At 44.4% G+C, this 141,321-nt stretch overlaps 9 protein-coding genes, 1 long non-coding RNA gene and 1 other non-coding gene across 17 annotated transcripts in view; 6 read left to right on the top strand and 5 right to left on the bottom strand.

Annotated features, from left to right (window-relative positions):
- Window positions 1-38,153: 38,153 nt before the first annotated feature.
- On the top strand, window positions 38,154-39,399 carry ankrd9 (ankyrin repeat domain 9). The gene has a single exon (XM_031749944.2). The coding sequence runs from the start codon at window positions 38,298-38,300 to the stop codon at window positions 39,123-39,125; it is 828 nt and encodes a 275-aa protein (XP_031605804.1). The 5' UTR covers window positions 38,154-38,297; the 3' UTR covers window positions 39,126-39,399.
- Window positions 39,400-42,610: 3,211 nt separating this feature from the next.
- Window positions 42,611-72,078, bottom strand: tecpr2 (tectonin beta-propeller repeat containing 2). 2 transcript variants are annotated; one of them, XM_031749942.2, is made up of 27 exons: window positions 71,951-72,078; window positions 70,878-70,986; window positions 70,662-70,802; window positions 70,021-70,149; window positions 69,799-69,930; window positions 69,566-69,723; window positions 68,337-68,490; window positions 68,086-68,238; window positions 56,170-56,302; window positions 55,815-56,041; window positions 55,492-55,711; window positions 55,100-55,346; window positions 54,824-55,022; window positions 54,335-54,562; window positions 54,189-54,256; window positions 54,005-54,120; window positions 53,722-53,895; window positions 52,833-53,013; window positions 51,266-51,407; window positions 50,926-51,151; window positions 50,738-50,827; window positions 50,565-50,662; window positions 50,047-50,182; window positions 44,819-44,967; window positions 43,746-43,887; window positions 43,493-43,642; window positions 42,611-43,409 (listed from the first exon to the last, which is right to left on the bottom strand). In XM_031749942.2, the coding sequence occupies exons 2-27, from the start codon at window positions 70,956-70,958 to the stop codon at window positions 43,258-43,260; spliced, it is 4,026 nt and encodes a 1,341-aa protein (XP_031605802.1). In that variant the 5' UTR covers window positions 70,959-70,986; window positions 71,951-72,078; the 3' UTR covers window positions 42,611-43,257. The 2 variants fall into 2 exon arrangements, with proteins under 2 accessions (XP_031605802.1, XP_039459250.1); XM_039603316.1 differs by lacking the exon at window positions 71,951-72,078 and adding an exon at window positions 71,864-71,932.
- Window positions 72,079-72,312: 234 nt separating this feature from the next.
- znf839 (zinc finger protein 839) lies at window positions 72,313-80,598 on the top strand. The gene is made up of 10 exons (XM_031749941.2): window positions 72,313-73,634; window positions 75,538-76,620; window positions 76,813-76,944; window positions 77,796-77,909; window positions 78,019-78,111; window positions 78,372-78,518; window positions 78,599-78,703; window positions 78,894-78,981; window positions 79,080-79,194; window positions 79,405-80,598. The coding sequence occupies exons 1-10, from the start codon at window positions 72,939-72,941 to the stop codon at window positions 79,874-79,876; spliced, it is 3,045 nt and encodes a 1,014-aa protein (XP_031605801.1). The 5' UTR covers window positions 72,313-72,938; the 3' UTR covers window positions 79,877-80,598.
- A 99-nt stretch (window positions 80,599-80,697) lies between these two features.
- Window positions 80,698-84,985, bottom strand: LOC116328210 (cyclin-dependent kinase 2 interacting protein). Its single transcript, XM_031749940.2, has 5 exons — window positions 84,790-84,985; window positions 83,861-84,023; window positions 83,655-83,784; window positions 82,815-82,944; window positions 80,698-81,480 (listed from the first exon to the last, which is right to left on the bottom strand). The coding sequence occupies exons 1-5, from the start codon at window positions 84,794-84,796 to the stop codon at window positions 81,278-81,280; spliced, it is 633 nt and encodes a 210-aa protein (XP_031605800.1). The 5' UTR covers window positions 84,797-84,985; the 3' UTR covers window positions 80,698-81,277.
- A 196-nt stretch (window positions 84,986-85,181) lies between these two features.
- Window positions 85,182-90,700, top strand: LOC116328209. Its single transcript, XM_031749939.2, has 4 exons — window positions 85,182-85,967; window positions 86,148-86,339; window positions 89,597-89,807; window positions 89,889-90,700. Exons 1-4 carry the CDS (start codon window positions 85,319-85,321, stop codon window positions 90,121-90,123), a joined length of 1,287 nt encoding a protein of 428 aa, XP_031605799.1. The 5' UTR covers window positions 85,182-85,318; the 3' UTR covers window positions 90,124-90,700.
- A 3,483-nt stretch (window positions 90,701-94,183) lies between these two features.
- dkc1 (dyskeratosis congenita 1, dyskerin) lies at window positions 94,184-99,143 on the bottom strand. 2 transcript variants are annotated; one of them, XM_031749938.2, is made up of 15 exons: window positions 99,031-99,143; window positions 98,020-98,075; window positions 97,854-97,940; window positions 97,389-97,480; window positions 97,129-97,313; window positions 96,801-96,865; window positions 96,497-96,623; window positions 96,284-96,414; window positions 95,931-96,074; window positions 95,626-95,746; window positions 95,322-95,440; window positions 95,146-95,249; window positions 94,768-94,810; window positions 94,539-94,694; window positions 94,184-94,414 (listed from the first exon to the last, which is right to left on the bottom strand). In XM_031749938.2, exons 1-15 carry the CDS (start codon window positions 99,044-99,046, stop codon window positions 94,355-94,357), a joined length of 1,506 nt encoding a protein of 501 aa, XP_031605798.1. In that variant the 5' UTR covers window positions 99,047-99,143; the 3' UTR covers window positions 94,184-94,354. The 2 variants fall into 2 exon arrangements, with proteins under 2 accessions (XP_031605798.1, XP_039459668.1); XM_039603734.1 differs by lacking the exon at window positions 99,031-99,143 and adding an exon at window positions 98,166-98,229.
- On the bottom strand, window positions 95,506-95,582 carry LOC116328215. Its single transcript, XR_004200069.1, has one exon. It is a non-coding gene; the product is annotated as a small nucleolar RNA SNORD83 (small nucleolar RNA).
- A 3,851-nt stretch (window positions 99,144-102,994) lies between the features above and the next one.
- On the bottom strand, window positions 102,995-103,830 carry LOC120434687. Its single transcript, XR_005609282.1, has 4 exons — window positions 103,813-103,830; window positions 103,623-103,731; window positions 103,307-103,377; window positions 102,995-103,195 (listed from the first exon to the last, which is right to left on the bottom strand). It is a non-coding gene; the product is annotated as an uncharacterized LOC120434687 (long non-coding RNA).
- Window positions 103,831-117,362: 13,532 nt separating this feature from the next.
- Window positions 117,363-123,946, top strand: rcor1 (REST corepressor 1). The gene is made up of 13 exons (XM_031749683.2): window positions 117,363-118,131; window positions 118,211-118,270; window positions 118,893-118,973; window positions 119,067-119,119; window positions 119,776-119,937; window positions 120,052-120,170; window positions 121,369-121,447; window positions 121,536-121,586; window positions 121,685-121,831; window positions 122,090-122,167; window positions 122,753-122,810; window positions 123,014-123,261; window positions 123,516-123,946. The coding sequence occupies exons 1-13, from the start codon at window positions 117,969-117,971 to the stop codon at window positions 123,558-123,560; spliced, it is 1,344 nt and encodes a 447-aa protein (XP_031605543.1). The 5' UTR covers window positions 117,363-117,968; the 3' UTR covers window positions 123,561-123,946.
- Window positions 123,947-130,215: 6,269 nt separating this feature from the next.
- traf3 (TNF receptor-associated factor 3) lies at window positions 130,216-138,560 on the top strand. Its single transcript, XM_031749681.2, has 14 exons — window positions 130,216-130,800; window positions 134,714-134,864; window positions 135,033-135,198; window positions 135,301-135,352; window positions 135,691-135,795; window positions 135,887-136,051; window positions 136,136-136,216; window positions 136,322-136,396; window positions 136,526-136,618; window positions 136,701-136,841; window positions 136,941-137,118; window positions 137,255-137,598; window positions 137,677-137,868; window positions 137,964-138,560. The coding sequence occupies exons 2-14, from the start codon at window positions 134,717-134,719 to the stop codon at window positions 137,997-137,999; spliced, it is 1,776 nt and encodes a 591-aa protein (XP_031605541.1). The 5' UTR covers window positions 130,216-130,800; window positions 134,714-134,716; the 3' UTR covers window positions 138,000-138,560.
- A 265-nt stretch (window positions 138,561-138,825) lies between these two features.
- Window positions 138,826-141,321, top strand: part of mipol1 (mirror-image polydactyly 1) — an 80,421-nt gene continuing 77,925 nt past the window's right edge. Inside the window, exons 1-2 of one of the 5 annotated variants that reach the window (XM_039603372.1) lie at window positions 138,830-139,259; window positions 139,416-139,918. The gene's annotated coding sequence lies outside the window, so the exon portion shown is untranslated. Of the gene's footprint in view, window positions 139,919-141,321 lie in introns of all 5 variants that reach the window. The other 4 variants (XM_039603375.1, XM_039603374.1, XM_039603371.1 and 1 more) reach the window with 4 other exon arrangements.

The following is a 141,321-nucleotide window of genomic DNA, read 5'->3' as shown; positions in this document are numbered from 1 at the left end:
ACTGCAACCCCCCTGGCTTCTGCTCCGCGGCTGCTGAGTGACCCCTCATCTGGGACTCTCCTCAGCTCTTTCTGGGATAGTGGCGCGGCTGCCCCTCTGTTGGTCTTCCTTGGTCTCTTGTGTTCTGGGGACCTCTGGATGTCTGGAGTTTTGATCTCCTCCATACCTGCTTCATGCCCTTGAGGACGGGGCAGTGGTCCCCACACCCTCTAGCAGATCATTACATGAAGGAACCTTTTAAAAACAAGCGCGTTCATGCTCACAGGTGTACACACGGTGATCATCACACACAAAACTACACCCTTTTTGGCTCCTACCTCAAAGCACACTGTGCGCTGTCGATCTCACGTGCTGCACAATAATGTTTAATATTTAGTATTTACTGTCATATTCCCATAGATCATTGTGATCTTGTTTATTACTCTCGTTTTCTTCTGCTTGCTTTCTTTTTCTTTCTCAACAGGTGATCCAGGTGATCGATATATGTATTTTTGTCTGCTTATTCTGTTGGTTTTGTTTTTGCCCTTTTTCCCCGTCCCTCTTCTCAGGTTTTTTTTTTTTCTTTCCCTCTTTCTTTCTCCCTTTCTTTCCACCAGTCAAGTCTGTCCCATATTCAGCAAGTGAAAATAAAATAAACAATAAAGGTGAATCAAATGGACCATTACGGCAAGGCTGGGATGGTCCATTTGGTAAAAGTAAATCCGTTGGGCATCTTTCTTCGCCTTTAGACAATAATTCTGATGGCAAAAGAACCAAACGGGACAGGTTAAAAAAAAAAAAAAAAAAAAAAAAAAAAACGATATAACTGACGATATATATTGACACTAGACAAAATACTTTACAACTCCACAACTTTATTAGTGCAAAAACCTCATCAATGTATTTTCACTTAAACAAGCAGCTGTTTTTTATGTGCATTAAAGTTATATAAAAATGTAACAGTGCAAATTCCTCGCTGACAGTTTAACCAAAAGGCATTTCCAGTGGAAATTGGCCGACATATCCTCAGCATAACCATGTATAATATCCACAAAACTTAAAAAGAGGTTGTACACACACAATACGGTAATATTATGTTGAAGCACAGTACGTATCACTCCGCAAGGCTCCTGCCTTAACCGTAATGCTCCGACAATCCATCAAGCGGTGCGAGTTCGTAGCTTAGCAAAGTCGTACTGAAACATCTGACAGATTTTCGAGTGCCGTGTACCACATTAAATCGTTTCGAGGTCAGTAAACACAACCAGAATTCATACTGTCAGGAGTAGTAAGATATTATGCTGCTATTATTTGCTGCTATTTTTTATGATCATTATTACTATTCCATTAATTATTAATATTGATATTGCATTTAGATTTAAACATATTGGCACCCAATTAAGCTTTTATTGCAGGTCCAAGAAGAACCACTTTAAACTGTTGAGTTGAATCTATAATCTTAAAATGTTTACAGGCAGATTACATTGCATTATTTGAAAGGCTCACCTCTGAATATAATCTGGGCCTAAAAGGCTTCACGAGAAACTGCAGGTTTGCAGAGTGTGCAGGGCAGGAAGTGAAACCGAAAGCAGAGTCTGAGTGCAAATACTGTGAGTAGGTTATGAATCTGTAGTATCTTTTATGTATCTATATCTTTGGATTAAGCTTTTAGTAGAGGTTTTTGATTAAAACATTTATTCAGTAGATTACATATATAGTTCCAGTTAGGTTATTACATGTAAGGATGAGCCTCTGTTCTGGTGAAAGGTCAGAAGTGCAACGGGTGAGATGAGAGAGCATTTAAGGACGAGACACACTGTTAAGAGATTTTTTTAGGATTTTGGGATTTTTATTATGTTATGCTTAAAAGTACGTTTCATTATCTAAATGTGTTTGCTCTTTTCAGTATTCAGCTTAAACTCTGCAACTCTGTGCAGACTCCTAAATGGGGAAGTTACACAGGAAGCCTGCAGTTCTATTTTCTCTCTTCCTGTATGTGCTCTCTGAATAAAGACTCTTTCTTTTTATTGCACGGTGCGAGTCTCCCTGAGTCTCACCCGTGTACACGTAAACCTGTCTGAGCGTTTTTATTCCGACCTGAGTTGCAATACAGGAAAACTCCTGACATTTCTTGGTCCTTCGAGCCGGATGGGACACAGCATTTTTGTGAGATCCCACAGGAAAGCCTCATCGAGCCCTGACGTCGTGAGAAGCCCGCGCTGAAGTCTGTCGACAGCTCCTCTCTAGGTAGAGGATATAAAGTCCAGAGACGTGACATTCGGGTTCTGGCCAGCGTTTTTATAAGTGGTCCACGGCGGTGGGGGTCGATGAGGTAGACCTGAGAGACCGGCAGCAACCAGGTGAATATTAACACTCAGACACCTCGCGTAAAACGTTTAGGCTCGCCCAGAGGGGCTGGTAGCATTCCTAAAAGTAAAGGCTCGCCTGAAAGAGGGGCTGGAAGCTATTTTAGGGGGATCACTAAAAGTAAAGGCTCGCCTGAAAAAGGGGCTGGAAGCTATTTTAGAAGGGTTTATAGAAGTAAAGGCTCGCCTGGAAGGGGCTGGAAGCTATTTTAGATAAACCTGGTCTGTAAAACGTAGTACGCGTTGAAAAGGTATTGTTGTTGTTTTATTTTTGTTGGTGGAATAAGTTGATTTTACAGCACAATAAGGAGGCTGAACTATTCCACTGTTTTGTTTGCTGTTGGCCACCCAAGTACTGGTGAAAAGAGAGAAACAGGTCGTGTTGACACCGCTTTCAAGAATAGCTTGAAAGTAGAAGGCCGTGTCAACTACCTCTCTCGATTCTCGCGCCGGAGAAGGTGCCGCAGTTGTGCAGTTGTAAAGTGTTAAAATTAAAAGGATTAAAATGGGTAATGAAGCTTCAAAACTCACTGCTGACGAGCAGTGGTTAGAAAAGAAATGTCCAGGTGCCGGACAAATTAGTGCATATAGATGGAGAAATCCAAAGAAAACTAAATGTCCCACGTGGGAGGGAAAATGCATTAACTAAATTATAAGAAACCCTCCAAGCAGAAATAAATACTGAAAAGGAAGCTAAAAAGAAATCAAAGAGTACACAAGAGTTGTAATATTTTAAAGCATGGAAAGTGGAATGAAGTGGAATAAACAAAAGGTTAAATTAAGGTTAACTTAAATTAAAGCAGAGCTTATCTAGTGATAAGCATGATAATAGGAGATAATAGGAAGGTTAACAACCTGTAAACTGGTATTAACAATGAAACATAGTTGGCATGACGACCGTGCCTAGAATGAATAGAATGCATGAAACCAGATAATTCACACAAAATATATCAAATAAAAAAGAGAGATGCATAAGGTATATTACGGCTGCGTCATTGTTCAGCCAAGGAAAATGTCTCCAGCTTGGGAAGGTGTGAAGCTGCAGATTCACACAGACCCATGATGGATACATAATAAAATATAAACTAATATACTATTGTATATTAGTAGTAAAGTAGTGAAGTAGTGTATATACTATTGCTGTTATAAAAAAGGAAAAACAATACAATGATAACATTAATAATGATATACTATTAATAGGAAGAGGCACCTCAGTCAGTTATGATGTGAGGTGGAAGATTGTTAAAAGTAGTTTAAATCAAGCTTAAGGTTTGCTCAAACTCAGTACAATGATATATGAGATGAAGAAAATAAGGAATTAACTACACTAATCGGGTGCATAGAGACACTTGACCTGCTTGTAAACCTGTCATCTTAGATGAGACTTTGTTAGGATGAAGAGCAAACCTATACTAACAACTAATGAGAAGCTGAATTAAATATGTGGACACTACCAAGCTAATGAGGAGCGGTGACGCACATGGAGATGCTGGTTTTGCTCACTACAATTGTATAAATAGAGTTTGAATTCATTACTGTGGATGTACAGTGAGTGACCTCTATATATCTTGAAAAGCATGTCTGAAATACTCGTATGAAAGCATATTTTGAGTGATTTTAACTGTGTAAATGCTGTGAATAGTAGGTTTTGAGTGATCTGTGATCTGTACAAAAATAATAAAGAATTAGTAAGTATAACACTACAAAGGTTCATAGTAGAGTGAGTGAACAAGTGGAAGTTTGAGAGAAAAGGCAGTGTGTGTGATAATTCCTGATGTCTGAAAGGGCTCTATTCAGGAGTGTGAGCGTGACATAAAGGTGTTGGTTTTAGATCAAGATTTAGCAGAATTAAAGAGGGTTTATAGACTATGAATACAAAGAGAAACAAAAGAGTTCGATTAGTCTGCAGAAACAGGAAATATGTGTGCCTGTGGTGTGTCAAGACAGCCCACAGAGAGAAACAGAACTCTATGAATAGACTCTATGAATAGAATGAATAGACAACACATACTCAAATTGTTATATGTGAAATTATTTTTGGAAAGGGTCAGAAGAGATAATTTGAACTTAGAACTCAGTGATATGATGCATGAATTAAACCTTATGGCAATAAACACTTGCAATGAAGAAAGCAGCTTACACTCAATTAATATGAACGCAAAGCCTTGATGATGCCATAGGCAATTTGTTTTGTTTTTGTTTGTTTGCTTAGTAAGTTTGGAAAACAAATTTGTGATCATATTTGTGATCACAGTGACACATAATGATTTGGGCATATGATTTGCTGATGCCTAGTTTTAGAGCTGTGAGCTATGAACTGTAGGTTTTTCCTACCTCAGAAGTTCGACACATGCCAGACAACTTTCCTATGTAGGCATTTTGCTCATACTGTTACACATCAGAATTGCTGTATGCTGTATCACGCGCTGACCTTCACAGCACCCCACAGGCTGGTGTCATTGATATCTTGGTAGATATCAACAAAGTAGCCTTGGGCGGAACTGTGTAGGTTATGCGGTAATCACAGTAGACACAATTTTAGAAGCAAAAGCACTAACTTCCTCACACTCTGCACAGAGTGCAGAACTCACAGCTGTCATACGTGCCTAACCCAACTGCAACATGGAAATCTTTTGAAGGCACTGTTGGAAGTGTTTATATTGCCAAAACAGTTCAAAGGTCACTGAAGGCAATAACTTTGCAGACCAAAGCCGCAAAAGCAGCAGCACAACAACCTATAGACACATTAATGTCTGACTCCTCAATGCAAATACCACTTGATGTGCTTATAAACGAACAGAAAGCTGCACCAACTAGAGAACAAAAGAGGTGGTTAAAATGTGGAGCTCGGCTGGAGAATGATTTGTTGACTTGTAATGGCAAACCAGTACTACCAAAATCCTTACACAAAACAGCAGCATTAGTGACACACGGTTCCACTCACGTGTCGACAGGAGGAATGGTAGATATACTCTCTAAACATTTCTACACCCAAGATTTCGAAACCTCAGCAAAAGTATTTGTCAGAACATGCATGATTTGCCAAAAACATAATGCACAGGGAAACCTCAGACCGAGAAGAGGTAATTTTCCCACACCACCTCATCCTTTCCATACAATCCACATGGATTTTATTGAGCTAAATGAATGCCAAGGCTCAAAATATGCTCTAGTGATCATAGACGTATTCTCAAAATGGCCAGAAATCTATCCAGTAAAAAAAGCAGACGCCATCTCAGTAGCAAAATGTTTATGCAATCACTTCATTCCAACATATGGCATCCCCACTCTGATAAGATCAGACAATGGGACACATTTTGTTAATGAAGTAATCAGTAAGGTCTCTGAAGCACTAGGAAATAAAACAGAGACTGAGAAAATGCATGGAAAAACAGGAGACCATGGCCTGAGTGTATAGGCCTGGTAAAATGTGGATGAGACTGACACAAAGTTCTCAGAAACTCACAACTTGAAATTACTTGAAAATAAAGAGATTGTTCTAAACAACTCTCCAGTATCTTGCAGGTTGAAACCAGGTGATTGGATCCTGATCAAAGTACTCCAAAGGAAAAATTGGAGCTCACCAAGGTGGGAAGGTATGTACACACACATAGTTTCAGTTGTGTACGTGCTGGCTTTCTGTCTGGTGGAAAGGTTACAAGGTTTAGCTGATGAAGTGAAGGGTGAAATAAAGGGCAGCAGAAGCTGACACACACATACACATACATATAAGTAGACTCATTTAGTAGGTAAGAAGTTAAGATGTGTTTTGCTGTAACTGCAAAGTTGGGGTACGTACGTGTTAGTCTGTTCCAGGAAGTACACCAGATGTCCCAGAGATAAGCGACAGCGAAGGCGAGCTGGGGGAAGCACCTGGGTTCGAGCCGAAGATGATGTTCTTTTAAACTATGTCAAAGTTAACTGAACGTTTGTGGTTTTGGATTGACGTATGCTGTATTGAGTCTGCTTGGCAACAGAAGGGGGCTGTACTATTTTACCCCTATAAAGTCTTTGTTCTGACTATTGTAAGACAGTTCAACACTGAATCTGTACAGTGTGGACTCCACATGTGTATTCATTAAAATGTCGTCTAATTGCACCCGGCCGGATCAGTGGTCATTATTTTTGGTCTTCCTCCTCAATTTCTGAACCCTTAACAATACATAAGGCACACGGGATTATAAGGGACACTGTCGATTTTCAGAAAAATCAAAGGATTGATTTTAAGTGTGCCGTATTTTCCAAACAACACGGTAATAACGACGGCCCGCTAGCATGCGCTACCAAAAATAGTGCTTTGTTGTGTATCTGACGGACGAAAGCTAAACCAGTTCCACACCACTGAAGTTGCAGCATTTTTACAAACCAGTTCTGGTTCATCCGTTTCATTTAACGATCCACTTTAGCTCTTCTCATTCTGCGTCGCTGACATGTGCATATGTAAACATAGGCACTGCGCATGCGCGTTTTACCCATATTCTATCGCGATATTTCATTTTTCTAACGTTGCCCAAAATTACACCGGTATTACCGTGAACGGTATGATATAGCCCAGCCCTAGCTGCTATCATTTTAAAGATATTAATAAAAATTTCTACAGGTCATCAAAGGTCAACCAGCCCCCCCATATTAATGGAATCAAACAAAATTGGTGTCAATCAGTTGTGCTAAGTTTGTGCTGGTTTGTGCTGCTAAAATTGTCATTTGTGCTGCTTCTGTTTCAAAGATATTAATGAAAAGGTAAAGGTCAAAAGGTCAACCAGCCCCCGACATTACCCAAATCAAACAAAATGGATTGTTTGGACAAAACAATCAACCCAAATCAAAATGGTCGCATTTGCGACCAAATTGGTCGCACTCTAGATCCCTGTATATATATATATCTTTTGTTTTAATTATTTATCACTTTTATAGCCGTGGTCTCTCATCTTGATTACACGAAGTAATTTACTATTACTACTCTAAAATATGAATTACATCTGAAATAATCAAATACATGAAATAGAATGATTAATAGTACATTTCCCTTTTTTTAGGAAATGACCTGTATGTATCTGTGTGAAATCAAAGAAAGAATCAAATACTGCATTATCTTTAGTTACATTGATAATATTTATTTATGGAAAAACAGTGGAGAAATATCGCTGTTGCTTTCGTATAAATGAAGCGGACATACCTGAGTGGCCGCGATCTAATCCTGTTTACATAAAGTAAGCCTGCTCCCAAGCAGGTTTACGCTTACGGATCTGTTGCTATGACAGCAAGTCCTGGGGTCCGTTCTTCGTACCTCGCTAAGTAAGTTAGCCGGATTTGAATATTGACGATTTCGCGTGATCTTGGATCGTTCGGTTCTCCGAAGCTCATCCGGGACTTGCTGTCATAGCAACAGATCCGTAAGCGTAAACCTGCTCGGGAGCAGGCTTACTTTATGTAAACAGGATTAGATTGCGGCCACTCAGGTATGTCCGCTTCATTTATATGAAAGCAACAGCGATATTTCTCCACTGTTTTTCCATAAATAAATATTATCAATGTAACTAAAGATAATGCAGCATTTGATTCTTTTATTGATGTCATACAGATACATACAGGTCATTTCCTTAAAAAAGGGAAATGTACTATTAAGCATTCTATTACATGTATTTGATTATTCCAGATGTAATTCATATTTTAGAGTAGTAATAAAAATTACTTCGTGTAATCAAGATGAGAGACCACGGCTATAAAAGCGAAGGTGGATTTGAGAAGTCTGTCGCAGCCATGTCCTGTCCGTTTGTACGCGAGCAACCCATTGCCGAAGGTGCAAGATTGATAAGGAGAGTTTTCAGAATTCAGCGGATATTGCAGGATAGACAGGATCCTTTAGCTCAGCGCGACAGTGTGCTCATAGAGAGATATCGATTTTCCCGTTAGGGTATTATTTACTTAACCAACTTGTTGGATCCCTATGTTAAGAGTTCCACTCACCGTAGTCGGGCATTAACAACTGCACAAACTGTGTGCATTGCCTTGCGTTTCTTTGCGAGTGGCACGTTTCAGGAACAGGTAAAAGTGATGGAGTGTTATGTGAAACTACACACAAAAACACACAATGTCAATAAATGTCACAGTACAAAAGCATTTTAATTAAGGCAACAACCAAATATTTTACATTGTACAAATAGAATTATGAGCTCATTTACCAGTTATGAAGGTGCTGCTGCTACTGCACCCGGCTGCTGGTCTAAGAAAGAGCTGCCCCAGGGATGCCCTCCACAATGGGTCTGGTGGCATTCAACCCTAGGGCCAGCTCCTCTGCCGGGGTGTGACGAGGGGGTGCAGGACCACCACCTGTCTTTATTTGCTCTGCCCTTTTCTTGGTTGCTGTTATAAACAAACAAACAGATTATTTCAGGGTCTCTTTTCAAGAGACTAAAAGCAATATAAGTGATAAATATTACCATTCTGTAGAATATTCTTATATTTCACTTTTACTTGTTCCCATGTTCTAGTGGGTCCTGTTGTGGCTCTAATGTGACAGAGGATATAATGTAATATAATATAATATATTACTTACGAGTTTAATTTGTCAGCAACTTTCTGCCAGCCCTCTCTCCTTGCTTTTGCAGCCTTTGCAGTGTTCCCTTGCGTTTTCATTAAACTCTGAAACTCCTGAAATCCCTCAATCAAGAGTTCTCGCTCTGCTGCCGTAAAATACTGAGCGCGCTCCTTCGACATCTTCAGCAACCAATCACAGAGTTGCCGATCAATGTTTCTACTATCGATGCGTAGCCCCTTTTAAGCCACCCAGTGATCTCACATTACTTCATCCAGCTATACTAATCGTCAACAACAGGTGTGTTCGGAGAACCGGATTAGCGAGCTCAAAGTTAGCGCGATGATTTGATCTTGGATGTGTCATTTGATCTTGGATGTAGTAAGCGAGGTACGAAGAACGGACCCCTGGATGAGCTTCGGAGAACCGAATGATCCAAGATCACGCGAAATCGTCAACAATCAAATCCAGCTAACTTACTTAGCGAGGTACGAAGAACAGACCCCAGGTGTGGAGGACAGTCCCAAACATCACCTACTACAAACCCAGAACCAACGGCATGGATGGCGATGTTACACTTGTAGAGAAGTTGAACTGCTTCTACGCCTGCTTCGAACAGAAAACACCAGAAGTGGCTACATCACATCCACCAGCCACATCTTAACTGTTGGGGAGGATGGTTTAAGGCATGTACTAAGTAGAGTTGGATGTCTCGAGACCGGTCTTGGTCTCGAGACCACTTTTACGTGGTCTTGGTCTCGTCTTGGTCTCGACTGACTTTGGTCTCGGTCTTGCGTTCTCAAATCGACATAGTGTTCGGGAGATTTGGAGTCAACCATCTACGGAGCGGGGGGGGGGCTTACTGGGCTTAAGCCCGGGTCATTTTTTCAGAAGCATGGGGTCTTTTGGAGTTGTTGGGATTTAGAGATTCTTTTATTGCTGCCATATAATCTGCCTTATGATAAATGCATTAATAACATGTTCTACAGTATTATTTTATCAGTAATATTGTTTACAGGGTTCATATTGCATTGAATATGTTTGTCATCACAGTGACCTTTCTATTCACAGGTTTAGTTCATTCTATACACAATGCATAACTGTGCTTGTTTAGAGTTGATGTTCCCTCCAAGAGGGTTTTAAGCTTCACTGGTGAGAGTGTCCAGGTGATACATGTTGAGGGAAGATGAGAACATAGCAGGTTAATTGCATGCATGCTTACAATACACATAAATCTAGTAGCAGGCCTGAGCGAAGGCCCAAGTGTCTTCTGCTTCTTATTTGAGACCTGTGCCAATTCAGTCTACTTAGTGATTGAGGACGAGGGTCCATTATTAGCCCTTAGAGGCCCTGAAGCTTGAAGTTATTACCTTAAAAGGAAGGTGTTATCAAAAAGAGAAGTTATATGTCTGTTCATAGTTATTAGAGATGTACAAGATGTACCCTTGTCTGTAAACAATGACTGTACATAATGTATTTTTGACCTGTATTGACGTGTATGTGGGGGTGTGATCCTCTATGCTATAAAACCAGAACTCAGTGTATTTTTGTCAGAGCAAATAAGCCATATGCTGACGGTTGTTCTCCGTTGTCAATAAACTCATCGTTTGATTGCACTTTTCTGGTGCCTCCGTCGTTTGTTGTCTGGTCTACAGTTGATCGATCTCGCTTCATTTTGGTGGAGAATGCGGGCAATCTGAAGACCAGTAGAAAGAGGTACAGGTGTTTGTTGTCGAGGCGGAGGTCGAGGCCAGATCAGGTGATCGAACGGCAGACGTCACGGTGATGGCTTGACTATTGGGCCCGCAAAAAGGTAAGGCACAAACCTCTTAAACTGAAATTGTGCTGTATTGGATTATAATTCTAGAACATGTAGTCAAGTGGTCATCCGTTGATCTCTGTTTTGAGTTTTGTTTGAAACGAAAAACTTTGTTGCAACGAAAGTGAAACTTAAGAGTAGTGTTGTGTTCACGGTCGCTCGGAAAAAGCAGTACTGAGCTAAAAGTAACTAGAGATGTTGTTTTAAGGAAATAGAGAGAAGAGAGATTGAGCTGTGATTGAGGAATAAAGAGATTATAAGTGTTTAAAAGTCACGGAGCCGAAGGACTCCACCCCCGGGAAAGACGTTTCCTGGGTATTAAACTAGGGGAGGGGCCCCGCTGAGATTTTGTGGCCTCAGATATAGCCCTGGTGATCGCAGAGGATCATTGTTAGGGAGACACTTAATTGTGAGAAAAAGAGTAAAATACCGGACGCAAGAGTCCAAGGAAGTTGATATATGATTTAAGAGAAACTCAGGCCAGCCGTAAGCTTGAGGTTTTGCAGTAAAGCCAGCCGAGCAGTAAAGTGAAACTAAGGTCTGTTGTGTTGAAGTAACTCTGAGAATAAATACTGTGAGCTATGAGAGACGATTAAAAGTATTACCTGTGCATTTGTGGACCACCGTGGGCCGAGAAAAGCTGTGTTTTTGTTGATATATCTGGAGAATTTGCAGACCTGTTGACGTCTCTTAAAGACGAGCAGTGGTCTGTATATCCGGGTTGTGGGGACTCACTCATACAGCTGGAAACTGTGACGTAAGAAACTGTCTGAAATGATTTAAGTGCCAGCCGGCTGCAGGCTGTGTGTGAGAGAGGCTGTAAAAGTGTCTTTTTCCGTTCTTTTTTGCTGGGGAAAAGTGCTCAGTTAAAATTTGGGTGTGGTCACTTACCCTTTTAATTTTAACAAAGAATAGATACATTGATTAAATGAGGGGTAGATAAAAAGGCATGCTCATTGTGCCGGTGTTTCATTATAGGTGCTTGGAAATAGACAGTGAGAGGCCCACGGGGATCCCATTAAGGCTGCTGAAGCATTTTCCTGTTTTGTGAGCGTGCCTTGGGTGATTTTGAAATACAGTATCACTGGACAGGGTGATTCTAATATAAGAGTTATTTTAATCCAACCAGAAACAGAGTAATAAATAAAGCTGTGAGCCTCCTCCTGAGTGGAGAGAATTTGCAGAATTTTTGAGTATCTCTTGTCAAAGAAAAGGGAAAAGAGATTCTGTGTACGGCAGACCGTGAAGTTTCTAGATTAGATCAGAGAGAACTAATGTGGCCGAAGGTTGGATCTGATATGAGGCGAACAGAGGACCGGTCTAAAAAGATTAAAAGGTACGCACAAACCTGTTCAATAAGCAAATTTGTGCAAATTGACTGAATTCTAAATTATCTGTTCGCTGATTAGATGATCTTAACTACCAAATTGGCGCAGTAGGGGTAAAACTGAATTCTCGAGAATAAAGTAAAACGTTGAAGTAATGAATGAGTAACTTGGAAGTAATGAGAAGCTTTGAAGCAAGGATAATGAAACTTTGAGAAACAGACAGTATTGAGTTAAAAGGTTATATGGTATTTCATGGTAAAAAAGAAAAAGAGACCAATGCATGTTTAAGAATAAAGAAGAATATAAGAGTTATTGGTCAGCTTATGGTTTAATAAGTGTCAAACTCACGGGATTGGAGAATCCTGTACCTCTTTGAGATTTCAAAGAGGAGCTCCAGCGTGGGCATATGTCAGGTGGTGTTGCCGAGAGTTGTGGGCTCGGTGAATAGCTAATGATCAAGAGGATCATTTTGGGAGACGCTCATTTGCAAGTAAAAGGATTAAGTTCGGACGAGGAAGTCCGACAGAAAACACCTGGTGTTGTCAGGATGTTTAAGTGACACAGAAGTTCAGAAAATCGAGTCAGAAATGGTTTTGTGGCTCTTGGTAAACTGATTTAGAAGGAAAATCAGTGTTTATTGTGCTGAAGTAACAGATCCGGCACGGTCTGACGGGAAGAATCAGCTGCACAATTCTGAGTGTGCAGCGTTGTTGATATTAACAGATCCGGCGTGGTCTGAGGAAAAGAAATAAATCGGTTAATGGCTGATATATTTATATGAATTTTGGTGGATCTGCTGAGGTCCAGAAAATAATCAATGCTGACTGTGTTTGTTCGAACGTTGATAAATGATCCAGGAAGAATTGCCCTGGGTCTGTGTCTGTGTGTGTTGTTCAGTGACAACATGCACAGTTTAAAATTGGGCGCTGTTCCTTCCTCTTCTTAGTTTCAAAACACAAAGGCTGTTGGATGAAGAATTACTGTGTGAGGAACAGCTTCACTTTTGACTAGGGAAATAATATGCTTACTTTTGGGTTTATGAAGATCTCGTAACAATCTGGGGGAGATGCCGGGGTAAAAAGAGTGAGCTCGGACGAAGGGGTCCGAGAAAAAGACACCGTGAGTTGAGCAAGGTGTTTAACTGACTCAGGATTTCAGAGAATCGAGTCAGCTGTGATCTTGAGTTTTAATGGTAAGTTGATTTTAAAGGAAAATCAATGTTTACCATGTTGAAGTAATTCTGATGATACTACTAGATGTGTTGTGATACAAGTAAAGAATAAGTTGTGTAAAGGTGAACACACGATTGTGTTGAGATGTATGGATCGGCTGCGGTCCACCTGATAAGTTAATGCTGGGTAAACTGAGACAATAAACTGTTTTTAAATCTTCACTGGCTGCAGTGAGATACATGTGCTGAAGATTACTGGACCCAGTGAGGTCCGTATGATGAAGTTCTTGGGGAGATAAATGACAGAAACAGTTTCTGAATTTTGAGGAGAATTCTGAAGCACTGAGGTTGAATTTTCTCTGTGCTTGGTGCACTGTGTGGAGTTATATCAGAGTTATAAGTCCAAAGGTTATGACCTGGAGGTCATTCATGGTGTTTAAAGAAGAACAGGAATTAGAAAAGGATATTTAATGTCATATTTTGTGTAAATTGAGGAAAACTCACCACATGTGTTCACCTTTTTTCATTTAAAGGGACACAGACATTAACACACACACACAGTTCTTGGGTGTGAGTTACTTCCTCTTTTAATTTTAAACTGCAACACATGTTCATTGAACTAGAATTTCAGCAGTGAATGAGACAGGATTTAGATTAGGGCTAGTTAAAGATAAAGATGACCTTTATTAGTCCCACAGCTGGGAAATTTATTTTGGTTACAGCAAAAGTGCAAAGTTATGCAGCAGAAATTAGAAAACACTGGAATGCAATAAGATAAAGTAGAATAGAATAATATATACAATAGAATAAAATAGAATACCAATACTATATACAGCTGAGTAAGAAAATACAAAATACAACTTTGTCAAAGAAAGAAGTGCACATATAGCAGTCTTATTGCACGTATGAGGGTTCTGGTAAAAGTACTAGTTCTGGTAAACTAAAAGATTATGCTCAAAGTTTTATGCCCTGGAGGCCAAGAGTCGTGTGTAGAGAAGAACATGACTTAGAAACGGACATTTAAGGTCACATTTTGTCTAAGATGGGGAGAATTGTCCCATATGTGTTTATTTCTCTTCTTTTTAAGAGGACAGACACACTGAGTGTTGTCTACTTGCTCTTTCTGATTCTAAGCAAGCAGGTTTGATAAAATACTCTTGGGAAAGCGTATTTTGAGTGCTTCTAAGTGTGTGAATGTTGTGAGTACTTGATTTGAATGATTCTGTGTGATTTGTACAAAATAATAAATAAGTAATAATAACTCATAGGAGAGTGCGTGAATAGAGGAGGCCTGAGAGAGTGTGTGTGCGTCAAACAGGAAGTCTGATTATAGCTGGGGAGAGACGTTGCAGCATGAAAACAGAGGAATTAGAGACTGAATGTCTTAAGAAAAAGTAATAAAATATATTAATTACATGTTTTAGAAAAAGAAAGACTGAGAAAATAAATACATGAACTAACAATTACATTAATGAATAGAAAACACGTACACAAATTGTTACAGGTGAAATGTTGGGAATAATTAGAAGTGGGATAGTTTAATACACCCAGGCAATGAAGAAAGCAGCTTACACTCCTTTAATTTCCAGAGTCAGTGTGTCCCCTCCCCTCATAGCACCCGTGCCCACTTGGCCCCCATATCAGGCGAGCATGGAAGGCTGGACAGCCCATGACGGGTAAGATCCCACCTCAAAACCCTGGGACAACCTAAGGCAAGGCGCAGTCACGATTGCTTGAACCTAGGTCCCTAAGTGAGCTTGGACTCACTGGAGGAGACGGGACTTCAAGGGTAAAGCCGCTGGGGCAGAGGGGGAAACGTCATTAACAATGACGAGTGATGAGCCAAAGAGGGGAGACACTCACTGTCTTTCAGGGTGAATTGTTCCCTGAACCTGAAAATCAAGCTCTAACTTCTGGCTGAGGACAAGGAATGTTGTTATTTAAGGAGGGAGATCAAATTTGGGAAAGAGAAAAACTGACTGTTTAAGTGGAACTTTGTGAGGGAGTCTGAAAAAACCACGAAAAGAAACATATACACAATCACACACACAAATAGAAAATGCGTTAACCTTTGAACACAAAAGAGTTCATGAAGATCAGATAGCAGGTTTAGCATAGGAGTCTGTTTATCATGTTGTCCAACTCGCTTAGTGTGTAGTAAGTTTTCAGAAGAGAAAATTTAGAATTTAGTGATGATGGTGTGCAAGTTGTGTGGTGTTTAACGAGATTTTCTGTGTATTGAGCAGGTGAGGTGATGTTAGTTGACCTGAGTGTCAGGACCCTGAAGAACTTGTGGCAAAATGTTCTGTGTTTAAGATAGTTGAGGTTGTTGTTGTAGTGATGGGTTACTTCTATCGGTTAGATTTGTGTTGTTTTCTTATTTTAATAGAGGGAGTTTTATCAAACATGCACATGTCTAAGGGGGTCCATCATTTTTGTAACAGTGCACTTAGAAAAACCTGTCAGGTGATTTTGTTTTGTGTTTTGATGAGCTAATAATCAGCTCTCTTCTTCTCATTTTTGTTCTAAGCAGGCCTGCAAAAGAGTGAATAACAGCGCTGACAAAAGTCTCAGGACAATATTGTTAAGAGAATATTGTATAATATGATCAGCTATATGAAATGTATCTTTTTATATTATTATTAAGGACATGTCTAAGTGACTTTTCACCTAGTAACTTGTGTGCAGCTACTAACCGCTTCCTGTCTTCAGAGAACAGAGAAGTGAAGACTCAGCTCTATTAGAAGAACATGCAAATGTAGTGAAGGGGAAAAACCCGCTGCTCTTAATGACGTTGTTACCTTTGTACACACACACACACACACACACACACACACAGGAACATCTTGTATAAATAAAGGACGCGGACAGTCAATAGACGCAGATCCAGCGTCTAAAGGGCTGCCCTCGCGAGTAAAAGAAGAACTGCAGTGTTTGTGTGTTTTCTAAACTCAGGAGTCTTGGCTAAAGAAAGAACGGCAGGGTGATTTAAAGAAATCCCCTGTCATTTAAATTGGTCCTTCGAACCTAGAGATGGAAACACCAGACACGTTTCTGTGACTCCAATAAGGTCTGATTGCTGCATCCTGACGTCGTGGGGAAGCCAGAACCGAAGTCTGTCGACAGCCCTCTCCAGGTAGAGGTGAAAGCCCTGGGCGTAAATTCGTATCCAGGCCGGGCCTGGTCCACGGCGTTGGGGTCCAGCCAGATGACCTGAACAACCAGCAAAAGACAACTGAGGGTAAGAAAACACTTTTTAGGTCTAACCCGCCGCAAGGGTTTGAAAAGAGAAGCGCATAGGTCTTATCCGCCGCAAGGATTAATAGCGCATTAGGCTGACCCACTGCACGGGTGCACAAAAGAGAAGCGCATAGGTCTTATCCGCCGCAAGGATTAATAGCGCATTAGGCTGACCCACTGCACGGGTGCACAAAAGAGAAGCGCATAGGTCTTATCCGCCGCAAGGATTAATAGCGCGTTAGGCTGACCCACTGCACGGTGCACAAAAGAGAAGCGCATAGGTCTTATCCGCCGCAAGGATTAATAGCGCATTAGGCTGACCCACTGTATGGGTGCATAAAAGTTAGAACTGGCCTGGTCCGCCGCAAGGACCCCCGCGCGTAAAGAAACAAGAGTGAATATATGTGTTTTGTGTATGTCATTTTTCTGTCTGTTGGAGGTAAACTAATTTTACAGCACAATACGCTGCTGAGTTGCCTCCAGTTGTTATTGTTGTTTTATTTGCTGTAAGACGCTGAAGTACTGGTGACGAAGAAGTAGGTTGGGTTCCGTCCCGTAAAACTGACACCGCTCCGCGGAAGTAGCCCTGGAGTAGAAGGACGTGTCAGCAACCACTCCTGAGTCTCATACCAGAGAAAGCTCTGCAGGTGTGTTGTAACAATGGGGAACCAGCCCACAAAATTCACTGCTGACGAGCAGTGGTTAGAAAAAAGAAATGTCCAGGCGCCGGACAAATCAGTGCTTGTAGATGGAGAAATCCTAAAAAACAAAATGTCCCACTTGGGAGGGGAAATGCAGCCCTCAGCACTTACACAGTTGAAAGAAGCTCTTTTGCAAGAAATAGCAGAAACAAAAACTTAAAAAGAAAGGAAAACGCTACAGGGAATCACAATATTTCCAGGCCTGGAAAGAAGAAGCAGCTAGACGAGAGGAGAATAAAAAGAAAAACAAGAGAAAAAGATAAAAAGTCAGAAAAACAGAATTTAACCGCCAGTTTAGTAAAACCAGAAGACGAGACACTGTGCAGTGCTCGCAATATGCGTATTAATCCACCACCATATGCACCGCCACCTCCCACTTCTGCAGCCACAGCTGCAGCATCACCCGCTTCTGCAACTACAGCTACAGCTACAGCACCACTTACTACACACTCACCCATATCAGGAAGAACTAGGTCACACACACATCATCATCCTTATGTAAAAGCACAGACAATGCTAAACGAACTTTCACTCAAAAATAACCCACAAGAAGAAATAGGTCGTGATCCCACTGGGACCGACATCTGGGAGACACAGTCGACCCGCCCAGCCACTGGTATCTACCCAATGGTAGCAGTAGCTAACCCCAGATTTGGCCTAATAATAGGGCCAGAAGGACAAGAAGAGCAAGATGACCGTCCAAACATACATATTTTTCGTCCGTGGTCACAAAAAGACAGACAAAATGTCCTGAAAGACGTTCCTCCACTGAATGAAGGTTTTATACCATGGAGGGATGCTGTAGAACTGATCAGAAGACAATGGTATTTAAACGGTCATGAAATGCTTCAGGTCGTGCAAGATTTATTAGGATTAAAGATAGGAACAGTTAGAGGAGATTTTACCGGCTCAAATGCTGGGGGTGTAGCATACGCACCAGGAAGCACCGACCTAATCAATGCCCTAACAAATTTATATGAGAGAATTAGAGTACGGTTGGGCCCAAGGGCTGACTATGGAAAAATAGGAGAGGTGAAACAAAAAGAAGCTGAAACAGCTTCTGATTTTCTGGACCGCCTGCGTCCAGTTTTTAGACAACATTCAGGTTTAGATTATGAAGAGGGTCCAGAGACCCCATATCAACAACAACTAAAGAATGCCTTTTTAAATGGCCTCCTACCACCAGTGAAAGCACATGTAGAAAAACACTGGGTGACTATGAACACAGGATCACTGCCCGATGCACTGCAATATGCAGAGCATGCTGTCCGTGTTCTAAAAAAGAAAAATGAGAATGTAGGCACATTCACAGTAGATCCAGAGACAGGATTTATTGCATTTTCGGGAAGACAGATGCAAGGACGTAGGAGTGAAAACAGAGGAAGGGGCAGAGGAGGTTATAGAGGCAGAGGAAATAACAGATCAGAACGTTTCGACAGGGAAAGAGACAATACCTGTTGGCAATGTGGAAAGGAGGGACACTTTTCTAGAGACTGTAGATCAGGAAAGAAAAGAGAAGGAAGGAATGAAGACTGACTAGACAGAGAACAGGGAAGTGAGGAAAAACAGGATGACACAGAAGTGTTTAATGTGTATGAACTAGTCACACTGTTAGAAGACAAACCCATACTAAAAATTCATGTAAATGGCCAACCCATGACTATGTTATGTGACACAGGTGCATGCAAAACCGTGCTAAATCAAAAACCTAAAAATCTAAAATTTTCAAAAGACACCCTGACAGTTAAGTCTGCATCAGGTCATACTAGTGTAAAATCTCTAACAGAAGGGCTTCTGCTAGTGCATAAAGAAAGTGGCAGGAGCTGTAAAATCAATGTATATATGATCCATCCTGTCCAGCCAACCTCCTAGGGAGAGACAGCATGGAGAAACTAAAAATTGGCGTAGTGCCAGGATCACAAGGCATGCACGCAGAATTGATGTTAAACTATGAAGAGGCAGGAGAGGAGGGACAGATTAATTATAGCAGTGAGGGAGAAGGAGTGCCCCACTACTATTGGACTCTAGACCTTCCACCATTAGAGCCTCTACAGAGATTGGCTGAAAAGTATTTGCCACCAGACTCCCGACCACTTGCTTTTGATGAGTATCACAATACTCTAAGATTCAAACAAAGCCCAGGCCCAGATCCTTCATATGACACACAAATTCACAGATTAGGCCCACAGAAGCTTACATTGCAGCACCTCTATGTAACTAAAAGTGGCAATGCTGTGTGCTCAGTGATACAAACAGGAAGAGTACAGGAAATGAATAGGATGTCTAAACCGCATGTGTCTGTAGCACGAAATGAAAACACAGACTGGAGGGAGTTAGGTCACGTCCTGACTCAAGTTGAAAGAGACAGATATGAAAAAACTGAAGAAACACATGAAGGATGGCTTCAGGGCCGTAGAACAGGATGTATGAGGTACACATTAGGGTGGGTGCTTACGACACAGCCAGCAACTCATCTATCTGACTGTGCAGATACTCACATGTCTGACACAAATAATGAATGACACTTACTCTCACTAGAGCTCTTCCCAGAATTAAAGCAGTTGCCTGAAAACCTGTGGTCAACAGGTCCAACTGATGTTGGACTAATCAAAGGTGCTGACCCTGTTGTGGTAAAACAACCTCTACGTACAGACCAGTTAAACCACAGTATCCCCTGACAACAGAAGCAAAAGCAGGGATCAAACCGGTAATTGCAGACATGGAGAGAGCAGGCATTCTAGTGAAAACAGATAAAGTAACTTGCAACACACCTATTTTCCCAGTAAAAAAAAAGCAAGCACGGGAAAATATCGTTTAGTGCATGATCTCAGAGCAATAAACGAAGTAACGAGCAAATCCACCCGTGGTGGCAAACCCACACACAATTTTGAATCAAGTGACACCCAAAGAACAGTGGTTTTCAGTCATAGACCTGTCAAATGCATTCTTTTCTGTGCCATTACATCCAGAGTCACAAAACCTTTTTGGATTCACATTTAATGGCCAGAAATACACGTACACGAGACTCCCTCAGGGTTTTCAAAACAGCCCAACTTTGTATGCAGAGGCGTTAAAGAAATGTATGTCACTCTGTACATTGCCCGCACCAGGGCAGTTTCTCTTGTATGTGGACGACATCCTGATTACAGGCAACACACAGAATGACTGTAAAGCTAACACAATGGCAGTACTACATCATTTAGCTGAGCATGGACACAAGGTGTCACAACACAAACTTCAATTGTGGAGTCCCAAAGTTACATACTTAGGGCACACACTCACAGGAGAGGGGAAGAAACTGTTAGACAGCAGGAAACTAGCAGTACAGAACGCTCCAAAACCTCTCACAAAACAGCAAATGATGAGTTTTCTAGGACTTTGCAATTTTTCAAGAAGTTGGATACCGGAGTTTGCTTCACTGGTTGAACCCCTGCAAAGTATGATCTATGGCAGGAATTTGGGACTGAAAGACAAAATACAATGGACTCCAGCAGCAGAGGAAGCATTCAGTAACTTGAAACTGGCATTACAGACAAATATAGTTTTGGCCTTGCCTGACTATGAAAAGCCTTTCTACTTACATGTAGATGGAGGTGCAGGTCACATGAAAGCCGTGCTAACACAGGCATTTGGAGAAAAACAGCGCCGCTTTGCATTTTACTCCTGTAAATTAGACTCTGTTGCTTCAGGCCTGCCTACGTGTGTACAGGCCTGTGCAGCAGCAGCAGAAGCAGTAAAAAGTCAGCTGACATTGTTTTAGGGCATACTTTGATTATCAAGGTACCCCATGCAGTGACTTCAATACTACTCCAAGCCAATTTGTCCTACCTCACACACGCAAGACAACTGTCGTATGTTGGAATCTTGTTGTCACAATCACACATCAGCATTGAGAAGTGTGGTCAATTAAACCCTGGCACACTTTTGGCCTCACCCGACGAAGGTTATCCGCACTGCTGTATGACAAAGTTAGATGAGGAGACAAAGCCACGAGCTGACATCTACAGCACACCACAAGCTAGTTTCACTGACATTTTTGTAGACGGTTCAGCGTCTAAAAATAACCCTAGGACAAAACTGTGTGGGTTATGCAGTAACTACAGCAGATAGAGTCGTAGAAGCGAAACCGCTGACATCCTCACACTCTGCACAGAGTGCAGAACTAACAGCAGTGATACGTGCATGTGAATTGCACGCAGGCCAAAACATAAATATCCACACTGACAGCCAGTATGTTTTTCTCAGCAGTGCACCATTTTGCTAAAATTTGGCAGAACAGAGGAATGATTACCTCTACTGGTAACCCAGTGAAACATGGAAATCTTCTGAAAGCACTGTTGCAAGTGATAACATTGCCAAAACGGTTAGCATTATGCAAATGTGCTGCACATCAGAAAGATACATCAGAAATAACTCAAGGCAATAACTTTGCAGATCGAGCAGCAAAGTTAGCCGCACAACAAATTGTAGAACACGTTAATGTCTGCATCCGCTATGCAAATACCACTTGATGTACTTAGAGATGAACAAAAAGCTGCACCAACTACAGAACAAAAGAAATGGTTAAAGTGTGGAGCACAATTGCAAAAAGATTTGATGACTTGTGAAGGTAAACCAATACTCCCAAAGTCCCTACACAGAACAGCAGCACTGGTGACCCATGGGGTGACCCATGTTTCGACGGGGGAATGGTCCAAGTTGTAAACACACACTTCTATACTCTGAATTTTGAAACTTCAGCAAAGGAATTTGTGAGGACATGCATGATCTGTCAAAAACACAATTCACAAGGCAATCTGAGGACAAAAAGAGGACATTTCCCCACACCACCTCATCCATTTCACACTATTCACATGGACTTTATTGAATTAAGTGAAAGTCAAGGCTCAAAATACGCTCTAGTGATTGTAGACGTATTTTCAAAATGGCCAGAGATTTATCCAGTGAAAAAGCAGATGCAATCTCAGTTGCAAAATGTTTATGCAATCATTTCATTCCAACATATGGTATCCCTACTCTGATAAGATCAGATAATGGGACACATTTTGTTAATGATGTGATTAGTAAAGTCTCTGAAGCACTAGGATTCAGCATAAAAAACCATTGTGCTTATCATCCACAAAGTGCAGGGTTGGTAGAGAGAACTAACGGCACAATAAAACAGAGACTCAGAAAATGCATGGCAGAAACAGGAAGACCATGGCCTGAATGCATAGGCCTAGTAAAAATGTGGATGAGATTAACACAAGGCTCTCAAAAACTGACACCTTTTGAGGTTGTTCATGGGAGACCTTTTCCACTGCCAGTGACAAGCGAACCTTTAGAAAAATCCGTCAGAGAAACAACTCTGGCAGAATGGATGGCAAAATTACTAGAAAATAAGGATATTGTTTTGAACAATAAACTGCCGTACGACTCTTCTCCAGTCTCTTGCAGGTTGAAACCAGGTGATTGGATCCTGTTACGGGTGCTCCAGAGGAAAAATTGGAGTATGCCTCGCTGGGAGGGTCCATACCAAGTGTTATTGACAACACCCACAGCCTGTAAAATTGCAGAGAGACCCTCCTGGATACATCAGAGCCACTGCAAAAAGGTTGAGGTCCCGAGAAGCCCCGACACCAAGGAGGAAGCACATTAGGGAAGCCTCACTTACGCTTGGTTGCTTCGGGGGTGAGGGGGAGCAGTGCGATTGGGTCCCCGTAGGGTGAGCCCGCACTCTAATCTCCATCCGATCAACTTTAGGGCAGCCAGGTGTAGGTGTGATGGACCTATGTGCGACAATGTGAAGGGGAACCCTGCTGGTTACCTTGACTATAAAAGCTCACCCTTACAGGATCCCAGCTGATGCCAACAGCAGCCGAGCCACAAGGCAGACAGAAAAGATGGACGCACGACAGCTTACACCTAATGGACATGACACAAGATCACATCCATCCTTGGATGAAAGGTGACTGATACAGATATGTGTTTAACAAAACCACAGAGAAAGACTGTTATGTTTGCTCGCACATGCCGAGCATATTAACACAGCCATGTATGAGAAACACCCTGGAACAAGTGCACCAAATTTGATCTAATGACTTTTGTAAGGTGCACAACATCATCAACATCCTGATCCAGGAAGAAGCCAAGTTTTAAAGAGACTGTTGATCGTCATTGAATTTTTCTTGATTTTATTTTGCTTTACTTATGTTATTCTTTGTTTAAAGCTGTAATTTCACAGATGATTAGTTTGTCATTCACAGCATACGCAGATGTACCAAAACCGATGAAGACTTCTTTTCCTATTTGTCAGATGAAGATGAAGTGTAACTAATGATGTGGTAACTGAAAACGTGAGAAACAAGTAGTTACTCACTGATGAATTGTACATTTCATTTCATGATCAACAGGAGGGAATGTTAAGAGAATATTGTATAATATGATCAGCTATATGAAATGTATCTTTTTATCTTATTATTAAGGACATGTCTAAGTGACTTTTCACCTAGTAACTTGTGTGCAGCTACTAACCGCTTCCTGTCTTCAGAGAACAGAGAAGTGAAGACTCAGCTCTATTAGAAGAACATACAAATGTAGTGAAGGGGAAAAACCCGCTGCTCTTAATGACGTTGTTACCTTTGTACACACACACACACACACACACACACACAGGAACATCTTGTATAAATAAAGGACGCGGACAGTCAATAGACGCAGATCCAGCGTCTAAAGGGCTGCCCTCGCGAGTAAAAGAAGAACTGCAGTGTTTGTGTGTTTTCTAAACTCAGGAGTCTTGGCTAAAGAAAGAACGGCAGGGTGATTTAAAGAAATCCCCTGTCAACAAAGATAAGGTGACCTTTTCCAGATTACAATGGGCAGAGGAGAAGGCTAAGTCTCTGTCTAAAAGGATTGCCGCGAGCCAATCCAGTCCAAAAGCAGAAAGAACTATTTTCCTAAAAACAAAATAAAACAAATGAATGAGCGCATGTTGCTGAGAGTGAAGACTCTGATTATTTGCGAGGGAGTCCACACTATCAGCAAGACCTGATGTTAATGCATGTGAGTGAATGTGTGTAAATGGATGGTGACTGGACGGACGAGGCAGACCATAGGTTGGACCGACTGGACACTGAGATAAAGACTGGACTAAGGTTAGACACATGACTGATGACTGTTCTGTTTTAAGTTTCCTTTCTTATAACACAGGTCGGATCACAAGTGGGGAAAAACTGAGTATGAAATGTGAAGTTCTGGTTAACACACAGGTTTTTGTTTCTAGGAAGTTCCAAGGATGCAGGCTGTGGATGGAGCCAAGAAAAGATTTGACATAATGATTAATTTGATTTCATTCCTTAAACACAGGTTTGAAGGGCCGGAGCATGAATATCTAATATGATATGACTAACCTTTTTCTTTTAATCTCCTAAGCTCGAGTGAAGGATTTTGAGTTTGTAACACATAAGATGTGTCACAAAAGGGGGGAGTTACAGGATTTAAGGTTTAATTTGAAATGGGTTTTAGGATCGTTTTATGACGTTTGGGGTTTTTGATAATTTAGATATAGAAATTGTTTTGTGGTTCTTTTTGATCTGGTTCTATGCTCAGATGGTGATGGTTTATATCTTACCCTGGGTGTGTTTAATAAGGCTAACAGTGTTGCTCACACATATGAAGGGCATGGAGATTAAGTAAAGTTAATATGAAGGACAGAGCCCAGAACATGGTATTGTGAAACAACTTTGAATGATTAAAGGAACATTAGATGAACACAGTAGATTAGTGAGGTGTAGCAGAGAGAGGCTGTTTGTTTTCTATCCTTTACAGGAGAAGATTTCAGGACCACAGCGACTACAGGGGTGGCGAGAATCCTGGAAGCCCCAGACCGAACGGAACCAACCAGAGAAAGGAGAAAAACAGAGCACAAATACACCTAGTTGTTTATATTACAAAGAAGATCAAAAGCTTGTTAGACACAGGTTATAATGGAAGCATAAAAGGGATGAGAGGAACTTTACATAACATAGAAATCCTGCAACAATTAAGTAAATTGCCCAAACACAGTGTTCAGACTGGATATGCGCTACCCGTTAAAGGGGCGAAGAAATCAGGCCTAAGTTTGAAAAAATGAAATGGGTTAACTCGATAGAGGATGTTTCCAAAGGTCGAGAAAATAATGTAGGACCTTTTACCAGGAGAAAGCTAATTGTATCTTTTACACTTTACAGTGTGCACTGAGGGAAGTCAGGAATAGTTTAAATTAGGATTGAAAAAATTAAACTAGGTGAAAAGGGGTGTAGCAAGTAGATTTAGGGCAGCTCACAGCCTGGCGTGGCATAAGGTGCCGTCTGCGGCTTAAGTTATTTGTTTGATTTATTTTATGACAAAATAATAAGGAAACATTGAAAACATACAACCCGTTGAGGAGACAGATAGGGTTGGGGATTTGAAGGGTTTTGTTTGTTTAGCATAATCACTTTTGTTATATTTTAGCTTTAACAGGGAACATGCCTCTCTGGAGCTTCTCTCCTGATGCTACCCTGCCAAAGACCCTTATCCATAGAGACTATGTCAGCTCCCAAACAGACAACAACAAACCAAATCTAGCAATAAACAACTTAAACATCAATAGTAACAAAGCAAGAACAATACAGAATCCACATCTGAACCGAAGAATAAAACAGTGAAATGTGGATTATTAAATATTAGGTCTCACCCCCGGAAGATGATTGAATAAAGAAAGACAGGTACTTATGTATGTCAGCATAAGGTGGAGTCCAACAGAAGCAAGGCACCCTACATGCGCACAGCATGCAGCAGGGGTTGCCAAAATAATATAGAAAACAGCACATGTAGTGAGAGAACACCCACTAAAAGTTCTGACTACACACAGTGTGGTGGCATATGTGAACTCGCAGGCGTTCACTATGACATCATTAGCACAACAGAGACTGAGTAAAGTTTTAGATGCTCCAAATCTGACATTTACACATGAAGGAATCAATAGGGCAGATTTAATGGGATCAGGAGAACCTCATGATTGTACTAAGAAAGCAGAAGTTGAAGGGAAAGTGAGGGAAGATTTAAAAGCAGAACCTATCCCTGGAGCTGAGGATTGGTTCATAGAGGGCTGCTGTCATCGTGATGAAGAAGGATCGAAAGCAGGCTATGCTATAGTCTGCAAACAAGGAACTGAATTTGAGCCCACGAGGAACTCCAGCAGTGGAAGGAGCCACGCTGGACGGGTCCTTACGAGGTCGTTGCCAGAACAACCACAGCAGTTCAACTGAAAGGGAAAGGCGATACCTGGTATCATTGGTCGCAGTGTGTACCAGCACATGAGAGTTTGGTAGAGGAAAACTCCTCTACACCCAACACAAGTGGTAACGAGCAGAGGCAAAATAAATCCTCTCACCTGTGCAACGGGCCAACCAGTAGTCCACCTGGGAGGCCGAAGAAAGAAGAGCAGCAGCTTAGAAGGTCGCCACGTCAGAAGAAAGGAGCGGTGACCAGTTGAGAACTCCAAAAGCAGGGGAGTTTCATTCCAGAACACAAAGTTTATACAACATGATGCAGACACACGAATCAGAGACACGTAATGAGAAGAAATTGATTAAAATGTTCCTTACAACTACATGTCTATTGTATACTGTGATATTAACGATGGCTGTGTTGTTTATTGTCTATATTTTGCAGGGCACTCCGGAACCCTTGTCTGAACACAGAGGCCAGTCCAGCCCAGCACTTCCTGAGACTGTAGTTGCTAAAACGGGATCGGTAAAAAAGACAAAAGTGCGAGGTGTCAGGTAAAGGTGATGAGTGTCTCAGCATGAATAATGGCATAGAGTTGAATTATGTTAAAGGGTCTACCAGCTCATTCACGTTTGATTTGTGTGACGTCATTAAGTGTACAGGAGCAAGCAGTAGCTGGAGAGAGTATGATGTATGGGTCTGCAATGACCCCATGATATGCTTAGGGCAAATTTAGGTGATAAAAGTCTAAGCCGCTTGCAGAAAGCTTAATCACCATTCTGACTGATCAGATGGTAACTTCGAGAACAGTAGCTCAAAAAGAACAGGAACCAAAAGGGAGATTGCTTCTGACAACAGATTACTCTAGACTGAAGCCTAAGGATTTGATTGAGCAGTGCCACAGGTTTCAAGGACAGTAACCTCTGGCTTGATTGGGTGGCTCAAAATGCTAGAGAACAACATGTATCTGACTGTGTTGCCTGTGCTTCAGCTAGGCCACGTTTGTTTATAGAGCCTGCACCATTGCATTAGAGGATGAGTGGGGCTATGATTGTATGTTACAGTTAACTAGAAGTGCAGTGACTACTGGCAACTGTACTTTGTTGTCCAGACTTTTCCCTGCCGTTTCAAAGCAGACAGCAGTGGGACCATTTATGCCAAAACAAGATAATTACATGTTTCAAGTTCTCTACAGATAATGAAAAGTACAAGGTGGGAGAGATCGACCCAACTTGGTGTGCTGTCACACTCACGGGACGAACCACCAACAACGTAAGCGACCCTAGCACGGTAATTGGAACATGGTCAGGAAGTGGGCTCTATTATTACTGTGGGGAAAATACTCTGTTAGTCCGTGTTCCTATGGGAAGCATAGGGACATGTGCGATGGTGCGATTGGGAGCTCCGCTCATGCTTATTGGGAACTAGGTAAAGGCTATTCCACAACATAACACACGTACTTTTGTCATGATCCTGGGTCCTTTTGACCCAGCGTTTTGTGTTTTCTATTAGTGTCATTTTGGTTCTGTTCTTCCTACTGTTTAGTGTTGTTCTGTTCTGCCGTCTACTCCTGTGTTAAGTCCGCGTTTCCTAGTCTGTGTCTTTGTGTGTATGTGTTTCCCGTTTTATTGTGAAGGTCTGCGTCTGATGTGAGTGTTTTCAGTTTGCCTCCCTTGTCTCGTCAGGTTAATCTCTCCCAGCTGTGTCCCCCACCTGTGTGTATCTCCCTGTGTTCTCTGAGTGTATTTTAGTCGTGTCTTTTGTCTTAGTGATTGCTGGTTCGTCTGTGTTGCTCCCGTCATGTCCTGGTGTATTCTCCTGCATCTACGTTTCTCACCTCAAGGTTTTAGGTTAGTTTTGTGTAGCTTTTCCCAGTTTAGTTTATTCTTAGGGTTTGGTTTTCCTCCTCCTCGTTCTCGTTGGTTTTCCCTTTTGTTAATAAAGCTCGCTCACAACTGAAGCAGTCTGCATTTTGGGTCCATTAATATTCACACACGGCCTGCCTCGGCACCCCGTGACAACTTTAGCCGCAAGACGTAAGAGACATATTTTGGCAAAAAGAGGGACCCGGGGTACACATGCATATGACCCTAGGTTAAACTCTCCGACCTGGATAGACTCTATTGGAGTGCCCAGGGGAGTTCCAGATGAGTATAGAATGGTAAATCCGGTAGCTGTAGGATTTGAAAGTATATTTCTTTGGGTAACACCTAACAAGAATGTTGATCGCACTAACTATGTTCATTACAACCTGCTGAGACTCTCTAACCTAACCAGGGATGCCATGATGGGGTTCGCAGAACAACTGGGTCCGAGTTTGCTGATGGGAAATCGAATGGCCCTTAACATGAGAAGGGAGGTGTGTGCGCCATATTCGGAGACATGTGCTGCACTTTTATCCCTAATAATACTGCCCCAGATGGCTCAGTAACCCGAGCTCTGGAGGGCTTGAAAACTTTGTCTAAAACTATGCATGAACACTCAGGTATCGAAAATCTGCTGGCGTCCTGGATGACATCTGTGTTTGGACAATGGAAAGGTGTGGCTATGTCAGTGATGTTTTCTTTGACTGTACTTTTGGGAATACTGGTCATTGTTGGATGTTGTATCATTCCTCGTGTCAGAGGATTGTTGGTAAAAGTAATGGCGAGGGTTCCTAACCCTGGCTGGGTTGAGGGCATCTACCAGATGAACTTAGAACCCATAGAGTGGGGCAGGGAGTGATACAACATGAGGTGTGGTGACATTCCTTGTTGGAATGTCAAAAGAGGGAATGTTGGGATTTAGAGATTCTTTTATTGCTGCCATATAATCTGCCTTATGATAAATGCATTAATAACATGTTCTACAGTATTATTTTATCAGTAATATTGTTTACAGGGTTCATATTGCATTGAATATGTTTGTCATCACAGTGACCTTTCTATTCACAGGTTTAGTTCATTCTATACACAATGCATAACTGTGCTTGTTTAGAGTTGATGTTCCATCCAAGAGGGTTTTAAGCTTCACTGGTGAGAGTGTCCAGGTGATACATGTTGAGGGAAGATGAGAACATAGCAGGTTAATTGCATGCATGCTTACAATACACATAAATCTAGTAGCAGGCCTGAGCGAAGGCCCAAGTGTCTTCTGCTTCTTATTTGAGACCTGCGCCAATTCAGTTTACTTAGTGATTGATGACGAGGGTCCATTATTAGCCCTTAGAGGTCCTGAAGCTTGAAGTTATTACCTTAAAAGGAAGGTGTTATCAAAAAGAGAAGTTATATGTCTGTTCATAGTTATTAGAGATGTACAAGATGTACCCTTGTCTGTAAACAATGACTGTACATAATGTATTTTTGACCTGTATTGACGTGTATGTGGGGGTGTGATCCTCTATGCTATAAAACCAGAACTCAGTGTATTTTTGTCAGAGCAAATAAGCCATATGCTGACGGTTGTTCTCCGTTGTCAATAAACTCATCGTTTGATTGCACTTTTCTGGTGCCTCCGTCGTTTGTTGTCTGGTCTACAGTTGATCGATCTCGCTTCAGAGTGTAATTTGTTAGTTAGATGCCTGACTGACAACTGTATAAAACAAAAACAACACACGAAGCGCAGAGCGCACCGTTGTAAATTCCCCCTAATTTTGGTATGATCTGAGCTCAGGCACTGGGCGACTGAGCGCAGCACCCATGTGAGCGAGGGGGGAGAAGCTGCTGCCTGCGAGTTTGCTGCAGACAGAGGAGAGCTTAAGTTTGACCAGGTACCAAAGCAAATCATTCATACTGTACAAATAATGTAAATATGACGGTGTATCACAAAAGATTGATATCAAACTGATCACTTGGTTGCGTTACTTACTCTTCAAGTGAATCAACAAATGGATCAATAAAAAGCCGAACAACAATGCTGATTTTTTAGAAAGTCTTAGCTTACGTTTCATATTTTCAGTTGTTACCCTCCACGGCTAAACAAACTCTCTAAATCGGTTTCAATTGTGTACTGATGTACACAACAATGGACATAAGGAGCTTCTTTCAAAGAAAAAACTCAGGTAGATGCTATTTTATATATTATGCTTTGTATGTTGTTCAGTATATCTATGCAAAACAAGAGGAATTCCAATACACAGCAGTATATTCACAGCTGAAACCAGATATTTACACTTTAGGGAGAAAAACTTTTTTTTTTACTGTTAAACATCAATTTAGAGTAAACTTCTTTTGTTTTAGATAAATAAATGTTGAAATATCTTTTGAATTAGTTAAATGTCAGAATAAAAAGAGGAAGCTGTCTATTTTAATCACTTTCATCAAATTTAGGAGTACATATACACTAAGTTTATTGTTAATTAATAAGAAAACTCCAGACAATTCCATTCTGAGCTTAAGAAGCTTCTGATAGGTTAGTAGAGTCCATGTGAGTAAATTGGTGGCACACCTGTGGATGCATATAAGGCAAAACACAGAGCCTGTTTCTTTGACATGGGAAAATCAAGAGATGTCAACCTAAACACCAGGAAAAGAATCGTGGAGCTCTATAAGTGTCACGTCCGGTGTGGCAGACGCGTGGAATTGAAGATAGGACCCAAAATGCAGCAGCTCTGGTGCAGGTGAGTATTTATTGAACTGGAGTAGATACAAACAATAGAGGCGGGTGAACATGAAACTGGAAAACCTAAACTGGGCAAACTAACAAAACAAACCAGAACGTAGGTGCAGGGGGGCACAGGAAAATCCACAGGAAGACGGACGGTGAGACGCAGGGAGACCGAGGGGAACAACACAGACGAAGCAGCCACTACAAAGACAGAAGACGTGACTTAAATACACACAGAGAAACACAGGGAGATTACACACAGGTGGTGGACACAGCTGGGAGTAATTAACAAGATGAGACAAGAGGTAAAACCGAACACATACACATGAGACGCAGACCTTCACAATAAAACAGGAAACAAGAGATCACTACACAAAGACGCAGACCCGACACTGAGAGACACATGGAACTAAACCCACACAAAACATGAGAACATAAAACCTGCGAACAAAAACCCTAAACCAGAATCACAGTAATATAATATATCACAAATAATCAAAACCCCAGACAACCCCAAAACACTCAAACATGCAAAATAAACCAAAACATAAGGAACTCAAAATACTGGGTCCAACGGACCCAGAACCATGACAATAAGTGTGGCTCAGTTTTGAATACAAAATACAAAAGTTAATAAATATGTTTTTTATATTTAGCAATCTAAAAAAAATAAACATTTAGTCTGATTTGACGTTACAATTAAAAAAGTGTTTGTGTTTTTATCTGAAGAGTATGTAAATATCTGGTTTCCACTGTATATTTGATGATGCTGGTGTTTGGCTTGATTGTCAGCACAAAGAGGGAGAGAGAGGAAAAGAGAATGAGAGAGAGGAACAGAGAGGGAGATGAAGAAAGAGGACAAAACAGAGATGGAACAAGAGCAGGTGAGACACACATGTTAGTCAAGTGGTTGTTTGCCAAAACTCATCAGAACATGTATCTAGTACATAGTGTACTTTTTAAATTCTATATTTATTAAGTTATGCAAGCTTATGAAGGCTAAATAATTATATAAACTTTTCTGAATCTAAATAGTGTACTTTGGTAGAATTAAAAAATAAGTGTAGTGCAGGTCTATGATGATTTTTAGTGCTAGTATCATGTAGTTTTGATTCTGGTTCTGTCTTGGTTAAGTCCTAAGTAGTCCTGATTTTGAACTGTTGTAGTCCTGTTTTAATTCTGGATCAGTTCTGGGTCTGGTTGAATTGGGGTTTAGTCCCTGTGTCTTGATACAGCCCCGACTTTGTTCTGCCTTGCTGCTTAATCAAAAACTAGTTTAAGGTGTCCTGCATATGTGATATTTATTTATTTTTTTTCCTATATGAAGTCATTCTTTATTGAACAAAACTCAAAACAGAGCCTATTAATCTTACAGTCATTTCTACCCTCACTTAATTTCCTTTCGCTGCTCAGCTCTCACACAGTGGCTCAGCTATGCTCCAATCCCACCATATTGTGGCCAATCACATGCGAGGATATAGGATAATATCATTATGTGAAAAACAGAGAGGGTGAGAGACGCAACAGTCAAGTGGAGCATCCGTCTGTCCTCTCAGTAAGTGAGTGAGATGGTAGACAGCGGTGAGGAGGGCTGTGCGAAAGCAAAAACACATAAATATGCCTGACACCCGTAAACGAAGCAGCATCTGGCTGCAGTTTAAAGACTTTTTTTTGTCTCGGTCTTGGTCTTGGTCTTGGTATAGTTTCGACTTGGTCTCGGTCTTGGTCTCGTCTCAACTTGGTCTTGGTCTTGTCTTGGTCTCGATACCCTCTGGTCTTGGTCTTGTCTTGGTCTCGGATTAGGCGGTCTTGACTACAAGTCTAGTACTAAGGACAGTAAACTCCAAGAAAAAAGCAGGACCCGACTTTAGGGTGCTAAAGGACTGTGCAGACCAGCTCACAGGGGTCTTTATTAAAATATTCAACCTGTCCTTAACACAGGCCACCGTTCCACCCTGCCTGAAGTCCTCTACCATCATCCCCATTCCACAGAAAACTACCATCCATTGCCTAAACGATTTCTGGCCAGTGGCTCTTACTCCAGTCATCTCGAAGTGTCTCGAGGAACTGGTCAGAACTCGCATGATTCGAGGGTTCCCAGCCACATTTGATCCCCACCAGTTTGCATACAGGAAGAACAGATCAACAGACGATGCCATAGCCATAGCCCTCCATACAACCCCAACCTCGAAACAAACCAAACAAGGAGCCAGAAACAAAAAAAAGCGCAAACAACGGAGCCCAGAAAGCAACATAACAAAACACACAGGCGGCCAGGAAAAACAATTCACACAAAGTTCAGGGGGCCGGCCCGGAGGACGACGGCCCAAGAGTCCAAAAAAAGTTCAGGAGGCCGGCCGGGCGGGAGGCACCGGCGGCGACGGAGCAGGTCAGGAGGCCGGCCGGGCGGGAGGCACCGGCGGCGACGGAGCAGGTCAGGAGGCCGGCCGGGCGGGAGGCACCGGCGGCGACGGAGCAGGTCAGGAGGCCGTCCACGACGGCGAGGACGCCCAATCATCGGCCCGGAAAGTGGCCGGACAGGACGTGCAGGACGTGCAGGACGTGCAGGACGGACAGGCGGAGCTGAAGGCGACGGCGAAGCAGAAGCCAGAGCTGGACCAGGCGACGGCGAGGCAGAAGCCAGAGGCGACAAAACAGATGGTGGCGCTGCAGGCGACGGCGTGGGAGCCGCAGGTGGTGGCACTGCAGGCAACGGCGTGGGAGCCGCAGGTGGTGGCACTGCAGGCAACGGCGTGGGAGCCGCAGGTGGTGGCACTGCAGGCAACGGCGTGGGAGCCGCAGGTGGTGGCACTGCAGGCAACGCTGAAGCTGGGGCTGGACCAGGCGACGGCGTAGGCGCTGCAGGCGCTGAAGCTGGGGCTGGACCAGGCGACAAGGCTGAAGCTGGACCAGGAGACGAAGCTGAAGCTGGACCAGGCGAGGACGAAGCTGCAGGCGACGAAACAGGTGGTGGCACTGCAGGCGACGGCGTGGGAGCCGCAATCGGTGGCACTGCAGGCGACGGCATGGGAGCCGCAGGCGGTGGCACTGCAGGCGACGGCGTGGGAGCCGCAGGCGGTGGCACTGCAGGCGACGGCGTAGGTGGTGGCTGAACGGTCTCCCCGGAACCGTCAGTAGAGATGAGGATGTGTTGGCTGGGTCCTCCAAGATCCCCAGCTGACGAGGCAGGAGGCTGGACGGGCTCCTCGGGCCCTCCAGCTGACGAGGCAGGAGACTGGGCGGGCTCTCGGGCCCTCCAGCTGACGAGGCAGGAGACTGGGCGGGCTCTCGGGCCCTCCAGCTGACGAGGCAGGAGGCTGGACGGGCTCCTCGGGCCCTCCAGCTGACGAGGCAGGAGGCTGGACGGGCTCCTCGGGCCCTCCAGCTGACGAGGCAGGAGGCTGGACGGGCTCCTCGGGCCCTCCAGCTGACGAGGCAGGAGGCTGGACGGGCCCCTCGGACCCTCCAGCGGGACCAGGCTGCAGAACAGGCGACGGAGGAGAGGAGTGGCGGTGGCGAGGGCGCCGTTTCCTCCGGGATGAGGGAACAGGAACTGGTGGAGACACGGAGACCACCTCCTCATCCTCCGACCACATAGCTGCCAGGAAAAAGGCAGGCGAACGAGGTCCCGGCTGGTGTGACGAGGGAGAGGAAGTCCGTGGCAGTGTTGAGGCAGGTGGGCTGTGTATGTGGTACTGGGGCAGCGAAGAGGAAGAGTTAGTGAGAGAGAGGGCAAGCTCACTAGCCTTGACTTGCTCTCTCCAGGCAGTAATGGTGCGATCCAACTTAGTGTCTTTGGCAAACTGACAAAGCTGAGGGTTATGCCGAATGATGGCATCCACTGCACTTAACCCGACTGCCATAGTCCGTAAATCCTGTGACTGGGCAATGCGGTCAAGCAGGCTCACCATTCGCTCCATCTCAGCGTTGTCCTCTGAGGAAAAAGAGTCTGCGGGGTCCATTTTCTGGTCGCGTTCTTCTGTTAGGTGCAGGCTGTGTGCAGACAGGAATAGGACCCAAGGTGCAGACTCCGGAGACCAAAGGTGAACTCAAAACAGCTTTAATACTGAACTCAAAAAGGGGTAACATAACATGACTGGAAAAAATCAAAATAAACTTAAACCAGAGGACTAACAGAACACACAGCTAAGTAAACGGTAGAACGCGACAGAGAGCACAGGAAAACACAGGGCTTAAATACGCAGAGGGAGTAATCAGGGAATGGGCAACAGGAGGGAAACACAGCTGGGGCAAATCAGGACTAACGAGACAAAGAAGCGTAAACTGAACACACTGAGAAAAGACAGAGACCTTCAAAGTAAAACAGGAAACACAACACAGACTCAACTTACAGACACAGACTGACTGGACACGGGGATATAGCAACTAAGGATACACAGAGACGCGAACTAGACAAGGGGATACAGCTGACAGGGGAGACAGAGCAACTAGAGACGACAGAGACATAAACCATAAGACAGAACTCAAAGAAACCAAAGACTAGAAATTATAAATAATATAACAAACTCAAAAACCCTGGGTCAACGACCCAGGCCTCCTAACAGTAGGGCTGAGCGGAGATGGAAAAAAGATAACTTACAGGTCTCTTTACAAAATTTAAGAGAGCGCTGGGCCTTATATCAGCTTACAATAAAAGAAGCAAAGCGGAAATACTTTGCAAACATTATTATGGTGAATTATCAGAAACCACATATATTGTTTAAGTCAATTGAGACTATTTTAAGCCCTCTTTCTGCTCTTAGTTTTGAGCCTTCACATGAAATGTGTGAAAAGTTTCTGCACTTCTTTATAAACAAGGTAGCCTCAGGGGATTATTTTGCCCACATCTGACCCCTCCGATCTTCCAATTTGCTCAGCTGTCTTTCAACAGTTTGAGTCGGTTACTCTTGCTCAGCTACAGGAGGTGGTGGATCATTTAAAGCCTGTAGGCTCACCTTGTGATCCTATCCCTCCCCGTTTTCTGAAAGAAGTTTTTTCTACTATAGGTCCAACTATTTTAACCATTTTAAATAGCAGCCTTATCTCAGGTGTGGTTCCAAAGAATTTCAAAGATGCAATTGTGCAACCACTTCTTAAGAAACCTGGGCTAGATACAAACGCTGTTGAAAATTTTAGACCAATATCTAAGCTGCCATTTTTATCTAAAGTCTTGGAAAAAATTGTATATGACCAATTGATCCCATACTTGAATGCACAAAATGTTCAGGAGATTTTTCAATCTGGTTTTAAAGCAATGCATAGCACTGAATCAGCACTTTTAAGAATTTTTAATGATATATTTTTATCATGTGATTCTGGTGAAAGTGTCATTCTTATTTTATTCGATTTAACTGCTGCATTTGACACTGTAGACCATGAAATTTTAATCTCGCGTTTGGAGCAGTGTGTCGGTATAACAGGTGTGGCTCTGAAATGGTTCAGGTCTTACTTAACAAATCGAACCTTTTCAGTTCGCTTAGGAAACTGTGAGTCCTCCCGTGCTCCGTTGTCTCATGGAGTACCACAGGGTTCCATTCTGGGCCCTATCCTGTTTTCACTTTATTTACTTCCATTGGGCTCAAATCTTAGGAAACACGGACTCTCTTTTCACTGTTATGCAGATGACTGCCAGATTTATGTTCCTCTTAAAAAGAAAGATGGGTCGTCTGTAAATCGTTTGCAAACATGTCTGGAGGACGTCAAGTCGTGGTTGGCGCTAAACTTTCTTTGTTTTAACGATTCTAAAACTGAAGTAATGGTGTTCAGACCTGCCTCCACTGCTGTTCCGTGTGTTGATTTGCAATCCCTGAAATCGTTCTGTAAACCAGAGATTGTTAATCTGGGTTTTAAAATGGATCCTGAGCTTAAGCTTGAAAGCCAGATCGGGTCGGTTGTAAGGTCTAGTTTCTTTCATCTGAGGCAACTGGCCAAAATTAAGCACTTTCTTGCGAGACAGCAATTTGAAACAGTAATCCATGCTTTTGTAACCGTTCGGCTGGATTACTGTAATTCTCTTTATTTTGGAGTGAGTCGATCTTCTGTTTTTCGACTGCAGCTAGTTCAGAATGCTGCTGCACGCCTTTTAACTGGCACTCGTAGATGCGAGCATATCACCCCAGTTTTATATTCACTTCATTGGCTGCCCGTGCATTTTAGGATCCATTTTAAGCTGCTTTTATTTGTTTTTAAATGTTTGTCCAATGCTGCTCCTCTGTACCTCTCTGAGCTTCTTCATTCATACATACCTTCCCGGTCCCTCGGGTCGGCAGACCAGCTCCTCCTGAGTGTGCCCAGGACTAATCGTAAGCTCAGAGGGGATTGGGCGTTTGCTGTGGCAGCACCAAAATTGTGGAATGAGTTGCCTTTACATGTTAGACAGGCACCTTCCTTATCTGTTTTTAAATCACGTCTTAAAACATATTTATTTACCTTGGCTTTCAGCACAGCAGGACTTGTTGATGTCTCTTAATATGTTTTCTTATTAATTATATTATTTTTAATTTTAAGATATTTTATATGTAATTTAAACTGTTTTCTCTCTGTTTTATATTTGTAGCACTTTGGTCAACATTGTTGGATGTAAAGTGCGTTATAAATAAAGATGCTATGCTATGCTATTGTTAAGTTGTGGATGACAGAACTGTGATCGGGCTCATCACGGGGGAGATGAGTCTGCATACAGGGACAAAGTGGAATCATGGTGCAGCCGGAACAACCTGGTCCTCAACATGACAAAAACCAAAGAAATAATAGCTGACTTCAGAAGGAGCAAATCTGACCCTCAGCCCTTACACATGGGGACTGTGTGGAGAGGGTCTCTGAAAACAAAGACCACATGTATGATAAATCAGGAATTTTAAAGTGTTTGATTTAAAACTTAATGTTTTCATTTCAAATTTGAAAATCTAATCAGCCTATTCCTCTGATCAATAATCAGAAATAATCAATCAATAATTATCTGTGTGATCACAGATAATAAGCATTGATGCCTGCTCAGCTCAACATTTCTGTTCCTGTTTACTTTCGTCAGCAGTTTGAAGGCCACAATGTTCACTATGCAAGGAACTCCCCCCTCCCCCCGCCTCGTCCACCTCAACCCCTCAGCAGAAAATCAACACCCACAGGCAGCTGAGGAGGGGGTGGGTGGAGTATAAAAGTGAGGAGTTGCTTAGAATGAAGGTTTGACTGAGACTGCAGGATTGGCTCTTAGCGTCGGCTGATTCAGACTCTCAAAGGTCCTCAGGTAGACACAGTCCTCCTCAGGACTCTTCATAGCACCTCACCTGTCATCAAACCTCCTCATTCATCCTAAGACCTTCTCGGACCTCCTCAAGTGTGCAGTGATGCCGTGGCTGCTGTCCTCTCAGCTTGACTACGTGTCTTCGTCTCCGTCTGAGAGGCAGTGTGAGCGGACGGCGTTCTCCTTCTATTGCTCTGTGCGGGAGCGACTTCCTGTCTGGCTGCTGGAGGACATGCGCTGCATGGAGGTCTTCTGCTGGGACGACGGCCACCCTCGAGCCTTCCTGCCATCAGAGGCGCTGCTTTACGCCCTCATACATGACCACCAGGACTATGCACAATACCTGCTCAACAGGTACTCTGTGAGCGCGCTCAGAGCACCACGGTGCAGTTACTGCTGCTGTCACGGCAGTGGGGCACCACACCTGAGTATTGCGGTTCGCTATGACCGCTTAGTGATCCTTCGTATGATGATGGCAGCTCTGAAGAACTGTGGTGAGCAAACCAAGCGACAGGACTACCTGGACAGCTGCGGCGGCTGCTCGCACGTTGCAGATGCAGGAAAGACTGCTGTGCAGCTAGCGGTGGAACTGTCGCACGCCGATTGTTTGCTGCTGCTGCTGGTCGAGGGTGCACGGCCTGACGGCCTCGACGCCGCTCTGCAGAGACTTGTTTCTTGTGACGTGTCGAAACGACACCACGCGAAGCGCTGTCTGGACTACCTCCTGCTCTTTCTGCCCAAACCACCGTTGCTGCAGCGGCTGGAGGATGAACCGCAGCGCTGGCAAAGCCTGCTGGGAAACAAAGTGTTCAGCTGGCTGCAAGGTGTGGCGCCGCCTCCTCTGCTGCTGCAGGCATTGCATTCTTTGGTGCAGTTTGGTGCAGACCGAATCAGCATGCTGCCCAACTTCCTGCAGCTGCACAGCTGGTAGTGAGATCATATTAGCATGGAAATCCTCTTGTAATTGGACAGTGTGCCATTGACGTAAAGGCATGATGTAAATAGACTGAAAGTATCAGGCTTTAGGTCCCAGACTATGGTGGATCTGCCCTGTCATAAAGTTTAACTGCCAATCAGTTTCATTAGCTGCTTGGACAGGACACTGCTGGATCTCGAGAACACATGACAGGATACATCACACCTAATAAAACCTGAATAAACTGTAAATAAATTGTAAATAAACTGTAATAAAGTGTTATGGCGATAAAAGCCGAACCTTCCTGGCTGTGTTTGTGATCCTGATGATTGTTTAATTAATTTTAGATCAATAGTGCAACTCAGGTGTATCTTTGTGACTCTAAATAATCAAGTTAATTTTTACATGCAGCAAAGCCCAAAGTTTTAAAATGGTCCTCCATAATCCAACAGGATGAAATCCTGAAATCTGGTTGAGAAAGACAAAAAAGGATCATATGATCGAACAAGATCAGATAATCCAGTCAGGGTGTTTAGCTGAATTACACTGATTTGTGTTGTTCAAAATATTCTAGGAAAAGGGGGAGGCAGATCTCCCGCCACGGCAGGGAAATTTGTGCATTACCTCAGTTTAGGTGCAGATGGCAGAAGAAAAATACAAAAAACAAATAAAATACAAACAAATAAAAAAATAATTAAGATAATATACTATATACAATGGTGGCATACACAGTATGTGATTATGGATAAAGGGTTGTGGAAATATGCAAGACATAAATGTAACTATTCTACCATTACTACTACTATGTAAGTAATAAGTATTTTACTTATAAGTATAGACATGTACACGCACACACGTACACACTAAATATACATACACATATACCTGCACACGTCCATACATATAAAAGTGCAATATGCATGAAGTTTGACTGTGGATGTCCATAATGTCCAGTGACTCATGACGTCGTGACTGAGGAGTTATAGACACTAACTGCTGTGGGGAAGAATGATCTGCGAAAGCGCTCCTTCCACTTTGATGAGATCAGGATTACTTACATCCATCCAGCAGGCTAAAACAAGACTTGGGTGTGGATGAAATAATGAATTAATTGCTAATGAAATATTTCACAAAATAATTGTGTAAAATTTGATCATAGGTTTAGGATCTTTTATTTAGTGTGAATTTTTTCCAGTTGTTTTTTGGAGAAAAAGCCCCGTTTGAATTAGCCTCCGTCTGATCAGCAGGACCCAGTGTGTCGGCTTCCTCTCAGGTTAGATTCACTGTGGCAGTGATGTGGCAAAACTCTAATTTTAACCTGCATCTGTTTGAACTCTGACCTCAGATCTGACTCACTTCAGCTCCAGCTGCTCTGTCCCTCTTGTCCTCCTTCCCCCCGCTCTTTTTATTGACTTATTTCAAACAAATAGGCTGTTTTGTTCTTGCCCTCAGTGAATAAAACATTTAATGACATGGGTTAGGGTTGGATATAAAATCTGATAATATCAGAATCTGATCAAACATTTTTCCTAAACAACCTGAGGTGAGATAGTTGACCCGTTTCCCCTCAGAAAACTCAGAAGTCCTCACCTGCACCTCACTCCTTTTATTCTTCTTTCCCTTTTAAATAACTTTCTCGTGTCCCCGGGCTTTATTGAAGTGTCAGTCAATCAACGACTGTGCTCAGGTGAGATGAAGATCTTTTTGCTTTTAACTCCGTATGAGTATTGATCATCTGCAGCATCTGACTTCAGTACCTGAAGTTTCTGATTGTAGTCTACTGACCAATCAGGAGTAAAGGAGCAGTCAGCAGACACATTTTAGTCTGGATCCAGAACATGGAGGGTTGTGATGAATCACAGAGACTCTCAGACATCATGTGACACTGTCAAATAATTAAAACCTTCTTTTCTACTTCACATCACCTGACACACACACACACCATATATTTTATTACTCATAAAACATTTGTCGCTCATTTGTCGTGGCTGTAGGTCATCTACTCATCAGAAGGTTGGCTGCTCCGACCTGCATACCTGAGCAAGACCCTGAATCCCAAGTTGCACCTGATAGGTATGGAAAAACATGCAATATCTAAATGAGGCATGTTGTGCAGTTCCGTGTACCATGTTAGCAGATCCAGAAGTATGTGGACGCACGCATTTTTATAGTATAGTCCAGGGGTCGGCAACCTTTCTGACGATGAGTGCCATCTAAAATTTCCTCAGATGTCAGTGTGCCATATGATTGCATTAGCAATAAATTTAATAACGCTCTATATTAACAGTTACACACGATATAGAACAACTTTATAGAATTATATTTGTCCGCAGATGTTGGCAGCTATCAGCGAATAGTTATCAGCTATTTTGAAAAAAAAAAACCAACAACTTTTTATCCATAACAGCAAATGAACTGTACAACAGAAAATGCAAATGCTATTTATGGTCTCCTCACAACAATGATAAGAGAAATAAACTGGGTCAATATGGCATGTTTGTTAATACAGAGACACACATGTTAATGTGATCTCTGCTCTCCTCTGAGTGTCCAGCATTCAGACGGCTACCTGAGGACACTCATGTGAGAGAAAATCTGCTCACACAGATATGTAGAGCCAAATACTGTCAATAAGGCCTCTGCAATGTTCTGAAGACAGTTAAACCTGTCAGGTAGTGACGTCCAGCAGGTGAAAATGCAGCTCCATGAACATGTACAGCTGTGGATTCCAGCTGCGTTCTGCAAACTTTGACCCCACAGAGTTGAGCTTTTCAGTTCAATCAGTTGCATTTCGATGTCCTCTGTGTCCAGCCAGTTCATGCGAGACAAATCCAGCTGCTCATTAACCTTTCTGGTTTGATCAGAAAAGAAAACATTGGTCCATACACCTGAAAAGTCCCGAAAACACATTGTGAATTCTGTCTCAAGCCTACGGATGTATACGTGAATTTCCGTGGTGCTGATGCTGCGCTGAGCGGAAAGCTCCTGAAGCATTTGAAGTGTCAGAATGTGGGAATTTCAACATTGCTTGAAAAAACTGGCAACGTCCCTCACCGGTAGGCTAAGTTATTTTTAGCCAATTACAAGTTGAATCTGGTAGTTGGGGTTAAGTAAGATACCATCAGTAAGAAGCGGCAAAATTAATGTGTCTACGCGAGCTAATCTGCAATGTGCACCACCGGCCCGGCCATTTATTTTTTAATGCACCTTCTCAGATTAATTCACTGCGTGTCGTGCCATCAGTAAACCCTTAGCGTGCCAGCTGTGGCACACATGCCCAGGGTTGCTCCTTTTGATGTATACCCTCCTGTTTTTACCTCCTGTTTTTACCTCCTATGAGTTTCTCCAGATGTCAGCAATTGATTTTAACTTAGACTGTTTGTTGGAGAGTTTGTTGGTTTGTTGATCTCAGCTGAAACATGAAGGCAGAAAACATCTATTCGTTTTTCCTTGCAATTCTGTCAATCCAATCAATAACCATTGAATAAGCTGACGCTGCATCAGTGTTTAAATGTGTTTATTAAGTTAATGGATGAAACACAACAGGTGAGTTTACACTGACTCTGTCCAATCAGTCTACACAGGATGACATCACAGCTGCTCAACACTGTCAGAGACAATCAGGCGGTGCTTAAAGGTCCACTAGACACCTGGGCCAACACCAGAACTCCACTGCTGTCCATTAGAGTCCCGATTTCTGGTTTTGATTCAGTCTCCGGGAGATTTTTACATGTTTTCATGCTGCTGTGTTAGTGGGCGGAGCTCCTGTCTATACCATGGTAACTACGACTTTTAATGAGCCTCAGAGGAAGAAAGTGGAGCTGCTTCAAGTCAGTGACACATCCCTTTAACATCTCTATTTACAATGACCCCGTTAGAATAAGTTAAAAAAGAACCAAGTAGAATAGATCCAATCAGGACTGATCTCAGGGGGCACCCTTCCCCTCCCTTCTGCAGTTAAAGTGCTTCCTGTTAAAACCTAAATAAAACATTCACTTCATTTCCCAGCAACACCCTGGCCTACCTGAGTGGCAGCCATCACAGGAAGCCCAGATATGATGTCACATCCTGTCTGTCCCTAAGGAAGAGGAAGTGATGTCACTGATGTGTCACAGCACTCTGTCAGGCGACGCTGTGATGTCACAGGTTAGATGAGCTCCCATTCATCATCAACATCATCCCCTCCAAGAGCGGGGCTTGAGGGAGGGGGTCTGTGGGGCGTCTGTGGGAGGAGTTTCGTCAGCCGATGGGACAATCCACCAAGTTGAGTCACTGCCCACAACTCATCCTCTGGAGTGACTGCAGAGAGGGAGAAACACACCTGAGACACAGCTGTGTCAAGTATCGGTGCACCAGTATAAAACAGAATAAACCAGGCTTACCAGTGAACCAGCTGGCATTCCCAGGGATCTTCTTCCAGTAATCTCCGGCTGGGTTTCGTTCAGAGACGCCGTAGCGGCGAGCCAGATCTCCATTTACGCAACGAACCCACGCAGTCCGACAGCTGAGGACTAGCTGACTCACAGCCAGACCTACACACACACACACACACACACACACACACACACACACACAGTGAGACACACTCACAGACAGACAGGTGTAGGTGGGTGATGACGTCACACAAGTGAGTACCTGGAACCAGCTCCCACTCTGTCCCCACGGGCATCTCGTCGCTGAGCCCGGTCCTGACAAAGACGCTTCCTCTGTTGTCGAGCGCCCAGAGGAGCCTGTCATTAGGACTCGTCTGAATGCTCATCAGCTGCACTCCGATCGGCTGCAAAGACACGACATTACAGTCACCGGACAAGTGTCACTGCTTTTGAGGCTTTACCTTTCAGGAAACAGGAAGATGATGAAGGGAAAATTACAGGTGGAGAGAACGAGGTGTGAGAGAGGTTTTGATAAAATCTTTACTCTCATTAAAAATCATGTTTTAATGTTTTTCTGGCAGATTTGATGAAATCACACTCACGGTGGACTCAAAGATAAATATGACTTCATTTTATTTAAATTACTTTTATTCATAATTATAATTTTGACTCTTCGTTAATGAATTGAATTAAAAAAATATTATTATTATCATTATTATTATTATTATCATTATTATTTAATTATTTTTTTGTTTCTCAAATAACATTTAGTTGATTTTTTTTCATATCTGGTGGCTTTAAACGAATGGTAAATGGACTTCTTACGTAGAGTCGAAGGAGCTCTGAAAGAAAAATGTCTGGATTTCTTCAAGTTTCTTGAAGACATTTCATCCGAGAAGCTTCTTGACTACTGAGAGCAACTGGTGCAGTCCAGATGCTAAGCCCTATGGGAGTGTCCCCCCAAAAGGGTCATGGACCAACTATTGATCCTCTACCTAATCACACGAGCCAAGCTGTGAAAATAGGTGTGGGTCACAATCAGCCATGGTTTCTGGTGAACCCACTGTGAGACCTGCCCCACCCTATCATGTGACTTACTGAGGTCGAATGACCCGGGACTTGAAGAAGTCAAGACATTTGTCTTTCTGAGCTCCATAGACTACGATGAGCTGGGTGACTGAGAATCTTCACAGACTTCTTATGAAGAGCTTTTCTACTCTACACACTTTATACAACTCGGCTCATTTACCCATATTCATACAAGCACTTTGTATTCAAAGCACCTGAAAATGACCCTGCTGAAGTCAGCCGGGTTTACCTGTGATTCGATGTTACCTGTACAGGTGGTTCAATCTGGATCCAGGCCGGCAGCATCATGCTGGGATTGAGCGGCTGCGTCCCGACTCTGAAGTAAACGACTCCTCGGCTGTCCACGGCCCAGACGTTCTGACTGCCACAGCTCACGCTCACCAGACGCACACTTCCTGTAACACACAGGTGACGTCTTACTTGAGCTCATCGTGACAAAGGGAAACATTGAAACCTTCTCCTGGACTCATACGAAAAACAGAGCAGTTTGATCTGAGCCTGACCAAGAAGCACAGATTAAACACGACCTGAAAACCCTTTTTATTTTTTAAAGTAACAGTAGAACATTTTGATCCTTTCTTGGGGTGGGGGGTGCACCGTGGACAGGTCGCCAGACTGTTGTCTGTTGACACAGATAACCATTCACACTTACACCCATGGGCAATTTAGTGTTACCACTTAACCTAGCCCCACTAACTGCGTGTTCTTGGACTGTGGGAGGAACCCGGAGAGAACCCACGCAAACACAGAGAGAACATGCAACTGCACACAGAAAGTCTGATGGCGGATTTGAACTCGGGACCTTCTTGCTGTGAGGCAGCAGTGCTAACCACTGTGCTGCCGAGGAGGGAAGCCTGTGGCATAATTGGTCTCAACACTGGAAACCTGACCAGACACGGGAAGGCTTGACAGACTGATAGTTCAGTTAAATCACTCATTGGTGATCACACACACCCACGGGTTTATCATTTTTTTAATAAAGAAAGAACATGTGACATCACAAAGTGTGTGACATCATGTGTTCTTTGTAAATAAGATTCTCATTGGATCTGTGTGAGCTGGTGGGAGGAGCTAAATGACTTTCTCCCAGCTTCAAAACAAACAGTAACTGTTGTTTTAGCAACCAACACCTGTCTGAAGTCGCTGTGTTTTTCTCTGCGTGAAAATGAAATGTTACGAGAGACCGCTGAGTGCAGAGAGGACGCCAGTCATGTGACCTGAGATAGTGAGAAGGGCAGTGGGCTAAAAACAGACCGGACCTCTGAGACAGGTCGCAGTGTGACGCACACTCACAGACACACGCACTGACCTATAAAGTACTGCCCTGTTACATAAATTCCAACTGTCAGTGTGACACAGAAACACAGCTGCTGTGTGTGTGTGTGTGTTTCTTGCTGATCCCTTTCAATTCAATTCAATTCAATTCAATTTTATTTATATAGCGCCAAATCACAACAAAAGTCGCCTCAAGGCGCTTTATATTGTACAGTAGATAGCACAATAATAAATACAGAGAAAAACCCAACAATCATATGACCCCCTATGAGCAAGCACTTTGGCGACAGTGGGAAGGAAAAACTCCCTTTTAACAGGAAGAAATCTCCGGCAGAACCAGGCTCAGGGAGGGGCGGGGCCATCTGCTGTGATTGGTTGGGGTGAGAGAAGGAAGACAGGATAAAGACATGCTGTGGAAGAGAGACAGAGATTAATAACAGATATGATTCGATGCAGAGAGGTCTGTTAACCCTTTAAAACCGGTCGGAGTGGGCACGCTCCGTTTTGCGTAACTATTTTTAAATCCCGGTAGCTCTGCAACCACGTAAGCTAGAGCAATATTTTTTTTTGCATATGAAACCGGAGGAGTTGTACTTACATCTTATGCCATCAGCTTGTCCTAGGTCACGGTTTTCTTCCACATATAGCTTTGCAAAAACTGCATAAAAAGCGCTTGCAGCAACAAAAACAGAATATTCCAGAAACACGCTTTGTCGATCCAATCAGCTGTTCGTAACACTTCCTACGTTGGAATAGACGTCAGCGCGAACTTTCGCATGTCCGCCATTACCTGCCCGAAACCGGAAGTGACGTCATTTTTGCGGAAATGTAGTTTTTTTTACTATCAGGGCCTCAGAGCCCGTACTGGTGTTTTTAAAAGTTATCTTTGACTTTATGACTTTCTGTGTCGTTTCTGGGATGCTTAGGACTCATATTGCACTGCTGGAAATAGTTTATTTTGATGCATATGCTGCTTTTTTGCAAATTTGCACTATAATATTTATTTTCGTTTTTCCTGCAGTATATAAAAATTGTTGTATTTCAAAAATAAAACTATGAAGACACTCAAAATAAATTTCCTGTGGTGGGAAACTATTTTGTGCAACTTTTTGTATTTACAGTTTTGAGGATAAGCCTCTTAAATTTCTCTAACTAGAAATATATGTTAAAAAAAACAAAAACGATTTTCAATTTTTTTAGTTTATTGCACTTTTTGCAATTTATGTAATTACTATGCACTTAATGCATACATATTATTAAAATTTGGGCTATAATGGTTGTATTGATGTATATCAACTTGAAATGCTCCCAAAATTGGCACTACAGCATGTAAAAATATAATATAAGCTCTGGCAGACTTGGTTCTATGGTAGGTCTTAAAGGGTTAACACATAGTGAGTGAGAAAGGTGACTGGAAAGGAAAAACTCAATGCATCATGGGAATCCCCGGCAGCCTACGTCTATTGCAGCATAACTAAGGGAGGATTCAGGGTCACCTGGTCCAGCCCTAACTATATGCTTTAGCAAAAAGGAAAGTTTGAAGCCTAATCTTGAAAGTAGAGATAGTGTCTGTCTCCTGAATCCAAACTGGAAGCTGGTTCCACAGAAGAGGGGCCTGAAAACTGAAGGCTCTGCCTCCCATTCTACTTTTAAATACTCTAGGAACAACAAGTAGGCCTGCAGAGTGAGAGCGAAGTGCTCTAATAGGGTGATATGGTACTACAAGGTCATTAAGATAAGATGGGGCCTGATTATTTAAGACCTTGTATGTGAGGAGAGGGATTTTGAATTCTGGATTTAACAGGAAGCCAATGAAGGAAGCCAAAACAGGAGAAATCTGCTCTCTTTTCTAGTCCCTGTCAGGACTCTTGCTGCAGCATTTTGGATTAACTGAAGACTTTTCAGGGAGTTTTAGGACATCCTGATAATAATGAATTACAGTAGTCCAGCCTGGAAGTAATAAATGCATGAACTAGTTTTTCAGCATCACTCTGAGACAGGATATTTCTAACTTTAGAGATGTTGCGCAAATGGAAGAAAGCAGTCTTACATATTTGTTTAATATGTGCGTTGAAGGACATGTCCTGGTCAAAAATGACTCCAAGGTTCCTCACAGCATTACTGGAGGCCAAGGTAATGCCATCCAGAGTAAGAATCTGCTTAGATACCATATTTCTAAGATTTTCAGGGCCGAGTACAATAACCTCAGTTTGATCTGAATTAAGAAGCAGAAAGTTAGCGGCCATCCAGGTCTTTATGTCTTTAAGACATTCCTGCAGTTTAACTAATTGGTCTGTGTTACCTGGCTTCATGGATAGATAGAGCTGCGTGTCATCTGCATAGCAGTGAAAATGTATGCTATGTCTTCTAATGATGCTGCCTAAGGGAAGCATGTACAATGTAAACAGAATTGGTCCTAGCACTGAACCCTGTGGAACTCCATAATTGACCTCAGTGTGTGAAGAGGACTCTCCATTTACATGTACAAATTGGAGTCTATTAGATAGATATGATACAAACCACTGCAGTGCAGTACCTGTAATACCTACAGCATGTTCTAATCGCTCTAATAGGATATTATGGTCAACAGTATCGAACGCTGCACTGAGGTCTAGCAGGACAAGCACAGAGATGAGTCCACTGTCAGAGGCCATAAGAAGATCATTTGTAACCTTCACTAAAGCTGTTTCTGTGCTGTGATGAGCTCTGAAACCTGACTGAAACTCTTCAAATAAGCCATTCCTCTGCAGATGATCTGTTAGCTGTTTGACAACTACTCTTTCAAGGATGTTTGATATGAAAGGAAGGTTGGAAATTGGCCTATAATTAGCTAAGACAGCTGGGTCTAGAGATGCTTTTTAAGTAAAGGTTTAACTACAGCCACCTTTCACAGCAGTTTTTAAAATCACGTTAATGTTCACTCATTTGGTAAATGGCCTGTATTTGTATAGCGCTTTACTAGTCCCTAAGGACCCCAAAGCGCTTTACACATCCAGTCATCCACCCATTCACACACACATTCACACACTGGTGATGGCAGCTACATTGTAGCCACAGCCACCCTGGGGCGCACTGACAGAGGCGAGGCTGCCGAACACTGGCGCCACCGGGCCCTCTGACCACCACCAGTAGGCAACGGGTGAAGTGTCTTGCCCAAGGACACAACGACCAAGACTGTTCGAGCCGGGGCTCGAACCGGCAACCTTCCGATTACAAGGCGAACTCCCAACTCTTGAGCCACGATCACCCATTTGTTTCAAATAAAGTTTTCTTGTTGAGAAGAAATGCAAAAAGCATGAAACAAATGGTAAATGGCAAATGGCCTGTATTTGTATACCGCTTTACTAGTCCCTAAGGACCCCAAAGCGCTTTACACATCCAGTCATCCACCCATTCACACACACATTCACACACTGACGTGAATAAACCTGCCCCCACACAGGAACAGGAAGCGTGTCGCTGCTTGCTGTTTTTAGGTTTGTTATATAATAGAGGTGTCCAAATTCATAGGCTGCATCTCTTGCGGACCCGTCCTTCACATTCTAAGTGCGCCGGGTCCTCAGGAGGTCGGGTAGGCCGGAAGTAAACGGCTGTGAAATGGGACGGTCTAGCCTTCAGATTTGCGTCACCGCTGTCTCGGTGGAGTTTAATAAACTCGGCCGTCTGCTCCTTGCTATCTAAAATATAACAGGACACTGGTGTAAATTCTTGACTGTCTCACACTTCTGTTTAATCAGTTTTCTGTTTGACGTTTATTCAACTGTGTAAAAACTATAACTTTAATCTCAGCCAAACCGATTCACTCAGGAACAAGTAAAACACTGAAAAAAGCCAAACAATAACATTTTTAAGTTATCTGAGTGACTCATGTTTAACCTGAGTAGTGAAAGTGCGCAGGAGTTTGAAAACGATGTGCGGGGAGTTCGCTGTTCTCGCCCCGGCTCGCTATCGAGCTGGTGGGTAACAGACGTCTCCGAAAACGTCGGAGCACTTTTGCAAATACGTGATGTCTTGATAAACCGAGCAGATATTTGAAGTTTACACAGCTACATTCTGAAAATATCTTAAAAGTTTTTTTGTGACCCAATAAGAGTAATAAGAGTAATATTACAACGCCTGCCATTTTTGAAAACTAGGACTGGCTGGGCCACGCTCGCCCACTCGCACACATAAGTATCAGAGTGAGTTCAGGTACGCACCGAGTTGGCTCAGGTCCAGGGGGGTCCAATGCAGTCCGGCAGGGCAGGACGGGGACAGAGTCCGAATGCTGACCCGGCCGTGCGTGTCCAGCCCCCACAGAGCATCCCGGCAGGCGGACAGGTGAGTCAGCTCCACCTGAGCGCACACAGCATGCCATGAGATGAAGACACAGGTAACCCTTAACCTCCTAGGACCCTGCGTCCACATATGTGGACATCACATTTTGGGTTATTTAGACCAAAATACTCAATTTTGCTCTACAAGGGCCTGATACCCACTTACGAGGACATTATACTGCTACTGTTCTATCAAAGTTTTAAACGAATATCCTCATATGTGGCTCTGATTTTTCTTAAAAACAAAAATAAGGTAAAAAAAAAAAAATCTGGTAATTCTTTGTTTTTACATTCATCGGGCCCCAATATGCTCAAATATCAAAGAGAAATTAAAAATGCATGCTGTGGAAGAGTTCGGGTCTTAGGAGGTTAAGACACAGACAGGTGGCAGGTGTGTTTACCTCAGGTGGTAAAAGGACTGACGAGGGGCGGAGCTCTCCATCCTGATCCCAAACACAGAACAAGTCCTTCCTGCTCTGAGCCAGCCACAGGAAGGTACCTGAAAATCAGGTGACACGGGGATAGGGTTGTGCTTGGTACAGGGCTCAGGTATAGGTGTGTCCAGCTGTGTTACCTTCTCTGTGAGGCACCGCTGAAGATGTGATGAAGGTCCACCTGGTGGCAGAGACGGTTCCTCTGGGAACGACGTTCTGCCAGAAAGTTCCTGAGCCGAAAAGACAAATCAGCCTAGAGCCAGCTAGAGCTTACTGGACTTCAGTGGACTCTACTGGACTTTGACTGCATCTACTGGACTTTACTAACCCACGAGGCTGCCGCGTGCCAGGTGAAGCTGGTTCCGCCCCGAGGCCACCCAGATGCCGCTGGCATTAGCGCTGACCAGGCTCGGCTGGCACTGGGAGTACTGTGACAGGAAGGCCACAACGCGCTCCACAGGTGCTCTGGTTACTGTGGCAACACTCTGCGTGGCCTGCAGCAGGGTCTGGAACAGACTGCCCTGATCGAAGACCACGTAGTCCGAGATGCTGATCTGAAGGAGAGACACGGGCTGAACCAGAATGCCTCCAACAAAGACCCTAATGATGGAAACCTCTTTGGCTGTCATCGTTAACATACAGTCTGTCGTACAGACGCTCAGGCTCACCTGCCACCAGTGATCGTCCTCTCCCTGCGGTCTGGACGAGCACACGCCAGTCCGAAACCACAGGCTGCCGCTGGCATCCAGAGCCCATGCCGTCCCACCATCTCCCAGGGCGACGCACATCAGCTCCAGACCCTGAGCCTCACTGTGACACACACACACACACACAGGTGGTGAGGAGTGTACCTGATGGTGTGTACCTGTGTTGCTAGTTCACACCGCTTCCAGAAAGACAGCGTTTCTCCCACACCAGCTTCTCTTCACTGGGTCCAAAAATAGATTCAAAATCCTTCTCACATCCAACAGCTCTGTCGGACGTCTCTTCCTGTTAAATGGGAGTTCTTCCTCTCCGCTGTCACGAAGTGCTGCTTGTAGGGGTTGATTGTTGCTCTGTTTCCTCTCTAATATTTTAGTGTTTACTGTACTGTGTAAAATGCCTCAAGTTGACTGCTGTCATCTGATCCAAATGTCATAGTATTACTGAAGTATATAGTAGTGGTATAATAGTATTACAGTAGTAGTAGTAGTAGTACAAGATTAAGTAGTTCAATTCCTTGTAATCGTTAGTTTCCTGTTGACCAGGGTTATCAGCTCTTGCACTACAATCAGCTGGTTTGAGTTCTCGGAGGAGGAAAATAGCGGGGAGTGTCCCCCGCAGATATGGACATAACTCTTGTTTTTATTGCACAAAAGGATGAGATGGCAATGGTAAAATGGAAATCTGCTTCCAGGACAGAAGCACCTGTAATGCTGCTAACACAACTGCATAGACACTACATGCTGACACTAAGTTAGCCAAGAACCCAAAGTGACGCTAAGCCTGAGTAACAGCTGACCCCAGCCACGCACTGTGAGCTGCGGTGAAGCCAGCTGCTGCTGAACTTCATCAGGTAACAAACGGATGGGCAGTCAGGCTGCAGCCTCGTTTTTTTCCAATTTGTGTATTTATAAAACTCCAAACAACAGTCGCCTCAACTCACTTTATATTGTCAGGTAAAGAGCCTACATGAATCACTTTCACGTCTCTTTGTGCTGTCGGCTTTGTGTTCATACCCAAATACTAAGAGAAACATGTGTGTCCTCATTAGGTCAGATATTTGTGTTGGTGTGTGGGGCTGTAGCTGGAAGTTTATATTGTCTCATAATTACTGTTTAATAATGTGTTTCAGGTTGTTTTACAGAGTAATGCCATAGTAATGTAACGAATAGTGTAAAGAATGACTTCCTCCTGGAAGTAATTAAGTAACGTACTGCATTACTTTAAAAAAAATGACTTTTTGAGTAATGACCTTTGTTGTGATCAAAGATTACAACAAAGAGCGGAAACACCTCCGACAAACATTTGACTACGCAGCATGGCATTAATATGCATTAATGTCATGTTTTTGATATGCTGCTTAGAGATGGTGATGACTGTCAAATTGGAGCCAATGACAGTCGATGAAATCAGTAATAGAACCAGAATTCCCATCTCTATCCATGATTATGTTATACTTTCTACCCTTGCTGCAGTAATGGAGTAGTATTACAGTAGTACTGTAGACCTATGATAGTATTACGGTAACAGTACCTGACGGTGTCGTACTTCCAGCCCTCACCCTCGCTGCAGTAGCTATTCAGGCCTTCTCGGTAGAATAAAGCTTGGTGCTCGCTCAGGGCCCACACCACACCTGCCCGCACACACACCTGGCTGAACACGCAGGGGGTCTCCACCTTGATGGAGCGAGCGCAGGGCCGCTCCACGCTTAGACCTGAGACACACAGTGTAAGAGCTTCATTACAGAGCTTATCTGACGTAAAGGGCCAGGCTGGTTTAAGCTCTCGGGCTGGTTGGTTAAGAGCAGCCTGATCCGTGGCTTTTCATTGGTTCGGTTTTATGACCGATGGTCATGGGGTCGAGCAGATCGATCGTGTGTGGTGGAGAGGAGGAGCTCTGACCTTACTGATGTTCAGCAGTCACAGTGAACAGAGCTCTCCTCAGAACCTGTTTTATTGATCTGGGTTTGATTTAGTTTAATCCTAATCTCTCCTGACAGCAGAGCTGCAGGCAGGTGAAACCTCTATGGCGCACTCTGCTGGTCACACACACACTTTACAGCCGTATGTGTTTACATAAAGTTGTGGATGTTGGAAAAAAAAGAAGAAAGAGAGAATCACGTTTTTCCTCTCAGTGAGTTTAGAACTTCCTGATGCAATCAGAGGAGGTGAGAACACCTGCTCAGGCACTCATGTGACTGATGACATTGCAAGTGGAATAATATTTGTGTGTCTCAACTGCTTTGTTTTAAAAAAAAGTTTGCAGCGACATCATGAAGACTAATCCAACAACACAGAGCTCTGAAGGATCAGCGGACAGGAAGCTCACACGTTAGACAGGAAATGCTTCAGCTGTAGTTCTGTAAAAACAAAGAGTTTACTGTGACATTCAGGCAGAGCCATTTGTACAGGTGCGTGGTTACCTGTCTGCAGGAAGAGATCCCCATTGGTCCTGATGATCCAGGCAGAGTCATCACTCAGAGCGACGAACGCCGCCTGCTCCACAGCTTTGTACCAGTGACGTTTTCCTTTTGCCGAAAACTTTGCACACGCGAACGCCGTCAGGCTCTTCTGCTCCACCTTCCACAACAGGTTACCTGCAGGGTTAGACAGGTAATATGGAAATAGTTCACCTACCTACCTACACAGGTAACAGTATCCTCACTATAAAACAACAATGACATCAGTAAAGACATTATCGCTTACCTGAAGGCGATAATGCCATCTGGTGGACGTTATCCTCAAAGCGCTGCCAAGTGAGTCCAGTTTCAGGCAGAGGGCTGCAGAACAGCCCACCTTTAAAGTCCAGACACCACACATACCTGAAAAGGAACACCTGTCACACATCTACACTCACCTGCTCATCACCTGAGGGATCAAGAGAGCCTACCTGTCCGTCACCTGCAGGCTCAGTATCCCACATCCTGGTCCTGAGTACCCCATCCAGCTTTCCGCCAACTAAAAGACACATTCGTAGGAGACATGAAGGATTCCCTGCACAGGTGTAAGTCTCACCTAGTCAGGTTTCTGCCTAACCTGCTCAGGTTTGAGCCGGTCTCTCTCCTGGCCATCCTGGTCTTGCGAATTCTCCGTTGGATTGGTCAGGCAGGTGAGGGTGTCCACAGCATTACCAGCAGGGGGCAGCGTGTGGCTGTAAATGTCATCGTCTTCATCGCTGGGCAAACTGTGCTTCCTGTCCAAATTGGACACGGTAGAGTGGAACATTTGGTCTGTCATACCAGCAGAGGGGGCCAGGACATCGTCCTAAATGCACAGAGGGAAAATTAACTTCACCTGTGCTAAACACGCAGATCCACAGACGAGTTTCAGGCTCAAACCCTGACCTGTTAAGACTTTATTGATACTGATACCATTACTAATAGAAACTCTTACTGATACATCTTGCCAAAACACGGGGGATGACTGAGCAGGTGTGATCCCTGGAAATGTAGGTGGGCCTCAGCTGTACTTACACACAAGTCACATGTTCGTGAATGTTTGTCAGAACCTTCAGCTTAGACACACCTCCTCCTCCTCCGGCCCAATCAGAGGGCTAAGAAACTCATCCGCCTCCACCGGCTGACGATCTGGAAACTCCTCTGCTTCCTCAGTGTTCTGCATGTAGGAGAAGGTGCACTCCAGCAGCAGATCCACATCAGGTGTTGGCGGTACGACCTCAGCACCAGGGTCTGGCTGGTTCTCCAGGCCTGGGAGGAGCAGGGAGCTGAAACAGGAGGAAGATAAAATCCGGTCAGCAGGTGGTGCAGATCAGACAGAACAACACCATCTTCAGATATTCACCCAGTCTGGTGGGAAGAAGCCTCCACCTCCTCTTCTTCCTTCATGCCTCTCTCTGAGACTTTCGTCTTCCAGGGGCCCTGATTTGGGTGGTGTTCTGGAGAGTTCTCGTTCTGAAAGTCCACTCCAACGAGGGAGGCCCGGTCGCTCAGAGGAGTTCCGCTTCCTCCGTCACTGACACTCCCGTCCTGAACTACAAACATGGAGTCTGAACAGCTGCTCTCAGAGACGCGAGTCGCACCGCCGCTGTCTGAGGAGAGAGAGACAGGTCAGAATCACACACTCACCTGTCTGTCTGGTCTCCTGTTCAAACTGTTGCTCTGTGTACTCGTCACAGAGTCACATTGGTCATAAAGTGTTAAAACGCTTTACAGAGTGGGAGGAGTCACACTTGCCTTGTCGTCGCCTCTTTTTCTTCTTCACTCTGATGGGCTTTACCACCAGCTCCTGTTGCATCTGCTCCTGACCCAGGGGGGCGCTGTAACGTCTGGATGTCAGCTCGCAAGAACCGCTCGCTGGAGCGTTTCCATGGAGACCGTCCCATGAAGTGACGGAACTGCTGCGGCTTCGAGAACTACTTGCGAACAAACCGGACAGCTGCCCAAGCTCAGTCACCTGGAAACACAACCAAACACACCTGGTTACCCTAACAAAAAGGACAGGTATGGTTACTGCAGGCTGTCCCAGGTATCCAGGTAAACAACAGCAGTAGCCATACCTCCAGCTGCTGCTCCTCCTCTGCCACCTCCACTTCCTCCACTCCTCCCTCCTCTTCTTCCTCTGCTTTCTCCTGTCCGCCCTCCTCTCCTTCGCCATCCTCTCTTCCCCCTCCCTCTGTAATGATGGCCATGGTTCTTATTGGCTGAGCAATTTCCACTGATCCAACTGATCGGAGGATGGTGGGTGTGGTCAAGGGTGAGGACAGACAGACAGAGAGGTCCAACACTGACAGACAGAATGAGGGTATGTGAAAAAGAGAATTGGTGAGATTATACTGGCAATGGGCTTTTATTAGTAGTAGTGGCAGTATTATGCTCCTGTGATATTATACTGGTAGTGCTGGAGTTGCTCACAGTTGGAGGCAAGACCCTCGGGGCTATTGGACAGGCGGATGATGTCACGATCTCCTTTCAGGACGAAGATCTCGTTGTCACAGCAGGAGACAGACACAATGTCTCCGCTGCTCTCCAAAGCTCCAATGATCACCTTAAGAACACAGATCAGCTAGAAATTTAAACAACATTCAAAGGCCCCTCTTCTGTGGAACCAGCTTCCAGTTTGGATTCGGGAGACAGACACTATCTCTACTTTCAAGATTAGGCTTCAAACTTTCCTTTTTGCTAAAGCATATAGTTAGGGCTGGACCAGGTGACCCTGAATCCTCCCTTAGTTATGCTGCAATAACCGTAGGCTGCCGGGGATTCCCATGATGCATTGAGTTTTTCCTTTCCAGTCACCTTTCTCACTCACTATGTGTTAATAGACCTCTCTGCATCGAATCATATCTGTTATTAAGCTCTGTCTCTCTTCCACAGCATGTCTTTATCCTGTTTTCCTTCTTTCACCCCAACCGGTCGCAGCAGATGGCCGCCCCTCCCTGAGCCTGGTTCTGCCGGAGATTTCTTCCTGTTAAAAGGGAGTTTTTCCTTCCCACTGTTGCCAAAGTGCTTGCTCATAGGGGGTCATATGATTGTTGGGTTTTTCTCTGTATTTATTATTGTGCGATCTACTGTACAATATAAAGCGCCTTGAGGTGACTTTTGTTGTGATTTGGCGCTATATAAATAAAATTGAATTGAAATTGAACAGAACGCTCAGAAGATTCAGATTTATGCAAAATTAATCCAAAACACAAATCAGTTCAGAAATATGGGAAATGTTATTAAGATGCTACTTTTTAAGATGGGTGTTGTCTAAGGAGCTTGGAAAGAAAAGCATCTGGACTTCTTTCTCTCTTGCTCTTGACGAAGGCAGTCGCACTTTTTTTCCTCCTCCTCTCCCTTAGCTTCCCTGCTTAGCCTCTTGTGTCCTTGTCTAGTCTCGTGTTTTTTATATTACTTTTCCCTGGAACACTCTCTCGCAGTCTGTTCTCTAAAACCTAAAAGAGGAATTATGGATTTGATCAACTGGTCTCTGAATGCAATTGACACCCCTTCAACGAGAAGTCTGGGCTTGGGTGAGCCTGAGTGCTGAAGATATCTACCTATTCGGAACCATGATAACAAAGTTCTTGCTGATCGGAGCTGGCTTGGCCCTGGCTTATCGAAGAATTAAGGAAGCGGAACCGGCTGTTCAAACCCCCACAAGGCTGCCCGCTGGGATTGAAACGATGGGACGAGGCGTGAGTTTTCAAAATGGGCTCATTGAGTGCAGCACGGATAAGATCTTGGAGAACTGCACGGCTGCCGTGAATACTCAGAACAAGACCTCTGAGTACAAACTGGATTACATCTGGAGGGGCTCGCTCGGAATAACACCTCTGAGCGCAAACTGGATCACATCTTGGGAAGCGTACTGCGGTCGTGAGTTCTCAGAACCTGCTCTTTGAGCACAAGAATGACAACATCACAGAACGCAAGTTTGATAACATCGTAGAAAGCTCACGGCTCTCCAACAGGAGATTGAGAGACCAGTGTTGGACTGTTAGAACAGCTTTGAAATTCATATGAGTTGTTCGCACTAAAGTTAAAACCACCATTACTTCATGCGGAGACCCCCTTGGGTGTGGGTCATGTAGAAATGTTTAGCTTATTTTAGAGTTTAGACATGTAGGAATGTTTAGTTTGCTTTAGAGTTTAGAAATGTGTTAAGATAGAATGTAGAATTATGGTAGAGACACTGACACTGCCCTGGATATAAATAAAGGCCTGACTGTGTCATGAACTTAGGAGTAGATCTTAGGAGACCCTCCCCAGTTGAACTGTGAAAGTAAGACAAAGAGGAGTTAATGCTGAGTGGAAATTCCCCAGAGGATACCTGTGTGGGGGTCTCAACATTTGTAACTTGATAACTGTGGTCTGGAAGGGAGATGTTTTTTATGGCCCCTAGGAAGAGACACACACCCACAGTGTTTTAACTGTTACACTCACACATCCACATGCACACTCACTCACGTGCACTCACATAGACACGCGGGTACGCGCACACACAGGCACTCACGTGCTCGTGCATACACACACAGACATACGGAGTTTCCAGCACACCATGGGGGATTTATGATGGGGTTGCCTCTATAAAGCTGCCTGGAACTAACAAAGGGGTGAAGATTGTTTCAGAGGGACACCGGCCTCGTCTTCCCTTCTAGAAGTGCATGCTTAAATGAAGATGAATAAAGATGAATAAAGATTTTGTAAAAATAACTACTGAGTTCCGGTGCCGTTTTCTGGATCCCTCGACGAATAAAGAACTGGGGTAAAAACTGATTTCGTAACAGTCACAATCAGCCAGGGTTTCGGATGAGCTCATTGTGAAACCTGGCCCCACCCTATCATGTGATTTCCTGAGGTCAGATGGCCCAGGATGTGAGTGGGCGTTAAGGCGTCTGGGAAGGATCTCAAAACTGGATTATAGATGGCAGACAGTTGGTATCGTAAACCACCGTCTCTGTTCAAAGATGGTCGCTCACAGTGGACATAGATGGCTTTTTTCACTCCTCTTTCAAACCATCTGTCCTCTCTGTTCAAAATGTGAACACTGGCATCCTCGAAAGAGTGACCTTTGACCTTTATATGCAGATGGACTGCTGAGTCTTGTCCCGTGGAGGTGGCTCTTCTATGTTGTGCCATGCATTTGTGAAGTGGCTGTTTGGTCTCTCCAATGTAGAGGTCTGGGCATTCCTCGCTACACTGTACAGCATACACCACATTGTTCAGTTTGTGTTTTGGAGTTTTGTCTTTGTGATGAACCAGTTTCTGTCTGAGTGTGTTGCTGGGATGTCGTGCTTGGAGAAGATGCTCCTGAGTTTTTCCGATACACTGGCTACAATGTTGTTGTGTTTGTCTTTCTTATCCTCCCTCGCTGGTGTCTGATCTTCTTTTCTGTGCCTCTTTGCTGACTTTATGAACGCCCAGTTAGGATAACCACATGTTTTCAGTGCTTCCTTTACATGTGTGTGTTCCTTCTTTTTCCCTTCAGGCTTAGAGGGAACATGTTCTGCCCGGTGGTGTAGGGTCCTAATTACTCCAAGTTTGTGTTCCAGAGGGTGATGGGAGTCAAAGAGGAGGTACTGGTCCGTGTGTGTGGGCTTCCGGTAAACTTCAATGTTGAGGTTGCCATTCTCTTCAATGTGCACCGCGCAGTCCAGGAAAGGCAAACCGTTATCCTTTGTGTCTTCCTGGTTAACTTGATGTTTTTATCCACAGCGTTAATTTGCACAGTGAAGGATTCCACTTCTTGTGTTTTGATTTTGACCCAGGTGTTGTCTACATATCTGTACCAGTGGCTGGGTACTCTCCCTTTATAAGAGCCAAGAGCCTTTCTTTCCACTTCCTCCATGTAAAGGTTGGCTACAATAGGTGACACGGGGGAGCCCATGGCGCAGCCATGTTTTTGTCTGTAGAAACCCTCGTTGTATTTGAAATATGTAGTGGTAAGTGTGCAAATCTGATCGGGTGTGAAGTTGGTCCTGTCTTCCAAGGAGCTGTCTTCTTGTAGTCGTTTTCTGACAGTCTAGTCTAGTGCATTCCCTCCGTGGTGGGAATGCAAGTGAAGAGAGAGACTACATCAAAGGACACCATGGTTTCATCTGGATCCAGGGTAAGTTTCTGGACCTTGTCGGTGAAGTCGGTGGAGTTCTTGATGTGATGTGGGGTGTTCCCCACGAGAGGTGCAAGGACGGTAGCAAGGTGTTTAGAAATGTTGTAAGTGGCTGAGTTTATGCTACTGACTATGCGTCTGAGTGGGACACCTTCCTTGTGGATCTTAGGAAGTCCGTAAATGCAGGGAATGGCATCCCCTGGGTAAACTCGGTGATATGTAAGGCGGCCAATGATTTTGTCCTTTTCAAGGTCCTGAAGCTTTCTTTTTCTTCAGTTACGTAACAAAGTATGGAGAGAGTTTACGAAAGAGAAGCAAAAAAGAGTCATCAGGTGCTCAAAATAAACCTTACACTCAAACGTTAGAACAGGCTTTTCCCTGCAGCACGCCATGTAACAAATACTCACAAAAAAATGGCGGCCGTTACAACTTATATCTAAAAATATATCGTTTCATGCCGAAATTCACTGAATTTACAGAAAATGCACCATTTTGTGATATACGTCTTATATCGGGATATGAGATTTTGGTCATATCGCACAGCCCTAGTGCTGCATATGGTCATTACATCTTATCTCTGTCACTTTACTTTCCAGTGCAGTCAAAGCCTTTGCAATTTCAATAGTGATATTGATATTATTGAACTTTGTTCCAAAGTCTGACCGCACAGTGCCTTTGTTTGTCCTATCCATGTTAGTATTTGGGCTACTTTGTGGACAAGTAAAACTTTGGCTCTGTGTTACTGCCGAAGGTGTTGACATACCAGTATTGTGTCCTTATTAAGAGATGGAGTTGCTTTGAAAAAAGTACCACGCAGTTTTCAGAACTTGTCTGTTAAGCTGCTATCTATGGAACGCCAGGACTGCCATAATGAATTACTTAAATACACCATTAAATAATTAATTAAATGTGGCAATAATTAATAAAAATGGGAATTAATTAATTAAATACATAGTTATGACACATGTAATTAATTAATTATTGACACATTTAATTAATTATTTCATGATATATTTATTTATTTCATTTTGGCAGTCCTGGCGCCTGGCTCTCATCATGAATTAATTTTATCTGTCAGCCTCACCCATCAAACTCAGGGGCGGGTTAACGCTGATCGACTCAAAACCATTGCTTTGGCCTGGTGGCCATTGTTTTTAGCCCACAACAACCGGCAGAACTGAACTTTGAAAAACCCTGTTTGTGTGTCACCAAATACCGTTTTAATATTTTTTTAGCCGAGAATGTAGCGGTTTAATCTTCATATGTCTGGTCGGTTTGTCAAGATACAGCCTCTTTGCAAAAGTGCTTCGATGATTTCGGAGATGTCTGCCCAGTCTCACGGCAAAGCGTGGGATAGACCCGCTACCTCAAAGCAATCGAGCTGTTGTTACCGCCGACAAAGCGCAGGCCCCGGTACACAGCTGTAATAACCCCGCTGACACTGACTTCTTTTACTGAGGTTATATTTATCGGGTGTTATTTCCTGATGTTCGTATGTGTCCCACGTGTTTCAGTCGCCAATTCTGAATTATAACTAACATTAAAAACATGTTTAAGGAGGAGAGAGAGCAAATAAATTCGATTAACAGCTGATCTTTGGGTTTCTGTTCAGTAATCAGCGTGACCTGCGTATAAACGCATAAAAGAGAAAACGTTGGTGTTTCCGTCATGTAGTAACTGCTGGCTTTAACTGTACAAAGGTTGTTCTACACTATGAAACACATACAGACTTCATGATGTTCGGCTAATATTTTTATTGTGAATATTAATCATGAGGGTGACCTGTACACCACGGAGCAAGATCAGCATCTCTCCACGATATCTTCAGATCTCTGAGTTAACACAGAGTTTCACAGCTGACTATCAAACTGTCATCTACGAATATGTCACGGGTCATATCAATATGATTTTACAGAAAAGCATCCTTAATACTGCCAACTATTCCAGAGACGTGAAAATCTACAGCATAAAGAACACAAAATTATAGCAGTCTAACGCAACACTGTAACAGAGATGAACCGTCAGTTTGTCGCAGATCAAAGTGGAATGAAAGTGATTGGTTGAACAGGTGTTCGTGATCTGTGTTATCTGCATTTTCATCAGTGTAAGAGACTCGGCAGCAGATTAGACTAACACTTATACATTTAATAAATTACCAAATGAATCCACGATCGAACCTGTTCCGACAATTTGAGTTTGTATTCCCTCAGCTGCAGACTCGCTGCTGTTTAAATGTTTGAGAGGAAGATTAGATATAAAGCAAACATCAAACATAGACTCAGTCTGCGGTCACATTTGATATGAGGCCAGCACGGATATTGGCTGTGTCCTGTTTTAAGATCATACATGTAAAATTGTTGTCTGACCTCCGTCGATCCAGCCGCTCAGAGTCCGTGGTTACCATGGTTACTGCATAAGCAGCTATAATGTAAACATTACGCAGCATGGGTGTTTATGTTTTCATTGCAAAAGAACTGTCTGAATGGTTAACTGACGTTAACTTGGATAAATTATAGTTAAGGAGTATCACAGATAACGCCCATGTGAGCTGCTGAAATCAGTAGGCTATTACTGAAATACACGTGCTATATCATAAACTACGATATAAATAGGGAGGTCCTATTAACATGTTTAGTTTTAAAGGACACCTTCCTGCCTTTAGTCTCATTCATGAGCAGTATTAGTTTTCTTCTAACATCCAGAAGTCTGCACGATGTGTTTCATAGTTTGTAACAAACCTTTTACAGTTAAACATAACATGACCGAAAAAAAAAAAAAAAAAAAAAAAAAAAAAAAAAAAAAAAAAAAAAAGAGAGAGAGAGAGAGAGAGAGAGAGAGAGAGAGAGAGAGAACACAAATTATATGTTAAGCTCATTTATTTTTAGTTAAGTAAACTCTAAAATTCTAACATAGCTGGTGCTTAGAATACAGTTAAATAACTATTAAAAACAGATGATATAATATTTCTGTCCAGGTTGCAGTCTTCATCTTGAACATGCTGTTGCAAACTCTGCTCCTCTCGGTGGAAATGCGCCTTCTCTTTCCTCTTTGTATAAAAACATTTTAAAAGTCAGTTTAATCTCAAAATTCACTGTTAAATCCGAAACACACCTGATAAAGAAAAGCGAATAGTTCAGTCTAACACATGTGCCAGTGAACCATTAAACGTCTGTAAAACTCTGCAGTTATGAAACATAACTTTAATTTGAGCCAAACCGATTTGCTCAGTTGTAAATAAAACAGTGAAGTAAACGTGACCCGACAGACAAAACCTGAGTGAATTAAGTCCAGCGTTTAACCACTGAGAGCTAAAACTCAGGTGAGGTTTCAAAGCTGTGTGCAGGTAATTGGACATCAGCTGCCGATAAAGTGGCTTCGCCTATAAAGTCCTCTGTAAGGAAACAAGCTCCAGCAGCTCTGCGCTCGGGAAAAATACTATATTTACTTATGTTGTGCACATAGCTGGACTGGCCATCGGGCATACCGGGCATTTGCCCGGTGGGCCGCTGGCGATTTTTTGTTTTTATGGGCCGATGGATTTTTTTTTTTTTTTTTTTTTTTTTTTTTTTTTTTTTTAGGAAAGGTATATATAATGAAAGGTGTTGGATTGGCCAATTGGTCATGGTCGACTCTGGGCTGGACCAATTACAGCCAAGGAGGCCGGATGCACCCTCCCCCTTGTTTAGCAATCTTATAGACGAACTAAAGAAAATGGAGAACAAAAAAAGGAAAGGAGGTGTTTATGAAAATATCACTAAATCTGCCATTTATTAATTTTAATATTAATTAATGATCATGTCTCACCTCTAGTGTTCTTGGTCTTAATTTAAGGTTTCTACCATGTGTTGTAGATAGCTCAGGAGGTTAACTCGACCAAGCAGTCTTTTTGTTTCTGCTATGTACTGTTTAAAATCCAGAATAGGGAGGATGGTGTAGGTTTAAGTTTATTAGATTGATACATATATACCAACAAGGCAGTGTACATCAAAGCAGTGGTTTTCATGCAAAGGCTTTATGGTTTTTCCTATAGCGATTGACAGATCACGTGACTTTCACGCATTGCATGCCAGGAACTCGTGGCAAAACAAGTACCGCATCAAATGCAAGCATTTGCAGCACCGCAAAATGTTCATTCTCCGTTCCAATACCTTCTTGGTTTTTCTTTGCCGCACAAAAAGGAATGTACAAAACGAAGGAGAATAATGCCGGTCCGTACAAAGACAGACTCGACGAAAAGGCAAAGAAAAGATACGAGGAAAAAATCAAAGGAGTGAAAGGGTCAGACCCTTAGGAGCACACAGAGTGGAAAAAAGACGTCAGCGTGCTGCCCAACTTTCACCACGCTCAGATTTATAATTATACGGTTCTTGGAGTGAGTGCATACACTCAGTAGCGGTTTTAGATACGGGCGACACGGGCGGTTGCCCGGGGCGGCATCACGGGCATCGGCAAAAAAATAAATAAAAAATTGCTCGTACTCATGCTGCCCCGACATCATGCCAGCGCATATTGGGGATGGCATAGGCACCGATCGGTTTTCTATCGCCCATTTGCTGGGAGTAAGGGCGCCCTCCGTTTGTGAGGTGCGCCTGCTGCTTGGGGCACAGGGAGGAGAGGGCGGGGTGGCGGGGGATTCTCTGGCTGACTGGAGCAGCATCTAATAACCAACTCGCAAAATAAAACAAAATAAAAACAAACCAACAACACAAAAACACCAGACATTATGATAAAGACTTATAATTTGCACCGATGTTTTTCTATATTTCCCTCGGGATGAATAAAGCATAATCAATCAATCAATCAATCAATACACGAAAAGTGAGCGCGAGAGCCCTCGGTGCGCCTGCTCGCTGCTGAAGTCAAAGTAAACTTTATTGTCATCTCCGCTACATACAGTCCAGTATATAGAGAGACGAGATGACGAGGCTCCAGTTACAGCAGTGCAAGTAAACGAACAATAAATATTTAAGAGTAAGAAAATAAATATACACTTTAGGACTTGGGGTAAAGGGATCAATAACAATTTAAAATGTATATTTTATATTTTGTTGATTTAAAGTCTCACACACAACCCGTTTTTAAAGTTTAAAAAAGAGAAAAGAAGAGGAGTGTAGCGACTTCCACAGTTGCTAGAGGCCGGGGACTGATCCTGCCTATTTGCCTGATGCGCTGTCAACTTTACGCAATAATGCGAGAGGTGGAATTGCTTGCTTGTTTATTAAAGTGCTTGAAAAGTTTACAGAGCAATGTGATCGGCTCGCGATTCAAACTCTTAAAACATCACAGGCTCTAATGCAACAAGGGGAAACTCGTTGTGCTGCGGTCAACAAAAACTACGGCTACCCACCCTCCTCTCTGTCAAAATCAAACCAGTGAATGACAGACTGACAACGCCCTCTTAATGTCACCGCTAGCACCCACGTGACTCCTGTTACACATCACCATAGCAACCAAACAAATGAAAACCCAGTGATCATTAAAATTCAATTTTTAATTATGGCTCCTACAAGGAGAAACGAGCAAAAGATACAGGTAAGCAGATGTGCCATTGGATAAAGGCAGGTCATGTATCCTAAAACTTTCAGAATACTTTCTTAATTATGTGGGTTACAGCTCCTCCAAGAAGAAATGGTAAAAATAGTTACAGTAACAGACTAAACCCCAAACAATATATTAATATAATAGTAATTAGTCAGTGTCAATTGTTGATTTGTCCTGTTCTCATTGTATGACGAATTATGATGTCTGTTTAGTAGCCGTTTGCATACTATATTTTCTCTGTCTTCATATGTGTGTGTGTGTGTGTGTTTGGGGGGGGGGGCGCCAGAGGGAGTGGTCGCCCAGGGCGCCAAATAGGCTAGGACCGCCACTGCATACACTCATGAAGTTTTTAGTAACTTCAGGTCACTGCAACAAGCCCGGGTACAGTTTACCGACGGATGGGTACAGGACATTGAAATGCACCGTGTAGAACGAAAGACCATCGTACAAACAAAGGTAAGTTTACCAGTCTCACAAATCGTCTTCATAAATACACAATCGTTAACCGTTTATTAATATAACCTTTGAGCTCAACGGTAATTAATTAGTAGTGGAAATAATTTCTGGTAGGCATTACAGAAATGTAGCAGTGACAATAATATTGTATGCTGTAATCGCACTGGACAATTAGTGATACAAAACAACTGTTTTATCCTGTGAATTAAAGTATATGTTTTTGTCAATGTACCGTGGTAATAACAGAAGCCAAAAGCAATGTGTCAGGACAATTCACTATTTATGCACATTAAACAAAGGAGCATAGCGTGACAATTTCTGTTCAGCGCCAGACTTGCTTGTAACCTATATCACCAATTATGTTAAGAAAAATGACGTATTAACTACTACAAAACACTGATCTTTGTGGGAATGCTTGGAGCAGACTAACATGTGAGCTGGAGTGTTCTGAGACGTTATATTTGGTATATCCAGACCATCCGTCGGCTCTTACTTCGGAAACATGGCTTAAAAAATTTCTCTTCAACGACGTAATCCGATAAAAAACCCCGATCTCTTTACCCGTTGGCTTCCCGTGGCTGTCATGTGACCGGCTATTGCAGTTAATAATACAACAGCTTCTTGCCATTTTTTGGGTTTGTTTTTATCCCTGTGTAACTGAGTTCAATTGAAAGCCTGCGTGCGCTAGTACCTCTTGCCACAAGTTCCCAGAATCCTTTGCGGTTTTACCCCTGAATGACGTCACATTTTCAATCTCTATCCTGGTGGGCCGGTCTCTAGGCAAAATGCCCGGGCTGATTTTTTGTCCCAGTCCAGCCCTGGTTGTGCAGAAAAATGCGCTGACATTGCGTTATATCGAGCACCGGCTGCCCAGTTAAACTGTGACTATCACCAGGTAACGTGGGCGTGTTTCTTGAATTAGCAGCAGGTGTTAAACAGCTGACAGGTGAGGAGGACGCATGCAGGTAAACTGAGGGCCTGCTGAGCTGATCGCTGGTGTCCTGAGAAACATGTCATTATGTTACAGAAGCACAGAGACACAAGACCAGGCGGAAAGAGACGATCGTTCGGTGAAAATGCGAATCTGCGAATGCAACATGTGGAACACGGAGAGTGGAATATGTAAACAAACCGGTTGACGTAACCCCCTCGGTGCACTCTGCATGCTGACTGTTAGCAGAGCAGTGAAATCTCTGAAAACATCTGAGCACTTTTGCAAACATGTTCTATGTTGACAACCTGACCAGACATGTGAAGATTACAGCGCGACATTCGCGGCTAAAACACTGTTAAAAGTGTAGTTGGTGACAGAAAACGGGTATTTTAAAACTACACCACCACCATTGCTGCCTGTGATTTGAAACGCATTCTGGGATACCTGGCTGCCTCAAGTCTACAGAAGCAATCGATTATCTAGGATCGACCTGTTTTGACTTACATTGCACGGCAACCAATCAAATGTTAGAGAAGCTGCATGGGCAGCGTTAACCCCGCCCCGTGAGTTTGATGGGTGAGGCTGACAGATAAAATTAATTCATGATGAGAGCCAGGCGCCAGGACTGCCAAAATGAAATAAATAAATATATCATGAAATAATTAATTAAATGTGTCAATAATTAATTAATTAAATGTGTCAATAATTAATTAAAATATGAAATACATAAATAATTAATTAAATGTGTCAATAATTAATTAATTACATGTGTCATAACTATGTATTTAATTAATTAATTCCCATTTTAATTAATTATTGCCACATTTAATTAATTATTTAATGGTGTATTTAAGTAATTCATTATGGCAGTCCTGGCGTTCCATAGCTATCTTGGTCATGTGACGCCCACAATTCCAGAGTACACATTTGACGTGAAGTAAAAGAAGACGGTTTGTAAACCGTGTGGAGCAACCGTCGCCGGTAAAAACACAACACACTTTTATATTTTATTTTTTGGTCAGATTACTTAACCTCTAGTCTACGATAACCTTATGATATTTAGTCAACTGAAAATAGACTAAAACGAAAAAAATTTAGATGCCTAAATTAAGACTGAAACTAAGTCCAAATTTATTGTGAAAATTAACACTGCCTCAAAAACCCTAGCCCCCATACTTTTTCCCATACTGGCTTCTCTTTTACTTGCTCCCTGTTTGGTCCAGAATTTAATTTAAAAGCCTTAATGTCATGAATAATCATGCCCCACGTTATCTTAAAGATCACATCATTAAATCAGAAGTACCTGGTTCAGACAGTCCAGGACATAGATGCTGTACTCATTCCAACTGAGGATCCAGCCCTCTTTCAGGAAACAACGAAGCAGCCCGAGCTGGCGGTCTGCTGGACGGTACCCTCCAATCGGGTCAGGACGAGGAAACAACTCAAACTGAGGTATCTGAGTAAGGCAGGTGTACAGAAAACAGGTCTGTTACTAACACAGGTGTATCAATTTCAGTGTATATGTATAGGTATGTGTTGGTGTTCCCAGTGTACCTGTGAGTTAAAGAGGGGCTTGAGCAGCCGGGTGTCCTCCACCTGTCCTCTGATGTCAGACCTCCACAGTCTAAGTCCAGGTCGAGCAGCAAAAACCTGAAGGTCACTCTGTTTACAGAGAGCAGGTAGGAAACAGGCTCCGAACCGTCCACTGCTGTAACAGCACACAAATTCAACAGTATCAGTACAGGTTAGAGCAGGGCGATATGACCAAAAATATTTATCACGATATATATTTGAAAATTTGCGATAACGATATAACTGACGATATAATTGACACTAGACAAAATACTTTACAACTCTTCAACTTTATTAGTGCAAAAAAAAAAAAAATCAATGTATTTCCACTTAAACAAGCAGCTGTTTTTTATGTACATTAAAGTTATATAAAAAATTAACAGTGCAAATGCAAATCCTCGCTGACAGTTTAACCAAAAGGCATTTCCAGTGGAAATTGGCCGACATATCCTCAGCATAACCATGTATAATATCCACAAAACTTAAAAAGAGGTTATACACACACAATACGGTAATATTATGTTGAAGCACAGTACGTATCACTGCGCGAGGCGCCTGCATACGATAGCCGTAATGCTCCGACAATCCATCAAGCTTGGGGGGTTCGTAGCTTAGCAAAGTCGTACTAAAACATTTGACAGATTTTCGAACGCCTGTCGATCTTCAGAAAAATCAAAGGATTGATTTTAAGTGTGCCGTATTTTCCAAACAACACGGTAATAATGATGGCCCGCTGGCATGCTCTACCAAAAATAGTGTTTTGTTGTGTATCTGACGGACGAAAGCTAAACCAGTTCCACACCACTGAAGTTGCAGCATTTTTACAAACCAATTCTGGTTCATCCGTTTTATTCAACGATCCACTTTCTCCCTTCTCATTCTGCGTCGCTGACATGTGCGTATGTAAATAAAGGCACTGCGCATGCGCGTTTTACCCACATTCTATCGCGATATTTCATTTTCCTATCGTTATCCAAAATTACACCGGTATTACCGTGAACGGTATGATCTAGCCCAGCCCTAGTACAGGTACAAGTGATGCTTCTGTGTACGAGCATCACGAGTGAGCACAGGTACAGATAATATAGACGAGTACCACTAAATCAGTAACTGGTAAAATTTTAGGGTCTTTACCTTACAACAGCGGTCCCAAAACTTTTTTGGGCCACAGACCGGTTTAATGTCAGACAATAGGTGGGGTCTGGGGTTACCTCTTGCGGGGCTTGGTGCCCAGCTGCAGCACTTCCTGTTTCTGTGTGCAGTATAGCAGGGATCTCTGCTGCGTTGATACCAGCAGCACCTGGTGACTATACTCCATCTGAACCACACCTGAGGACTCCTCCAGCAGCAACACAGGCTTACACACCCCCTGCACGGACGCACACACATGGTGTAAGGACCGGTGTATTACAATGGACAGGACGGAGGCAGTGTGGGTATTTACCTGGTCCAGGTCCAGAGAGGTGAACACAACTCGTCCTTTATCGTCACCGGAGAAAAGCTTCATCCCGTTTGTGCTCCACGCCAACGCTGTGACAGAGCCTTTATGGAGGCCGACAACATTGAAACGCCGCAGCTGCACAGAGACAGACAGCTGTGTGTGTGACACGGGTGCACAGAGGCAGAGGGGGTAACTACAGCGTTCGTTGTCAATTGATCTTCTTACCTGTTTGTTGCGACCAGGAAGCGGAGATACCAGCTGAAAGACTGCAACCCGTCCTGAAGAGGTTCCTACAGCAACCAGGTCATCAAAGCAGCTGAGCAGCTTCACAGCTGTGATTGCATCATACTTCCCCTGTTACACACACACACACACACACACACAGGTCAAAAGCAGTCTCCTGTCTCTCGGTCTTCCAGGTGTGAACTTGTTACCTGTCCTGTCTGTGGTGAACAAACATCTCACCATGCACTGCAACATGTTTTATGATCATGTGATCTGTCTCGGTGCGTCTCAGTCCTGTTCAAACCTTTTCAAGCTATCACAGGTGGCTCCAGGTGAGTCTGAGGTTGAACCAAATGTAACCTGTAACACCTGAACCTGAATGCATCACTGATCACATGACTGCAGGAGATGATTGTCACCTGTCTGTTCACACCTGCATCAGTGTAAACATGAGTTAATGAAAGTCTGAGCGCATCATGCAGATGCAAAGGTACCCGTTTAAAGAATCTAAATATAATTTCTGTCTTTATTTAACCTGCCAGCTATCTGACATCACCTGTGTGCCATTGCCTGTCTGACACAAGTCCCCATAAACTTCTCCAACACTTAGTATCTAAGTATTGTAGGAAAAGACCTCTCACCTCTAAGCTGTATTTGTTCAGGTGTGCGAGCCGGCGGCAGTACAGGTAGAGCATACCAATGCTGCTGCCCACAGCCAGGAAGTCACTGCTACTGTCCAAAGCTGTCAGGTAAACCAGGACTGACCTGAAGCCCCGCTGCACCTGCAAGGAAACAGGGGACCCCTCAGCTTCATCTCTGACACCATCATCATCATCCACACCTCGACAGGTACATACCTTGGCTGGGATGGCATTCAGCAGGTAGTAGAGTGGGCAGAACTCCCTCAGGACAGACTGTGGGGCCAGCTGAGCAGCCATGTTACTGCCGAGGTGAACTCAGCTGATCCTAGCAAAAAACAACAACACAGAAATACACCTGAGGACAGGTGAAAAACCTGCTCATCACCTGCAGGAGCCTGAACCAAAGAGTTCAGTGAATATCTGTTTAGAACCTTCCGGCTGTCCTGGGAACGCCAGGAAGTCTCTCACTACCATCAGGGTTTTAATCTTTAACCCTTCCTTCACCAGTCTGCGAGGGCGGCGCCCTGAAGCACGTGAACGCCTGAGATTTACAGATAGTACGGCAGCTCAGTGGATCAAACAGACACCGAATTAAAAAAAACGCTAGCCAAGCTCAAACGGTGCTGCTGAACACTGATCTAATTTTCGCTGAGGCGGATTCACAGCAAAATCTCCGTTTGTTAAGTGGAGTTCGGCGTGGACGCCATGAAGGTCCCTATTCCTGATCAATTATCAATGAGCCTTTACGCCAAAAACATGTTTGCGGTTCGACATCTGGCAGCTACACGCCGCGCAGACGCAATATAAAGGAGCCAGCGACGTCATTCTACTTTTCATTAAAATAACAATAAAGGTGAATCTGCAGTTTGAAAGCGACCAGCCTGAACAAACGTTGAAATTTAACCGGATTTAAAGCCGGTTCGGTGGAGCAGACTTGGGCCAAATAAAGCAGAACCGTTTGCTGGATGTTATGGAAAGTCTTGGTTTCCCTTAATCTTCTGTTCTTGTGTTCCAAACTCAGCGGATCTTAAAAATGGCCGTTTACTGAACGGAGTTTGGTTTGACGCTGCAAACGGCTGATGTTAGCTTGGTAAGCTTCTGTGGAAGGTGACAACTGAGAATAAATATCCCCAAAACGAAGTGAACAAACAAACAAATAATTAAATAAACAAAAACAAACAAACAGTCACCGCGTTGTTTACACATAAGTGTCCGGGCTAGCATCAGTGTCGAACGCTGTTAGCACGCTGGCTAACACCGGCAGCGTGAAGGAGATCGTGACATCTCACCGAAAGCTCCCCGCGAACGAGGCCGCGCAGATGTTGATCCAGGTGTTTTTGTTGCAGCTGGGTGTTGGGGATCGGACAGGTGACATCGCCCTACGTGACTGCTTCCACGGAGGCCGTCCGCAAACTGCGCCACCTGCTGGTCACAAGCAGCAAGATATTGCGGCTACGCTCAGCTTCCGGTTTTTATTTTTATTTTAGGTGTTTGTTTGTTTATTCTGCGTAAAAGTAAAACTCTACCGATGAAACTCCATCTCCCGCCTTATAATTAATAAATAAACATAAACATTCAGAACTTAATGACCGGAAACGGAAACTCGACGACAGCTGACTGGAAAACAAGGAAACTGGATCCGATTTACAAATATTTTTAACTGGAACAGACGAGTAAAGCTGGTGAAAAATGAATGACTGAATTAATTTAACTTGATTTTGTGTGTGTGTGTGTGTGTGTTTTCTGGAGATACATTTATAAAAGTAAATCAATATAAAGATGAAATTAGAGAAATATCCGGTATACAAAACTCTCTAATCAATCATAATGTGTTAATTTGCTCACAAACAGCCTTTCGTCAAAATGTCTTTATTTTAAAACGCTTAGGGTATGTTTAATGTAAATGCGATTTTATTTTTTATTAATCTTCAGTGAAATAAACCCGGCTGTGATTTTACACACTTTAAAGTGATTTAAAACTTTTCTAAAGATGACCCACGCCGGATCTTTTCACGGTGAAACACTGGATCCGCTCCGGGTAATGCGCGCTCCCGCTCCTACTCGGGCTAAGCTAGGCTAGTTCAAATCTCCCCCCGCTAACCGTCAGCGCTCCCGGTATCACTGCTCCCATTAATGTCGTCCTTCATCCCCGCGGAGCGTTTCCTCTTCGTGTACACACAGCGTCCATAAATCAGTATTTATTCGGTGTAATCGATCGATCGATCCGGTTGGTTTGATCCCCCGAGTGTCTGCACTGACTCAAACCTCACAGCCAAAATGGCGGACAGCGAGGGTGACAGAACAATAACAGCCCCGGAGTCGTCGGGGGCCGCGGATCAGCCCCCCGCCGCCCTGAGCGCCCAGCCTGGGGACTGCTCACCAGCAACCCCCGCTGCTCACAGCAGCAAGCCCGGGGAGAACGTAGCGGCGGCCGGCAACCAGAGCGGCAATCTGAAGCCCGTGTCTGGCGCGGAGGGCGACCAGCCGGGCCACAGTGTACCGGTGGGGTCCGGGGCTCAGCTGGCGGAGCTACTGCCGAGCCAGCCGGAGGAGCAGAGCATCCTGGTGGCCACGGAGTTCACTGACCTGGCCAACACCACCATCCTGTACGTGCAGCCAGACGGCAGCCTGGTGGAGAGCTCCGGGCTGACGGCAGAGGAGCAGCAGGCGCTGCTGGAGCAGCTCACCAAGCAGCAGGTGGTCCAGGTTTCCGACACCGAGGCGGCTCAGCTGCTTCAGCAGGGCCAGTTGATCAAACCGGCTCACAGCGCAGCTCTGGATCCGAGTCAGCTGCAGCAGGTCATCAACCAGGTCACCAAGTCCCAGCAGCAGCAGGTCCAGGTCCAGGTGTCACAGCAGCAGGTCCCCCAGCGGAACCTGAAGACCCCGAACAACGCCTCCCAGCAGCTGAAGAGCGTGGCCCAGCAGGTGGCCATGCAGACGGGAAGCTCGATCCCCTTGGTCCAGAAAAAGGTGGGTCACATAATAATAAAAATAATGATAATACTACATTTTATTTGAAAGCGCCTTTCAGAGCACTCAAGGACACTGTACACAGCAGAATAATAAAAGCAAGCAATTTACACAATCATAAGAGCATAAGACAAAAAAAAATTGAAATAGAGTGTTATGTGGGTTGAGCTATTTTGAACAAGGGAGAGAGAATGAAGTGATATTTCTTATATCAGGAGGAAGGGAATTCCAAAGTCGAGGAGCAGAGCAGCTGAAAGCCCTGCTCCCCATGGTGGCAAGACAGGGAGAGGGGACAGAGAGAGAGAAGAAGAAGAAGATCTAAGACACCGAGATGGAATGGTGATCTGAACCAAATCAGAGAGAGGGAGAGATGTTGAATAGCCTTAAATGTGTGCAGAAGTATTTTGAAATTGATGCGATATTTGACCGGGAGCCAATGAAGCTGCTGCAGGACAGAAGTGATGTGGTGGATAGAAGGGATCCCGATGATAATACGGGCAGCAGAGTTCTGGACACATTGGAGCTTGTGGATGGATTTTTGAGTAAAACCAAAAAGAAGTGAATTGCAGTAATCAATCTGAGAAGTAACAAGGCTGTGAACAAGAATGGGTGTGGCATGTGGGGAGAGAAAAGGACGGAGACTATTAATGTTGCGCAATTGAAAATATGCAGACTGAGTGACATTATTGATGTGTGAATGAAAAGACAGAGTACTGTCGAGGATGACACCCAAACTTTTCACAGAGGAAGAAACGGAGACCGGCGAGTTTTATTTTTTGATTGAGTATTGATTGTAATAGAGAAACTGTTATTTCTGGATAATGTTGATTTAGAGCCGACCAAGAGAAGCTCGGATTTGTTACTGTTGAGTTTAAGAAAATTAGAAGAGAACCATGAATTTAGTTCGGCTAAACAGAGGGTGAGGGAGGATGGGGGAAGAGCAGAATCAGGATTAAACCAGAAAACCAGACTGGAAATATTCATACAGATTATTGTTAGTTAAGTGTGAGTGGAGTTGTGTGGCAACTATCTTCTTGAGAATTTTTGAGAGGAATGGTAGATTGGAAATAGGACAAAAATTGTCAAAATTATTGAGGTCTAGACCTGTTTTTTTGTTGTTGTTGTTGTTTTCAATATTGGGGTGATGGCAGCAACTTTGAAGGAAACAGGAACAGTTCCAGTGGTAAGTGAAGAGCAGATGATAGCAGATACAGTGATGTCAATAAGTATTTGATCACCCTGTGATTTTGCAAGTTCTCTTACTTAGAAATCATGGAGGGGTCTACAATTTTCAGCATAGGTGCATTTCCACTGTGAGAGACAGAATCTGAAAAGAAAAATCCAGAAATCACTTGTCTTGCTGACAAGGAGAAGGTTTTGAATTACATATGAGATCTGAAATATCAGTGACAGAGGGAAGTTGGAAAGCAGAAAGCAGTGTGATGGGAGTGGAATTGCAAAGGAAGAGCTACATGGAGGAAGATCCATGCTGAGAAAATCCAACTCAGTTGGGGCCTGGACAGGTGATGCAGGTGAGACGTGACAGCAGGAGCTCGTAGTGGGCTGCCGTCTCCATGTTTCTGAACATATTACCAGCTGTTTACTTAACCACACGGTTAGTTTTTCAACTTCAGGTTCAGAAACATAAAAAATGGGTTTGATTGTGAATTTTCATGGAGAACTTCAATCTTTTCACATTTGGAGCCTTTAGAACTTTTAATTGCGTCACACTGACATAAGAACTCATCAGTCCATTTTCATTATCCGTACACTCTTCAGGAATCCTTAAACCAACTTCTTCATCGACTAGGTTTATGATCTTAATGTTGCCATGGTAACAAATCTCTGAATAATCACACTTATCATGTGTTTTGATCTACTTTCTGTGTGTCTGTCCTTTCAGTCGGAGCCCGTTAGGATCCAGATCCAGGTGCCTTCCAAACAGGAAGTGAAGCCTAGCTCCGCCACCCAGCAGAAGGCGGTCACTCAGCCGCAAGTGAAGCTGTCAGCCAATGGCAGCGTGAGCAGCACTCAGATTATCCACATCCAGCCCGTGGTTGGTCAGGAGGGTCAGCAGTTCTTCCTGCAGCAGAATCCTGGAGACCCGCCCATCCAGCTGCTGCTACAGAGCCCCGCCCCCGTGGTTGGCTCACTGCTACCATTGGTCCACAAGCTAACAGGCCAGACGGCATCAGTTGCCTCCAGCGCAGCTCAGAAACCCACGGCAACACCAATCAGAGTGTCCATGGCACCCACTGTTAAGACCCCAATCCCTTCAATAATTAAGACTCCACCCACTACTGCGGCTAAAACTGTTAACTTTCCATTAATTAAAACACCTGCTAACGGCACGATGGCTGCTGCCCGTAAAAGTCCCATTAAACCACCTGTCACAGTCACGGCAGTCCCAGTACAGACCGCCGCGCCTGCTGCACAACCTGTCACGGTGGCCACGCCCTCTGCAGCCCCACCCCCTCCCACTAAGGACAGAAGTGAGCAAAAAGAGAAGGAGAAGAAGGCAAAGAAGAGGGAGAAAAAAGCAATGAAGGTCCAAACCCGGTCCGGGCGGGTCTCCAGACCACCGAAGTACAAAGCCAAAGACTACAAGTTCATAAAGACAGAGGACCTTGCCGAAAGTCACCAGTCCGACTCAGACGACTACTCTGACATGAGCGTGGAGGAGGAGGATGGCGAGGGCACCAGGAAGGATGGCGCCACGCCCGGCAGCTCCCTCACCTACAGCCACAAGTCTCGGTCCCACCGCTGCCAGACCTGCGACAAGGCCTACATCGGTGCTGGCGGCCTAAACCGCCACTACAAACTGAACCCGACCCACGGGGAGCCAGAGCCACCCGGCGACCCACCAGGGAACACACCGCACCCCCTTCCAGACAACAGCCAATCAGAGGAAACGGCAACAGCCATCAATGAGGAGGAGGAGGAGAAAAATAAGGATGACAAACCTGCTGCCACGGCAACAAATAAAGTGAGAAATCATCCACCAATCACAGCAGAGATCTGTGTCATCCTACAGTTTATTTTCTTATTGTCTGTGTACAGTTAATAAGCTGTTAACTAACCAGCTAATTATGGCTGGTTAGCCCTTCCTGCAGCTCAAACACTCAGGATAATAACAGCTGTCGACAGTAAGCTTCAGGTGACTGTTGTCCGTCTGCAGGTGGAGGGGGGTCCAGCAGCAGCTGTAGGACTCAGAGGCCTCCATCATCGGGGCCCCGGCCGTCCCCGAGGACGAGGGCGAGGCAGGGGTCGGGGACGAGGGCGGGGACGGTCACTGGGACCGCCTCCTAAGGTGAGATTACTCATGGAGTATGAAAATGATGAACGGCTGCAAGTGAGAGTTCATGTTACAGCTAGCCGGTCGTCATCGTTCCCAGACTTTGAAAGCGCCATCGCTGTTCTGTTGTAGTTGAAGGACTTCAGGTTTTCAGCTCTTTGTTATTGTTCCGGGAGAGAAATTTGCTCCCTGCAACATTACAGTCGGGCTCAATGTCTCATTGGAGAGCACACAGGTGACACTGAGAAGCAAAAGCTTCTTCCTCTTTGAGTGAAGAACAAAACTCCAGCTGTGATTCAGTTCATTTTTGCTCCTGGCATAAACACCTGCTGCTTTGTAACCCGCTTCAGTTCACTCACTTCACCCTGCGTGTGCTTCAGAGGTCCCCGTCAGAGAGTGCACTGCTGCCTGCTCCTATGTCACTTCACCTGGTGATCCAGGTGTGCTTTTTCCTGATTCAAACTAAAAAGTCTACTTTCATCTTTCAGAAAACTCACATTTCTCAGAAACATGGGCTCTGACACATTTACAGTGAAGCTGCGTTCATGCACACACAGACGCACTTAAATTAAAAAAGGATAAATGTCGCCTTCAAAATAAAAGCAACAAAGTAGTATTGTCCTACAAAATGGCAAAACACAGTAATCATTCCGTGTACGGTGTCTGTGATGGGACAAACAGCGCAATATGCGACCTCACGCGCTGTGGGGGATGCTTTGCTGTAAATAGACCTTTGTTCAACTGTTATTAGACCTTTTACTACATCTGTCACTTGTCCAGGTGAGCTCACCTGTACAGTAGTTTGCACAGAAACCTCGTCCTGCTTTGTTCGCACTCAGGTGAATCTGATTTCTCATTTTTCGCAGGTGACTGTGGGCCTCGTGAGTAGGAGAGGTCGTCGTGGTCGACCTCCGAAGTTGGGTGTTACCATGGTAACAGCAGAGCAGCAGGTAGAGAGAAGACGAGAGCGTCTAGAGGAGGTAAGGTGGAGGAAGCAGCTCCTTTCAGAGTAAAGGTGTTTAGAAATATTGATTAATCTGTAGTCACCTGACGTGCTGACACCTGAGTGTCCTATCACGTCGCTCACAGGTGGTGGAGCAGTGCAAGGATGAGGAGCTGATGGACATCGTTCTTCCTCGTCTGACCAAAGTGATGAGTCTGTGGGAGCTAATGCTGGCAAAGGTACGCACACACGAAGGAGGAACCTTTATCCACACCTGCCGGGATCTGTGACAACATCAGGGGCTCAGAATCAGAATACTTTAATAATGCCAGAGCAAATTATGTGAGCACAAGACAGTGGAGCATGTTATTACAAACAGCTGTAATAAATAAATATCCTGATAGTTTAAACCGAGCTGCCCTCTCATCACACTGATTCTTATTTTCTCTGTAAACGATGTGCAGCTATTGCAGTGTATCATGTGCCCTGGCTGTTCCAGGTGGAGCGTGGCGGTCCGGGTCGAACTCATTTCCCAGACATTTACCGTGAGTTCGAGTCCCTGCAGGCTCAGGTGAGGCAGGCTGCCCAGGATTACATCAGCAGCCCGCAGGCTGGAGCCACACCCCTGGAAATCAGGAACATCGAGGTGAGGCCCATGCTGACATCAGAACGCCTGTTACAAGTGGACTGCGGCGTACAGGTGACCCAGACCGTGCTGTGTTTCAGGTGGCCAGGTCTCTAGGGATCCTGGATGAGGTGAACAGGATGAAGGTGGTTCCTGGAGCGTCTCCTGGCTCCAGTTCAACAAATAAGAACGTGCGATACATGGAGGTAAACTCAAACCTGCATCCAAGTGGTTATAACAAGATAAGCCTACGTCCCCGCAGGGTCAGGCGGTCAGTCTAAGCAGCCAATCACAGTTTTAGAGTCGTAGCTGACAATGAGGTCGACCACAGCTTCTCACTGAGGTTTACCTTAAGGTTAGAGGTACGGTTCTGATCCGCATCAGTCTCCTTCCCAGAACTCTAAGATGCTGCCGCCATCCAAGAGGTTCAAAATGGAGAACAGCGTCCCCGTGCATCACAATGGCCTCGAGACGCCAAAAACAGGTATGGCTGGAACGTCCTAATCTACAGGCAATACACCTAAATTGCAGGTAAAACATCTGTCTGTGCGTTCTTAATCTCTCCACATGTTGTCCGTCCAGGTGGGACAGCGGTGCCCTCTGTGACCCCTCTGAAGTCCTGCTCGGTCTCTGTCGCTCCTCTCATGATTCCAGAGGGAACCAGACTGCTGACAGTCTCTGCTGACTCCTCCTTCAGGTGAGTTGTCTCCACCTCCTGTTTGCTGAGTACGTGTGCGTGGTAGCCACACCCTCAGGTGATGATGTGAGCACAGGTGACCTGTGAGGTCAGGGTTTCCGTAACGTGGCGAATGCATTTTTACTCGGCCGTTTCTAGAAAATCGAGTTCAGGTGAGGTCACTTCTGTAAAGTGCTCCTGTCTCACTGCACTGCAATGTGTTTCTCACAGCTCCTCACAGGCCCCGCCCCCCGACACCCCTATGGAAGTGACCCCAGGTGAGGACCATGACGTCCACCAGGAACAGGCGCCAAGCTCTACAGACATCGGACCCCAGGTGACGGAGCTGGAGAAAGCTCTGGGTTCAGGTCCCAGTGACCCCACGGACCCAAAGTCATCTGAGCCCGCCCCTACACCCGGATCTGTCATCCAGCCCGAATCCAGCCTGATCCAGACTCTAAGCCCCTCCCACCCTGAGTCAGGCCCCTCGGAGGCCAAAGAGGTGCGGGAGGGCGAGGAGATCTACATCCAGACGGAGGGGCTGACGGTGCAGCTGGCAGAACCGGGCTCAGATGGGATCGTGATCGTTAACGGGCCAGATGGAACCACCATGCACATCCAGACCCCGGAGGGCGTGCCGCTGGAGGCGGTCCAGGCCCTGCTGGGCATTGAGGCGTACGACGGAGCCAAAGCCCCCCAGTAAACACCTGGACCGGAACCAGCACCTGGTCTGTACCACGCTGACTTTTAAGGTGGAGTGAGGCAGTGCTGCGGACAGACGTACCTGACACCATCCTGCACTTTCGGCGCCCCCATCAGGTTTCTGCTGGACTTTACAGCTGTAGTAAACACTGCCGCCTGCAGGGGGTGCCTGCTCTGACTCCGCCCTGCTGAGGACAACAGGACGAACAATTCCGTTAACCTGACCCCAGACCGTACCTGGAAACTTAGGTCCGGTCGCCATTTCTGGTTCAGACTGAAGCTCCTGTTGATGATGTTCGCCGTGACTTCGGCGCTGCGTTCAGAAACCAGAGGGATGGCGTCATGGCGACAGGTGGTTTCACCTTCATCCAGGTGCAGTAGCGTGTTCTGCAGACTCTGGGCTCTGTACAGTGCATCCGATTGGCTCATTTAGTTCCACCTGTGATGATGTCATCAGCAGCCACCCTGGTTTCCTGCACTCTGATTGGCTGTGAATGTGTAAACTTTGTGTTTGGACTTGTTGACCGTGAAGTGATCCATTGGATGTTCATATGTAGATAAAGTTTAAAAAGTTGCACTATTTTATTACTTTTTATAAAATTCACACAACACGTTCTCCAAACGGGATGAGAACATTCGGAGAACCGATGCGAGCACGGAGGGAAAAAACTTTGTCCTGTTCGAGTGTTTCCTGTTCCTCCCAATAAACTAAGCTGAACTCCACCCGCCTCAGAGCGTCTGTGTTCTCGCACACACACCTGTCAACCCTCTAACCAGGGATGTCCACCTTTTGCTTCCACTGAAAATTTAAAACACACAGAGCAGATTTAAAACAACTTTATTGTACACTTTTCATGTGTACAAAGACCTCCGTCTTTATTTCAGGCACATAAACACATCACATCCATAAAGGGCGGGCTGTGGGCCTCAGCACCCGGACGCCGTCACTACAGGTGGCTCGTGCAGTCTGACCAGTGTCGCTTCAGGTTTGAACAAACTTGCCATCAATTCATGATGTAACAAGAAAAAAAAAACCGCTTCAAACATAACATCGCCATGGCAACCGAACCCTTGAGCAGGTAAGTTCTTTGTGGAGATGTTTAATATTAATGATGTCATCAGAATTAAGCCACACAAGTACAGGTGAGGCAACAGGTGAGCTCTGCTGTGCTGATGACAGGTCACCTATTGATCAGTTTATTGCCTTTGATCTCAAACAAATAAGGGGCTGAGTGAGTCTCGTTCATTGGAGTGGAGCGAGGGTCACACCTGCATCAGGTTTAATGGATGATCAATAGAGTCACTGATCAGTCTGGCGTTCCTCTGTTGCGACTCTTTCACGTCTCTGACAGGGCTTCCTTGGAAGTAGGCGGAGCTCCATCCCTCTGGCTGGGTGATGGCCTCACAGTGGGCGGTGCCCGGTCTCCAGCAGCAACGCCTCCAGCCTGAGTCTGCTCTGCGTGGGAATGAACGGCTGATGGAGCCAGCAGGACAGAAAGACCATGCAGAGGTCAGAGGTCACTGTGTGAGCCACTTCCTGCAGGATTGTCTGCTTCAAGAGGAGCTCCCGACGGAACGAGTCCAGCAGCACCTGAGAGATTTCACCTGAAACAAATTAAACAATCACCCAAAGAGATCACAGCATGCAGCTTCACGACAGGACAGGTGAGTGTGCTGACATCACTCAGGGGCACGTTACAGGAATCGGGTTCTGTTACAACTGAGTTTCTTAACCTTGAGATGAGGGAGAAAGAGTTAACGTCAACTATGAGACAGTAACCATGGTAACACTCTGAACCCAACCGTATGCTGGCAGGTGTTTTTTGCCTGACTCCTCCCCTCCTGCTGCACCTGAATCAGCTGACTGACCTCAGATTCATGAGGTCAGAGCTGTCGGATCTGCAGAAGGTTTTACAAACGCTGAAGTCTCACATTTATGTTAGTTTGTTATTTTTGTGTTTAACACGAAGCTCTGACAGTCAATCGGTAATCAATGTATCAGGACAGAGACAGTGATGACATCACAGATCTATCATCATCTGTAGTCTTCATCTCCTTCATCTCTGTGGACAGTGATGCTGTCAGTTTCCTGCATTGCAAACGTTTACTGTGTTACACTCTGATCACCGATCAATCATTTCTCATAGTCACCGCTGGAGAATATCTGAGTGAAGATGAGCTCAGATGACTTTTAGACTCTTAAACTGAGACTGTGACGTTTCAAAGCTGCTGCAGACAGTCTGATTGTAATCGGATTACATTTCAGTCCCTGAATGTCATCTAACCACATTTTAAAGGTTCCGAGTCTGAGCCTCGACATGTTTGGATCTGCTTCAAAGAATCGCAGGCCCCGGAACAGAGTCCTCTTCCACGGCAGGACGGATCTAAAATGGATTCAGATCACAGATTCAGACCGGATCCGGTTCCGGTTCCAGCTCATCCCGTGTTACTCTATTTGGATCGTTTACAGCTTCTGCATCCCTGACTTCAACCCTCTCTGCTCAGCATGTGGGCAGCTGAGTGAAAGCTGAGCCACGTTTGTCTTTTATCATCAAAGTCGTCGGCTCGGAAACTTTGGTGTTTTACTCAAACAGTGACTGTCGGGCAGCCATCGTTGATCGTGAAGTTGATATGAGATCAGATTATAACTGTTGACACAATTTAAGTCCTCAAGCATTTTTATCCTATAATGGCAGAATTAATGGAATTTGTTATTGCTACTGATGGAACGGGCAGAAACCGCACCAGAAACAATTGAATGAAATCTGAGTAGAGGGCGGATTTGCCTGGAGGCTGTTGCTATGGGCAACTAATCTCACAGCTCCATCAGTAAACTGTGGCTGAATCATTGGATTTAAAGTGAGATGTAAAATTAAGATTAAGCTTCATCTGACCAGAGTCCAAGCTGCTACACGGTTTCCATCAGCCACGCTGCTCACCGAACTCTCTGGTGCTCCAGCTGTGAAACAGAGGAGTTTTTCTTCCTTCGGCTCCAAACTGAAACGCCTCCAGATCCTCTACTCCACGCTGTGATGTCATCAGACGATCCATCTTCGTCACCACAGCAGCCTGACGGGAAACAAGAAATGATGTCACACAAGAGGTCTTGACGCATGCTCGATGATCCAGGTAAGCGAATCCCAAAAAGTTGATTCTGTCACTTGGAAGAGTGACGAAACGTTTCTCCCACTGAAAACGCTGCGTCCTCATGAACAAAAACAAATCTGATCAGCCTATCAGAGCATAGCACGGATCTATTTCAGCTCCTTCATCGGTCACATGACACATGTAAAATGCTTGCGTGCTCAGAGGCTCCAGCAGAACACTGATAACCTCCTTCCTGATTCCTGTTACTGATTATTATCTTGCTTGATTAGCTCTGTCTGGGAGTTCAGGTTTAACTGATCCAGCTCACTCAGAGAAAGCTGGGAAATAGTGAACCTGATGATGGCATCACTTTAAAATCAACAAACTGAGATTCAGTTTAACTTCATAAAGCAGTTGTGCACATCAGCCCAAGGAGGAGGAGCCTTAATCTGTGTCACATGCTCAGTCAAGATCAATACTGATCAGCTTTTGTTCAGTGGTCAATAAAAGCTGTTTTCTCATTTTCTTTTGAAAGGTCTGTGTGAGCTTTTACTCTCTGCACTCAAATTATTGATCACTGATGGGGCTGCTGTGTGTGTGTGTGTGTGTGTGTGATTATTGATTGGATTCTGAACCAATGTTTTGTTTTTGTCTCTGAACCTAAGTGTAAATAATGTTTTTTGAAGCTTCACCATTTTGTCTACGATTTCCTGCAGTTTGAGACATTTGTCCTGCAGCTCGGAAGCTCCGCCCACGTGCCGTGGTGAGGAAGAGGGTGGAGGCGATGAAGAATTGTTGAGCAGCAGCTGATCGCTCTGAGCACTGAAAACAGATTTCAGATCGATCAATCACATGATCCATCAACACCTGGCATTCCTGAGATCATCAGTAAACTGACCGCCTCATGTTGACGATGCTTGCCGCCGCCATGAAGCCGTCCTCATTCAACCTGTCCCACCGCAGCATCATGTTGTGCCAGTCGGCAGCGTTGTCTTTAATCTTTCTCGCACTTCCTGTGATCGCAGCAGACTTCCTGTTTGCTGACGTGACTGAGATGTCACCTGAGAACAGAGTCACGTGATTTTGTTGTTGATTGTTTTAGTGACAGAGTGTGCAGGCGACACGACAAGACAATCAATAAAACTTGTGTAAACCACGGTCCTCAACGTGCAGCTCGCCGCCTCAAAGCAGCCTCTGTCACTTCCTGTGATGTCACAGCTCAGAACGTGACAACAACATTTCTAAACTTTTTGTCAAAAAAATCATTTAAAAAACATACAAATGTCAAAAATAGACATAAAATGAAGTAAAGCAAAATCAAAACAAACAAATACATCATCATTCAGCCGTCAAAGGTCAACCGTAACCAACCCTAACCCACCATGAAGCAGGTTCAACATATCCAGGATTTCTTGCCTTGTCTGGCTTTACTGATCCTGACCTCGTCCACTCGAGCTCTGCAGCAGAGGTCACCTTATCCAGGTAACTCAGGGTTTACCTGGCTTTAGCCGGGTCAGGGGGTATTTCACCATGCTATGCCGGTATGAAGCTATAATGTTTCCTGCTGATCAATAATCGATACCAAGCTGCCCACCTTCATGGTCCACGTGACTCCAGCCAAAGGTGAAATCCTACATGGACCTCAGGTGTATACATATGACGTCACTCTTTGTTGTCGTTCTAGTCTCTGAGCTCTGACCCTGAGCGCGCGCCCGCGTGACCGCTGATTAATAACGGAAAGGCTTACGCCAGTCAGCTGATAATTTTTGCTGCGCGTGCCATCGATCAGCTGGTTAGTCACGTGTGGATCGATTATCAATCACCCACCTTCCATCTGATCGATCAGCTCCGACCAGCTCCGCCCGCTCAGCTTCTTCTTCGGTGGGTTTTCTTCCAGTCGTCTTCTTTGACCGCGGGTGTCTGGTTTCCGGTCTCGGCTCTCAGGTGAACTCACCTGTGCGCGAGAAGCTCTGTTCTGACCTTAAACTGGTTTTCTGCTGTTACACGTGACTGACGATGCCGCCCTTTCAATTCTCTGACATGCGCAATAGCGTCTGAAACTTACTGGCAGTGACGTCAGCACTGGAACCGGATGTTGTAAGTAAGTGTCACTGCGCCTGCGCTAAGACTGGGACTGCCGTACTTTTACTGACTCTCTTTTTCTGTGGAGATCTTTAAAAAGCTGGCGATAATCGATAATATCACGCAGGCGCAGTTAGAGTGAGAAGAACTGTCGGAGTTGACCACAGACACGATCAAGGATCGATATCAGCTAATCAGAAACGCGGTGTTGTGGCTGTGATGACGTCAGGGCCGCTGCTCAGGTAGCTCCCTGATCGATAATCGGAGGTGAGAGATGGCGCTGCAGCTTCCGGCCGAGTTGTGGCTGAAGGTGTTCAGCTTCCTGTCCTGGAGGGACAAACTGAGCATGCGCTGCACCTGCTCATACTTCAGACACCTGCTGGATAAGTCCCGCCCCCTGTGGAGGGGCTTCAGCGTGGTGCTGCAGAACCTCTCGCGCTACAACCCCTCGTTCTGGCGTAGCCTGGCTCAGAGGCACGTGGGCAACGTGCTGCTGCGCTCAGGTAAGAGGAAGCACCTGAAGCAGCTGTACACCTGGCTGCCGGCGCTCTGCGGCCTGCGACTGGACGACTGGAGAGAAGGGGGCATGGATGATCTCAGACTATTCCGCCAGCTTCAGCGACTGTCCGTCACATCCGGTTCTACACCGCTGAGGAACCTGGACTTCCTGTTTCCTCTGAGTCAGCAGCTGACACAGCTCGGCCTCTGTAATGTGCAGCTCACCTGTTCTGCCTCTCACCTGTTGGCCGCCATTGGTCAGCTGACGCGTCTGACCTCACTACTGCTGCACCATGACGGCAGCCTAAGGGTCCCGTCCCTCAGCGGCGTCCTCGCTCACCTGACCGAGCTCACACACCTGTCCTGGACCATGATCACCTACAGGACGCTCCCACATGACTTCTTCAGCCCCGCCCACCACACAGGTAGGCACACCTGGATCAGTCACTTGCTGAGATATTTAATAGTTAGATTATTGATCTTGAAGGAAGGGAAGGGTAGGCACTGGTGTGTTCTGCCTTCCTGCTGAACCTGCCTCACCTCTGAGATGGAACAGAGGTGAGATCACATGTCACGTGGCTCAGGTGTGTTTTATCGTCCTGCAGGTGATGTTGCACTACAGCTGCTGGACTTGCAGCTGCTGAATTATGACGCCGTGGTGACACAGGAAACACTGCAGCCTTTGTCCCGCCTCCGTACCCTGTCAGTGTTCCACCTGTACTCCGTACCTGGACCCACCTGTCACCTGCAGACGTGGCTGACGTCACTGCCACACCTAACCAACCTCAGCATCCACGGTGAGTGTGTTTCCCCCCTTCGTATTTGTCTATCTGAGCATCTCTCTGATGTCTGCAAGTTCAATAGAGATTGAAAATGTGATGTCATTCTGGGGTAAAACTGCAAAGGATTGTGGATACGAGTGGCAAGTGGTACTAGCACGCACAGGGTTTCACAAGAAAACAGTCACATGGTGATAAAAAGAAACACAAAGAATGGCAAGAAGCTGTTGTATTATTAACTGCAATAGCCGGTCGCATGACAGCCACGGGAAGCCAACGGGTAAAGAGATCGGTTGTTATCGGATTACGTCGTGGAAGAGAAATTGTTAAAGCCATGTTTCTGAAGTAACAAAGAGCCGACGGATGGCCTGGATTGCAGCCATTCAAAGACCAAATATAACGTCCCAGAACACTCCAGCTCACATGTTTGTCTGCTCCAAGCATTTCCACAAAGGTACGTCTTCTGTTGTAGTTATTACGTAATTTATCATAACATAATTGTTGATGTAGGTTACAAATAAGTCTTATATTGATTTGAATTGAATTCGTTGCGTTATGCTGCTTTGTTCACTGTGGCTTTGCGGGCTAATGTTTGTTGTGTTTTGTAGGAAAACCAGCCTACAAAATGCTGGAATGCGATCCAGACCGGGCACCTCTATCACCCTGGGTCATACCGAGGTTAAAGCTGCTACCACAGCCAGATTTGATCCGTTAAGAGAGAGAGCGATATCAAAACAGCCACGAAACGTCCTGCATATATGTGCCCAAGGGTTGTATTGTTTTGTTTTTTGTTTGTTTTTTGTTTTTATTGATTAGCATTTAAATATCTCAGTGGATACAGAATAAAGATTACCACAAAGCAAGAAAGCATGAGACAAGGCTAATCAAAAGGTATTGGCTGAAGCATTTGCTTATTACGCCAACCCTTTTAACAAAAGATCTTTTTGAAGCAATCAAGTGATGAATAACTGTTTTCCAGTATGTTGTTTTGCAATGTTGTTTTTTTGTTTTGTTTTTTTGCATTTTTGATTTGTTTTTCACCGAAGCAGCTAATAAAGAATGATGGATTTTTACAATTTTGCCTCTTTCTTGTAAGATTCTATAATAGAATCAAACAATAATGCCAGTTATAAATAAAGACAATAAATTGAATGAATTACGAAACACTCATTTTATTTCTATTAGATCTGAAAATGTTGTGTAATACCACAACCTGAAACCACAAATAGATGCGTTTGCCTGTACAGGAGATAAAGGAAAAGAATTTAACAACAGCTGTGAAATGGAATAGTCCAAATCACCAAAGTAAACTGGACCTGGGCTTGTTGCAGGGATCTGAAGTTGATAAGATAAGATAAGATAAGATAAGATAAGATAAAAATTTATTAATCCCTCGGGTGGGTTCCTCTGGGAAATTCAGTTTCCAAATAGCCCAGCACCGACAGAACTTAGAGAATGTGAGCAGAATAGCATACACATATATAAATAAAGAGTATACAAAAGGGATAAATAGGAATAAGAATACAAGGGAATTGCACATTTCAAGTATTGTGAGTCTATTGCACCGTTGGTTATTAACAAAAACTATTGCACAGTGAAAAGGCACTACAGCTTAGTTGTCCCCCCCCTTCCTTTGTCCTCCTGTTTCCCCTCCCTCTCCCCTCCAGAGAGGAGTTAAACAGTTTGATGGCGTGTGGGACAAAGGAGTTTTTAAGTCTGTTGGTTCTTGTCTTTGGGAGAAGCAACCTGTCACTGAGCAGACTCCTCTGGTTGTTTATGGCCGTGTGCAGAGGATGCCCAGCATTGTCCATAATGTTCAGCAATTTCTTTAATGTCCTCTTCTCTGCCACTGACACCAGAGTGTCCAGCTTCATGCCGACCACAGAGCCAGCCTTCCTGATCAGTTTTTCCAGCCTGGATGAGTCCTTCTTTGCTGTGCTGCTCCCCCAGCACACCACAGCATAGAAAAGTACTCCAGCAACCACCGACTGGTAAAACATCCTCAGGAGCTTCCTGCAGATGTTAAAAGACCTCAGCCTCCTGAGGAAATACAGTCGGCTTTGGGCTTTTTTATACAGGTGCTCTGTGTTCCATGACCAGTCCAGTTTGTTGTCCACCCACAGCCCGAGGTACTTGTACTTGTTGACCACCTCCACCTCCTCCCCCTCTATCTGAACCGCCAGTGGACCTGCTCTGGACCTCCCGAAGTCCACAACCAGTTCCTTGGTCTTTGAGGTGTTGAGTTGCAGGTGGTTAGTGTGACTCCATGTGACGAAGTTCCTCACCAGACTTCTGTACTCCTCTTCCTGATTATCCCAGATACACCCCATAATGTCTGTGTCGTCTACAAACTTCTGAATATGGCATAATTCAAAGTTGTAGCAGAAGTCAGAGGTGTACAGGGTGAAGAGAAGAGGGGACAGCACAGTTCCCTGTGGTGCTCCTGTGCTGCTGACCACAGTGTCAGACATGATGTCCTTCAGCCTGACGTACTGTGGTCTGTCAGTGAGGTAGTCGGAGATCCAAGCCACCAGGCAGGGGTCCATCTGCATCCTGTTTAGTTTTTCCTGGAGCAGACAGGGCCGGATGGTATTAAAGGCACTGGAAAAGTCAAGAAACAGGATCCTGACCGTGCCTTTTCCCTTGTCCAGGTGTGAGTGGGCTCTATGTAGAAGGTACAGGACAGCATCCTCCACTCCGACACCCGCCTTGTATGCGAACTGTAGTGGGTCCTGGGCATGTTGTACCTGTCGTCGGAGGAGTTTGAGGAAGAGCCGCTCTAGAGTCTTCATAAGATGTGACGTCAGTGCCACCGGTCGGAAGTCATTTAGCTCATTGGGCCGGTTCCTTTTGGGGACCGGGACGATGCAGGATGTCTTCCATAGTAATAGTAATAAACATCTTGTGAGTGTATGCACTCACACTTAGAACCATATAATAATAAATATGTGCGTGATGAAAGTTGGGCAGCACGCTGACGTCCTTACTCCACCCTGTACGCTCGTATGGGTCTGACCCTTTCACTCCTTTGATTTTTTCCTCGTCCTTTTTTTTGCCTTTTCGTCAAGTCTGTCTTCGTACGGACCTGCCGTGTTCTCCGTCGTTTTGTACATAACTGTTTTGGGGGCAAATAAAATGCAAGTAGGGATTAAAACCGCAGAATTAATGATTACCGGTGCTGGAAATACTAGCGCTTGATGCAGTGTTTTGATTTTGTTGCCACTCGTACCCACAATGCAATGCGCGAAAGTCACGTGGTCTGTCAATCTCTACAGGAGGCCACCCCCTGTCAGCGTACGCTGACTTCCTGCCCATCTCGCTGCTCAGCCTGACGCTGTGCGTGGACCTGCAGCCCGACGACCTGCGGGTGGTCTCCACCCGGGTGCCGCAGCTTGAGCACCTGCACCTGGAGCCCTGGAGCTCATCATCCGACCTGATCAGACTCCTCCCACAGCTGTTCCCTCATCTGAAAACGCTGCGGATCAGGTGAGCCTGACACATCACACGCGGTGTCTCTGTTGTAAGCGTCTTGATGGATTCCATGGTAACCTGCCGTCGCTGTTTCAGGCACCAGCACGTGTCCAACGACGACTTCCTGCAGCTGCAGCGACTGCGGCGCCTCGACACCCTGGAGGTTCTGGACTCGTACTACAGACCTGACCCGAGCGACCCAAGCCGGGTCATCTTTGAGCCAAGTCCTCGTTTGCTGCGGCTGACCTCTGACCTCCAGAGACTGACCAATCACAGAGTGAGAGTCATCACCAGCTCACATGGAGACCTGCTCAGCTGCCACTGTGTCTGACTAGTCAGTGACAGTCTGCCCGCCGGGATCAAGGTGTAAAACAAAATGTGGGCCATCATATCGCCGTCAGCTTATTATCCAGTCGGCCTTCAGGATCAGCCACCTGCGCCCAACAAAACCATTCACTCATTCTTTCACCTGCCTGCGTCTTCCTCACAGATACGGTACGAAAGAAAGGACGAGATCATCAAAATCATCACCATCAGCAACATCATCATCAGAGGGGGAGGGGACAAGGCAGGTTCAAAGCTTCTGCGTAGTCATGGTTACACTTAACGATATGGCGAGGGTCCGGCCGCAGCTGCCGTTATCACTGCTGCATTCTGGGTAACGCTTTACTAATCAATCACTTTATTGAACCTTTTGATTTTAAGACACTGAATGTGTTTCAGGACTTTGAATTGGTTAATAAATAAAAAGTGTTTTTTTTTTTTTCAATTTGATTTATTTCACAGTTTGAACTTTAACCTTTTTCTGAGGTCACATGACATCTTTGAATCTTTTGAATAATGACACGTGTGTTTTCTGTAAACATCAAAATAAAACTTCTTCCTATTTTGATTTTTTTGTCTGGGTTTTTTTCTGCTTCAAAAAACAAAAAAATATTTTAAACAAAAAAAACAAAACAAGACTGAAAAACAAAAAAAACATTTAACCAATAATTAACTACTTACAGATTTAATAACTCTGTCTATTAACTTGTTTTTATTCAGAGCTCAGTGTTTATTCCTGTTCTCATTTAAACTGTGAATTTCAGTGTTGTTGACAGGTTTTAGTCATAAAATTAACATTTATTCATTTTCAGAATTTTAACAAACAAATCAATTAAATATCTAAACCTCGAATCTGAAAACACCTGATTGATCATTAAATTGTTATTGCAACAAGCAAATGGGGTAATACTGATTAACATCACTGATTAGAATTATAAACACATAAATATAGAAACATTGGGCGTTTCTCAATATGCGTACTTGTGCGTACTTGCGTTCTCGTGTACTCGTGATACGTCATCAGTCGGAGACCAAGTACTGTTCCAATTCGAAGTATGCATCACGCCGAGAACGCGAAAAAGTCCCGGATGTGTTCTCGATCCACCCATTTTATCGAGCATGCATCGGTGTAGACTTGGGACAGCTATATATCCCAGAATGCATTTCGTCCAAAACTCAACAGCGGACTCCCGGCACATCGTCCGTCCCCCCCCCGCTCGCGGACTTCTCACTACTCAGGTTAAAGAAACCCCAGCAGCTGTCTATAGTATTGAGTGTCCACTAGAATAGAAATAAAAGCGTTCTAACATCTCACCTGCTTGTTTTTATTAAGGTATGTACACGTATGTACATGTACACTATTTTTATTATTAGAGGTTTCACTACTGAGGTTAAAAATGATATATAAGTCACTTAGATCACTTCTAAATGTTAATGTTTGGTTTATTTCAGTGTTTTATTTGTTCCTGAGTAAACCGGTTTGGCTGTGATTACAGTTAAGCTTCATAACATGTTACTCACAGTTAAATTAGGAGGGGACGGCAGTAAAAACTCCGGACCTGTGACATCATCACGTACGCAGGTGTTCCGACTGTACAAATCACAGGTCCGTGCTCGCGTACTTGAGAATTGAGAAACATCCCACGAGTCCGTGCTCGGAGATGGGTGGTCTCGTAGGGTGTCTTGCATTGAAATCTGCTGCAATGACCCGGTTACTGCGTTCACCAGATATCAACACAATTTCAATCCGCTCCTCACGTGTTAACCTCTTCGACATGTCAATGGCTGTGAACAAAGAGAAACTTGTAAATAACTCATGAAAGAATAAAGTTACGTTGAAACCAAGCACACCATTGTTTTTCTTGTGACATTATCAATAAGTTTGATGTGTCACATGGCCCTCTTCCTATTGAAAAAACAAAAGTTGTATCCAAGATGGCCGACTTCTAAATGGCCACCATGGTCACCACCCATCTTGAGGAGTTTGCCCCCTCACATATACTAATGTGCCACAAACAGGACTTTAATATCACCAACCATTCCCAAGTTATTACGGTGTATCCATATAAATGGCCCACCCTGTACTTTTAAATACTCTAGGAACAACAAGTAAGCCTGCGGTGTGAGAGCGAAGGGGTTAGGGGGTGATATGGTATTACAAGGTCATTAAGATAAGATGGGGCCTGATTATTTAAGACCTTGTATGTGAGGAGCAGGATTTTGAATTCTGGATTTAACAGGAAGCCAATGAAGGGAAGCCAAAACAGGAGAAATCTGCTCTGAAGGCTTTTCAGGGAGTTTTTAGGACATCCTGATAATAATGAATTACAGTAGTCCAGCCTGGAAGTAATAAATGGATGAACTAGTTTTTCAGCATCACTCTGAGACAGGATATTTCTAACTTTAGAGATGTTGCACAAATGGAAGAAAGCAGTCTTACATATTTGTTTAATATGTGCGTTGAAGGACATGTCCTGGTCAAAAATGACTCCAAGGTTCCTCACAGCATTACTGGAGGCCAAGGTAATGCCATCCAGAGTAAGAATCTGCTTAGATACCATATTTCTAAGATTTTCAGGGCCGAGTACAATAACCTCAGTTTGATCTGAATTAAGAAGCAGAAAGTTAGCGGCCATCCAGGTCTTTATGTCTTTAAGACATTCCTGCAGTTTAACTAATTGGTGTGTGTTACCTGTCTTCATGGATAGATAGAGCTGCGTGTCATCTGCATAGCAGTGAAAATGTATACTATGTCTTCTAATGATGCTGCCTAAGGGAAGCATGTACAATGTAAACAGAATTGGTCCTAGCACTGAACCCTGTGGAACTCCATAATTGACCTCAGTGTGTGAAGAGGACTCTCCATTTACATGCACAAATTGGAGTCTATTAGATAGTCTAAGGGATCTCAAAACTGGATTATAGATGGCAGACAATTGGTGTCGTAGGTGTCGTTTTGAGATCCCTTCCCAGACGCCTTAACGCCCACTCACATCCTGGGCCATCTGACCTCAGGAAATCACATGATAGGGTGGGGCCAGGTTTAACAATGAGCTCACCCGAAACCCTGGCTGATTGGGACCCACGCCCACTTTCACACCTTGGCTCATGTGATTAGGTAGAGGATCATCAGGGGGTCCTTTGTCCCTCTTTGGGGGGAAACTCCCACTGGGTTTAAATCTGGGACTCTCCACCATTTGACCCTTAGAACTGAAGAAGCTTCTTGGATGAGAGGTGAAACGTCTTCAAGCAACTTAAAGAAGTCCAGACGCTTTTCTTTCCAAACTCCTTAGACTACGATGACCTGGATGACTGAGAACCTTCACACATAGTCTATTAGATAGATATGATACAAACCACTGCAATGCAGTACCTGTAATACCTACAGCATGTTCTAATCGCTCTAATAGGATATTATGGTCGACAGTATCGAACGCAGCACTGAGGTCTAGCAGGACAAGCACAGAGATGAGTCCACTGTCAGAGGCCATAAGAAGATCATTTGTAACCTTCACTAAAGCCGATTCTGTGCTGTGATGAGCTCTGAAACCTGACAAACTCCTCAAATATTTTTTCTACGGGTAAAAATTTTATTTGTGAAGAAATTCATGAAGTCATTACTAGTTAATGTTAATGGACTGCTGAGCTCAACAGAGCACTGACCGTCATGCACTGTATTTTATTTGAGACTAGCAGTAAATCAGATAAAAAAGGTCTCAGGATTTATAAACTGAGTAAGGGCCAGTTGGATGATAACAGGACTGGTTTCTGAGTTCAGGTGCAAAAAGCTCAAATTCAGGCTTTCAAATGAATCCAAACACTGTCTTTGATTGATAAATGCGCTGAAGTGGAAAGTATCTGCCACACCCCCTCCTCTACAATCTATGTCGCGTTTCAGGAAGAAATGTAATGAGATTACAACTAGACCAGCTACAATTTTCACAACTCTCTCCTGAAGTCACCTAATTAAAGATGCTTTAATTACACGGCAGCTGGTACCATGATGACAGGTATATGTTAAAGCTTTTATTTCCACTTCCAGGCCAAATTTTCAGAAAAGCTCAAGGTCAGTCTCAGAACAAAAAACATTTAATCTTAAAAGTACAAACAGGTATTTACAATTAAAAAAATATTTTTACAAAATAACGTTATGTTCTGCTTGCATGCCGAACTCCCACAACCATCTGCACTCAGGTGTGATGTGGGCTGGGTCTCGCCGCCCGTTCACCTCAGATTCCTTACTCTGTGTCACCTTCCTTTTGTTTCTTCTTCTTCTTTTTCTTTGCGCTCTCCACAACCTGCAGGAAGAAGCCATGATGAAAACATGAGTCACACGCACACTGTTGAAAAATGTAGACAAGCTTCTGTTCAGTCGTTTAAGAGTTTCTTCCTGCTGCACAGTTATGTCACAGACGCCCTCACCTGTGCTTCAGGCTCTGGCCCCGTGTCCTCTGCCTCCGCCTCCTCCAGCTTCAGCCTCTTCTCCTTTTTCTTCTTTTTCTTCTCTTTCTTTGCCTCCTCCACAGACGGTGTGCTGGGTGGTGTTTCACCCTCACTCTCCGTCACTTCCCGCTTCCTCTGCAGATCAGAGCTCAAAGGTCAGCATCAGCTCCAACTACACCTGATTCGAGTGATTACTGTTCGAGTTTACCTTTGTTGGAGCATCTCCCGGCTCCCCAGTCACCTTGGAGACACTGTTTAAAAACAAACCAAAACCTTGAAGACTTCACATTGAACTCAGAGAAGAGTGACAGCTAGAGTGGACAAGGGTCGACTGTCCACCTAATCGTCACATGACTGTTCTCAGGCGAGCTGCAGATCAGCGGGAAGCTGAGTGAAGAAGCTCAGACCTGAGCATTGCTGTCGCAGACCGACTCCCTCAGAGAGCACGCCAGCTCAGCGAGGGATAACTGTCTGCTTCACCTGCCTGACTTTACCTCACACTACAGAATCATCTCCAGGTGTTGTTACTGCATCTGAATAAGAAACATGCACCTGTCCTCCACTTTAACCCCGCCCCTCCACGTACCTGTAGTCGACGTACTGGTCCTTCCAGTCGGCCGGCGTGCTGCCGTTGGGCTTGCCGTGTTTGTCGAGCAGTCCCTTCTGAATCATCATCTTTTTCTGACTCGCCTGATTAACAAAAACTCGTTAAACACTCGATCAGGTTAATGGCTCACAGCTGATCAATGTTGTCAGGCGCACCTTTGGTCCCAGGCCCCATTTCCGGGGATACGTGTCCCTCTCCATGATCACCCTCTTGATCTTTGCCACCACGCCATGGTCACATGTGGAGATCACCGCTGTGGTCATCAGCGCCACCGCTGCACAAAAACAAACTGGTCAATGATCCCATCGCTGATGGATAACCTCAATCGAGCAGAGGCGAAGCCATCAGTTATGGGTGATAGATAGCAAGTCATCACGGCCCGAAAGCTGCTGCAGCTACTCAACTCATCACGTGGCTTACCCTGAGCAGGACGTGACGGCATCACACCACCTAACTCACCTGTGCAGATGGCCTCGCCCTTTGTTGTTATGACAACGATATCCTGGTTCACCTCGATGCCGTCTTCATACCTGAGCACACCTGGCAGCATGATCTTAGCTCCATAACAGATGGCGTTCACCTGCAGACAGATGTTTTCAGTGTCACCTGTGCAGGTAAAATTCAGCAGCTTGGCAACGACTTTTAACCTTGCTGATAGGTGAAATACGGCGAGAGTCTGCCTGGACTTCTACCAAACAGGTGACCTCCACTTTAACATTCACAGCTTTTTTTTCTAAACTGGGAGGACGGCAAGGAAGACTCACGGCGCTGTCCTTCATCACGAGACGTTTGTGTGACACGAGCAGCTTCTCCAGCGGGAAGATGACTCGCCGCAGGTACGACTCGTCTTTGTTGTGGTCAAACTGCCACTGAGCATCCAGCACGTCGTGCATCGTCACCAGATTGTCCTGAAACAGAGATCTGGTGAGCGATGTCATCATTAAGTGCAACGATGTCATGTCGGCGATACTTGGGTTCGGGGTTCGGACACGCCATGTCCGCCACCTCTCCATCGCCGTCTCTGTTTCAAAGTTCAATTGACAGACCCACACCGAGCAGCGGGCCTGGACTCAACACTTTGAAACCACAGTGACATCACACAATAAGTGACGCTCACCTTCTCTCCCATGACCCCTGACCGGACCCTCCTCAGCTCCTGCATCTGGCCTCCAACGCCGAGCATCAGGCCCAGGTGGACGCACAGCGTGCGAATGTATGTCCCCGCCTCACAGCTCACCCAGAATATACCTGCGGGAAAGACATAACTTGTGACATCACTACGCTCCCACACAGGTGAAGCAATTAAACGTCGAATGATCGTATCGCTCACCAAGCCTCCTCTCGGGGTCATACTCGATGAGTTTGCTCTCGTAAATCGTTCGAACTCTCAGCTGACGTTTGACGGCGGCGATCAGCGGCGGCCGCTGGAACAGAGCACCCGTCAACGTCTCCAGCCCCTGCAGATACAATCCCAGTCAGTGGAGGTCACATGACTGGCAGCCAGCCAATAAGAGCTTCAGGAAAACTGTATTAGGATGTTTTTAATCAAACAGGAGATTTCAAATGATCGATAAGCAAGCTAATCAATACTCGAGCAGATCGATGAGCGAGCGCTTGGCGGCAGGAAGTCTTACCCGGGCCAGAACGTGCTCGCTCTCGATGGCGTTGTGCAGCCGAACTATTCCCACGTACTCTTTACCTGCAACAAACACAGAGAGCAGTGAGGCGGCGGCAGTTTACTGGGCCCACGCCGTGGTGAGGGGCAAAGACAGCGGGCTGGACAACATCAGAGGTTAACCACTTCCTGTCAGCTGATCATAAACTGGTCACACCAATTGATCGCTGCAAAGGTGTGACCTGCCACACGTGAACCAATCAGCTGTCAGATCAACATGTGTGGCATCACAATGCTCAGCTGATCACCTCCGACAGTCGACAGGAACAGGAAGTGGTAATCATTACCTGCGCTTTGTTGGGACTTGACCAATCGCGTGGCTCGGTCGATGCAGACAATCAGGCAGCCTGTGACCTTTGGGTCGAGCGTGCCGCTGTGACCCGTCTTCTCGACCCGAAGGATCCGCCGGATCCACGCCACGACCTCGTGGGATGATGGGTTGGCTGGTTTGTCAAGATTAATGAAGCCTGACCTGACAGGAAACAGCAAGTAGAATCAGAGGGGCACTGGGATGGCATATCGGTGAGGTGTGCTGGCGGGACGGTACCTGACATAGTCGTGGATGTTCCTCTTCAGTGGGTTGCTGCCGCTTGGTAACGGCGTGTAGTGCGCCGTCCGGATATTCAGCTTATCAAAGTTCTGCAGATAAAAACACACACAAAAAAAGCAACTTTGTTGGCGTCAAAACATCACTTCCTGTTTGAAGAGCAACAATGGGAAGCAGCACTCTTGGATATGGGTTGCAGTGTCATATGATCAGAACAGGAAGTCGTCTTGGCAGCGGTTGAGTTGCGCCGTTCTCTTGGCGAGGTTCCGGCTGTTGTCCGGCAGAACGCCGGGACACTGCCAGGACCCCGACCGAGAGGCTCCGCCACCAGAACGGGAGCAGAAGCACCGACTGCGACTCAAAGGCAGCACTCAGCGAATGGATAAACGGGTTCATCACATCACACGACCGCGACTTGACAGGAAGTAGTATCGTGACAATTACAAGTAGACTCAGGTGACCTACCTTTAGCAGCAGCGGCCATTGCGACGTGTCCAATGAGGCAACTTTGGACTCTGGGCGGATGAAGAAGTCCCCGCTCTGCTGGATTTCCTGAACAACAAGAAGAAGTTCGTTCACACACTTCAGGGTGCCAGGCACTGAAACAGCGACCTCTGACCTTCTGACTCACCCCAAGGTCTTCTTCACCGACTTTCTTCACTTTCTTCTTCTTCTTCACTGACGTTGCTGGAAAAAAAAAAACAAAACAAAAAACTTGATATCAGGGTGACAAATGAGCATGCTCAGTCTGTAGGCAGACTTCCTTATGTCTTTGACCTGCTTTAAGATGATCTAACACAAAAGGTGGGGGGGAAAAAAAGGTCATCTGGTGCTAAAATGGTGACGACATGAACTGTAATCATTTCTCAGGTTAAATCGGCTCATTCTTCTCTCCCCTCGTGCGCAGCTGCACAACCCACGTGGTTGTGCAGCTGCGCACGAGGGGAGAGAAGAATGAGCCGATTTAACCTGGAGGCCACGTGCCTCCCTGCGACACGTGGTTGTTAGCATGAGGTGGCTAATACACCGAGCTAACAGGCCTTTAATTGCTCAACTTATCAGGCGATTAATAATCAGGATGTTTAACGCGGCCGCAGATCGATGCAGTGAACTGGACCCGATCGTAATAAGCAATCAGTGATCGATCACAGCTGAGACCGACTGAAACTGATTCAAACTCACGAGCTCAGTCAGCACCGAGACCTCCCAGCAGCTCCACCAAACCTGCAGATCGATCAAAATCCGCGGATCTATCCGATTCAGCTCACTGATCAGAACCTTTCAACACATGATCCACCTGAACAGGTAAACTCAGTTTGCGCTTGCAGACGTGCTGCACACACGCCGCTTGTACACACTGGCACGTGTACCTAAGCTCGAACCGTTCCCCAGATCCTCCGAACCTTAAACCCAAAAAACAGACTCGGAGCATTTACGATCAAAAAGCGTTTTGTTTTTTGTTTTTTTCTGGAAAATGTGTTTTCCGTTTTTTAAAGGCAGTTCTGCGGAATCGAAGAGGCTGCGCGTAGCGAGCGGGTGTGCGCAGGCGCGGAGGTTCTGGTTCTGTCCGGTCTCTAACATGAATTTGATTCTGATTAAAACTAAAAACTGAAAGTTTGGAAGAAACGAGCCTCGTGCTCACCTCCTGTGTCCGCCATCTTCCGTCGACTGAGCGCGCACAGCGACCCCTTCCTCCTCTTCTCCCCCTGCTCCTTCTTCTTCTTTGGTGTTTGCAGAGGCGGAGGGGTTTACCGCCACCTAGTGTTGTGGAGATCATCAAACGTGTCTTTCATTCCTCGCTTCTTCCAGATTTCAGAAACAGGATCGACCTGAAGGTCAAAGTTCAGGCTCCTGACTCCTCCTCCGTGTTACTCCATGTCCCGATGGGAAAGTGGACATGTGAGTGAGGCTCCTCCTGTGTGACCAAACTAGGGGTGGGTTTAAAAAAATCGATTTCCCGATTCAAATCGATTTTAGTTATTTCGATTCGGTTTTTTAAATATAAATGTATTTTTTCCAGAAACTCCAGAATCTCAGCTTAAAGCTCATAAAACGATTTCAACCATTAAAAGCTGAAACAGTAAATGAGAGCAGGTACACGGATTCTGCACAAAGACAAAGACGTAAACACAGAGCGTGGATCGTTCACCCGACGACACGGACGTGCCGTCAGGGCTCTGCTTCACTTCAGCAGTATCAGGTAATGTTCATATGTGGATTCAGGGTTTTCTTCAGTTTTTGATGTACTTTTATTAAGAGTTTTTCCTTCTTATACATATAAACAAAAGGAGAAGAGAAGGATTACATTTGGGGTAATTAGCCCATACACTTAAGGTTGTAAAATTCAAAAATTCAAAAAGGGGGGGGGTAAAGAAAACAAAACATAAAAATAAATAAAATATTTTATATATTATATATAAATAAAATATTTCCCCTGATAACATAGTCCCTGCAAAATAATCCCATTTGTTCCCACTCAGGTCACTGCAGAATATTTTAGGGGTTATCTGCTATAAAAAGTCAGGCCAGGAAAATCTGCTTCATTTTTTTCCTGTTTTATCATCCATTACTTTGACACAAAGGCCTTGGCTGTGATGCTCACACCTCTGATGAAGTCTCACAGTGTCAGCTTTGTTTTTTATACATCGAGAGCCTTCTGACTTACTGCTGCACACTCTGGTTCAACTACTGCACCGCGGAGGACAAGAGGAAACTGCAGCGGGTGGTGAGGGCAGCAGAGCGGGCAATTGGCACCTCACTAACCCCCCTCAGAGACATTTATACTGGCAGATAACTGCACTGCCAACACTCATGGACATTACACCTTATTTATAAATCATATTTCTGTTTATACTTCAATGCAACCAACATCCCTACCTGTTTAAACTGTATTTATTTTAACCTTATTTAGTATAGTTGCAACAGCACTATGTGCCATCAGAAACTGAATTTGAATAAGTTAAATTTGAATTTGAATTGCTCAGATTGAATCTGAATTGTAACTTGAATAAATGCTTTTGAAAACTGAATTTGAATTAGTCTAAATTGAAATTTTATTTTATTTTTGAAAATGAATTCATTTGCTTTGAAACTGCATTTTATCCTTTAAAAATTCATCTCTCGAATAATTTCAGTTTCACTCTCACCATTCAATTTCAGTTCCAAAATTCAGTTTTTTGGAACTTACATCCGGTTCCGGTTCAAGAGTAAACAAGCGCAGATTAATAGAACTACGTTTTACTAGCGGACCGAAAGGGTTACTGACGGGAATCTACAGCGTCTTGAGCTAGTGATGGCCAAATGAAGCTTTCTGAAACATTGAAGCTTGTATTGAAAAACGGTTCATTACTCGAAGCTTTTCAACACAGTTTTCTCTGGTGACATCTGGTGGCCAAAAATATGAAGAGCAGCTTGAATCCACAAAATAAAACCAACTGCTTCATAATGATTGCTCACTCTACAGAATGGAATCCTGTCTGATATTGGGCTGCTGTTGTGTTGCTTTGAACGCGTATTTTTTGGTGTTTAAAAAATGTAGTTTATTCGTTTAATAAATAATTTTGACCAGTAAACTTTCCTTGTTTAAACATGCACCATGGTGTGGTCTTTCTTTGCTTGTGACTTCTTGATGTTGGTAAATACAATAATTGAAAAATACCACGTTACATATAACATACATATAATAATGCACATTATGGAGTATGCTTCTGCTGTGAGGTCCTGCCTCCATGTACTTATGCAGTTAATCGCAGGAGGGGTATATTTATAAATAATATTATATTAGGGAAATTTTCCTATACATATTTTTGACCTGGGGGTAGAATTGATTGTGGAATGGAAAGGGAAAATGCTTATGAACTTGCAAATTAAAAACATGATGCATTTAAGGTAAGCCTTTTTCATTTTTATTTAAGAAGAGAATTTGTTCCACTGTGCGATGGCCGAACTTGTTCCTTTTCGTGGAGATAATTTCTCCTGCCTTAAGGAAAATCCCTTCACATGGCACAGAAGAGGCTGAAGTGCAGAAAAACCGGTAGAGATGCAGTTATACAGTCTAACTGGGCCCCACAAACTATCAGCTAAAGAGAATAAATAAATTAAATTGCTGCACATTTTGTAGACTAACATTTTAAGATTATTTTTTAAAATAAAATATATCTTTTTATAACATTAAATGTAAAGAGTCAAATGGAAGTTTTTCTGAAGTTATTTAATGATATTTATATTATGAAAAGCACATTTTTGACATTTTAAGTTTGTCCCGTTTTCAGATAAAATAAACACGCACAAAACAAAAGCAAACACCCAGAAAATCTGTCACCATCAAAACACTCCACAAATCCCGTGAATGACTCACTTCCTTCCATTTGAATCAGGTACCGAAGCAGTTACGTGCGTAATGAAGCTTCGGACGTCACTGGTCACGTGACTTTTGCTAAACGAAGCAAGCTTCGACACAGTGGGCGTTTATCAATATGCGTACTTGTGCGTACTTGCGTTCTCGTGTACTCGTGAAACGTCATCAGTCGGAGACCAAGTACTGTTCCAATTCGAAGTACGCATCACGCCGAGAACGCGAAAAAGTCCCGGATGTGTTCTCGATCCGCCCGTTTTATCGAGCATGCATCAGTGTAGACTTGGGACAGCTATATATCCCAGAATGCATTTCGTCCAAAACTCAACAGCGGACTCCCGGTGTTCTGACAAAACGTCCTACCTTGTCAAAACATCCTACCGTAGCGCTACCGTAGCGTAAATTTATGGTCTTGTCTATCAATCCGTGCTACCTTATCAGAATATGCTACCTTACGTGGTTAATGGCTCCATCGTACATATCTATAGGTAGGACGTTCAGATGGCCAAATCACACTACCAAAACATGCTTCCTGCTTGGATTTATTTAGGTAGGACATTCAGATGGCCAAATCACACTTAAAAACTTGGATTTATTTCGCTAGGACGTTCAGAACATGCTTCCTGCTTGGATTTATTTAGGTAGGACGTTCAGATGGCCAAATCACACTATCAAAACATGCTTCCTGCTTGGATTTATTTAGGTAGGATGTTCAGATGGCCAAATCACACTATCAAAACATGCTTCCTGCTTGGATTTATTTAGGTAGGACGTTCAGATGGCCAAATCACACTATCAAAACATGCTTCCTGCTTGGATTTATTTAGGTAGGACGTTCAGATGGCCAAATCACACTATCAAAACATGCTTCCTGCTTGGATTTATTTAGGTAGGACGTTCAGATGGCCAAATCACACTATCAAAACATGCTTCCTGCTTGGATTTATTTAGGTAGGACGTTCAGATGGCCAAATCACACTATCAAAACATGCTTCCTGCTTGGATTTATTTAGGTAGGATGTTCAGATGGCCAAATCACACTATCAAAACATGCTTCCTGCTTGGATTTATTTAGGTAGGACATTCAGATGGCCAAATCACACTTAAAAACTTGGATTTATTTCGCTAGGACGTTCAGAACATGCTTCCTGCTTGGATTTATTTAGGTAGGATGTTCAGATGGCCAAATCACACTATTAAAACATGCTTCCTGCTTGGATTTATTTAGGTAGGATGTTCAGATGGCCAAATCACACTATCAAAACGTGCCTCCAGCACACAATCATCTAATGTTGACAAAGAATACAAAGAGACATGGAGGGGAAAAGACAGCTGTTTTTATTTGAAGTTGTTATGTGTTTTCCTTACATTTTTTGCATTTATATTCTTGATTGCTCTCTTTATATTTTGCACATGCAAAATGTGCCCATCTTTGGCAAGATTCACACTGCACCTGGAAAGGAAAAATAAATAGCTCATATTATGTTTGGTGAATACTATTAGTCAACATTTTAAACATGATTAGCAAGTAATGATACTAAGACTTATTTTTGTTTTGTTTTACCATTTCAATCATGCTGCGGTCAGCATCAGCATCTAACATAGAGCAAACAATGCAGTAGTCCTCAGCGTTCCCTGAAACACATTCATGGTTAGGTTTTAATCAAACATTATTTATTGATTAATTAAAAAAAATAATAGTACATTTTTTCCACAAATACTTCATGGCAAATTAGTCCCTGAATTTTTTTTAATTAGACTTTCAGAAGGGTCTTATCTGAAAGTGTTTGAAAAGCACTATTTGGTACTGTGCTGTTTGAAAAGCACTATTTAAATTGGAAGTACACACTCTAATGTGATAAGGACTTTACTGGACTTACCTCGATGTTCAAGTAGGGTGCAAGCTATCTGCATTCGCTCCAGCACAACTGCTTCTGTAGTGGTTAACACCTCACTGACCTCTCCAAAAGCAAGGTACTGTTCTGCAAACTGTGAGATTTCACATTATTATTATAATGTAAAGTCCTAATTGTAGCTAACAATAAATGGAATCATTTGAATAAGGGTTACCTTTAACAACAAAACTCCATAACTGCTGGAATCCTGTTGCTTGTTGTGTTGCATAGTGTGTAACTGCCACTCCATGGTGTCTTCATGCCCTCTCATCCTCAGAAAATTCCTAGTTGAACAAAAATGTTTGTAATGAAACAAGAAATGTTTTATGTTTAATACCTGAACATAAAACATACAAGAATAATACCTCAGTATCATACATACCTCCAGTTGCGCAGAATTTTCCTGTCATAAACACCTTCATTCCCCATGGGGTCTATGAGCAGTATTTTCTGTGCAGAAATGTTGACAATCTAAAGAAAAAAGTTAATAAATTAAAAATTACAATAGTTTTGCCACTGAAAACCTATTTAAGAATAACACTTTGAGCAAGAAACTGCTTCCCAACAAATTATGCAAATTAATAACTAAATAAACACATACCACAAGAATCCAGTGTGTACCAAAGTTCACAGGGCACAGCCACATGTCTTCAACTGGGAACTTCATCTGTGGGATTGGAAGTGCAGAGTAATTTCGATTTACTTAGGTACCTTGCGTCTCAGGGTGTTTTCAAATATAGTCTTGTTTAAAGGAACCGAACTCTGTCCTCAGAAATAGAAATGACTCAACTTTTGGACCACTTCTGAACTTTCAACTTACCTTGGTGAGGCATCTGAACTGCCCAGAAAACAACGAGCTTGCAACTACTGAACAGAGCAGGTGTACAGCATTCTGTATAAGTATACAAAATGTTACAGAACAGTAAATACATTTTTTGTATTTCAAAATAACTGGGCAAAGGACATTTCTTACTTACCTTTCGTCTCTCAATAACACGGTGCAGGTATGCATCAATGACCTGTTTTGAAAAGTTAGAGTTTATACACCAGCAGCAACAATTTTTGAAGTAACTGCTTGAGTGCTGTACACAAAAACTTGGAAAGAAATATAATTGCTGATAAAGGTTCTTTCTGCATATACTGGAACTGGGTATTATGATGTCACAGATGTCACAACATCTGTGTTGTGGTTGATAACAATCTTTTCTATGGAAGTGAATGGGTGAAACCTTATCAGAGTTTTGCTATATAAACCCCCACCTACCCGCACAGTTTAAACTATTAATGGTGTCTGCACTGCAAATGCTTCAGAAGGAGAGCACTTCAAAATCAGAGTCAATAATGATAAGTTATCTTACCTCATCAGAAAGCCACCGTGACCCCTGCAGTGTTCGAAAAGAGGAATCAAATAACTTGTATGGTCCAACAACTGATTCCAAGCGCCCAGTATCCTTTGCAGCCCATAGCCTCTTTACTGAAAGAAAAATATGATAAGTTAGCTCAGGCATGCATGAGATTTTTAGTGGAAAAGCTGGGTAAAGGCCAACGGGCCACAACAGGAAAAAAGTCAACACAATAAACATGCATTTTCACGCAGAGAAATAGGAAAGGTACAGCAAGTGGGCAAAAGAGAAAATTACTGACAGGCAGATCCATTTCCAGACTTCCACAAGCTCAGTGCATGTTGCATGTTTCTTTACATCCAATATGAGTTGAAGACTGCAAAATGCAAACAAAGTCATGCAATGGTCAATCAAGTTGCAACGCCAAACTGGCAACAAATGACCAACGGGTCAAAAAGAGTTGTTCACTATGCCACCTTCACTTTCTAAGCTTTGTTTCCGGGAGGGAAGTTCTTGTTCACGCGTTTCTGGTCCTGGAACAGAAATAAACTCCTTGTGGGAGCAACAACTTTTGTCAGCCGTTTTGGGTGCATAATGAATAACAGAGGGTCTGGTATCCTCTGGACTTTGCTGGCACTGAGGGTCAGCAGGAGGATGGCAGGGGGGCATCTTCAGGTCTGTGCTGCTGTTCACTGTCTGACTGTGAGTTGGGTATTTTTCATTGTCACTGATATTTACATGGTGGCTTCTTCTGTACGGCTTGATATGGTCAATGCTGTAGTGATTTTTTAAAGTTGCTCCTTCCGTGTTTTTTAATCTCACACATTTGCCAGTGATGTCTTGAATGGTGTAGGGTCCTGAAAAATCTGGATCAAACCTTCCTCCCTTCCTTCCACGTTTCCTCATGTTCAAGAGAAGAACTTCATCTCCAACGCTGTACACAAGGTTTCTGTACTTCTTCTGGACTCGTCTGGCATAGGCTTCCTTTTGTAAGTCTTGGGACTTTGCCATATTTTCCTCGACAGTTTTTTTAACTTGCTCTTGTGCGTCTCTTGTAGAAGATACAAAGTCACCGTAACTTTCGACTCCTCAGGAGAATGATGGAGGACAACTAAAATTTTCACATTTTAAATTACAATTAAAATCATAAAGACAAATAATGCATGTGAAACATGAACTGAAAATTCTAGCTATAATAACTCATGTTTAAAAGTAAATATACTATTATAAAGCTTTGAGCACAGAAAGCCACAAAGATAGACTCATATCATTTTTTTTATAGTCACTTTTTCCTCTTGATACACTTCCATAGGTGAACACATTATACTTAAAGGTCTCCTCAACATTTATTACTTTACATAAAGAAACAATCATAAAGAAGTAACTAGTCACTTACTTTATCTTTTAAATGTATCTTGCATATAGAAGTTAAGCAGAGAAGATTAAAGCTGCAGCCAATATCAATATGCACAATTTCCAATTAAGATGACATTTAATTTATGCATTATCATAGTTGTTGCATAAATAAAATTCCTTAATAACACTTACTGGGACTTCGACAGGAACTTCAGAAGGATACGTAGCCTCTCTCCCATACATTAAACGGAATGATGTGTATTTGGTTGTGGTGTGGACCTTGGACCTCAAAGAAAACAGTGTAGCATCCAGATACACATCCCAGTCATTCTGTTGACTGTTGACTAATTTTCTCAGGGCTCTACATGTGGACATAAAAAAACCACAATAGTGACAGTGTCTTAAAAGCAAATGAAATGTTACATACAAATAAAACATACCTTTTTATGTTGTCATTTGTCTTTTCGTCGAGGCCATTTGTCTGAGGGTGATACGCTGCTGTGACACTTCTATCTATTTTCATTAAGCTGCAAAGTCTTGAGTTGAGCTTCAAAGAAAAAAAGAAAATTGTTTTTAAAAACAATCACACAAAACCTTTGGCCTGGCAGCTACTTGGCACACTGTGGCCAAGTATTTACCTAAAGAGGTATGGAAAAGTAAACTTAACACTTACCTCGTTAACAAATTCCCTTCCTTGGTCGGATAAAATTCGTTTTGGACAGCCATGTCTATATATGATTGAGCACAACTGATGAGCTACCTCAGCAGCACTTTTGCTTTTTAATGGAAAAGCCTCAACCCATTTTGAAAAATAGTCTGTTGCAGTCATAATGTACTGGAAGCCACTAGACGTTTTTGGAAGAGGTCCAGTTAGATCTATTCCGATTAGCTCCCAGACATGTGACACCTGTCAGTGATAAAAGAATCACATTAATATATAATGTACATGATAACATTACTATTTTCTACTAAAATGCTACTGATATTTACCTTTATACACTGCAGTGGTTGCACAGCAGCCAATGGTTTTCCCATTTTTGACACTGGTCACAAGCCAGGACCTTAAACATATTGAATGATCTTTATATTATCCAACAATCGCAATTAATTAAACAACAAAATTGCTAATGTTCTATAAAAATACTTGATCAAGTGGCGATACAGTGTTAATTACTGTACATCAATCTGGTGCGGGTCTTCAGGATAACTATGCATTCTATTGGTGCACTATTAACATACTATATATAAATGACAACTTTAAAAATACATACCCAATTAACAATGTCAACCGACATTCCATACCAGTAAAATCTGGAACACATTGCAGTTCGAGTCTTGAGTACACCAGTGTGTCCACCGATGGGACTTGAATGAAACTCTTGAAATAGTCCCATGGCTTCTTCTTTTGTTTTATCACTCTCCTGTTTCCAAACAAGAGCACTCCGCCTATATTTAAAAAATGTAAAATAATTATAACATGTATTTAACCAATAATTACATTTAGTTATTTACATTACAATACTGACCCTTCAGCCTGAATTTTGCGGCGTATCTCCTAAGGGTTTGCCTCTGGGACTTATCGTATTCAGATGGGTAGGACCCAACAGACAGAAACATGAGCAGTTCCTCGTATTTGTTCTCCATAACTAAGGAGAAAATCGGACAATTTCAACATGGCTTCGGAATCCATACAGTAAATAAAACGACTACACAACGTTATCACGCAATTAACAAGTATGTGGTGCAAAAGTACTTTCTTCGACATAACAACGGAGCGTTTATCCAACATAACAATGGCGAGTGGTGTCCAGTAACTGCAGGACTAAAATAAATTTTAAAAGCACCAACTAAACACTTGGAATATGACTTCGATTGAGCAGCTTAAGGTAAACAATTATCATCTGTAATAAAGAAGTAAAACTTTTAATACAAACCTTTTTTCGAAGCAACGAGATCGGCACAAAAGCAACGAGACCGGCACAAGATCGGGGTAGGATGAAATAATAGGCGTGTATGCGCAGTAACAACAGGTAGGACAGCTTGATAGGTAGGACGTTTTGTCAGAACACCGGCACATCGTCCCCCCCCCCCCCGCTCGCGGACTTCTCTCTACTCAGGTTAAAGAAACCCCAGCAGCTGTCTATAGTATTAAGTGTCCACTAAAATAAAAATAAAAGCGTTCTAACATCTCACCTGCTTGTTTTTATTAAGGTATGTACACGTATGTACATGTACACTATTTTTATTAATAGAGGTTTCACTACTGAGGTTAAAAATGATATATAAGTCACTTAGATCACTTCTAAATGTTAATGTTTGGTTCATTTCAGTGTTTTATTTGTTCCTGAGTAAACCGGTTTGGCTGTGATTAAAGTTAAGCTTCATAACATGTTACTCACAGTTACATTAGGAGGGGACGGCAGTAAAACCTCCGGACCTGTGACATCATCACGTACGCAGGTGTTCCGACTGTACAAATCACAGGTCCGTGCTCGCGTACTTGAGAATTGAGAAACATCCCACGAGTCCGTGCTCGCGTTCTCGGCGGGTACGTACTCCCGTGCGTTCTCGGCGAGTACGTACTCACCGAGCACGCGAGTACGTACTCGCGTACTTGGGCATTGATAAACGGCCAGTGCTTCTGAACCAGTGTGTTGTTTTTTTCGACACACGCTCCGGAGCGTCAGCTTCAAGCGAGCCATCACTATCTTGAGCTGAATTAAGACTTCAGAAGTCATTCGTCATGTCGAATGACCAGCGGATAAACTCTCAGGTTGGTAATAAATGTATTACATGTATAAGAACAAGCGTCATGTTAACAATTGATAGCCGTACAGTAACTTTTATGCTTATTGTAGCTGCTAGCTAAAAACGCTAATTTAGCGTAGTTTGCCCTGATTTCAGCTTTGACAAACAAATATGATCGACTGTTTCTAGTAGAATTCCAAAGTTGTCATCTTGTACCCTGTCAGAGCCCTGTATGCTTGCAGAGACCCCTACAGTAGGGAAACATGCAGAACAGTATCCAAACCTTTGTATTTGAGCTTTATTTATGTCTTACACAGCATCCCAACTCTTTAGCTAACTTAATAACTTTAGCTAAAGTGAATAGTTCGTCTAATTCATTAGTGCAGCATTACTGGATCACCTCCGTTTGACGTGATATGATATACAACTATCACTGAAACAGCAAACTTTCTAGATAAACAACACTTCTCATTCTCTAAGCGTTTGGCCACAGCTGTAGATTACACTATCAGTGCTTTTTTTTTCTAAATTCTTTTTGTGCATTTACAGGTAAACAATATCTAATATTTTATCTAAATGACTGCTTTGTCTTTGAAAAGGTGAAGAGCCTGAGGCCGGTGACAGTCCAGTTCTACTCCAAGTACATCCTTACGGTGGCTCACAGGACAAGGCCACATTCCTGTCCTGCCAGAAGAGAAGAGAAACTTCAGAGTCTTCATGCAGTTCAACCACACCTGTCCGTATGACAGGGGTCTCAAACTCCAGTCCTCGAGGGCCGGTGTCATGCAACTTTTCCATGTGTCCCTGGTGCAACACACCTGAATACAATTAGTAGGTCATTAAAATCAAATCAAATCAAATCACTTTTATTGTCACATCACATGTGCAGGTACACTGGTACAGTACATGCGAGTGAAATTCTTGTGTCTTGACTTCTCAAGCAACAGAGTTGTGCAAAAAATACAATAACGTAAAACAAGCAAAAATATAAGAATGGCTAAATCTGAAAGTAATAAATATATGTACAATATATAAGAGTATATGCATTACTGGATGTGTATACTAAATATGTTTTTCTACGTGTGTGTGTGTGTGTGAGTGTGTATATACATATTTTACAAATGAAATAGAGTAAACAATAAAATAAGATATATAAAATGTACAGAGGTTGGTAGTCGGACATGTGCAAAACAGTGGCATTAATGTACAGTATGGAGTGCATAATGTTGAAGTTCCAGTAGTGAGGGTGAGGTGTCTATGACATGTTCAGCAGTCTGATGGCCTGGTGGAAAAAGCTGTCTCTCAGTCTGCTGGTACGGGACCGGATGCTGCAGAACCTCCTTCCTGATGGAAGCAGTCTGAAGAGTTTATGGCTGGGGTGACTGGAGTCCTTGATGATCCTCCCCGCTTTCCTCAGGCACCGCTTCCTGTAGATGTCTTGGAGGGAGGGAAGCTCACCTCCAATTATCCGATCAGCACACCGCACTACTCTCTGGAGAGCTTTGCGGTTGTAAGCGGTGCTGTTGCCATACCAGGTGGTGATGCATCTAGTGAGGATGCTCTCAATGGCACAGCGATAGAAGGTCCTGAGGATGCGGGGGCTCATGCCAAATCTTTTCAGTCTCCTGAGAAAGAAGAGGCGCTGCGCCTTCTTCACTGTTTTGTTTATGTGTACTGACCATGTGAGATCCTCAGCCAGATGTACACCAAGGAAGCGGAAGCTGCTCACTCTCTCCACAGCGGCGCCGTTGATGGTGATGGGGGTGTGTACTTCCCTGCACCTCCGGAAGTCCACTATCAACTCCTTTGTCTTTGCGACGTTGAGGGTGAGATGGTTGTCTTGACACCAGTGGGTCAGGGCGCTGACCTCCTCCCTGTAGGCCGTCTCATCACCGTTGGTGATAAGACCCACCACTGTAGTGTCGTCCGCAAACTTCACAATGATGTTGGAGTTTCTAGTGGCCGTGCAGTCGTAGGTGTAGAGTGAGTACAGGAGAGGGCTCAGTACACACCCCTGTGGAGCACCAGTGTTCAGTGTGATGGGGGATGAGGTGATGCTGCCCAGTCTGACCACTTGGCGTCTGTCAGACAGGAAGTTATTAGCAAGAGTATAGAACTTGACTGCATGCTGAGGTGGCAACTCCTAACCCTACCTACCTACTAAAGTAAATTTAAGTAAATATATGTATTTGGAAACATATACTTCTAAAATACTTTTATTGCACCATGTTCATTCACTCATGAGCTGCTGTAACGTGAATCGCCAACTCAGCATGCATTCAAGTTCTATAGTCTTGCTAATGACCTACTAGGTGTGTTGCAACAGGGACACATGGAAAAGTTGCAGGACAGCGGCCCTCGAGGACTGGAGTTTGAGACCCCTGCCGTATGGTGTTCATGCAGTTTTCTACCCCACAGTTACAGCATGTCTGACTGCCTGTTCAGCATATGCAAAAATATATGAGTTTAAGCATGTGATGACAAAGGCCTTCCATTATGGTGTTTGTCATCACATGTCACAGACATCTGGATGATCATTTGGAATAAACAAAAAACTAAAAACTTGTTACTTATTCTTTTATCTTTATTATTATTATTGTTCTTATTTTACATTTTTCATTGTTAGGCATTAGGTTTATTTATAGTAGTCCTTTCCAACTTCTTTCCCTCTTCCATGTTACTGTGTCAGCATCTATTTGGGGTTGGGAGTGGAACAGAAAGTAAGGAAATCCAAAGTGCCATTAAAACCAGGAGAGGTTCTTATATTTCAGAAGAAGGGATTAATTCAAAAGAAATGACCTCAATGCCATATTTTATTTAGGAACCCTAGAGAGCACTTTGCAAAATAACACATTCTTATAATTTCACCCTCAGATGAGCCAAGCTACGATTGTCAGGGAAGGTGATGTAGGTACAGAGCATGTGAGAGTGGTTAAGTTGATGTCTCTGGTCTAGAGGAAGGCGTAGAGATTCAGTATCTTCAGTCTTCAGTGGACACTCCATTTCTGGCACAAAACACCTGTAAAAGATGGTCGATTTAGGAGGTGACCCGACACCTTCAGCCTGTCAAACATAGCAATGGAGCAGTATGTTAAAAAAAAAAAAACAACTAATTAAGCATGCACTCAGTACCCTAAGAATTATTATGATAGTTAAACACAGTGATAGTCACACATCATATCACTTCAAACGGAGGTGATCCAGTAATGCTGCACTAATGAATTAGACTAACTATTCACTTTAGCTAAAGTTATTAAGTTAGCTAAAGAGTTGGGATGCTGTGTAAGACATAAATAAAGCTCAAATACAAAGGTTTGGACACCGTTTTGCATGTTTCCCTACTGTAGGGGTCTCTGCAAGCATACAGGGCTCTGAGAGGGTACAAGATGACAACTTTGGAATCCTACTAGAAACAGTCGATCATATTTGTTTGTCAAAGCTGAATCCAGGGCAAACTAGGCTAAATTAGCGTTTTTAGCTAACAGCTACAATAAGCATAAAAGTTACTGTATGGCTATCAATTGTTAACATGACGCTTGTTCTTATACATGTAATACATTTATTACCAACCTGAGAGTTTATCCGCTGGTCATTCGACATGACGAATGACTTCTGAAGTCTTAATTCAGCTCAAGACGCTGTAGATTCCCGTCAGTAACACTTTCGGTCCGCTAGTAAAACGTAGTCCTATTAATCTGCGCTCGTTTACTCTTGAACCGGAACCAGATGTAAGTTCCAAAAAACTGAATTTTGGAACTGAAACTGAATGGTGAGAGTGAAACTGAAATTATTCGAGAGCTGTACTCATGGCCATTGATCAGTGTTCTTTGATCAGTGGGTTTTGGTCAGTGATTGTTGATCAATGGTCATGGGAATTTGCATAATTATGATTAAGGAACTGACCTCACAGCCCATTGTTCCTTCAGTGGGCTGGTTTCAGTCATTATGCAAATGTACTGTTTATAAGGTTTGGGGAAACCTGCAGTCAGCTGAGACTGAAGAAGTCACTTGGATGAGTGACGAAACGTTTCTCCCACAAAACGCTACGTCCAGATGAACAGATTCAACTTTTGGAGATTATCACCAAAAGGTTAATTTGCAAAAATCAAAATTAGCTGTATGTAAGCTGCAATACCTGAAAAAACTGTGGGACCCGCCATACAAGCTAGTTTAGGGTTATTTTAATTTAAAAAAACAAGTCTATGCAGATGCCCAAAGCTTAACAACACAACCGCTATAACAATTTAACTTTTGTAGCACCAGATTTTCATATACTTACATTTGAAAGTGTTTTCCTCTGATTGTGATTGTCTGTGCAGTGTCTATTTGTGTCTGTCTACATGTTGGGTAAGTGCCGAGTATTTGGTTGTATATATGGGGGTGGGAATGCACGTTTGAGTCTGTGTGCGTCTGTTTGTCTGTGTCTATATGTCAGGTTGGGCCTTAGACTCTACCTCTCTGGGAACATCTCAGGCCCTCCAAAGTGCGGAGGCCTATCTCCCTCACCACACTCCCTGCCGGTGGCTGATGCCCTCAGACGTTGGTGTGCTGGTGGTTCTTGTCAACTGGGGCTGGGCACTCATGTATGTACCGGCTCACTCCTGGTGGCCGATTGGCGGGGCCTGGCACCTGTGGCCCGGCTGGGCCCCTTCCGGGGGGTGGGGTGCCCTCAGGCCTCTGGCCTCTGGGCCTGAAGCTCGGTCCTCTCTGGCGCAGCCGGCTGCCGGCAGAGCCAGCGGGCACGCCACTGCAACCCCTCCGGCCTCTGCTCTGTGGCTGCTGGGTGACATCTCGCTTGGGGGTCTACTCAGCTCTTCCCAGGAGGGTGGCACGGTTCCCCCCTTTGGTGGTCCTCCTTGGGTCCTCATACTCTGGGGCCTCTGGATGTCTGGGGCCTGGATCTCCTCCATAGCTGCTTCATGCCCTGGGGGCGGGCTATGGCTCCCCACACTCCCTAGCAGATCGTTACATGGAGAAACCTTTGGAATACAAGCATGCTTATCCACACAGGTGTATACACGGGTGTTCACAGACACAAACTACACCTTTCTTGGCTGCTACCTCAAAGCACATTGTGCGCTATCTATCTTGCGTGCTGCACAACAACATTTAATATTTAGTATCTACTGTTATCTACTGCTAGCTAGTTTATTGTGATGGTGCTGTATTTATTATGTAGCTGGTTTTTGTTTGTTTGTTTGTTTGTTGTCTCTTCTGTTTTTTCTCTCCATACAGGTGATCCAGGTGTTTTGTTTGTTTTCTTTCTTTCTTCTCCCCATTCTTTCTCCCTGTCCTATCTCCCAGTCATGTCTGTCCCAACTGTAACAACTGAAAATAAAATAAATACATAATTATAATAAAGGTCAATCAAATGGACCAATATGGCAAGGCCATGATGATCCAGTTGGTAAAGTAAATCCGCTTGGCATCTCTCTTGGCCTTAAGACAACAATTCTGATGGCTAAAGATCCAAACGGGACAGGGGGGGAAAAAAAAAAAGAAAAAAAAGAAAGTGTTTTCCTCTCCCGCTTTGACCACCACTGTTATCAGAAAAAAAATGTATGGCCCGCAATGAATCCTGGGATATGGTAGGACACGAAGGATACACCGGATCCATTCTTCAAATTCGGGGAAATGAAGAAGGCATTTGTCGCCACATTTGAAGAACTCTTCGAATTCGGACAGCCTTCGTCGTGTCGCGTTGACATCATTGTCTACAAATACGGCATTTGAAGCATCCTTCCCCTGAATTTGGACACAACCACCATGTGGCCTGAAACTAGGTCAGCCAAGGATACACGGAGGCCATGACAGAAACACAGTCTCAGATTTAATTATTCTAAACTAAGTTTAGGCTTTCCATGACTTTCTGTTGTAGTTACATTACTCATATAATCAATATCAAAGGTATTCATTGTTCAGCCACAAGTGCAGTCTCTAGATCAAACAACACATTTGTTGGTATGTTGTAATATTTAAAGGATGGCTTGTTTCCAGTGCGGGCGTTACTGCCTGAATGACTGTCATGGATTTTGGTGATCCAAATGTAAGTGCAGAAGAAAGTCTTTAACATTGTCCCAACTTCCCTTAAGACCCTGAGATACTTAAAGTCATCCACGTGGGGCAGAGTGGACACTGCACCCTTTTCTGGCTGAGGACCACAGATTTGGAGGTGGTGATTCTCATTCACGTTGCTGCACACTCAGCTGTGAACTGCTGTGAGAGCTGGAGGCCACCACCTGATGGCTGATCAAGCCTTTAAGGACCCCTCTTCAGCTTGATGGTGATTACCACCACGACACGACTAACATGGCATCTTGCAGCCTGCCAGGTTTGTCCAACTCACCACCAGGTTGTGATTAGTTGAAAACTCAGCTATCAACTGAGGTGAGTATCTCTCAACCTCATGCATGACTCAGGCTCTGTCAGGTGATGAAATAAAATATAAAATACAGTGAAACAACAACACAGAGAGGCATAAAGTAGAATCCAAAAGCTCAAGTAAAGCAGGCGACCTGTGAGTTGTAAGCTTCGGGGCGATCGTGGCTCAAGAGTTGGCTCAAGAACTGCTCAAGAGTTGGCAGATCGTCTTGTAATCGGAAGGTTGCCGGTTAGAGCCCCGGCCCCGACAGTCTCGGTCGTTGTGTCCTTGGGCAAAACACTTCACCCGTTGCCTACTGGTGGTGGTCAGAGGGCCCGGTGGCGCCAGTGTTCGGCAGCCTCGCCTCTGTCAGTGCGCCCCAGGGCAGCTGTGGCTACAATGTAGCTTGCCATCACCAGTGTGTGAATGTGTGTGTGAATGGGTGGATGACTGAAAGCACTTTGGGGTCCATAGGGATTAAGTAAAGCGCTATACAAATACAGGCCATTTACCATATCTACCATTTTACGTAAGTACAGTATAGAGTAAATGTACTTAGTTACATTTAACCATCAAAAATTTCCAGCTTACTAAGTTTTTTTAAATTTAAGACAAATCAAATAAACTGAGTTGAACAGCTTTTTGAATGAATAGTACTGGTAACTTACTTCAGTCTACTTAATATTTTTTAATTTAGCACAATATTAGATTTTACAGTGTACAATAATACTGAGAAACCCCAACAGTCATATGACCCCCTATGAGCAAGCACTTTGGTGACAGCGGGGAGACTACGATGACTACGATGACCTGGATGACTGAGAACCTTCACAGACAATGAAAAACAACCTTTTAACAGGAAGAAACCTCCGGCAGAACCAGGCTCAGGGAGGGGCGGGGCCATCTGCTGTGATTGGTTGGGGTGAGAGAAGGAAGACAGGATAAAGACATGCTGTGGAAGAGAGACAGGGATTAATAACAGATATGATTCGATGCAGAGAGGTCTGTTAACACATAGTGAGTGAAGAAGAAACACCGAGTGCATCATGGGAATCCCCCAGCAGCCTACACCTATTGCAGCATAATTAAGGGAGGATTCAGGGTCACCTGGTCCAGCCCTAACTATATGCTTTAGCAAAAAGGAAAGTTTGAAGCCTAATCTTGGAGAGGGGTTAATGTAGGAGGCAGTGAACCACGTTCCAGAGAGGAGATGGGCAGATATTTTTAAATGTTTAAAAAAAGCAAAAAAAAAACTCAATAGGAAACCCATCAGGGCCTGGAGCCTCATGACTTTGCATGGATTTAATTGAAAGGAAAATGTGCTCTAGACTGAGAGGTGCATCAAGCCTATCAAGGAATATGAAGATTTTAAAGGAAAGTCATTCTGACAATGATTCAGACTGATAAAGAGAAGAGTAAACATTTCTACAAATATTTTAATAGCTACTGGTTTAAAAACGAGATTGCCTGAGAAATCCTTACTTTGACAAATTAATCGAGACTGAGATTTCGGTTGGTGTGCTAAAAGCCTGCTTGGTTTCTCGCCATAATCATAATAATAAACAGCACAGGAAGGTGATATCAGACCATCGAGCAGCTCTGACTGAAGGTCTCATCGTTGTTTCATTAACCTCTCTGAAGGCTTGTCGACATTTCTTGAGTCAACATCATGAATTTGAGTTTAAAATGAATGAATGAGTTTGTTTTTGTGTAACGATGAACCGAGAAAGAAGTGATTTTCCCACGGAGATAAACTTTAGACCGATTCCCGTGATGCTGAATAAGAAACTGAACTGTTACGGATAAAAAAAAAAATCAATTGGATTAAAACAGTGAAGGGATTAAACTGATGATCCGAAAGATCAAGTGGATTGAATCTCCGTGGTAACGAGTTTAATTATTCCACGGATCAATATTATTGATTAATCTGTGATTTGCTGTGAATGTTTAATTTATCTGACTGGTTGCAGGGTATTTGGGGAAATCGGCCGCATTCATTAAAAACTGATCACTGATCAATACTGCCGAAGTACTGCTCGGTGATCTATCGGTTATGGGTCAGCTGTGTATTGATCAGTGATCAGGGCTGTTCCGGATGTCCTGTGATGGCAGCTCTCTCTCTCTCACACACACACACACACACACGTCGAGCCGCCTGCACGCGCCTCTCTGATCGCTCTCGTTGGTTTTGTATCAGCTGATCGGAGCGGGTTCGGCTCTGGGTCCGGCTCCGCGTCTGGATCCCTGTACGGTTCCGGTCTAATCCGGTTTCTTCTGGTTTGTGCTCTTTGTTCCGGAACTTTTCGGACTCTTCGGTGAGCTGTTAGCCGTTAGCCTCTCCTAGCTGCAGCGGATTGATTCTTTCCTCGGAACCTTCCACAGCACAATTCCTGTTTCAACCCGAACCTTGCCCCGGCTGCCCGGCCCGGACTCTCGCTCTTCTCCGGGCCGACAGGCGGCTCGGTTTGGTTAGTGGAGCGGCTGAGCGAACAGGCTAACAGTTAGCCTGAGCTAGCTGCTAGTATGCCCGCGATGCTGGAGAGGAACCCGGAGGCTTCGGGCAAGAGGAGAGGCCGAGCCCCGGGAGGAGGGCCCGTCGGCGGGAAGAGTCTGTCCGGTAATGGAACCAGTACCAACAGCTGCTGGGAAGAAGGAAGTTCAGGCTCGAGCAGCGACGACGAGCATGGTGGGTAGCCTCGATCATCGCCGCTGCTGCTGAGACTAATCTGAGTACTGTACTGAGTACCGTGTGTGTGTGCGCGCAGGTGGAGGAGGGATGCGGGTCGGACCGCAGTACCAGGCCGTGGTTCCAGACTTTGACCCGGGTAAGATTGCTGCTGGCTCGGGAGCCTCGAAGTGAAGTAGTAGCCTTGAACAATACCAGCTGTAAAGTTCGCGGCGCTGGTTCCGGTCCCCGCGTGCCGGTTCCAGCTCCACGTGTGTGTCCGACTCTGGTTCTGGGTTCGTGTGTGTTTGTGTTTCAGGAACTTTTGTTTCCTCAGCAGAAGCAGCTCGAGTCTCCTCCTCACAGTCAGAACATTGAACTTTAGTCACAAACTTCACACACCGAAAATAATCAATAATCAGATAAAAGTCATTAATAATCGCTGCAGAATCTGACCAGAATCTTGAAAACTGGTCAGAGTAACAGCTCTGAGTTAAACTTCATGTTGATCCTCAAGGTGATGCTGAGTCTAACCCCTTCTTCACACAACCACCTGAAAAGTCGTACAGGTGAGCAGCTCTGCCTGCACAGGTGTGGCTGGTGGCTCAGAAAGAGCTGCTCCATTTTCAAAATTAGTTTATTGATCAATTTCTGATAAGCTCCAGCATTCTACCAGAACCGTTACAGCATGAATCCCTCATTGAGTTATTGAACAATAAAGTCTCTGACGTGAGAACCTTTCTCATCGTTTATCTCATTAACGTATGTGTGTGTGATTCCAGATGTAGCCCGGGCGGCTCATCTCAGGGAGAACCTGGGGATGTTGGTTTGGATCCCCAACAGCTGCCTGAACCAAACTCAGTGTAAGAAACGGCTGATTCACCTGAGAACATGGTGCGCTGATGCATCAGAGTCTGATGGCGTTTTGTGTGTGTGGGGGGGGGTTTCTGTTGCAGTGGACGAGTACATCGCCATCGCCAAAGAGAAGCACGGCTACAACATGGAGCAGGTAATTGTTCACACCTTGGTCACTTTTTTATTTTACTTTCTCTTTATGTGCCGCCATATTTAGACGTTGGTTCACGCTGCCATCCTCAGTCAGTAACAGGTGTACTTGTGAACACAGTGTTATTTTGGAGGTTGAGTCGCTGCTAATCATGTGGTGCTGCCCCTTTCTCTCTCCTGTCGGGTTCCTGCTCCTTCTCCACGTTGGACTGCAGCTGGTGATGTTGTCATGGACCTCTGACCAGCAGTTGCAGCAGGAGGAGGGGCTTGGAGAAAAAAAATGTATAAATTACATCTTTAACAGGGCGCCTGCTTTAGCAGCGAACATGTGACTATCTGAGCATGTGCACAAACAGATGTCACACTCAGTCGGATCCGTTTTTTTCTTTGTTTATTCAAAATGCTCTGCAGAACTTTGCTTCACTTTCTGGACGGTAAAATAAAATTCAGGTTCTCTCAGGAATATCAGACAGGTGGATCTGAAGTTCTTCTCCCTGTGTTTTTAAAATCGCTGCCTTCACGCTACCATCACATGTTCAGCTGTTAGAGGGCCTGAACACACAGGAAGTGCTCAGCATTTGCAGGGACCGTACAGATCATGACGCCAAATATCCTTCAGTATTTAGAATGTCCACATTTTACCTGTCTCACCTGTCTCAGGCGCTGGGCATGCTCTTCTGGCACAAACACAACATCGAGAAGTCTCTAGCCGACCTGCCAAACTTCACTCCGTTCCCCGATGAGTGGACGGTGGAGGACCGCGTGTTGTTCGAGCAGGCCTTCAGCTTCCATGGGAAGAGCTTCCACCGCATCCAACAGATGGTACCAGTGCTCCCAGTCCTAGTCTGTCTCTGTCACCAGTGCTCCCAGTAATTTTCCCCCCTTTGACCAGTGCTCCTAGTTTGACCAGTAGCTCCTTGTTGTATCTGACTGTAGTTACCTGATAAGTCCATGCCCAGCCTGGTTCGGTTTTATTACTCTTGGAAGAAGAGTCGCAGTAAAACCAGCCTGATGGACCGCCAGACTCGGAAACACAAACGAGAGCGAGACGACAGGTGAGCAGATACCTGCGCAGGTGTGGGTGCCAGGGTTTTAATAGTTTTGCAATTTTCATTAGTTTTTATTTTTATTTCGTTTTGACTTCAGATTTTCAATTTTATATTAGTTTTAATTAGTTTTTACCAATTGTTTGCTAGTTTAGTTTAGTTTTTATTTTTTTGAAAATCCTTAGTTTCAGTTTAGTTTTGATTAGTTTCAGTTATAGTTTTAGTTGTGTTTGCAATAAAGTGTAACAAAATCCCAGTTTCATCATATCAGTCATGCTCTTCTGCTTATCCTTGGGTATGTTGCTATTCCAGCTACCATACCCTGCACCCTGGACAGGTCGCCTGTCTGTCGCAGGGCTAACACGCAGAGACAGACAACTCACATTCCCACCTATGGGTTCTTTAAATAAATAAATAAATAAAGGCAGATGAACAACCACTGATACCAGGCAACTATAAAATGTATATCTTGGCCCCAATGAGACTATTAACTCTTGCAGCACCGGGTGTTAAGGCAATTGACTCACACAGTTATGTAGATATCCCAGTCCTGTTGTCTCGGGATGCATCACGCTGCCTTGCCTGGGGTTAGCTTCTGTTTCTGGGGATGAGGGTTGGGCGTGCTCCCTTACCTTCTCAAGGTAAGCTAGGTTAGCCTTCTTGTGTGAGCTTTTCAAGTGCACTTTAAGGTTTGTGGGATTTTCTTCCCTTTAGAAATGTCCCTCATAATTTGTCTCTTTCCACTACAAGACACTTGCTTTATCCAAAACACAGTCATATTCAAAGAAATCCCAAATTGGACTCTGGCGCTTTCTCCAGACTTTTCCTGACATGATTCTGCGCGTGGACGGAGCAGCAACACAGACGACTCGACTAACGTACTGCCACCTGCTGGCATAATGAGACACAGCAAGAAAAAAACCTGGAAACTAAACTTCATTTTCACCCTTGACTATTGTATGACACACACACATCAACGAAAACTAAACGCATTTTTGCTATAAATTCAGTTAATTTTAGTTAGTTTTGTGAACACTCATTACAGTTTTAGTTAGTTTTCCTTTTTTTGTTTTTATTTTTATTTCCGGTAACGAAAATGTTTTTTCACTTCTAGTTTTTGTTATTTCGTTAGTTTTCGTTAACGATAATAACCTTGGTGGGTGCTACCTGATTGGCCGATGAGTGTAAATATAAATGTCTGTTTCAGTGACGATGAAGTCGAGGACAGTACTGGAAATCCTCCGAGTGACTCTGAGTTGGACGTAAATAAAGAAGACAAGAAGGAGGTACAAAGTTCAGTGTTTACTTGTTTGTTTGTTTGTTTGTTTGTTTGTTTGTTTGTTGCTGTTGTTTACCCGTGTGACTCTTTTTCAGGTGAGCTCAGGTTCAGAGAGGTCAGAGGTGAAACCAGTTTCTGGTCTGAAGGTAAGAACACCATAGCAACCCTCAGACCATAGCCTGTGTGTTCGTACCTGTCTGTCAGACAGGTGACAGCGGCTGCCTCTCTCTCTGTTCACCTGCAGACAGGTGGGAAGGCGTCCCAGCGGATGAAGAAGCGCCCCCCCAGAGGAATGTTTCTGAACCATCAGGACGTCGTTTCTCTGTCGTCCTCATCGCCTCAGGGACTCATCAGACAGCTCGACTCGCAGCTCGTCTCCATCAAGAGACAGGTGAGTCATTGTCATGGAAACGCTGGAACGGGGAGGTGCAACCATCGCCAGAAATCTACAGAAAGACTGAAAATAGTCAGAGGGCTGGTCAGGTAACGGGGTTTATCACTGATACAAACAAACCTAATCTAAACAAAAGGTCACCTGTACGAGCTGCAACAGGTAAAAACAGCTTTCACGCCTGATCACCTGCACAGTGTGGATACCTGCACTCACCTTCATCACGTTCCTGTTTCTGAGCCTCAGTCTCGGTTTCAGATTCAGACCATCAAACAGACCAACAGCGTGCTGAAGGAGAAGCTCAGCTCAGGGGTGGACGAGTTCAGGCTGCCCGAGGTAACCACGGTAACACAGCAACATGGCAGTGCGATACAGCAACGCAGTACAGTACCACACAAACGCAGTACAGCAACGCAGTACAGTACCACACAAACGCAGTACAGCAACGCAGTACAGTACCACACAAACGCAGTACAGCAACGCAGTACAGTACCACACAAACGCAGTACAGCAACGCAGTACAGTACCACACAAACGCAGTACAGTAGCACACACAAACGCAGTATAAAAATACACAAATGCAGTACAGCAACATAGCAAAGCGATATAGCAACGCAGCAGCGAGGGCTGTGTATCCTCACTGATTTTTCTCTCAGTGATTTCGATGATCGATTCAAATTGCTTTATTTAAACTAAAATGGATTTTTTTAAGCCCAGCACTGACAGCAACAAAGTAATGCAGCCCGCCTTTCTCGGTAAGCTGGCTCAGAGATTACAGCACCGTGGTGCTTATTAACTTTCTGTGGTAATGTGGGCTCTCTGCTTCATGCTCTGAGCACGCTCGCAGAAAAAGGAGAGGCATGTCGGTTCTTCCAGTTGCTGGTGTTCCTGGGTGCTGACGTTAGTTTCTTTATGTTTCAGGTGAACCAGAAGTTCAATAACCGTTGGACCACAGAGGAGCAGCTGCTTGCCGTCCAAGGTAACACCTGAAACAAGTCACCTGACAGATGTTCTCATCTTTTTAAAGCATCTGTTTATCAGCATCAGGGTTTATTGATCAGACATGTAAAATCATAACTAGATGACCTATCGAGGTGCAGACATATGAACTTGAGGCTGCTGTCAGACTTCTCAGTCAGTGATTGGTCGATGACTGTCTCCCTCCTGTCCAATCCTACACAGCCATCAGGAAGTATGGGCGGGACTTCCAAGCCATCTCAGATGTGATCGGTAACAAGTCGGTGGTGCAGGTGAAGAACTTCCTTGTAAACTACAGACGCAGGTTTAACCTGGACGAGGTGCTGCAGGAGTGGGAGGCGGAGCACGGCATGGAGGTGGGGGCAGGAGCGAGCGAGGACGACAGGATGGAGGAGAAGATGGAGGTGTGTCCCACCGAGGAGGATGAGGTCACCGCCAAGCAGACCAAGGAGGTGAGGACACAAATCCCAGCATGCTTGGCGGCACACATACCTGTCTCGGTCATGTGACCTCCGTTTGTCAGGTCATGCTACTCATGTGACTGATTTTGGGCTCAGTGGATGGGATGAGTTTAGAGGCATTAAGGGAGTAGTAGTTTATTTCACAGCACTAATGAAACTGCATGACTGAAATTACTTACACCTGGCCACACCTCCGCTCACCTGCTCAGGTGTGACAGTCTCACCGTGTTTTTCTTCTCCTACAGGATTCGTCCTCTCCGCTGAATGCCAACAAGCCTTTGGCCTCCTGAGACCTTCTAGCCCTTCCTCTTTAGCTTCAGGGCTCCGCCCCTCCAGTTTCAGGCCCCGCCCCACAGGCTTTATAATGTAATTTGTTTTATTGTATGATACGTTTCTCTTTGGTTTTCTCTGTTTTTAGATCACGTGTGGGGTTTGTTTTATTAACCTATCATTTACCGCTTGCTCTGGACCAATCAGACCTGTCAGTCAAAATGGGCGGAGCTTTTGTTGCTTATTTTCTACTTTTTCGGGTTGTTTTTGCTTTTATTACTTCCTGTTTGGTGTGTTGGGGATTGGGGGTGTGTCCTAACCTGATGGCATCTTTTTTTTTTTTTTTCTATTATTTTAGGGCTTTTTAGAAGAAAGACAATAAAACCAAAGTTGATTAGTAAAGTAATTTGTATGTTTTCTTTTTTGAGACCAAACTGAGTCCTCAGGTAATTTAAGAGAAGTGGCGCCCCCTGCGTTTGTGTGCTACAGAGACAGACTGACCAGCTGTGCCTACTGATGGAAAATGAGCCAAATAGAAAGGAGTCACCATATTAAGTCACAGCAGTCTCCTCAGATGGTGGAAACACTGAGGTTTTTTTCATTATTATTGTTCCACCAGATCATAAAACATCGCAGGACTCAGAGTTAATTTTCATTAATCTGCAGCATTATGAGTTTTCTAAAATGATCTCAGGATTTAAATCGGTGTGCGTGCCTGAGCTGGTCTGATCTGCAGCTCAGTGGAGCAGAAACAAACTCGTCTTTAAAGAAATATTTATCTGTAAAATAAATCAGAAGCTACACTTGAATCATTTTCCTTTTCTTGTTTCAGCCTGCTGCTCTTAAAGCTCACATGGAAATTAAAATAAACACTGCAGCAAAACTCTGTGGTGGGCTAGTTCTGGTCCCCAGGTCTTGTGTCTGACACCAAACCTCAGTTAATGAATTCACCATTTTTGAAGAAAACCGTCTGAGGCGGGATGGATCCATGCTTTCAAACTCTGACTGTACCATCTCTCTGAATGTTGCAGCAGAAACTGAGACTCATCAGACCAGAAAAGGTTTTTCCATCTTCTGAGCCAGAATCATAGTTTCTGTCAAACTGCAGAAGGACCAAAGAGCTTCAACACCAAAGCAGAAGAACTGATTTATGACAACCAGATGAGGAAAATGACCATCGGACAGCAGGACAAGGCTCATCTTAGATGACACGTTATAACTCACAATGTCCTCCTAATTGCCACACTCCTTTTGTCCTCTGGGGTGAAAAATGACCCTATGTGATTTGACCGTTATTTAAAGTATAACAGTATAAATTATCTGTTCTGTGTTACAACTTTAGTCTTCAGTCCAACACATGACCACAAAATTTTCTCTTCAATGGAATTTAGGGCCAATAGACCTAGTTTCCGTAGTCTCTCCTGTTTTTGAGTGAAAATAAAATGAAACATTGAATCACAGAGTAGTACATTTCCAAATTTAGTGAGGATGCTGTTTTTCAATCATTTGAATTTTTTTAATGGCAGCACATGATCACACTTCTTGTCCTCTGGTGTCAAAGTGTACGCTGTCTGCTTTGTTTGTTATTAAAAGAATATAAAGTGGATACTTCACCCTATAGGCCAATAAGACCTCATTCACATTAACTTTTACCTTGTTTTTGAGTAAAAATCGTCAATTATTCTTATTATAGTTAATAAATAAACAGCTTCTTCGCCCGCTTTGAAACACCACGACAGCAGCACTCATCTGCTTCAGCCCTGCTCCCATCCTCATCCTCACCCGGTTCCTGCACCGCTCCACTCACTGTAATGGAGCACGATGTCAGGCGTGTGCTCCTAGCAGTGAACCCCAGGAAGGCGGCCGGTCCAGACGGAGTACCTGGCAGGGTACTAAGAGCATGTGGCCACCAGCTCATCCTCATCTTCACCAGACTCTTCAACCTCTCACTGGATCAGGCAGCCATCCCATCCTGTCTAAAATCAGCCACAATCATCCCAGTGCCGAAGAAGTCTCCCATCTCCAGCCTGAATGATTACCGCCCTGTGGCCCTCACACCGGTAATCATGAAATGCTTTGAGAGACTAGTCCTTCAGCACATCAAGGATTACCTCCCCCCAGAATTCGACCCCCACCAGTCTGCATACCATGCAAACAGATCCACAGAAGACGCCATCGCCACAGCCCTCCACGCTGTGCTGAGTCACCTAGAGCAGCGGCAGAGCTACGTCCGAATGCTCTTCGTGGACTACAGCTCAGCCTTTAATACAATCATCCCGGACATCCTCATCACCAAACTGGTCACTCTTGGCCTCCCTTCTCTCACATGTGCCTGGATAAAGGACTTTCTCCCAAACCGGCCCCAGACTGTAAGACTCCGCCCTCATCTCTCCTCCACTCGCACACTGAGCACCGCCTCCCCACAGGGCTGTGTGCTGAGCCCCCTCCTGTATTCTCTCTACACCCACGACTGCAGTTCGACCCACAACAACACTCTCATCATCAAGTTTGCTGATGACACCACGGTAGTTGGACTCATCTCGAAGGGAGACGAGGCAGACTACAGAGAGGAAGTCCTGAAGCTGGCAGCCTGGTGTTCAGAAAACAACCTGACACTGAACACTAAGAAAACCAAAGAGCTCATTGTTGACTTCAGGAGACACAGCACTGACTTGGCCCCCCTCTACATCAACGGAGAGTGTGTGGAGAGGGTCCACACCTTCCCATTCCTTGGTGTCCTCATCTCTGCTGACATCTCCTGGACAGACAACATCTCAGCGGTCGTCAAGAAGGCCCAACAGCGGCTGCACTTCCTGAGAGTCCTCAGGAAGTACAAGCTGAACTCCAACCTGCTGCTGACCTTCTACCGCTCGTCCATTGAGAGCCTGCTAACCTACTGCATCATGGTATGGTACAGCAGCTGCACCAAGGTGGATAGAGTGAGGCTTCAGAGTGTAGTCAAGATTATCAGCTGCCCTCTCCCCTCCCTGATGGACATTTATTCCTCCTGCTGCCTCAGCAGAGCAGCAAACATCATCAAGGACAGCTCCCACCCTGGTTTCAACATGTTCAGCCTGCTTCCCTCAGGGCAGTGCTACAGGTGCATCAGCACAAAAACCCACAGACTCAAAAACAGTTTCTTCCCTAAAGCCATAACCACCCTGAACTCACCCTCACTATGGGGTACTAGGGGGTCTTTTTCACCACACAGTCAAAAACAGATTTACAAAACAAAACAAAACATTATTTTCAGACAATTAAATGAATAAAAAATATATTTTGATGGCAAAAGATTTATTTTGGGGTCAGAATGACCCCGAAACAACACAAGGGTTAAAGTTGCAAAACTTCAGATCTTGTTGTTGGAATAACTGTTATTGTGTTACTGGGTGGAAGAGGTGGATATTTTACACAGTATAGATGGCAGGAGAAAGAGTGACTGCAGCCTGAACTGAACAGGACCTCTGCAGCATACCTGAAACCTTCAGTGATTGCACACATAGACCTCCAGCTGTGAGCTGCTTTTAAAACTGCACACTTTTCACTGCATCTTCAGCTTTCGGCTCTTTGGAGTGCAGCATTTAAAAATGTTTATGTGCACTGTTTCTGTTTCACTTCTGTGTGACGGAGTATAAAGTTATCAGCATTACTGGAGACCAGCCAGTAGATGGCAGCACTCTCCTAACCCAAGAGCTGCTTCCACTGCAGCGCACAGAGAAATGAGAAAACTCATTCAATGTTTAATTTGTGCTGTGACACTGGACAGTTTCCACACGGGTAATTTCCATTTACAAGAGGACTAACGTAACTGACTGTCTGTGTTCTTGCGTTCATATAACAAATCAAAAGAATGTGTACCCTTGGTGGCATTATGTCCTTTAGCTGGTATATTGATTTAACGTTCATATTTTAAAATTAAGTTTTATTTATATAGCGCCGAATCATAACTACATTTGTCTCAAGTTGTTCATGTTTATCCAGTGATGTTTATGTTTACTTACCTGTCGGAAACTTGTCAGGATGATGCTTGGTAAGTGAGCACCGTTTCAGAAACCATTAAACGGGACCAGCTACGCTTTCCCTAGTTTTTTTTCCCACTCTAATTAATATTAGCCAGTATTCTAAACACTAAACGTCTTCCACCTAACGTTAAGGTAGTTAATCTGTGGGTTGGACCATATCAGTAACTAATTATAATATAATCGGTTAAACAGGTTGATCGGCATTTAGCACTACATCATCTGAGAAACGATGATAAATAACCAGATTTATGATTAGTCACATTCTTTTCTAATTCTGCTTCATTCTGTTTTACTAGGATTAAGCACAGGATGATCCTGTAAAGAGGCTCATGCACCTCTCCAATGGCTGCAGTCATGACGGAGAGCATCTTCAGCGTGGTTATCAGCAGCTGGGAACATGACCTCAAAGATAAGAGTAAGCGTGAATTCATGAACTGAATCATCCGTAACTTTGGAAACTTGTTATTTTGGACTGGAAAATAAAATCTTCTTGATTTAATTTGAAGCTTTATTTGAACTTTTACTTTTCTATTCGCACATTATTTTTTGTCTAAATACTAAATACACTTTAATTTATATCACCCAATATTTTATTTCATTTTATTCTGACAGTCCAAGTGAGTAATGTTAAAAATACATGTGAGTCTTTTCAAATTCATATGTCTCCTGGGTCATTATTTTAATTTGCTGTGGGGCGATATTCCCAGGTGGGCAGACCTGAGCAGGAGAGGTCCTGGAGCCTAGAACAGGAGCTTTGCCCACAGGAAGGACAGACGAGAGTTACTGACAGAGTCGCTGAATAATCAACTAATCAAAGAAGGATCGGCAGATCAGTTGACCACCAAAATAATCTTTAGTTGCAGTCTCACTATAACTAGAATTAGTAGATGCTATCAATAAATCCATCCATCCATCCATCCATCCATTCGCTTCCGCTTATCCTTTTCAGGGTCGCGGGGGGCGCTGGAGCCTATCCCAGCTGTCATAGGGCGAGAGGCGGGGTACACCCTGGACAGGTCGCCAGTCTGTCGCAGGGCCAACACACAGGGACAGACAACCATTCAGACTCACATTCACACCTAGTGACAATTTGGATTATCCAATTAACCTATCCCCACAAGCTGCATGTCTTTGGACGGTGGGAGGAAGCCGGAGTACCCTGAGGGAACCCACGCAAACACGGGGAGAACATGCAAACTCCACACAGAAAGACCCCGGCTTGATGGTGGAATTGAACTCAGGACCTTCTTGCTGTGCGGCAACAGTGCTAACCACCGTGCCACTGTGCTGAATTCATAAAACAGATTCTGTAAATAGCATCAGTAAAATCAGTAAGACGTTTTGATTCTGATATTTTCCAGCACTGACTGCTGACAGTTCAACAGCTTAATAAGAGATCTTTTTTAAGAACAGACAAACTGTGGAGATGATTTTCTTTCAGTGGAAACAGTTTGGAATGATTTTCCAAAACTGGCTTTACTCTAATAATACACATTTGTACACTGTGAATATGTCACTGAAAACTGGAATATTTCCATCTATTCATCCTGGTGCACAGTTCTGCAGCACTATATACATATGAACAGTATTAACAGAAATATATATATATATGAAATGTACAAATATACAATGTAGTGTAAAAAAAAAAAGTAGAAAATACTGTTGTGTATACACATTGCACATAGAATTTAGTATTGCACAGTGGTGATTTATAGAGGGAAATGGGAAAGTGTGTGTGTGTGTGTGGGGGGGCTGTGTTATCGGTGCATGTGTGAGTTCAGGGTGGTTATGGCTTTAGGGAAGAAACTGTTTTTGAGTCTGTGAGTCTCTGTGCTGATGCACCTGTAGCGCTTCCCTGAGGGAAGCAGGCTGAACATGTTAATCAAACTCACAATCATTTCTATTCCAGCAGATTGTCTTAGTGTGCAGGCTGTGATCAGCTGACCTGCTGCTCTCTGTAGATGTACACACCTGGATTAACCAGAGGTGAGCAGATGTTTCGTGAGTTGTCCATCCTCTACACTGACAGCCTGCTGTTCATGCTGTCTTTTTATTAGACAGCCACTGTGCACCAGTCACACACTGTTCTTTACTTTAAACCATCACAGTACAAACTAACCTGTTTATCCTGCAGAGGATTTTCATGCAGCCTTTAAATAACTCAGTTAGTCTGCCTCAGTTTGATTAGCAGCAGGTTTCACAATATATAAAAAACATAATGTCACATGTATGGCTTTAAAAACACGATGACTTACATGTCAGCTGGACCTTTAGCTGCAACACACTGTGAGACAAACTGCACACAAATAGTTTCTGTGTTTGCTGATGTTTATTGAGTTCATAGAAATGCTGCATTTCAAATTACCTGACACTTAAAAACGTTACTGCCTTTATGCTCGCTCCTCTTCAGTAGAGCTAGCGAGATGCTGAAGTACTGGCACCTGCACTCACCTGCCCAGGTTATCCCTGAGTATAAACTATAGATGAACCTAAAATAATGAATCTCTTTTCTGAAAATGTAAGGAGAACAAAGTACAGATATTTGTTTAAAATGTAGGGAGTTAAAGTAAAAAGGGTTAGAAAAATAAATAGGTTGCTCAAGTAAAGTACAGATACCTGAAAATTCTACTTAAGTACAGTAATGAGTGCTTACAGAGGAAAAAAGTTTGGACTTTCTGGTCAATTAAATGATTATGTTGTTCATAAACGTAAAAATGCAAAGGTCAAAGGCCACATCAGTCGAAGCAAGAATGAGCTGAAAATACTAAAATGAAATTATTTGACCTAATGAACTAAAATATGCTCCTGCCCTGTGTTTAAATTGTTTTTTTTTTAAATTATTATTATTTTTCGTTCCTGTTAATATCTCTTTAATATAGATAAACAAATAAAGAAAACTGTGCGTGGCGGAAGCAGCGCCCTCCTGCGGCCCGCCGCCGCCCTGCATGCTCCGGGCAGCTGGGGGATTTCCTGGGCGGAAGCAGCGGAGGGGGTTTCCAGCACTCAGCCCGTCCTGCTGCTGGATCTCTGAACTGATCCCAGCGCCGTCTGCTCACACAAACCACTCAGCCGGAGAACCTGAACCCGAAACCGGACCATGAGGAGTCCGTCCCAGGCCCGGAGGCTCCGACACAGCGGCAGGTTGACGGTTTGAATCCCGCAGAGAGTCCGCGGAGGAACCGCCGAGAAGGAGGTCCCGGGGAGTCCTGAGGAGCTGTGGCCTGCGGAGGAGATTCATGTGAGTCCGAGAGAGCAGAAACAGAATAAAGACGCACAGTAGACACATACTAGAGACGCGGTATTGACAAGAGACTCGGCGTGAGCAGCGGGAACATGTTAGCTGTGTTAGCGGGCTGGAGGAGATGCTACAGCTCGCTGTGTTTACATGAAAATCCCCGTTACCGATCACACCGAGCTAACAGGCTAACGTCGGCTAGCGTCGGCTTTCCGTCTGTTTACATCCGCGCCCAACGGATCAGTAACAAGATCAATAATCCGATCGGTAACTTGATTGATGCCCTGATCAGAGCAGCAGAGCTAAAAACAGTCAGACCTGAAGAATCGAGCTCAGAGAGGACGAGCTCAGTCAGTTGCATCTATTGTTCTTATTCATCCGCGGATCAGTTCCTGGTATCGATTATCGCTTGTGTGTCGATAAAATGTGATTTTTCAGGTGATGGGAAGGTTAACAGGACAGGTGTGTGTGAGGTCACGTGAACTTTGAGTTACTACAGTAAAACCTCTGTTTGTAAACACCAAAGTACTGTCAGAGTAAGCAGGGTAGTAAGGCAGTAAAAGTACTAAGAGTACTCCTCAGACAGCCTCGGGTGTAGAGTTTCCAGGTGGTTTCCCATTTGAGCACACGCAGATTATCAGGTTAGTTTCACCGTCAGCTCACCTGTGAGAGAGCAGCTGATCGTCAGCTGACAGGACAAACCATTATTCAGGTGAAAACACCTGGACATGCAGGTGACGCTGATGGTCTGAGAAGATTGAGGCACTGAGAGAATAAGACCCCGCGATGTTTAACATCTGAATCAAAGGTCTCACCAATAACCTGACACTGAGCATATCCGGGGGCGGAGCGTGTTTTCTTAGGTGATCCAGGGTGAGCCGGCAGGAGCTCTCAGGTTGACCTCTGACCTCTGATCGTCACCCATAAGTGTCTAACGGCAGCCTGATGGGATCCTGCTGAGGAAACACCTGGACAAGACAGATGTTAACACCATGTCATCATCGTTTTTGGGGGATTAGAAAACTCCAGAAAACACCCAGAGGGTCTGACTACATTACCCAGAACCCTACAGTACAGATCAGACAGACATGAGAAAAAGCTGCTCACCTGGGCACCTGTCCAAATTTAAGATCATGGGTGTTAGTGATGGTGCGTTCAGCTGAGCAGACGATGATAAGAATCCTCCCTTTACCCCAAGTTGGCCGCCCCTTCCCTGAGCCGCTTTCAGCTGAAGGTTTCTTCCTGTTAAAAGCTCGTTTTTCTTTCCCTCTGTCGCTAAGTGCTTGCTCACAGAGTGTCATTAAAGCACCTGACATGGCTGCTGTTGTTTTTTTGCTGCTATCTAAATAAAATGGTACTGATGGTGGTGATGATGATGGTGGTGAGCACAGGAGCATAAGCTCCACAGAAAGAGCTCCGATCTTCAGCGTTGCTCCAGGATGGTAAATCATAGAGAGGAACTGTGTTCTCAGCTCAGGGCAGCCTCTCCGATGGTACTGGTGTGTGTGTGTGCGTGTGTGTGCGTGCGCATCGGGGTAACTGGGACATGTGTGAAGGTCCTGTTAATGCTGAACCACATCTGCAGGTTCAGAAACATCTGCTGTCACCCAGATGTTTCTGTTTCAGGGACGATGAATAAACCCACCTGAGTACAGTCCACACCTGCCCCTCCACAGGCGCCCCCTGCTGGGCGCAGACTGCTATCATCAGGTGACTGATCCTCCATCAGCTGCTATGAGGAAAACCCCTGTGATGAAGCGAATCCTTCCAGTTTCTCTTTCTGAGAAGTGCTCAGTCACGACTGCAGAGATCACCTGGTCCCTGCTTCATGTCGCAGCACACGTTAACCACAGGTATGACATCACACACCTACGTGTGTGATGTCACACATCTGGCAGATCCAGATTGCATGTCAGTGACAAGCTTTCACTCTAACTTGAACCTTAGAATGCCACTGACTCATTTGGGGCTTTTATTTTGAAAGGGATGAGTTTGTCTGTCTGTGTGTGTGTTGATGATGCAGTGAATGGAAAAGTCCCCAGCATCCCTGACAGGAAGTGTGTGTTTCTGTTTCTCTGTGTGTGTGTGTGTGTGTGTGTGTGTGTGGAGGTTAAAGGTCACAGCTGTGTGTGTGGTCATGAAAGCGCTCACTTCAGGTTTTCATGTGTCAGCTGACCCAATGCTTCTGAAATTACGCAGAATTCCTGAGTGAAGTGTGTGGAGCCTCTTTCTGGATTTATTCAAATGTTCAAATCTTTCATTTTTTACTAGATTTCACTGGTTGTGTTTTGAAAATGCGTCGGCTCTTTGAATGTTCATGAGTTGATAACATAAGCTAGGTAAATACTTCTGATCGAAACCCCACCAGTGTCACCGCACAGCCTCACTGAGGAGGCACATCTCATTGGCTGACCGTCCAGGTAGCTCAGGTGTGTGAAGCTGCAGTGGGCGGGTTTCCCGTCAGAGTCGAACAGCAGGAAGTGATGGTAAACCACGTGTGCACACCAAGGTTACTGTAACAAATGTCGGAAAGTCCGGTTGTTCCTCATCGTGTGTCCGATCGGCAGCCGGGATTCTCGGTCTGCGTGTTTGGCCAGATTTTCCAGAGCCTGTGCTGTCGGGGCAGTGGTCAAACGTCCAGATGAACAGAGGTGACTGTTGTTGTGATTTGGCGCTGTATAAATAAAATTGAATAGAATACTGCAGTACTGTGATACGGCAATAGTGTAATACTTTGGTACTGTGCATGCAGTGAGTATCAGAACACTGAGATCATTTCCATTGTGGATGTTTTTGAAACATCACATGTTTAAGGAAAAACCCCAAACTGCACGTCAGCCGACTGGAGTTAAAACAGGTTATCCAACTGTCAGCTTCATAAACTTCATTTAGAAAACAGAGTAACAGGTTAATTTTCCGAAATTCTCTTTATGTTTTTAACTGAAATTATTTCCATTTTGACTGAGAGAGAAATGCATTCATTCCTCAGTTTAATGGTTCAGTATCTGAACCTTTTTCCTTTATTTAACATTGGGACTCACATCCAGGGCTGCTCAAACATCAGAGACTTGAACGACATGACGGAAGTCTGCTGTGAGGGTTAAGGGTCAGTATAATATTTAAATGTCTGGTCACACTCTACACGAGGAGTTCCAACATGACCAAAATATGATTCTTCAACCGCAAACGTCCACCTGGTCATCAGGTGACCCATCAAGGGTTCAGGTAGCATCGACCCTTTCAGAGGATCCATGAAAACACGAAAGGAAAAACTGTGAATGCCGACAGGTCGGAGACGGGGTTCCCCTGACATTCAGCCAGAACCGACCAGCTAAAGGATTCACCCGAGGGTCCACCTGAAGGACCTACCTGAGTCTAAGATGTTTGGAGGAAGACCAACTGATCTTTGGACACTCACTCTGACATGTCTGTGAAGGTTCTTAGTCACCAGGTCATGGTAATCTGAGGTAATCTGAGGATCTTGGAAAGAAAAGCGACTGGGCTTCATGACATCACGAGCGTCTGAGCTGAGGTCGGTGTTTCTCTCGTCGTGAATGACCTGCCGCACCGCAGTACATGGTTAAACCTGACCTGTGACATCACAATGACTGAAGGTGGAAGTTCTGAGACCTTCTGGAAAGATCTCAGGCTGGATCATGAAGTCATGTATGAAGGTTTTCAGCTTGTTTACTGGTTTTACTGGTCTGAATCAGTGGAGCTGAAACTGCCATGTTTGAGCTCACTGCCTGTTCTCCTTCACCTGTTCTCACCTGTTTTTGCTGCACTTTCTAATTAAATTAACATATGACCATTCCACTTTCCTATTCATAGGCCACGCCCCTTCGCCCCTTGCTGGACTCCACTGAGCACGTGCAAACCGGACTCAGTTGTTGGGTTTCTTTTAATATTTCTTCAGGTCATGTCCGCGGGGAGGAGTGCTGACGGCAGGGAGGTGCAGATTCCCCTCCAGCAGGTGGCACCCTCCCTTATTTCGCCCCTCTCGGCAGCCCCGCCCTCTCACCGCCCAGCCAATCTGTGGCCTTCCAGTGAGCCCACCGCTCAGCAAGGTAATGAGTTTCAGAAAAATCTTCGTTAGGCAGGATTCACACACAGCGGCTGATCTGATTGGCTGAGGTTACTTATGACCCAGTCAGGCTGTTGAAGCCAGGAGCGTGTGAGTCCTCCTTGAAGACAGGTTCAGTAAGGTGTGTCTCTGACCTCAGGTGTTTGTTCAGGTGTGCCCGCAGGCTTCCTGCCTCTTCATGGCGGCTTCAGAGATCACTTTGTAGAAACTCCAGAAGCTAAATACTGCTGCGAGGCGTGCAGGCTGGTCCTGTGTCAGCCCCGCCAGACCGAGTGTGGACACCGCTTCTGTAACAGCTGCATCTGCGACATCCTCAGGTGAGACAGGCCACTCCCACTCAGGGGAAACGCTGCATCGATTTGACTTCCTGCTCTGCCCTGCAGGTGTCAGAGTTTAACTTTGTGTCCTCTCTCCTGCAGTCGTCCAAACCCGGTGTGTCCGGCTGACATGGAGCCACTGTTCAGAGACAAGGTGGGCAGGAAGTGACATCACAGCAGAGATCACATTGTTGACTGATCAGTAGGACTGTCAACGTTAACGTGTTAACATGCGTTAACAAATAAAAATTTTTAACACAATGAACCCATCTGGAGCGCAGAATGGACAAACTGCCCGAAATGTGCTGACAGAGACATTTCCGATGGGTTCATTCGGTCAAAATTTTAATCGTGTTAATCCTGACGACGGATAACGCACGTTAACGTTGACAGCCCTACTGATCAGTGATTGATTCCCGATCAGTTGCTGATCAATCTGTGATCACTGATCGGTCTGTGTGATGATTGATCAGGCTGTGCTTTGGGTTTCAGATCTTCAAAGACGTTTGCTGCCACCGGGAGATCATGTCGCTGAAGGTTTACTGCCGCAGCGAGGCAAACGGCTGTCAGGAGCAGATGAGTCTGCAGCAGATACCTGTGAGCACACGTACCTGAAAATCCCGCTCTCTGATTGGCTGCTCTGCATAAAGCAGAAACTGACTTACGTGCCTCACCTGTGTGTCTGCAGGACCACCTGAACGTGTGTCCGTTCTTCGAGGTTCCCTGCCCGCTGGGAAAGTGTAAGGAGAGGATGATGAGGAAGGAGATTCCTGACCACCTGAGCTGGAAATGCAAACACAGAGAGACCACCTGCGAGTTCTGCAGCACGAAGATGCCCCTGACAGACCTGCAGGTGAGCCGCAGGCAGCGTTTGGCTTCTTTTTCTTGGTTTTTAGTGTTTTTTGTGAAAAATTAAGTTTTTAAAAACTTTTTTCAGAAACACAAAGATACGGTTTGTCCGGCGTTCCCCGTGATGTGTCCAAACCACTGTTCCTTCACCTCCCTGCCCCGGAGCGAGGTGCTGACCCAGTTTTTCCCAGATCACCCACACCCTTCAGGTTTCAGCTTTTCCGATCGCAGTGCTTGATCGATCTATTGATTTATTGATATTGTGCTGTTTCAGCTCTCCGGTCACCAGCACGACTGTCCCAAAGCTCAGGTCAGCTGTCAGTTCCACCGCTACGGCTGCATGTTCAAGGTAGTTTCATCATCATCCTCACTAAACGTGTGACAGACGTGTGGCTCATGTACCACAGTACTGCAGTTATACACCTGTATTGATACTTCATACTGTATGTACTGCAATATTGCGTGTGCTGTGTTTCAGGGTTTGAACCAGGACATGAGGCAGCACGAGTCCACCTTCGCAGCCGAACACCTGAAGATGATGGCAAACAGGAACCTATCGTTAGAGAACAAGGTAACCACGGTGATACGTAAAACACTTAACATCTTCCTCAGAAGATGCGGTGCGAGCTTAACTGAGCGCTCTCTGCTTCCAGGTGGAAGATGTGAAAGGTGAGCTGATGGAGCGGTACAAGGTGCTTCCTGCGCTCAGCAGCCGACTGTCGGAGCTGGAGAACCAGAACGAGGAGCTGAGGGAGAAGAACCGGCAAATGGAGCAGAAACTCGCCACCATGCAGGTACCGCCATTTCGCTGGTGGAGGTTTTTTCTTGACAGCGTGGGCTCCTCCCACCATCCACAGACACGCTCATCACGTTAATCTGTGCTCTCTCCACAGAAACTAATGAGCTCTCACTCAGAGAAGTTGCTGGAGGTGGAGCTGGAGCTGCATTCTCTCCGTCTGCTCAGAGATGAGGTGGAGAGCCTGCGAGGAACGCTGGAGAGCGTACGGACGAGGCTCGCCGCTCTGGAGCAAGGTGGACGCGGCGGATCCGGATCCACGACACACACACTGGGTTAGAACGACCTCTCTGTACCGCTGTCGGGGTCTGGGGACGGGCTGTAGTCTTAGACACCAGAGGTTTAGGGCACGTTACGGCTGTTTGTCAATCGATAATCAATAACTCCTGGTGCACGTCTTCTTCTCTCCAGCATCCCTGGAGACTCAGCTGAATCGCCATGACGACATGCTGAGTGTCCACGAGATCCGATTGGCTGACATGGACCTGCGTTTCCAGGTGCTGGAGACGGCGAGCTACAACGGGACTCTAATCTGGAAGATCCGCGACTACAAGAGGCGGAAACAGGACGCGGTGGCGGCAAAGACGCTGTCGCTGTACTCGCAGCCGTTTTACACCGGATACTTCGGTTACAAGATGTGTGCTCGAGTTTACCTGAACGGAGACGGCATGGGCAAGGGGACGCACCTGTCGCTGTTCTTTGTGGTGATGAGGGGCGAGTACGATGCCCTGCTGCCCTGGCCCTTCAAACAAAAGGTACACCTCACCTCCTGTGTGATTTAGCACAGAAGCGTAAACAGTGTAGCGTGTTCTGATGCGGTCTGTCTCTGTCAGGTGACCCTGATGTTGATGGACCAGGGTCCCTCCAGGAAGCACCTGGGCGACGCCTTCAAACCGGACCCGAACAGCAGCAGCTTCCGCCGTCCGGTGGCCGAGATGAACATCGCGTCCGGCTGCCCGCTGTTCGTGTCACAGAATGTCCTGGAGACGGGGACCTACATTAAAGATGACACCATCTTCATCAAGGTGAGGGGCGTGTCCTGCGGGTTACAGACCACACCTATGTATTGATTAATTGAGCAATCAGTGAATTAACCTGTGGTGATTGGTTTGACCGGCAGGTTACCGTGGATACCTCTGACCTTCCTGACCTGTAAGCGTGTGATCTGACAAATGTGACCGGTGCGCACCTGGCAGAGCAAAGGATGATGGGAAGGATCAGAGATGGAAGAAGATGGAGAAGAAGAGACAGGAAGCAGCCAGTCAGAGTGAACTTTTTTGACTGGTGGACTACAAAACTGTGTGTGTGTGTGTGTGTGTGTGTGTGTGTGTGTGTGTGTGTGTGTGTTTGGGGGGGGGGGTGTGAATGACTCAGTGTCACCGTGGTGACAGAACTCAGAGCCAACATGGCCGCCACTATGAGGACGTTGTTGCTGCTCGTTACTGATGCTGTGCATCGAGCTTTACTTCCTTTTATTACCCGTTTACAGAGGCATGCTGGGAAATCCACTACAGCCACAGAGGAGTCCGAAAACCTGGTCAGACTGGCTGAAACTACATAAAGAGCAGACTCCTGTAGAGCCCGGCGGTGTGGTCCGGCTGCTCTGTGGCCTTGGTGGGTTTCCGAGCGTTGACAGAATTCGTGCGAGTCGTTCGGTTCATTTGCACACTTTGTTTGAATGTTTGTGTGAAAATAAAACTGACAGAAAACAAACAAACTTGTTTTATTGTGAAGTTTTTCTGCGGAGTCTTCCTGTTTTATCATCACTGATGAGGTCATCAATAAAGGATCTCTCTGCCCGTGAAATAATAGCGTAGCCGCATGATGTCACTCGGCGGTTTGGCTCCATGTTGCTGCCGTCACTGATGTCTCAGAGTCCGAGGCAAAAAGAGGCTCCAGCATCTGTTTGAAGAAACTTTATTAATATCCTGAGGTAGTAAAGACTTGGTGTGAACAGTCTGTGTGCAAGTGACCTGAGTGATGAGGGTCACTCACACCATGGCTCAGATTGGTTGGTGGGCAGGGTGCGATGTGTGTCGGGGGGGAGAACAGTCCGAATGGCCCAGGAGAAGAAGCTGTTTGTTAGTCTGGAGGTGTGGGACCTGACTGAACTGAGTTCAGAGGGTCAAACTGGCGGTGGGCAGTTCACTGGTTTACCTGAGACAGAAGGATCTGGCGATGGCCTCCAGGGGTGGCAGATGACAGCCAGTGCTTTTTTGGGTGGTGTTAATGACTGTCTGTACCGCCTTCCTGTTCTCAGAGCACCAAACACCAGGCAGGAGGAGAGCACGCTCTCCACTGAGCAGCAGTAGAAAGCCAGTAGCAGCTCCTGGTCCAGATTCTTTTTCCCAGGACACCGAGGACGTGCAGGCGCTGCTGGGCCTCCTTTACCAGGGCGATGGTGTTGTAGGTCCAGGTGAGATCAGGGGAAATGTGGGTGTCCAGAAACCTGAAGGTGGAAACAGATTCTGCCTGTTCTTCATTTATAATGAGGGGGGAGTGGACCTGTCTGTGCCTCCTGAGTTCTTTGGTTTTAGGGATGTTCAGCTTCAGGTTGTTCTCTGGATCCCAGGATCAGGATCTGAAGTTGGTCCAGTTTGGTGTTGAGCATCCTCACGGAGCTCTTCCTCTTCTCCAGGTGGCTCAGCGCTCTGTGAAGGGTGATGGCATCCTCTGTGGGGTCGAGGTAGGGAGTGGACAGTCTGCGATGTGTGAGACACTACCCACTCGAAACACTAGATGACTACAACTCCAACATACGGATAAATAGAGATTAATAGGAGGACGACGAGATTAGCCATTTAAATGTCTTCACTGAAAGTGAACATTAAAAAGCCAGATAAACTGATTTTTTAGAGGAGAAGGAGGACGGTAGGTGGCGCTGCTCACAGGAAACGGCGGCTCTTTGATTTTTTTGTTTGAACCATAGAAGAAGAAGAGACCGTCATTCGCAGAAAAAGAAGCAGCTGAGAGTTTGTACTTCAGCTCCAGACTTCGGGCTCAAACCGAACCTGAACCACCTGACGGACCCCAGAACACCGACCCGGACCCAGCGGGGCTGCGAGGCCCGACCTGGTAAGTGAAGCTCGGTTCTAGCTGTAGAACCGTAGAGCCCCGGGCAGCCAACAGGCTAACAGATAGCATTAAGGTTACCAGAAAACAGGCTCTTACTTTGAAAGGGCGACAAGCGGTTGAATTACTTGAAAAATGATTTCAAAAATGTTTTCAAGAAAAAAATAAAATAAAAATAAACACAAAAAGCGGCACGGTGTGTGATCTGTCTGTAAAAAAAACAATAAAAATAAAACGCGTGTATATATAAGTAAAACAACAAGGTAAAAACAAAAATACGAATAAACATGTTTAAAAGCTGACAGGAGGTCTTTGTTTTAGAATGCTTTTTTGTTTAGTTAGTGTGAATGCTTGTAAAAGCATTCACAGTATTGTTGTTGTAATCTTTATTAGTGTGAATGCTTGTAAAAGCATTCACAGTATTGTTCTTCTAATTAGTGTGAATGCTTGTAAAAGCATTCACAGTATTGTTGTTGTAATCTTTATTATTATTATATATTCCGTACGTTTTTTGGCATCTATCTCCTTCAAAACCGTTCAACTTAGAAAAACCATTCAAACACCGTTAGATTCCTCTTCTTTTGGACATGACTGCTTCTACTTTTCTCATTTATAACATTTATATTTTTAAATTATTCAACTTTTTCAACAAAAATTTCCCATGTATTTCAATGGGGAGACCCTTCAAATTCTCCTTCAACTTACTCATTTTTTAAACTCTTATTACTTCCACATACGTTGACATAGATAGAGCCACCATTCAAACTTTAAAACGAAGACAAGACATTCAACTATTCAACTTGTATTTATCTTTTCAATATCTGTTATACTTTTCTTCAGTTCCAGTTTAAGTTTCATGATGTTTTTCAGCTGTTTCAGAGTTTATAATGGGTGTGTATGGGACGGAATGTTGGGGCTAGAGTGAGACAGCTGAACTGCTAGAGTGAGAGGAGCAAAAAATAAATCTTAAAATATTTTTAAAACTGCTGCTGTGTCCACGGTGTTTGGTCTACAGGTATGATTTTACCCTCAAAACGTAGCCATCGCTGTCCTCTTTCATCCAATGTGTTTACTATTGTACTAGGTGTTATGGTTCTTTCATAAATGTCACCAAAGCACAGCCTCCTTCCTCCAACTCCTCCATAGACTCTAATGTTAAAATGGCTCAGAAGGTTCGTTTGAAAACCAGAAGAGCATGGTGTTTTACACTGTCACCACGTCCATATAATAAACTCCACAGGCATGAAAACTGAGAATTAGGTAGACTGGACATTGCTGCACTCACGGTGAAAGAAATTCGTCAATAGGACCTGTACTTTTCATTTGGGAAGGATTTGTTTGGGCCTGACTTTTCTGTTCATTTTAAGCAGCAAAAGTGAGGTGCATGTCTGTGCGTGTGTATGGAG

This window comes from Oreochromis aureus, linkage group 19 (genome assembly GCF_013358895.1).
Source record: "Oreochromis aureus strain Israel breed Guangdong linkage group 19, ZZ_aureus, whole genome shotgun sequence".
NCBI classification, from domain to species: domain Eukaryota; kingdom Metazoa; phylum Chordata; class Actinopteri; order Cichliformes; family Cichlidae; genus Oreochromis; species Oreochromis aureus.
Note: the sequence above shows the minus strand (reverse complement) of the source record. Positions and strands in the feature narration are given on the sequence as shown.

What these genes read in the sequence shown, in the direction of transcription:
- ankrd9 (XM_031749944.2), top strand. Translation starts at nt 38,298, where the DNA reads ATGCCGTGGCTGCTGTCCTCTCAGCTTGACTACGTGTCTTCGTCTCCG.
- tecpr2 (XM_031749942.2), bottom strand. Translation starts at nt 70,958, where the DNA reads ATGGCTGCTCAGCTGGCCCCACAGTCTGTCCTGAGGGAGTTCTGCCCA. An exon ending in TGAATGCCATCCCAGCCAAG is followed by an intron (nt 70,803 to 70,877) that starts GTATGTACCTGT and finishes GTTTCCTTGCAG; the next exon opens with GTGCAGCGGGGCTTCAGGTC. An exon ending in GAAAAAGAGGCGACGACAAG is followed by an intron (nt 55,347 to 55,491) that starts GCAAGTGTGACT and finishes CTCTCTCCTCAG; the next exon opens with ACAGCGGCGGTGCGACTCGC.
- znf839 (XM_031749941.2), top strand. Translation starts at nt 72,939, where the DNA reads ATGGCGGACAGCGAGGGTGACAGAACAATAACAGCCCCGGAGTCGTCG. An exon ending in GACGAGAGCGTCTAGAGGAG is followed by an intron (nt 77,910 to 78,018) that starts GTAAGGTGGAGG and finishes CGTCGCTCACAG; the next exon opens with GTGGTGGAGCAGTGCAAGGA. An exon ending in GGGAGCTAATGCTGGCAAAG is followed by an intron (nt 78,112 to 78,371) that starts GTACGCACACAC and finishes TGGCTGTTCCAG; the next exon opens with GTGGAGCGTGGCGGTCCGGG.
- LOC116328210 (XM_031749940.2), bottom strand. An exon ending in AGGAAATCGTAGACAAAATG is followed by an intron (nt 82,945 to 83,654) that starts GTGAAGCTTCAA and finishes GTTTCCCGTCAG; the next exon opens with GCTGCTGTGGTGACGAAGAT. An exon ending in CTGGAGCACCAGAGAGTTCG is followed by an intron (nt 81,481 to 82,814) that starts GTGAGCAGCGTG and finishes AATTTGTTTCAG; the next exon opens with GTGAAATCTCTCAGGTGCTG.
- LOC116328209 (XM_031749939.2), top strand. Translation starts at nt 85,319, where the DNA reads ATGGCGCTGCAGCTTCCGGCCGAGTTGTGGCTGAAGGTGTTCAGCTTC. An exon ending in CAGCCCCGCCCACCACACAG is followed by an intron (nt 85,968 to 86,147) that starts GTAGGCACACCT and finishes ATCGTCCTGCAG; the next exon opens with GTGATGTTGCACTACAGCTG. An exon ending in AACCAACCTCAGCATCCACG is followed by an intron (nt 86,340 to 89,596) that starts GTGAGTGTGTTT and finishes CAATCTCTACAG; the next exon opens with GAGGCCACCCCCTGTCAGCG.
- dkc1 (XM_039603734.1), bottom strand. Translation starts at nt 98,214, where the DNA reads ATGACCTTTTTTTCCCCCCCACCTTTTGTGTTAGATCATCTTAAAGCA. An exon ending in CAGGGGTCATGGGAGAGAAG is followed by an intron (nt 96,075 to 96,283) that starts GTGAGCGTCACT and finishes TCTCTGTTTCAG; the next exon opens with GACAATCTGGTGACGATGCA. An exon ending in AATGGGGCCTGGGACCAAAG is followed by an intron (nt 95,250 to 95,321) that starts GTGCGCCTGACA and finishes TTTGTTAATCAG; the next exon opens with GCGAGTCAGAAAAAGATGAT.
- rcor1 (XM_031749683.2), top strand. Translation starts at nt 117,969, where the DNA reads ATGCCCGCGATGCTGGAGAGGAACCCGGAGGCTTCGGGCAAGAGGAGA. An exon ending in GGTTCCAGACTTTGACCCGG is followed by an intron (nt 118,271 to 118,892) that starts GTAAGATTGCTG and finishes GTGTGATTCCAG; the next exon opens with ATGTAGCCCGGGCGGCTCAT. An exon ending in GCAGCTGCTTGCCGTCCAAG is followed by an intron (nt 122,811 to 123,013) that starts GTAACACCTGAA and finishes AATCCTACACAG; the next exon opens with CCATCAGGAAGTATGGGCGG.
- traf3 (XM_031749681.2), top strand. Translation starts at nt 134,717, where the DNA reads ATGTCCGCGGGGAGGAGTGCTGACGGCAGGGAGGTGCAGATTCCCCTC. An exon ending in AGAAACTCGCCACCATGCAG is followed by an intron (nt 136,842 to 136,940) that starts GTACCGCCATTT and finishes CTCTCTCCACAG; the next exon opens with AAACTAATGAGCTCTCACTC. An exon ending in ATGACACCATCTTCATCAAG is followed by an intron (nt 137,869 to 137,963) that starts GTGAGGGGCGTG and finishes TTTGACCGGCAG; the next exon opens with GTTACCGTGGATACCTCTGA.